Source organism: Microchirus variegatus (assembly GCF_963457635.1).
Source record: "Microchirus variegatus genome assembly, chromosome: 23".
NCBI lineage: Eukaryota > Metazoa > Chordata > Actinopteri > Pleuronectiformes > Soleidae > Microchirus > Microchirus variegatus.
In genome coordinates this window covers 9,397,019-9,499,765 of record NC_139824.1, presented here as the reverse complement: position 1 = coordinate 9,499,765, position 102,747 = coordinate 9,397,019, and the positions used below count along the sequence as shown (strand labels likewise).

Genomic DNA, 102,747 nt, shown 5'->3' with positions numbered 1-102,747 from the left:
CCGCAGTGATCAGTGAGGAGGAGACGCGGGGTAAACTATCGACTGTAGTGGGTGCTGTTAGAGTGAGAGTCTTGCGTGGAGAGCAGAGGGAGAGAGAGAGAGAGAGAGAGAGAGAGAGAGAGAGGGAAGCTGTGCGTGCGATATCTCCCCGGCAGAGAGCGACCCGCTCCACACACACGTACACTCACTCATACTGGGGTCACTCTGCTTCCAGGCTGCGTGGAAGTGTTTTGTCTCCCCCCGTGTGCGCACCGCACATGAACACTCTGCGGGACGCGAGCGGACCTTTCCCTACCTGTGCGCCTTGAGCGTGCGTCAAAGCCAAAACTCCGTCGTTTTCCTCGCCTTGGTTGTTCCCTCCTCCGCGTCTGTCCGGTGCTGTTGGATTACCGGGGGGAAATCGCGCGGTCACTCTCGCGGTCATGGATTTATGGATAAAGTTGATGCTGTTGTGCAGCTGCTGCTTTGGAGCAAGTGCGGACTTTGATGGCAGGTAATGGCACATGGTTCACTGAGTTCATTCATCACATCGTCCAGTGGTGGATTGTATTATTCTAATGATGGATGTTTGTTAAACTAAATCATAAATATTGCTTTTCTGACCCACTTTTGCTCCATTTAGACGCGATATTATTGTCCCGTTATGTGCGTAATGGGCACTAATCCGTGTCAATCCTTTTTATGTCATTGTATCATAACTTTGCGATGACAATAGCGTGAATCCGAGCGTGCCTTTTGCGCCTCAGAGCGCGCAACGCACGCGGTGTTTGTTTGCAGAAATAAGGCACCACGCGCGCTCCAATTGTCCTCTTCAAACATCAGGCTTCTTATTAAACGATGTGACAGGACTTCTGCTCGCTCACTCACTCACTCACTCACTCACTGGTTCATGTTCAAACACGAACCCGGTGAAGTATGTGAAGACAGCAGGCGTGGAGACGCGCCAGACCCCCGAAGAATGCATGTGTCCGAGATTTTCATCTGCCTACAGGCTGTATCTAACTTTAACATGATGGATGATGGGTGGGTTTTTTTTTACGTTTTTTTTTAATAACCACGGGTAATAAAAACCAAGTTGTATTTTAGGTCTCAGTAATTAAAAAGCATATATTTGAAGTGCTTGCTGTATAGTGTTTTGTCAGGATGCTGATTTATATTTTGACCTGGAGTGTTTGTTGTGGACATGTGCACCTATAAATCAAAACTATATTCCACCTCTTATTGTGTTTTATACTGAGATTGATTAGAGTAAATCCAGACAAAAAAATCCATCCGAAATATGCGAAATACCAAAGCATTGTACTGTATCTTATTCTCCCTGGTGTATCTCTGTCAGACAGACTGAGCCTCACAGCCAAATCTGCTGTCATGTTCAACAGTCTTCAAATAAAACTTTGAAGATTATGATGGTAATTGTTGGTGAGAAAGTGCGCATGCATTTAAAAAGAAAAGAAAAGAGAAGAAACCCCCCCCCCCCTTGTTGATAGACTTTGACAGTTTCCCATCCGCCGCTCTTCCGATTCAGCTTCCTGCTGTGACGTGAAGTATTTAAAAAGATATTATTTTGGAAGCGAAACTCTGCGTGAGAGCGATTATGTGAAGGAGATGACATTAATGTTAAGCATTTGCCTGCACACCTACTGTAAGGTTTTAAACCACGTAACTGATGAGACGCTGAGGCCTTGAACCTTTATATTACACATTGCCTTTTTTGTAATGATCGTTTACTTTCACCCTATAGCAGCAGCGTATTGTGCATTATTACCATCCCCGCTGATGGAGTGGCTTGTCACCGTGGCCATAATTTGCCAATTTTTATGGGTATAAACTTGCCCCGGCCCTGAGACTTGGTTTCAGCATTAATTCATTGGCAGAATAACCCTCGAGACCGAGCACAACCAAAAAGCTATTTATTACCCAGTCTCTCCCACTTATTGCCTTTTAGAGAGTGTTCCTAACAGGCTTATCCATCTAACCCTGAAGGGTCCTTCACGGGGCATCATTGGCAGAATGATTTTGTTCTCCCACAGCTTTAGATGATTTCCTGCAAATCTGTGACTAAAAGTGTTGCACTGTTGTTGTTGTTCGTTCACTGAAGGACAGCTGATGTCCTATCGTGTAAGCAGCACCAAAGACTTTTTCCAAAAACAAAAAAACGCTAACAGTAGAGGATTTGCTTCCCCGGTGATGTCACTAAATTTGTTAAGTCCATCGCAGCCAAGCAGCACATACCAGACCTCCTCGGTAATAATCCACAGCCGTGGACGTCTGCCAGCTCTCGTGTTGGCATTGTAATATCAGACCCACATTTTGATCCATTGAGAAAAAAGCACAGGGGAAAAAAAACAAAAAAAGTCTGGGTAACACACAGGATGAAGAAAATACGATACATGCATAGTTACAGTATATATATAAACATATGTTTTTGTAGTAAGTGAAAGTAAAGTCTAAAAATTTTGAAACTCGAACGTACTCGAAGCGCTCCTGCGATTCTGTTGTCATTTCCAGTGAGCGAGCAGGACACTGAAGGAGTGGGAATCAACAGGGTTGTCGTTTTTTGCCGAGACTCAGCCACTGGCTCGCGAGCGCATAGAGGAAGGAGATCGCCGGTCATGTTAAATGAAGTATGCACGTGCATACAGGCGTAGACATGTTACGTCTGCACAAAGGAAAAGAGAGAGAGAATAACAAGAGTTACGAGAGTCTGATCTGGTTCCAGCGGAGGCTGCTGACACCTCTAAATTCAACATATTATGCTTAAAACAATTCAGTATTAGCTGTTGTTGATTATGTGCCACAGAGAAGTCCATGGTAACTTATGTTAAGGCTGTAGTTGTTGTTTTAAAATAAGCTGAGAGTCAGAACAGGGGAAAAAAAACTGCACTAATCCATGCTTATCAGAGCTGCAATCAACTATTATATTCATTATTGATTATCTTATTCTTAAGATGGTTTTATTTCTCGTGTTTCTTTTTTATTTGCTTGTTTTGTCAGACTTCAGAGCCTAAAGGTATTCACTCTAATTCCCTTTAATCTACGTTACGGAGAAAAGGCAGTGGGTCCTCAAATCTGCGAAAGCTCACACCGGCAAATTGTCGACAAATTGCTGTAAACAATTCATCAAATGAGTTGCGAATCAAGGAATTCTTGGAGCTGCAAAGGCAGTCGTTTCTTTTTTTTTCTTTTTTTTTTTAATAGCACTGAACATGCTGTTTGCTGATGGAGCGTGTTGTTTGTGGACAAAAGTGCGTTTCATGAATAAAACATAGTGTGAATTATATTCATTGCAGGGCATTATAGTGTTATATAGTATTTCAAGGATTTCACTCAAAGATTGCGTGTAAATGTGGTCGTCCAGTTTAATAAGCGAAGGACAGAAGTAGCAGTAATCCACCAGGGGGCGACTAAAAAAGAACGTCTGAGTGAGACAATTAACCTATTTCTCACTTGATTTACTACATCAATAAACTTTATTTTTTCCCCTCGTGAGTTAATGAGCTCAGCCGCTATAGTTTCAGGTCTCTTTGAATACCACACGATGACACATTTGTAAATTACGCTCCCCATTCGGAGGAAAACAAACACTAAAACCTGGGCGCTGAATGACAGCTATTATCATCCGACGTGTGCCGGGTTGCAAGTGATGAAATTGCCAGTCAAACTGCAAATATTGCAACATCGGATCCGTTTGTTTAGCAACCGCACGACTGCAGATTGTATATACAGTCGAATATGATTTTACTGTGCTATATATATATATATATATATATATATATATATATGTGTGTGTGTGTGTTATTGGCCACACATTGGTTGGTTTCGCAGTCTTGCCTTTGTAGCAAGAAGACGTGGGTTCTCCTCCGGGTTCTCCGGTGTCCTCCCGCAGTCCAGAAAGATGCAGATTTGGGGATTAGGCAAATTGGACACTCTGAATTGGTATGAGTGTGAGAGTGGACACTCTTAGAAATCAGGGTTCCAAAAGTGTTCTTCTACAAGGGCTGAGGTTCTAGCTGGAACCATTTGCCTCTAAAAAACCCTTTCCGGAAGAAAGGGTTTGTTCAAGGGTTCTTGGTAACACTAATGGTTCCAGTAAGAACCATTGAGCCCTTGAAAACCCCTTTCCTGAATAAAGGGTTTTAAAAGGGTTCTCTTATGAGGACAAGCGGAAGAACCGTATATGGTTCTATTTAGCACTTTTATTTCTAAGAGTGTATTTGACCCTGGGATGAACTGGCGACCTGTCCAGGGTGAACCCCGCCGTTTGCCCCATGTCCTATGGAGGATAAAGCAGTAGAAGATGGATGGACATATGTTATTGAGGTGGATATATAGAACCATGTCTACACTAGAAACTAATTAGCTGTGGTTTTTTGGGGGGGATTTTCTTTCAAAGCATAGTTGCATTACATTACATCACTAATGGTGATATCGGTGTAGCCGTCTGCCTGCCCGTGTGTCTGCTCAGTGAATAACTTTCATAATGTTTACTTTTCCATATTTGAACAATAATTACAGCCCGTTCCTCACTTTTTAAGTCTATAGCGCTGATGTATGTCGATATCCCACAGGGTGGTGTTTATGTATTTATATATGCAGCGTTGGAAGGCGCTATGCAGATGTGGCAGTGCGTACAGCCAAGGTGGTTCATTAAGACAGCAGCAGACACCTCATGACTCCACAAGCTCATGCCTTCAGCTGAGCTCTGCAGGTCTGAGCTTGTGTGTGTCTCTCTCTCAAGCTCCCCAAGACGCTACGGCAACGAAAATCAATGAGCGTCTGTGAGAAGCCTCCACGCCGCCGCCGTCATGCTTTGCATGCTTCGATACGGGTCCGTGGACGGATGATAGATTGATAGATTAAATTATCATCGCTGCGAATGAGGACTAAACCTTTCACAGTTGTGATTATCATGCCAAACCCCACACTGTGAGGAATGAGCAGGCTACTCTTCACTGTCAGAGAGGAAAAAAAAACAAAAAAAGATGGGCCAGTTCTGTATCTGTGGTAAAACAATGGAAGAAAGATGGTGGCACGCATTGTGGATACATATCAATCTCTCAGGTTCTCCCGGAAGAATCCTGCGCTATGCTCGAGAAGAGCTGTCACGCTGCATGCATGAAGGGTAATAATTATCTGCTCGAGTTCCTTCGTGCTTTTGTGCAATTTTAGATCATTTATCTGAGCTTCAGGGTGATAAATATAGGTTTAAAATGAACTTCCACTCCATATGTCGGATTTCCGTTCACAGAGAAACTCTGGTACTCTGTCACTGTGACTTCCACGGTTGATCCACTGGTATTAGCTATCTTTTTTTTTTTTTTTTTAAATCGCTGGATGTGTGAAGAATGGTTTAAATATATATTTGACATCGCTGCTCTGTTTATGAGATAAAGGTGTGATCTGAGAAACTGCATTTAGTTCACAGCATGTTTTGGCGTACACAATTGCCCGGAAGCTAAATTCAGCATGAAGAGAGGACAGAAATAAGCACAAAGAACACAAAACACTTGCACATTCACTCTGCATCTCTTCCGTGTTTGTGTAATTACATGACTTTTGTTGGAGGGAAGCATTAAAGTAAAAGGTTTAATTAAACATTCAAGGACCTGTGGTTGCATCTCATGAGGCTCAGGCAACCCTCACCTGCTGAGCTCAAACTCCACAACCTGGCAGGTTATTAGCAGTAACGTCTGACCCTTTGAATCCTGAGAAATATGCGTTTGTTTGTGTTTGTTAAAATCCTCTGGGCAAAAAAAAAAGAAACATCAGCTTTCCTGTTGTTGGAGCTTAAGATCTTAGCTTGAATTGCCAAGATAGGGCACTGACATTTTTCTTGAATGCTTCATGAGGCTGCCTGATCTGTCTTTTTGCATTTGGATAATAGTTTTACATTTCAATGACTTCCATACCTCTGGGGCATTCAGAGAAATAAGGTTGTCAGTAATAGTTTATCTTACCCTTGTTCGGAGTTCCTATGCTTTAAATTGTCAGAAGTGACGTGAGTTGAGTTTTTAATGATAAAGTCCACAAAACCGAACGTAATTCACTATCTTAGAGGACCGAGAAATGAATCAATCAGAAAAATACATTACTTTACTATGGAAGAGTATAATTCATGCTGTTTTATTATAATGGCAGAGGCCGAAACGACTCCTGGCACGAATCTGTTCAAGGGACCTATTGTTATACTTTAGATTATTATTATATCCATGGCTTTTCGGTCATTTTTGATGGGGTTAACCTGCATTAAAAACTCTTGCAACTTTGCATGGAGGTCAGGTCTGGTGAAAATGCGATGTTGGCATAGTCCCTGGACTCTATAGCGTCCCCTATGGTGAAAACAGAGGCAAAATTCCTCATACGCTCTTAAAAATAATGGTTCCAAAAGGGTCCTTCTACAAGGGCTGAGGTTCTACCTGGAACCATTTGCTTCTGAAAAACCCTTTCCCGAAGAAAGGGTTTTTCAAGGGTTCTGGGTAACACTAATGGTTCCAGTAAGAACCATTGTGTTAGTGTTATAAAAGGGCTCTTGGTGGAACCTTTTTATAACCTAACCTTTTTGGCTCCTTTTGGATCCAAAAAAAAGGAGAACCATATAAGGTTATTTGACTTGTCCTCATAGGAGAACCCTTTTTGCTCCTGGTAGAACCTTTTTATGAAGGTTCCACCAAGAGCCCTTTTATAACCCTTTCTTCAGGAAAGGGTTTTTCAGAAGCAAATGGTTCCAGGTAGAACCTCAGCCCTTGTAGAAGGACCATTATTGGAACCTTATATGGATGTACTTAGCATTTTTATTTCTAAGAGTGCACCAAGTTTCGGCAAATGTGAGAACTGTGCCTCTGTTTTCACCATAGGGGATGTTGGTTCCAGGTAGAACCTTCGCCTTTGTAGAAGGACCCTTTTGGAACCCTTATATCTAAGAGTGTGGGAAGATGTTATAGCCCAAAATTCTGACTTTTCATCTTTGATGTGTCTCAGACATATTGGCGTGCAGTCCTAGTTTTCTGACATGTGGCCCTAATACTCTTCCGTACTTTAACAATGCATCAGCTGTACTATCTACAAATAAAACCCCAGCTATTTGATTCATTAACAAATGGATGGACAAAATAATGCACTTTAAAACAATGGATTGAATTGTTTCTAGAACGCAGAAACTAAACTATGGCAAATCAACTGATGACGTTAGAAAGACGGCAAGAGGATGAGAATAGAGAAGAAGAGGTTGCAGAACAACAAGCCTGTTCATCTTACTATACACTGTTTCTTTTTCTTTAGAGGTTGCACAAAGAAAAGAAAAGCCATTTCTCGACGGAGGGATGAAAGGAACGAGATGTACTAAACTAAAATCACTGTCTCAGAAAAGAGTTTGATTATTGATACTTCTACAGCCAGATTTTCTAGTATTGATGACAAGGCTGTGTGAATGGATGTTGAATTGTGATTATGTGTTTTGTAAGCTTTTTTTTGGATATATATATATATATATTTGTTTGTGCAAATGAATATGAGGTCATTAAGTTGAATAAGGAGCAGATGCACTCACCAGGTTCCAGAGCATGACTCCGTGTTCTAAGATGATAATTACCTTGTGCACCGATTGCCCTCAAAAGCGTGTGCAAATCTGCTTCGTCAAAACTGACTGATTTAAATGTCACCCAAAAAAAAAATGTTCTTGAAGGCGTCGCCGCCGCCACTGCCAAAGGAAGTGGATCTTTTTGTGACAATGATTTTTGAGATTTTCCTTTGTTGTTGTCGGACATAACAAGTGTGTTTGTGCATATTATAATGTATCAAAGGTAGTCGAAACGTGGCTGCCATCCAGGTTTTTTCTTTTCTTTTCTTTTCTCTTCTTTTCCCACTGAGCGTTTGTCTGCTGCCTGACTGCCTCCCAGCTTGCCAGGCAGCAGACAAACATTTTCCCTGGATCTGCCACTCTCACTTAGCATCCATCCTCTTTTTTTCCCCAGTGAGGTGATTGGCAGCGGGGGCACCGGCATTAGCATTTCCTCATCTTGGCATAGAGACACTAACTAGGCAGGGGTAGCCGGCATAGTATGTGCCTTGGATGCTGAGCAACAGCCGCACACTCACACTCACAAGATTTCTAAAGAGACCTCTTTTTTTTTTGTAATGTTTCAGAAGTGGAATACAGTGTATCCAGCACCTATACAGCTTTAAATCTGTATAAGGCAGTTCATATCTTTCAATTTTCACACATTGAGTTTATTTGATGGTAAAAAATCCTCATGTCCTTAAGACCCTATTAATGATAAGAAGAAAGAGGCGTCTCAGCTCTGAAGGGAGATAGATATTTTTTTTTCCCCCTTATTGTATGCAGCTTGGATTTCCATCAGTATCCTTATATCCTTATATGGACTCATTCCTTCACCTCCCTCTCGTGTGGTGAGCCTCGGTACAGATAAAAAGGTAATCCGGTATGCACTGTCTGCCAAGAAGCTATTTCTTTCTCCGAGCAGAAGAGAACACGGTGTAAAGAAAAACACCAAGCTGCAATTTTTTCATGTAGGGATCACAGTGTTAAGGGAAATAACTTCTATCTGTATGAAAATACTTCCTGCAGCAGAGACAATGTTATCGTCCTCTTTCTCGTAATCGTGCGATACGTTTGCGACACGTACTTTTCGCCATATGTTGCTTGTAATGCACACAGCAGCCAGTGAGTGACTTCTAATCTGTTCCCTAAGCCTCATAATGAACCGCAACAGTAATCTGGGGCTTCTCAGGGTTTGAGAGCCACTGTTGCTCTGACGAACGCTGAAGGCTACGAATTCAAACCTGGCAGGCGTTCAACGCAGGTCTCCAGATCAATGTGACGACACCAGCGCGGTCTGAGGTATTATCACTCGTATTCCTGTAATACAGAGATAATCCTCCAAAGTGAAGCGGTGAAAAGTCCCTCTCCAGCACCCTGAGGAAATATAGTGCCAGTTTAATTTTTCCTAGTTTGTGCTTTTTATTTCACAGTTCCCAGTAGTTTCAGTTCACTAATAAATAATTGGTTGATTGAGAGGATATAAATAGGCCAATGCGTCATTTAAGTCGACGATAATAACCACCAATGTTGCCAGATACAGTTCTTTTTCTGCCAAGATAAAGATAAATACCTTTGTGCTTTTTGCCTACATGGAAACTTTCTTTGACATTTACCAGCACAATATTTCTGTAAAAAATGCTGTCGTAGCAGTTTCTTCCCGCATACGCGACGTGGACTTGCTGTACACACGCGACAGAGCGAGGGCTCTGTCATGCGGTCGTGCCGGCTTAATATCATTTGGAAGCAGTCTGGTCGTTCTCCTCTGGCCTCTGTCTTTGGACCATTGTCTGTATTGTGCTTGAAAATCCCAGTTTCTGATGTGCAAGTATGTATAATAATCTATGAGTATAGATTTAGAAAGAAAAACAGGTTAAAATAGACAAATACTTCGTATTTGGGATTAAAGGTGCATTATGTAATAAATCTAAAGCAACAGGCCATAAAATCCTCCTAATATGTCACAGAGACTCAGGAATAATGTTCATATAACAAACTGAACTCACCAACAACAACAGTACAGACAAAATATTTGCATTAAAAAATATATTTTAGGTGGCGCCACCTACCGCCGTCTACCAATCATTGCAGTCAGTCGAGTCTCAGCTGCCGAGCAACCACGGGTTGCCAGTTACGATTGAGCTACGATGACGGAGAAAACGAAACCTAAAAGACCTCGGTATTTTTTACTTTGAGTGTAGTAACCGTTTTTGGCCACATTCTTACATATGGCGCCTTTAAGGACTTTTATCTGTCACGTTCACAGAGATAAAGTGTCTGCATTTTGTGTAAAAAAAAAAGGATCAAATAATAAAGAAATGGAATAGAATAAATAAGAAAAGTCTGGTAGTGTAAGGTTATATACTATAAATGTATTTAACCCTTTAACACCTAAGCTTTAAAATTTCTGCACCAATTAAAGGGCCAGAAAAGTGAGTGATTTGCCCATTTTTCCAGAACACTTATTTACAATTTGCTGCGTGTTAAAGGGACACTGTGTAGTATTTATGGGTTTATATAACCCAAAATCCACTTTTCTATACATATCATGTGCTCCTGCATTGTCTAGTCGCTGTATAATAGTTTTTGTTTCATTTTCATAGTGTTTCAAAAAGTCATGTAAAATAACATGGTCGTGGGCCGCGGTTGCATAGCCACTGTTAGCAGCTAGACGCCATGTTTCTACCGGAGCCTGTAAGGACAAACGCGAGAGAACAAATCAAGTGTCTCTTTACTTGTAGCGGAAGTCCCGCCTCCTCTCTCTCCGCTTTGTCTGCTACGGCCGCGGTAGCTCGCCCTCTCCCTCGCCTCACGAACCTCATCTGCTGACATGAAGAAACACAACGAGGACGACATTTGACCAGCTGAGGATACCGTAGCGCTCAGGGAAGGGAGGGGGTGAGCAGAGCAGCAGGTCTTTGTTGTAAATTTCAGCATCTCCTCTAGATGTCACTATAAACTACTTACTTCACCTTTAAAAGAGTGTATTAACAGTTTAAAGAAAAAACAGAAATCACACTGATTTTAGACTTTTATTGAGGAAAAAAACACTTTAGTGTGGAGAGGGTGCTGATTGGCGACACTGAATTTACCGTAATAACCACATATTGCATTTAAAATACAACTCAACTTTCAGAAACTGTTGGAATTTTTCCGGTAGCGCAAGCTGTTGTGTAATAACTGTAAAAATAAATAAATTCAACTTCCAAACTGTAGAAAAAACCTTTAACAATTTTAATGACATGACATACACTTGAGAATTCGAGATGAAGTGGCAGTTTGTTATTGAAAAAGAAAAACATGTTGCATTGCACTGTCCTCTCTGCAAAAAGGGGAAATTAATCGATTGCAGCGTCTCTTCAGACATCATTGAAAAGGTCCCCCTGCTTTGCGCTGACATTTTAATTGCCTGTGAACTAATTATGTCATTCCCACACAGGTGGCCACGGCAGATGGCCTCGCCCAATGGCCTGTGTCGATACGGAGGCAGGGTGGACTGCTGCTGGGGATGGACACGCCGCTCCTGGGGTCACTGCCAGCGTGAGTACCACCATACCTGCTACGGCTGCTGTCGGGGGCAAACGGGGCTAACGAGGTTGCCAGGTTTCGAAGCTTGGGTCAGCGATGCCATTACGGAGTGGAGACAATGTAACACTGCCATATCTAAAACGCTTGAGGCACACACACACACACACACACACACATAGCCCTGCATGTACATTTTCACAATAGAAACACATACACGCTAATGGGCCATCACACCTGGACCAGTCCTTGACTGAAGATTGATGCTAATGGCCGGTTTAATGGCAGCGCAGCTTTATATTCACACTGTGTACGTGGCCATAATGAGGTGCGAGAGAGGCTGTAGCTGCAGGTGGACACGTTCAAGGGTAGACTGATTATAGATTAATCATGTGCTAATAACACTGCCAGGACAATAAAAATCATAACCTTTATCTGCACACGATTCATGCCCCGATTCGTGCTGTATATTCAGCAGCGTCACTTAGAGGATTCAGAGGATGTGTCCTGTCACAGCGTCACATTTTCAACATATTTACATTGGCGTAAAAAAAGCCACTCTCTTGCTCTTCCTGTAATTCTATTCCGCGAGGTGTGAATACATTAACATGTTTTTTCTGGCCGGGTGCCTCACAAATGCCACGTCCCCCCTGCATGGCTCGGTGCTTGCGACGGTGTTTTTGCTGCTTTGCTGCGGAGGTGAATGCACAAATATAGAGTTTAGCAACCTGCAACTTGAAGGAATTGACGCACATTTTTTGGACATTTTTGTTGTTTCCTTGCCAAGAGCGTGCATGAGAAAATCAATACCAGTCTCGTTCGTTTTGTTAAATATGAACCACACAGATAAAGAGCTCACCGTCGGTGCCACAAATTCAACAAACAGGATATTAGTGAGCAAACATGTTGCTTGGCAAAATGTTTTGTTTGCCAGATTAGCTGTTCCCCTCTATTTTCCAAAATTTATGTTAAGCCGAGCTGCTCCATATGCTGTGTCCACATTTATGAATCTTCTCGTCTAACACACAGCAAGACAGCAAACTATCACATTTCCCCAAACTGACAAACCACTGTTTGTGCTCCTGTTTCCATTGTACGACGGAAACTAAGGGCCAAACTGAAGATTTTCTTCTTTAAAAAAAAAAAAAAATCCTTCGAGTTTAAAGTAGTAGTAGTATTGTCCAAGCAAAATCCTGCGTCAAGATGACAAACGTGGCATTTTGATTGGCTTCACAAATAAATATATAGAGTACAATACATTAGATCTTTATTCACGTAAAATTCCAACTTTAATCTCATAATATTACGACTTTATACTTGTAAAATTCCGACATTATTCTCATAATATTACAACTTTATTCTAACAATATTAAAACTTTATTCTGATAATATAACAACTTTATTCTCACAATATAATGACTTTATTCTCATAATATAACAACTTTATTCTCATAATATTACAACTTTATTCTCATAATATAACAACTTTATTCTCTTAATATAACAACTTTATTCTCATAATATAACAACTTTATTCTCACAATATAACAACTTTAATCTCATAATATAACGACTTTATTCTAATAATATTACAACTTCATTCTGATAAAATTATGACTTTATTCTCAGAGGATTCAATATTTTTTTCTCTTCAGTTTGGCCCTTATACTCTGTCATACCATAATGACTGAAATTATATATTTTGAAGAGGTGATGCTGAAATCTGGGTTCCCGGCACAAAGCTCTCAGTAAAAGTAAATGTCCGTAATGTTTAATCAAGCTGATCCTCACATCAGTAACAAAGTAAGGTGACAACAAACACAAGATCATGTTGAAAACTGTTGATCTGCTTTCTGTGTTTTTCTTTCATTCTTACAAGATTCAGGGAGAGGATTAGCATTTTTATGTCATTCAACCACTCCCCGTGTGTGCGAGGGTTTCCTCCCACAGTCCAAAAACATGCAGATTTTGAGGATTAGGCAAATTGGACTCTCTAAATTGAGAATAAATGTGAGTGTAAGAGTGGATGGTTGTTTATCTCTATGTCCCTGTGATGGACTGGCGACCTGTCCGCCTTTCGCTCTATGTCAGCTGGGATTGGCACCAGCGCCCGTGACCTTCATGTGGAGGATACAAAGAAAATGTCACAAAAAAACACTGGAAACAAATGGCAAAACGCACAAGTTCTTCAAAGGTTTCCAGGTTTTGGTGTTTTTAAGTTCCTCTCCTGGAAAAGGCCTAACAAGGTTCAAAAGAGTGCATGCTGGTTTCAGCGTCATATTATAGCATGAATGTTTTCCATCGCCATAATGCAACTTTTTTTTTTTTCTATGTTTCTGTGTTGAAGCTTCTCATTGAGCCCATGCTATAACTGACTGTATGTGTAACTCATGTTTTGTGTATTTTTCATGTGCAAAAATGTGTCACACGCAGCTCGTTGGGTCCAAAGGTTTGTGCTGCTGCATGTAAAAGATTTGCTGAGTTGAGGAGCTATTTTTCCCTCTATCCACTATGGCAGAATGCCATCTTTTCACTTTATATTACCGAGCGCTGCACAATTTCTTCTTTCATCACGGAGAACGCAAACAGTATAAGTTGAGTTCATGGCCCCAGCGCTTTGTTTCTCATTTAGCGCAGCCAGATTACCCTCAGGTTCCATATGCAAGGCAAATCTGCGTTTTTATCCCCAGCTTGCCTCATGTCTGTTTGACACAGATTATGATAATTTTATTCTAGCATAAACACTTTAGGTCATAAACAATTTATGCTAATATTTACACGACTGATCCTTGAGGTGGGTTGATTTCATGGCTGGAAATTAGAGCTGTTTTTTTTGTGTGTGTCTTGTTCAAAAAAACCTACATTTCCACATGGCTTTGACACTTGGACTACACAATCTCTGCTGGAATAATTTAGACGAGAGCATCTCTGCTTTCCTCTGACAGCTCAATTGCATCATTTGATACTGTTTGTTTGAACATTGGGCCAGATTCAGTCGTAATCTTTGCAAGAGGCAACCATCTCAAAGCCCATTGCCTCCCAGTGAATCTGCACTGGGAGGTAGACTCTCCTAGACGACGACAAAAATACATGAAAGATGATTATCATGTGATTCATCATGTGCTCGTAATCCCGCTCACTTAAAAACCTAAACACTAATAAAAAAAAAATAAATAAAAAAATACTGCAAGACCGAACATATACTGTAGCCTGGTTACACAACTAGGACACAACAATGAGTGTTTTGCCTGAAGAAATCGAGAGTGATAACACCTCACAGATGGTGTTTGTTTAATCACAGATTACGCACAGTTGCATTAAAAAAAAAAAAGTAATGTCAGCATCAACTCGACCACCCAAAAAGCAGTGTGTGAACATGTTTTCTTTACTGTTCTGGAGTCTCACATGTACCACGTTGAATAAAATAATATAGGCTATATATGTATATATACGTACATATATATATGTACGTATATATATATATTTTTTTTTAATGGTAACACTTTAGATTAGGGAACACATATTCACCATTAACTAGGTGCTTACTAACATATATAAGTTGCATACTAGCCCTTTATTAGTAAATATTAAGCCAATTTAACACCTTATATAGGAAAAATCTCAATTCATGTCATAATAGAGGTAGAATAAGGTTATGTAGAATAAGGTGTTAATATGTGCTTAATGATTACCAATAAAGGGCTAGTATGCTACTTATATATGTTAGTAAGCACCTAGTTACCTAGTACTCTTCTCTTTTTTCCCCCCTAACAAAAGTTGAGTTGCATCACTGCCTAATGCTTCTCATGCTCCCGACCGCATGTGCAGCTTAAGTCTGCTCACTTGAGACTATACCCTCAGTATTTCATCAAGCCAGTGAGGTGCTGATTTAAACCTTAGAGGAAGCTGGTGGATTGTAATCATGGGAAATGTGTGTGTGTGTGTGGTTATTCCTGGTATTACTCATGTTGTGGGGACCTAACTCTGTTTACACAGTCACATTAATCGTTACATGTTAAGGTGATGATAGGTTAGAGTTCGTCTAAATGTAAGTCAATGTAATGTCCTCTCAAGTCATGGAAACCAGACTGTGTGTGTGTGTGTGTGTATTTAAGGCAGGTCATGGTACATTTTTTGCGACGAAAAAGAAGAGATTAGATCGGCACTATATAGCATTGTGACTTTCTCCCCCATGGTCCTCAGCGATAAGTTTGTGCTACTCTCAAAGAATGAGAAATGGATCAACCTTGACTCCCCCCCCCCCCCCCCTCGCCAGAACTGAAAGAGTGAGGGGGGGCGAAGGGAAGGAAGGAGCTAAAAGCTGTGGAGCAAGTAGAAATCCAGGGGTGTAAGGGAAGTGGTTTAGAGGTAAGATGATTGGAGAAAGGGGGGGAGGGAAGGTAGGGCTTTAGATTTAGAGTCGACTGAAGCCACGCTTATAATGTTCAGACAGGCCATCAGGCAGCAGAACAACACTTGGTGCTACTTAGTCTAACCTGCTGCCATCATGATCGTTTTACTGCAAATGTGAGCGTTTTAACATTTGCCTTTCTAAGTGTATTTATAGTGTAACACTAAAATACTGCAGGTTTCTTCTACTCTTGATGAAGATGAAGATGTGAAGGTTATTATGAGGACTGTCAGTAGATATAGAAATAGAAGAAAATGATGATTTCTCATATCTTGGAATTCGTTCATCTAGATTTGCTTTTCTTTCTTTTAAAAACACAGAACTTCACATAGAACTATGTGATTTCTAAGACACTCAGGTCTATCAAGTGTCAACCAGGTCATCTTAAAATAAAGGCTCAACATGGACGACTGCCACGAGAACATGACATGTGTCAACATCACACAAAAAAAGTCTACCTGAGAATGTCCTAAGAAAGTCAGACATTCACATTTTTCATGATGGAGAGAGAGAGAGAGAGAGAGAGAGAGAAAGCGGAGTCAGCCATGCAGCATAGGTGTCCAACTAGAAGTCTCCAGGCAGCTGTCAGCATATTGCGGGCACTATCTGTGCATGGAGTGGTTAGTTTGCCACTTTCTTTCCACTCGTTGGCGATGTGGACGAATTCCTCTACGCAGGTTCTCAGCAATTAATCAATAAATTGTGCCGTGACACACAGGTAGTTGTCATTATTGCATGAAACTTTTGTTTTGTAGATGGTTTCCGTCGCTCAGCTTCTTAAAATGAAACCTTCAGCCCAACAATCCCTCACCTACAGTATCCAATGTAAACTACCATTTAAAGGTTTGGGGTCACCTATACATATTTTTTCAAAGTTTTCCATTAAAACTCACACTTTTATTCATCAAAAGAGTTGCAAAAGGAATAGAAAATATAGTCAAGACATTGACAATATTAGAAATAATGATTTTTCATTCAAAATAATGACTTTGCTTTCATCAAAGAACCAGCAAAACTGTTTTCAGCTGTGCTAACATAGGGTACACAAGGGTACACATTCCATTAAAAACCAGACGTTTGCAGCTAGAATAGTCGTTTACCACATTAACAATGTATAGAGTGTATTTCTGATTCATTTAATGTTATCATTCAAATATAAGGACATATCTAAGTGACCCCAAACTTTTGAACGGTAGTGCATGTATTAATTGCAGCCATAGTTTTTACTCATCCAGTCATAGTTATCTTCAGGAATTAGTTCAATAGGCAACAAGACTTGCTTGGGTCAAGTTTATTATCTTCATGAAGATGATAAATTGTCCAATCAACAAGTTGCTACCAGTATGATCAATTGGCCACTCCTATATTGGACTAATAATCTGAATACTGACTAATCTGATTATTGAGTATGAATCTGACTGTCTTGATATGGTCAAGGTCATCAGAAAATGCTGTTTACGTGGCAGTGTCTCTTCAGACTTAATTATTATTGACCTGATTTGGTTTAAACTGCAGTATTGCGCTGCATTCATCAGCGAGAGCAGCAGTTTAGATCATTTACTGATGTCAGGTCAAGCTGTCTTTGAAGTAGTGAACAGACTAAATGTACAAACCCCATTTCCAGGAAAAAACTTGGACACTTTGTTAAAATGGAATAAACTAAATCAAATTTAACAGGGGGGGAAAAAAATATTTCAAATGAGATTATATTGGATTTGGAGAAAACCTTTCTGGAAATGGGGGTTTCACGATCGTTCACTTCCATAATTAATTAATACTTGAAAAGGGAATTATTTTAAGGGTTTTGCCTCAAAAGTCAAGCAGACTGGTGTTAGTGTCTCAAAGGATATGAATCTCGTTTCATTTAAAAAAAAAAAAAAAACTTCAAGCTTCTCAAAATACTTAAACAGGTAGAAAGGCCCACAGTGATTTATCTTCATTGTTACAGAACTGGGTTGAATATCACCTCAATATTAAATAGTATAGACAGTATTTTCCTTTTTTTTTCATAGGTTCCATTCAGACCAGGGTTTAGTGCGATTGTGTGGAGTCTTTGTTTCCGTGGACAGGATTAAGACAGGACTTCTGAATTGGTAATGTGAGCCAACAAGTGAGCGATACAAGCGGAAAAGTGATCCCTCAGTTGAAGTAATTCACTTTATCACGATTGTCTCTGCAATTTCCTTGTCTCCTCTACTTTCTTTCACGGTCGCTGGGCCGTAAAAGTTTCGACTCGAAGCGTGCCTTTTGATCCTTCTTGAGATTTTTGCTTAGAAAAACACACGCACACACACACACACACACAAACGTGATGTTTGCAGGAACAAAAAAAAAGGCCCACGTTTGGAATAATTATGACACAGTACTGGCTGAGAGGACAGTGTTGATTTAGATGAAAGGAGTTTGTGTTCAGTCAGCAGCGCGGCGCATTTATTTAGACGCGTTAGAAGCCGCGATGTCGTTGAAGAATCATTTTCATCTCTCACTGTGGGGATGGCATTTTTTTACTGTTTCCCATTGCGTGCAGAGGTAATGACTTTTTTAATCCCATTTAGACGTGAGTGATGAGGAATATTAGCATTTTTACGAATAGAAGAGAGTGCCCCTTGAGACAGTGGCTTTACTTTATGTATATTATATTATTATGCACATGCGAATGGGAATAATGTGTGACTCCAGAACTCCAGACTGTGTGAGAGTGTGTGTTCTTTATTTCTTTCTTTTTTGCAGGAATGTTTGCTTTGTCAAAATGACCATTATGCTGTCCTCTAACATCATGTTCATGTTCATTTTTTTTTTTCTTTCTTTCTCCCTTTTAAAGACTAAACAGCAACTGCAACCTTTTGTTTGTTTGGCTATTTGTTTTGCAGCTCTCTTCGCCTTAACTCACAGAGTAGTCGGGATAAGGTGCCAGCCCCAAGGTTAGCTCCACATGTTTCTTGAAATAATCTTGCCAGACATGTAATGCTGGGGGCCACATCCTCTGAATCCTGGTGCTCACTCACTTATTTATAGAGCCAAACCCACTCCAGCACACCACCCCACCCCTTAGCCCAACACCTCACACCTCCTGGTATCAACCACGTCCTTCCCTGTGGTCACAGTTCTATATGCAAACAGATTACTCTCCGCAGACCTGATTTCACCTAAAGTCAACGTCTAACATGAATTATGCCGAGGTTCTTTAGTGGCTTTTTACGATTCAGCTTCCCCCCTCTGGACCTCTTGCGGCGCTAATGAAATGCCTCGGAGCTGAATTCCGTACTGTTTTTTTAATTAATACATCAATACATAATCGTGTCTATCTGTGCAATGCAGCATTAAACGCGGTGCTTAATGGGGTCAAAGAGAATCGGCGCACATGCATCTTCGTCGTGTTGAGAATGCCAATGCTGTCGTGCTAAATAAAATATGTATACTGACGCCAACCGTTCGATCCGTAACATCCGATACAAACAAAATTAAAATGATTCAGACAGTAGGAGGATTTATTATTTGTGTACTTACAAGGATTAGATTAGTGGAAATTAAGTGACTAATCAACTTCTCAATTTTGTGTAGCTGCTGTACAATTATTAATTTCCTATCAGGACTGATAATATAATAAATAAGTCATTTTAAGATATTGCTTTGATCTCTGGGGGTCTTGTTTTTCGCATTTACATGATGGAAATTTAATTAAAAAAGCCGCCTTGGGTGATAAATTAGTGTAGTGTAAATAAATGTGACTTGAAATGATTATGTATGTAATGATTTTCCCATTTAACGTTGATTAATCTATGCATACAGTATAAAAAATTCAAGCCAGTGACTTTTGTATTTAGATCCAGGCATCTGGTGTCCAGGGAATAGCTGATGTAAACCAGGGTAAAAGTGTGTCATCACTCGGCATGTTTTGATGCTGTTCTTGGAGCAGGGGGGGGGGGGTCCTACCGTACGTGCTATGTTTGGTCTTCCAGCTGCTGCGGCCATTTTTAGTTCTCCCTGTTCTTTGGTGTGGTTAATGAACACCGAACAGCCGTTTTTTTTTTGTTTTTTTTTTCCTGCACCGTCTGCCAGGCCAGAGGCTCAAAAAGACCCCCAGAGACACAGCCTGTTGTTGGATGCCCATGATCCAGCTAATCAAATCCTCCCCATATAGGAGGAAAAGAAGCGATCCACTTGACGATCCTCTGTCTCACAACGTCGGCTAAATATTTCCTTAAAGGACTCATATTATACCATATTTCTCCAAGTTGAACTAGTTCACTGGTGTCGTAAAACGAAACAAAGTAAAAAAAAAAATGAAGGGACAGGAAATGACATCAGCCACAGAGGCTACTGGGAGCTAACAGCAGTTAGCATTTGGAAAAATTATCACTTGCAGGCTCTAGCAGGCACATTGCCGTCATATATAATAATCAGTGCCATCAAACAGCATCAACGTGACTTCCGATTATTAAAATGAGTCTCTAAAGTAACGCTTACTGTAGGCGCTAAAAGGAGCTAATGCAGCTAACGGAGCTAACTGGAAAAACGGTGCCTGGACGCAAACATGACGTCATGCGCGTCTATTTCCGGTCAGTCGTCATGGAAACGTGTCACGCGTTAACCTTTTGCACAGCGCTAATAATAATGTATCCACTGGACAGATAAATCCTCTGAGGCTGGAAGTTTGTGTAGAACTCTGTGCTGCACTGTGGAGCCAAGAGAAGAACCTTTTCTGCGGACTTCCGGTTTTCGGATACCGCTGCCCTCGATAGCACTCTCGCTTGTTGCGCATTGTGACGTCCCAGTGAGCGCGAAAGTCAAAATCGCGTCTTTTATCTCCTGTACTTAGACTGAGGAGGACCACAAAAACATGAGTGAGTCACCTTTTTTCACACTTTGCCGACTGATAGGACCTCCAGAGTCCCAAATATAAGGATTTAAATGATTAAAAAGTTGATTTTGCATAATATGGGACCTTTAAAAGATTTGCTGACCAGAATAAAGTCTGACAATCATCTACCTCCAGACAAGTAGAACTCTCTCTCATTCTTCCAACAAGTTGGGCCACTTTCAATTTCTTCATTGTGTTACATATCTCAGACTTCACCAACGAGGCAAAGAGCACTTGTTTCCTATTTGATTACATAGCCAAATAAAGTGAAACGAGTCTGGAGATGTAATCTACTCCAGTTAATGGATTTATCTCATACATGAATTCAGTTTGATCCGTGTTCCCAGACTGAAACATGAGGAGCTGATTTTTTTTTCTTTACGCCCTGCACAGCCTTGCTGCCTCACAAGCTCTGTGTGTATGAATGGAAATATTCGAGGATGTTACTTGATTCTTAATGTGTTTATTTGACATTCGCGGATTAAAAATGTTGGTGTCCTTTAACAAAATTCAATATACAATTTGTTAGTGTCAAGTTTTTAAAGCAATTAGTTAGTATTTATTCGTGACATTAAAGGCGCCATATGTAAGAATGTGGCGTAAAACGGTTACTACACTAAAATTCTAAATACCGACGTCTTTTAGGTTTCGTTTTCTCCAGCTCAGACGTAACTGGCAACCCATGGTTGCTCGACAGCTGAGACTCTACTGACCGGTAGGTGGCGCCACATGCCAAAACATGATTTGCCGTCCGAAAAATATATTTTTAATGTGAATATTTTGTCTCTACTGTTGTTGTTGGTGAGTTCAGTTTATAATATGAACATTATTCCTGAGTCTCTGTGACATATTAGGAGGATTTTATGGCCAGTTGGTTTAGATTTATTACATAACGCACCTTTAATCCCCAATACGAAGTATTTATCTACCAGAAGGAGTAAATGCTCCTCTAAGGCTGCGCAAATGGATTTGCGAATGCAACATGAGACGGATATTGGCCACCTATAATTAAGAGGAACAAGCACAAGTATATCAGTTTACTACACGTTCAGCTTTTAGACAAAAGACGATGTCCTTTCGTTTTTAAACCAATGTAAAAAAAAAAAAAAAAAACATGAACATCAAGAAATGTGCTCTTCTTTTGCCCTATGAACTTTTCAATTGAACTTAAAGGTGGATTTTGTAATAAATCTAAAGCAATTGACCATAAAATCCTCCTAATATGTCACAGAGACTCAGGAATAATGTTCATATAACAAACTGAACTCACCAACAACAACAGTACAGACAAAATATGTGCATTAAAAAAAATATTTTGCAGACTGCAAATCATGTTTATGTTTTGAAATCATGTTTATGGCGCCACCTACCGCTGCTACCAATCATTGCAGTCAGTAGAGTCTCAGCTGCCGAGCAACCACAGGTTGCCAGTTATTGAATTTGAGTGTAGTAACCGTTTTTGGCCACATTCTTACATATGGCGCCTTTAACTGTAAGTCACACTTACAAACGTCAAACGGCGTCACAATCGAAACCTCCTTCTTGGAGGTCATTTACTAATTAACTTTTTGGACCTTCTTTTGTAACGGCATCAATGACACAACAGTAAAGCAAACGCTGCTGATTTATCACTCGCAAATCAAACTTGCTGATAAAGTTCACAGAAAAAAAATAAAATAAAAATGTGCCGCTGTAATAAGCTCCCGCAACAGAATCACTCCGTTTCCCAAACACACACACACACACACACAGTCACACACTCTTTTCCACCACAGTGATAATTAAGTCCTCTGATTGCACTATATTATGACAGACTTAATGAAGCCTTTAATGGAAATTAGTAACACTTGGCTGAGGCCCCATGTATCAGGATTGCTTAGCAGAAAACTGCAGTAAGCACAGTCAGATAAGCAGGGCACGCCTCCAGCTCATGGAATCAGAGTCGTACATACTCACAAATATCACCATCTATGCACGGTAGCTCTTTACACTGATTATAATCTCCTATTTTGGTGCTCCAATTGTTTCAGCTTCAGAGGACATTAACTGCCTAGGTAATTGGTGTTGGCGGCGTGCCAGTGCAAATATTACTGCCGCATTTTCAAAAAAATATTCTCGTTTTTTTAAAAAGGTCAAACGTCTCAAAGCGTTCTCAGCTGAAAATGACTGGTCAGGGAGGGAGGGAGAAACAAACAAACACATTCTGACACAAATGAGGCATCATGCCGTCTTATTGCTCTCATGGAAGAGTTAGCGGAGGTCAAGAAACGTCAGGGTTGAGTTGTTTTGTCATTCTGCTCTGATTTGTCAAGTCTGCACTGATCTGTCTCTGCTTCTTCTTCTTTGAATCCTCCCCGAACAGCTGTGTGCCAGCCTGGCTGTAAACACGGAGACTGCGTGGGACCCAATAAGTGCAAATGCCACCCTGGCTTCACTGGCAAGACTTGCAATCAAGGTGAGCTAAAGTTTTTTTACCTAAAGCGTTTGATACTGAAACGGGGGAGGAGACACAGAATGCATGTGGTCCTCTGTAAACAGCACACGCGGTGCCTGCTGACATGTATAATTTTCATGTGATAACTCAGTGAAGGAGAACCCCCTGCGGGGAAATCATTGTTTATTGTGGTCAGCTCGCCGCCCGCAGAACAGCAGTGTATTTAATTTGACAGTTACTCATCGAGCGGAAGCTGGTGCCACCAGCCGAGAGTAGCGAGCTTCTTTAATCACGGGGGGGAGGAGGAGGAGGAGGAGGAGGAGGAGTTGGTGGAGGGGGCGGGAATGCTGATTCAGCTCGAGCTGGAAATGAGTGGTGAGGCCGCGTTGAGTGATGCTGGGAGTGCATCCTCCTCCTGTGAAGATAACATCTCAGTAACTGACCTGAGTGCAGCCAGTGCTATTGAAATTGTGTGTGTGTGTGTGTGCATGCTTGAGTGTTTGTGTGTTTTCCATTATTGACAGATTGGACATGTTGAAAAGCATTAAAGCCTCCCATTTAGCACCAAGTTGACATGTTTCCAAGCGGGTTAAGAATACTTGTGGAATTCACGCCCTAAGACAGGAATAGGATAGTGTGTAATTAAAACGGGAGGGCGGGGGGGTGGGGGGGTTGGAGTGCGAGGGGTGTTGAAATCCTTTCCGGAATGTTCCAAATGACTCATCCTGCATTTCTAGGCTATAGGTGGCTCCTGTCTGCCTGGCCAGACAGCTCTACTTTGTCTTAGTCCACAACAAAGGGAAAGAGGAAAAAGGATCCGCGCCTCGTATCCAACTACAATAGACTTTGTTGCCAACCGTTCAGACGGACCTCGCTGACAAATGTGATTCCAAGACCTTTTTAAGATGAAACCGTGCTTTCAAGTGTCCGTCGAAATGCCCGTTTTGGTCATTAAGCGCTTCACATTCGTCAGAGCTTCCCGTTTTCCCTCCTAGCCTTGCCCTTTCAGCAAATTTAGGTTGGAGATAACCTTGGATTCCGGTTTTGAGCCACTGCATGCTATAGAAGACAATTTAATTATTCAGGAGCCATAGATTAGATTTTCTCATTTAAATGCAGCCTCTATTAAACATTGATTTGAGGTTTACTATTGATGTGCCAGGTGGCCAATGTTTTGAAGCGCTCCAATACCGCGTCCCTCTGGAGCCGCACATTCATCACGTCGCTTCTCCAGGCTTTTCTGACCTTGGTGTTGCCAAAGGTCAAGTCATAGCAATGATACAGTGTGAAACATGCACAGAAAAAGTTATTTTAGCTTTGAGGAGGCTGTACGACGTACAAGTACTCATTTTCATTTCCCATTATCAGTGCATAATTCTGAACATATTTTAATCGGCTGTAAATTACTAGACTTTCCCAATGTGCTTTTTAGGGACCCTTCTTAAATGTAGTGTGGGAAAAAAGAGGATATAACACTAGGTTGTGGTGTCTACAAATGTCTCTAAAGTCATAATTTGATTATGCTAATGAAATGAAAACAGTGCAAACCAAGATGAATGTGCTGTAGATACACAAATCGGGTCCCTCTGAACCACTGTTTTCAGTGCTGTTAGACTGTCTCTTGTCTTTTTTTTGCAGCACTATGCAAACACGACTGACCGCATTTCCTTGAGACCAGGTGGGAGGGTGGGGTAAGGGCCAAAATCAAACCCATTAACCCATTTTTGAGTGAGAACAAGTAAGGGGGTGGATAAAGGAATGTCTTCCACTTCCTTTAACAGTGGGAGAAATGTTGAATTTCTTGAGGAACCGTGCAGAGATACAGTACAGAGTGTTAATATTTATGAACAGGTTGGTGGTGGTGTGGACCAATATAGCTGTAGTTCATTTAAAGATATCTATCTATAAAACAAGTGTCTGTCTGTCTGTCTGTGACAGGCATATCTCACTGACCATTAGTCAGATCGCCCTAAGACTTTGGATATGGGTTGAGCATGGCCCGATGGTGAGCATTCTTGATTTTCAAATTTTTTGGAGGAATTTTAATTACATTTTCGCTGATTCACACTACACCAGGCAGGCAGCGGCTCATCAGCAGCAGCTGTGCTGTCTGGAGCGGGGAGGTGGGAGTGAAGAGGCTGTCCTCACGGTTAGTTAGGGATATTGTCACGGTTCACCGCAGAACATGTTGTTATATTGAAACGACTAGGTGTCCATTCACCAATACGCCACATATTTATTTTTCATTAGCATGCTACTACTAACTACTACTACCTGTTTCTAAAGGTAAGCTAGCGAGGCTACGATTAGCATTAGCGTAGGGCTAGCATAATACAAACACTGTGCAACCTCATTATTAACCTAATGAGGCGTGGTGGCGTGGCTGACAGTCACCACATCTAGCTTCGCTAATGCTAATCAAAAATGAAAACGATTAGCACAGCAACCACAAGAGCCATGCTTCATATTCCTTATCATGCATTACCATAACTGAAAAATCTTCTTCAGCTCCCACTATAGGAGTACATACTTCCTACGGGCACTGCACTAGTATTTACTAATGGTATATAATCTGTTGAGTAGTGTATATGCTTCAGCCAAAATGTTTCCATCACTCTTTAACTCTATGGAAATGCACATTTCTATTCAAGGTGATTGACTGTTTGATTTGTGTCACCTTTTAAATGACGAAATGAAGAAAATATTCTGCACTACTAGTTCTAAGCTCTCCCCTAAAGTGCAAACACACGGGGAGAACCGAACGAGACGCAGAGACTAATCCCGTGAACCCACGCTCCTTCCCAACATCATCAATCTGGCTCTTTTGTTTGTTTGTTTTGACCTAGAGACAAAAGCTGTGTTCTTGGGTTGACCCGACTGAAAAAAGTGTCGCTTTTGATCATTATCATCTATAAAGTTGTTCTGTTTGCGGCGCTGCCTCCTTAGGACGACGATTAATAAGTTAAAGGAGTCATTAAGTCATTAAGTTATCGTATACATGAACCTCTAGCTTCATACACACAATAATGGACGCACATTCCTTTTCCCTGAGTGGGAGGTGTGGACAGACACGTGACCCTCGAGGCACTGTGGGTGTTACACACCTGAGGAAACCAGTTGCATGGATTCAAAACAACTCACAGAGGATGTATTGATTTCATGCCATTCAGTAAAATAGAACATTTATTCTCTATTATATAAAGTGGAACTTTGGTCTGTATGTATATAGCGCTTTTCAAGTATTGATTTACCACTTAAATTCACTCACACTTTCATACAGCATACTGAGCCATGTTTTTTATTCTCTCAGACCCATTGTGGGGGTTAAAGTGTCTTGACCAATGAACCCACAGCCTTCGAAGTTGAAGGACAACTCGCTCTAGCACCGAGCTATTGTCGCCTATATTTGTTTTTTCCTAACCCTTTACACCCTTTGCTGATTCCACTTTCACGCCTGAGCATGATGTATTTTAATGAATTGGATTGTTTTCCTTAGCCTTTTAACACCTAAGCCTCAAAGTGTCTGCTCAAAGTGTTTTTGCTTATTTTAACTATAAAAGGGCCAGAAAATGTGCTTTTGCCCGTTATTCCAGAATAACCTTCAGTATTTGGCAGTAATTTGCAATTTACTGCATGTTAAAATGCTGTTTAAACATTTTAAAATGAAGAAAAACAAAAAGTTTTATTTGAAAAAAACACTGTAGTTGTACATGGACACCAGATTGTGCGTGTTAAATTTGACATTTGAACAGTATACAACATATTTAAAATAACATATGTTTGAGTCCTTGTGTCAATGTCCAAAAACAGGCCAAAAAATGGAAACTGTACAGGCGTTTTTTTCCAACTATTTCCTCTCTGGTGTCTAAGACTGTGATTCGCCAGCATCCTGAAACAACTTCTCAGCTTTCACACGCTCTGTGTTTAAGGGGTAAATGGACATAACTCAGCTGTTGGGATAAAAAATAAATAAATAAATCACCACAGTCAAAGTAAAAAGCACTTCACCGTCTGTTACTGATGAGAATCGTACCTGTCGTGTGGCGTGCTGAGGACAGATGAATGCGCTCTGACTGCATAAATAAAGTAATTATAGGGATAATCTGTTTAACAATTTGGCGGCACACTTCCCCCACTGATCCAATCATTTTAATAAGATGATTATTCTGTGCAGGTGGATATAATTAGGTGTAGTTGACCTGCTGTTAAGACATTATTAAACTATTTTGCTGGAGGAATAATGTCAAAGGCATCAGGAGCAATAGAGCTGCGGTGCTCCCACATGCTGCTGTCTTCTTCTCACCTTGTTTGTCAGCCAACTTTGTAATTAATACCAGTTATAATGCGATAATCTGTGGTTTGAGTTTGTTACTATCTTTTAGAGCTTTGTAGGTATTATGTAGAACTTCTAATGAATTTAATTCAGTCTTCTTTTACACAAGATACTTCAGAGATGTTGGTTTAGAAAACGATCTCCGCTCCATGTCACTGTTTGCGTTTCCTGGCCGCGCTGTTAACAGCCGAGCAGCTGCAAGTGTTTAACGCATAACGTGCATGTCATCGTTCTGTGTATTTTACTTTAATTATCATCTGATTGCTCTGAATTGTGTTTGTTTTATCTATGTTCTGTTGAAGAGCAAGGTCAACACAGCCGCATGAAGTCATATTTGACCTTTACCTCTGTGGTATATGCAGAAATAGAACAATTGGACAGAGATGATTTCATCCTTACCTTCTCCCTACGGGGGTGATGCATAAAGAAATGTCAAAATGTCAAAATGTTAGACGTCCAGGTCCTTTTCTCAGGCGCATCAGGGGACAACAGTGGCCTTTACTTACCAGAAAGGCTGCTGTCATCAACAAGCACGTCCAGTTGTCCATCTTTTAAATTTATTTAGTCAGCCATGTCTTTTATTTTGTACAGTAAGCCTCCACTTCCATTTCCTGCTGCTGAAAAAAGACATTGTGGTGCAAGATGGTGGACTTCATTTGATGTCACAGACTGCATATAGAAATAGACATAGTCTTAATAGTTTGAAAAGTGAAGCCCAGGAGGTACAATGGAAGTAGCAGTTAGCCACAGGGGGTGACTCCACTGGTTGATTTATAACCACACTGAGAAGTTAATGGTCTAGTTTCAGAACTTCTTCAACAGCACACGGTGTGCATTTCAGTGTCATTTAGGTTCCCATTTAGAGGAAAATGGATGATAAATCATGACACATATGAGTGGACACCAGGGTGATTGACAGCTGTATTACCTGCAGGCGATGTCTTTGGTTGTGAAAAGTGTCATATTGGATGGATGGACGTTATTGATCCCAGACTGGAAAATTACAGCAGCAATAGATGCCAGGCATAGAACATAAGAATATACTTTGCATTATGAATGAAATAATACAAAATATATACACAAGTATTAAACTGTATGTCGTGGTAAACTAAATTCCAAAGCCACCCAAAGTTGTTATAGGTTTATATGGGTTCGACTCATAGGCACTGTTTCAATTCCTCAATCACCAAAGGTAATGAAGAGTCATGTGAAGGGTTTGCACATTTTATTCCCACTTGCCGTACATCCAGGTTACACTTCCATCCACATACATCCAAGCCTCTCTCGGATCAACAACACATAGAAATAGTCCCTTGATGTTCCAGGTTGTGAATGAAGTTCTATTGATTTAACATCAAACCTAAGCCCTAAGCTTCTAACGGACACGTCCAACTGCCCAAAATGCTAGATATTTCCCAGTACCTATCCCTCGATGTATCATAGCTGGCAAAGGTATCAAAGGGTTCACAGTACCCTTTATCTATAAAAGAAAACATCAAAAGTCCACAGTCACGTTCCCATCCTTGCAAGAATATTACTCAAAGGCTTAAAGCCAACGGTTTAGCTGTAACAAGTAATCCTGCATGAACCAACTAGTGCAAGTATGTATTCCTATAGTGTGAGTTGAAGAAGGTTTTTCAGTTACGTGATAAGGAACGTAAAGGCTAACATAATACAAACACTGTGCAACCTCATTTGGCACACTGCAATATTTTTAATTTTCTTATAGCATTAGCGTAGCTAGTTTTTGTGACTGTCACGCCACTGTCAGGTTGCACAGTGTTTGTATTATGTTAGCTCTACGCTAACGCTAATAGTAGCCTCGCCAGCTTACCTTTGGAAACAGGTTCGCCAAGTTAGCTGAAAATAAAATAGTAGCACGCTAATGCTAAATAAATATGTGCTCGCGTATTGGTGAATGGACACCAACTTCGTTGTTTCAGTATAACACCATGTTCTGCGTTGAACCATGTGAAAATGTTGACCTACCGTAAGGACAGCCTCTTCACTCCCACCTCCCCGCTCCAGACAGCGCAGCTACCGCTGATGAGCCGCTGCCTGCCTGGTGTAGCGTGATAAATCAGCATAAGTGCAGCGTGATAAATCAGCAAAAATTAAAATTACTGCAAATCAAGGATGCACACCATCAGGCTCAACCCATATCCAAAATCTTAGGGCGATCTGACTAACGGTCAGCGAGATATGCCCGTCACAGATACACAGACAGACACACACATAGATGCAACTTGCTTCATAGATAGATACTGGCTCCTATATATAAACATATGTCAGTCATGGTGCCGGTCCAATTTAAACTTTTGAAACAGGATTTCATATTAAAAAATCGACTTTGACTTAACTTTGCTACTAAAAGTAAACATTTATATTTTAAGGCAATTATACACTTATGGGTAATATATTCCAGTAAACCATCCTAAATGTTACACACTGGACCTTTAAGGCACAACAACAATAAAACACAATAGCAGATGTGTTAGGTTACCAGGAGGCAGAAGCAGCCCAGTGTGTGAACATTAAAACATCTTGCACTTGGCTAAATGATCAAAAAAAACAAAAAACATCATCAAACTGCGGCAGGTTCTTTGAAGTTTTCCCTGCCTTATAGTGAGCTCCATTAAATTAAGTACTCAACACAAATAACTCCCCCCCCCCCCCATGTCTCGCTAATTCCACTAACAATAGCTGCACAACAGTCTATTTCAGCAGTCTTATTAATCGAGTCATTTGATGCACTTTGTTTAGTAATTTGCTTAATACCTCTGAGTGCCACAGATCTCACATCAGATCACCAGATAATCGAGCAGAATTAGTTTCTGGGGAAGTCCCAAAATAGCTGCTCTGTTCGTCTCTTTCATGGGATAATTTTGTCCAAACAATATATAAGCATATGACCAATGTGATTCAATCCTTGAATTGGTAACATTTCAATTCACATGGTATGTATTTATCCAATAATATGTCCTACACTCTTTAAATGTGCTGCTTCTCTACCTAATAACATCAAAAGTCCATATCTAGCTCAACTATTAATAATTCATTATAGTTTGAAAGGAAACTCTTATAATTGTGATTTTTGAACAACTGGGATAAAGGCAAATGTGTAATCCACACCGCTGCACTAGGGAGATGATTCTGTCACTGAATATTTATTCTTAGCTACAGAAACATCTTTGTTTCAGCACCAACTGTGTTTGTCTACAACAATCTTTTTTGCAGTAATGAGTAATATCTTCTCATACCTCAGTAGCTGCATCACTTTTCTGGCACTTCACAATAGGAGTTGTTTCTTTGCTGCTAGAGGAAAAAAAAAGGTTGCTGGAATGGATAGATGGGTAGACAGAGAGAGAGAGAGAGAGAGAGAGGACGAATTGAATGTTTGGAATCGAGCAGTGATTTTCTCCTTTTTGAACCTTTGAACCGCCCGGATACAAATTGAGAAAGGGATCCTGTGAATGCATCACTGAGATCCTATTTCATCCCCATGACATAAAAAGGAAGACAGAAGAGAAGAAAGGGCACACGGAGAAGGGTCGTTCTCAAAAACACTTTTCAGTTTCTCCTATCAATTTTTTCCCCCTGATACTCGGCTCATGTCCACCTCACACAAGTGTAAATCCTCCTTGATGCATAATGTTCCTCTCTACTTTGACAACGTGTGGTCAGAGGTGTTTCTAATCCATTGCTGCTCACTATTTCCTATTCGAAGGGGCTGCAAGTAAGATTATCTTTGCATTAATCGCTGTTGGGAGTTTTTTGTTTTGTTTTACGCCAATCAATCTTGTATGAGAAAAACGTATAATTCGGCCTTCTTTAAATTAGCAACTCATATTCCGAAAAGCACAAACTTAAACTCAGGACAAGGCCAGCTGCAAATCAGTGTAACCCTGGCCGCTATAATTTGTCTACAGAGTGTGCCTCATTATATCTGTGTTGAATCTAACCTAACTGGGACTGAACTAGTGTCCATACATTTTTTTGGGGTGAAAATACGCACATATAGGTAATGGGGAAGCAGACCGATAAGACCATTGGATACAAGTCTGTACCAATGAGACCTTATTAACAACGTGCCGTCTCTCAGCACAACACAACTCCAACAGAAATCCAACAAAAGTATAATAAGCTTAGACAGTTTTAACAAGCAAACAGGAACTTGGAAATTAACCGACACAAAACTCAGACTACAGTGTCGCTTTAGCCACCTCATCGGCGTGCATCAGTGTTGCTATAAAGAACTGTTTTTTAATCTCAATCAATAACTTTAAAGGTGCCATATGTAAGAATGTGGCCAAAAAACGGTTACTACATTCAAATTCAAAATACCGAGGTCTTTTAGGTCTCGTTTTCTGACGTAACTGGCAACCCGTGGTTGCTCGGCAGCTGAGACTCGACTGACTGCAATGATTGGTAGACGGCGGTAGGTGGCGCCACATGCCAAAACATGATTTCAAAACATAAACATGATTTGCAGTCTGCAAAAGATTTTTTTTCAAATGCAAATATTTTGTCTGTACTGTTGTTGTTGGTGAGTTCAGTTTGTTATATGAACATTATTCCTGAGTCTCTGTGACATATTAGGAGGATTTTATGGCCAGTTGCTTTAGATTTATTACATAATGCACCTTTAATACTCCTCTTCTAACCCATTTTCCCATTTTGCCTAAAGAAGAAGAGTTGGACTATTTAACACCTCCAGTGTGGGACAGTCACTTCCCGCTCTTTCTTCCCGTGGACCATCAGCCAGCGTCAGTGGTGATGGAGGGTGAGACTCGTCGCAGCTTCTCTTCCTACCCATCGAGGCGACGTGCATGTTGCTGCACTGTGCAACACTGTGAGAGTGAATGTCACTCCCGAACTTTTTTTCTCTCACTGCTTTCTGACTTCTGATGGCAGACGAGACACCACCAAGAACACCTTTTCCAGTACGACACGCCAGCATGAACGCCAAGCATGTCATGGTCTTTACCGCTCTACACCACCTCTCTTTATGTTTTACTCTCTACCTTCACAGTCCCAGACAGACATCACAGATTTATTTTCTGCTCTCTTCTTTTTCCTGAGTAGTCCTTAAGCGGCACCTTCTTCTCCTTTAAACCATTACCGACATGGACACAGCCCTCGTGACTTCTCCACCGTCTCAACAGAACGAGGCCGAGTTCGAGTTCTTTCGAGAACAATCGCGTCCCAAAGACACCAGACACCGCCGCTAATCTCTCTGTCAGTGATAGAGGCGTGTCAGGAATGTGGCGTGGCATAGCTCGGTGGAGCTGACCCAATAAATCACTCCACTTTGCATCACTTCAGATGAGTCTTAGCTGTTCGTTTGTCATACAGTGAAGCGCACAGAGGGGCTTCTGCAGTCCTGGGGGGGCCATGTCCAATCGTCAGCTGATGGTCATATATGTCCATTGTCTCACTTTTCCAATTCCCCTGTGATCTATCCCTGTGTTTCTTTCCTCTTTCTGTCCTATGTGTTGTTGTTGTTGTTTTTTTCCCCCACATAGACGAGTCCCTGGCTGATTCTTGTGGCTGGCATGTGCTGATGCTCATGGAGATGCCTCTGTCTGAGAATGTGACCATTTCAATAATCCCTATTTTACATATTTTTTTTAGGCTGTTTTTCAGAGCAACAGGCAAGTGTAGACCTGTTTCTCTGCCGCCAATGACAATGGACAGCGTTGCTATGGTTTTTCTGTAATCACACAGTAATGAGAATGCCAGTTGTTTACTGTGAACTTCAAGGATGAAAACATAGGTTATACCTCTAATTAAAATGTGTGCATGTGTGCGTGCGTGCATGTGTGCGTTCATGCGTGCGTGCATGTGTGCGTGCGTGCATGCTACGGTGTGAGTGTTTTGGACATTCTGGGAGAAGAAAATAATTATAAGGCTTGTGAAAATTAACTCGTCAGACAAGGACAAATCATTTTCTTTTTTGTTGATTAAATCAAGATAAATAATCACTTTCACCCCAGGAATATATCATCCTCCTTTGAGCAGGTCGTACATTTGAAAAAATAGTAACCATTACCCAAAAAAACCCGAATTATTGTGTTATTCTGACTAAAAATTGGGCGTCAAACTACTACATGGACAAATCCAAGCCAGCCATTTTTTGGACTGAAGACACTGATTTTATGCTCTGTCAGCTTAAAGAATTTAATATTTCTAAGTTCACGAGTGGTAGGGAGACTCAGAAAGGCGCTAAGGGAACTCAAATACTCGTAAAACTGCTAAACACTAACAAGCTGAAAGGGGCCGTATCGCCTCTTAGTGAAGTGGAGGCGGACACGTTGGATTCGGTGAATTGATTCCCCACGAGTGCTTTTATGCTCGGGCAAGGGCGGTAGTCCAACTGAAGGGCGACTTAACTCTGCATTTAAAATGTACCGACAGTTAGTGTCGTGTGTGTGTGTGTGTGTCGTGCAGTTTCATTTTGTCACCACTTTGCACCTGAGGTGTACCGTCTACTCCAAAAAAAACTGTTTTGTAGCCTTGAGACACACTCACACACTGAGATTCAGAGAGATGTTTTAACTCGCTTATTCTATCATGATATCAAACGTGTCTGACCAACATACTTTGTTCAATAGAAGTAGAATAGAAATGCTTGTATAACACTCATATAACAACAATTATATATTTGGCCCTTATCCTCCTCCGTAGCTCCTTATTATCCTTCCTTCCATTATTATGTCGATGCTTCATAAAGCTTTATAGGAGCGCTGGGTAATGTAGGTGATCCTGCTGGCTGCATTCACCATACGCTGCAGGGTCTTCCTGTTGTGTGCAGAGCAGCTTCCACACCATACCGTGATGCAGCCACTCAGGATACTCTCAATTCCCTTTTTTCAATTGAAGTAAAGCTGTATGCAGTGCTTTGTGATCATGGCACCTCATGTAACGGTAGCACTCATGAAACTCACCTCTTGTTATCCAGGAGAATTTATAGTTGGCGAAAAACGTGACTTTAAGCCCCGATGGTGCTTTGTGGGATTTGACAAGCAGATGGTCAGACCTAATCAAATTCCAGCTAAAAATCCACTCTCCCAGCCAACGTGGCTTTATTATAGGCCAGAAGCGACCATTAATAGAAGGTGGGGTCCAGCGACATACAAACTGGGCGACTGCTTGCGTCATTCATCCATATTAAAACATGGTATCCGTTAAATGTAGGTATGCGGCACTCAAAGAATGCCCCCCCTGCATATGTCCATGGTGCTAAACATGGCACCGTTTACAATGAAGCCTGCCAAGATGAAAATGACCCCGCAAGTGCTGTACAGTGAGAAGCAGGGCTATTTATGTTGTTTCTACAGTATCCCAGAACCACCGGGTGGTGTTCAACAGATTATTTTGATTCCGCGTAAAAACCCTTTCATCTTTCCACTGATTCCCGTGCACAACTTTAAAGTTCCTGCCTTTTGAGCCTCGCACTCCTAACAGACCCCGCATTTAATTAAGGATCGGAAGAAATATGTTCTTCAGACGTTCGCTTTTTCGCATGAACCATTGTCTCCATCAACATCAAGCTCCTCCTCAAGCTACAATATGCATGAAAAGACATGAACTCTCTGTATGAAAGGCAGTGGAATTGAGCCAGAAGCAGTTGGCTCGGTTTAAACATTTTTTTTCTGAACGTGAACCTTGATTTAACTTTTTGCTTTGGCGACTTTCATGTCACTGAAATGACAAAATTAGCATTAAGTATGGCCGATTGTTTCACGGCATCTGTTGTTTTAATCATGAATCATTACAATGCAATTGTTTTTTCCCCCCCTCAGAACCACTAAATGTTGTTCCATGACTGTTACCGAGCACTGTGCTTGGACATGTTGCAAGAATTTCCAAAGAAAGAAGAAGTATTGTTAAGATAAGATGTGGTTTAATTACTTACAGGTTATTACTGTACAGTAAATGTAAAAAAAAAAAAAAAAAATCTCAAGAGATGTTCTCCTGGAAATCGCTGTGAGCAGAGCTGGGGTCATGAAAATAATTACAACCATTTCAGTATGAACATGCCCAATTCCCCTTCAATTCAGGGACGCTCTGCAAGAGATGTACTTCCACTGCTTTGAAATTGCCTCAGAAAGAAAAAAAAGAAACAGACCCTGGAAGTAAAGTGTAATGAAAAATCTTCTTGAGTTAAATGAATCAAGAATGTTAAATAAATTATTGACTTCTGGATCGATTCTATAAATGCACAGCAAAGATCCACAATCACAATAATGAGAGTCATTATTTAGATTATTCATTATCTGTGCCACAGCTAATCGATATTCTTTAAAGGGGAATGCTCATCTCAAAAACGTTCTTTCTTTTCAGTAGATATTAGTCTTTGTTGCAGGACGGCCTTGGTGATGGCCTTCAGTTATTATCAGTTACATGACAAATATAAGCAAGTGCAATGTCCTTACTGTTATATTAGAGTAAATGAGCAATAAAACTGTCATAAGTAACAAAAAGATGTATTATCACAAGCTTAATACATCTTTCTCGCAGAGAAACAAACACATGCGGTCCATGTCTTCAGTAGTGCTGTGTTGAAGTGAGTTAACAAGAGGAGAGGCTGAAGCACCAGAATAGAATATAGACACACATCGTGTCATCAGTTACACTTGTCACTTTCATACCTGTCAAAATGTCAGGAAAACACAGACCTTTTAGACGAAGCAAGCCCTGAGTTTCCTATTGAAGCTACAGTAAGAAAAATGACTCAATATTGTATCTCATCCTCAGGTCATTGTTTTTTTTGGAAGTGTGATTCTGTGAGGTATTGACTCATCGAAAGATTGTAAATTAAAAGAAGTGTCAGCCCTAGAGTGTTATTGGAGGATATAACAAGACTTTTTTTTTTCCTTTTGTTACATTTTTAATTTCCATTGTATTGTCGAAAATCAAGGTCCATGAAGATACCATATATGGTTCCTTGCCTGTCTGTGGTACACTCTTAGAAATAAGGGTTCCAAAAGGGTTCTTCTACAAGGGTTGAGGTTCTACCTGCAACCATTTGCTTCTGACAAAACCCTTTCCCGAAGAAAGGGTTTTTCAAGGGTTCTTGGTAACACTAATGGTTCCAGTAAGAACCATTTTGATCCAGAGAACCCTTTAAAACCCCTTCCCTGAATAAAGGGTTTTAAAAGGGTTCTTGGTGGAACCCTCCAAAAGGGTTCCAGGTGGAAACTTTATAAAAAGGTTCTACCTGGAGCCAAAAAGGGTTCTCCTATGAGGACAAGCCGAAGAACCTTATATGGTTCTACTTACTCTTATTTCTAAGAGAGTAAAATAAATCCAGAGTATAAGAATATACAAGAAAAACACAAATAATGTGAAAGGAACATTATTTTAAAACATTTTATAAGAGTGTGGCTTTATGTAGAGGTGCGCTGCAGCAACTTTTGAACCTCCTCGCGCCACAATGTCGGCCAGTGGTGACATTTCAGTGGAGTTTCTGGCCACAATCGCATTTGATATTGAGTATGAGTCCGTACCGGGTATTGGCACCGCACTTACAAGAGGCCTGAGGTAGATTAAAATGTCTACGCAGAGCAACAACTAATCAGAATCATCTGGATGACGTATGCAGAGTGAAAACAATCAAGAAAAACAGATTGTTGTAGCCACTTATTAAAGCCTTACCTACAAAAATAGCCATAGCCTAGTATCTTAAGAATATGCTGTTTTTATATCGCTGTGAGGAAACCTTTACAGCTGTCAAAGGCAAGAAAAAGCAGCAAGCACATTCTTAATCTACAGTATCATAAACTTAAGCAGGCATATATTTTAACAGATGGCCATTTTGGGGAAAGTAGCTAAAAATCTGTTTTTCCTTCTGTCCTTGCTGGCTAATGAGTGTCCGTGTCCCCAGGTGGGTCCACAGAAATGACAGTGCTCTTGGTAAATTCAGGGTTGATGATGTGTCAACACCTCATATAACCATTTGTATCCCTTGAAAATAGTGATGGTCATATATCTCTCTGCCTGAACAACAAAAATGACTATGAGCACTGCAGCTATACATAACAAACATGAAACATGGATGCTGTGAACGTTTCTTTAGGGCGCAAAAAAAACGCTTGGCTCGGAGCCCTCTGCGAGAATTAAACCCATTTATTTATATATCGGTACGTGTTTCATGAAGGACAGCTTGACTTGTTGGAAGGACAAGTGTGGCTAATAACATTAATGGCTCCTCTGTTCCATTTGGGAGTGTCATTAAGTCGCTCGAGTGCGGCGACATGCTCGACACCAGGGGCTCGGGACTGAAATACCTGAGTGGAATGCAGACTATATTATTAATGCCGTCGGTTTTACCTGCACTTTTCTTCCCGCTACATGTCAAAAATGTCTGACATTGTAATCAACTGCCAGACTGGTTGCTTAGCGCCAGCTCCAATGCTGTGAATGTCACCTTGATTTATCTACTTACAGTAAGAATGTAAGTGAAACCACAGTTAGCGCTGACAAACCCCGCACGAGAACGTACACGAGCTTCACTAATAATTGATGAAGTCGTTAATTACAGCTCAGCTGGGACTGAAAAATGGGAATGATGTAATGGTGGTTCGTTTTTGGAGGGTTCTTGGCGGAACCCTCCAAGAGGGTTCCAGGTAGAACCTTCCAAAAAGGGTTCTCCTATAAGGACAAGCCAAAGAACCTTATATGGTTCACTAATAATTGATGGAGTCGTTAATTACAGCTCAGCTGGGACTGAAAAATGGGAATGAAGCAATTTTGGTTAGTTTTTTGGAGGGTGCTTGGTGGAACCCTCCAAAAGGGTTCCAGGTAGAACCTTCCAAAAAGGATTCTCCTATGAGGACAAGCTGAAGAACCTTATATGGTTCACTAATAATTGATGAAGTCATTAATTACAGCTCAGCTGGGACTGAAAAATGGGAATTAAATAATGGTGGTTCGTTTTTGGAGGGTAGGGTTCCAGGTAGAACCTTCCAAAAAGGGTTCTCCTATGAGGACAAGCTGAAGAACTTTGTATGGTTCACTAATAATTGATGAAGTCATTAATTACTGCTCAACTGGGACTGAAAAATGGGAATTAAGTAATGTTGGTTCGTTTTTGGAGGGTAGGGTTCCAGGTAGAACCTTCCAAAAAGGGTTCTCCTATGAGGACAAGCCGAAGAACCTTGTATGGTTCACTTATAATTGATGAAGTCATTAATTACAGCTCAGATGGGACTGAAATATGGAAGTGAAGTAATGTTGGTTCGTTTTTGGAGGGTTCTTGGCGGAACCCTCCAAAAGGGTTCCAGGTAGAACCTTCCAAAAACGGTTCTCCTATGAGGACAAGCCGGAAAACCTTATATGGTTCACTAATAATTGATGAAGTCATTAATTACAGCTCAGCTGGGACTGAAAAATGGGAATGAAGTAATGGTGGTTCGTTTTTGACGATCATTCTGCTGTGAGAAAGGCAGAAGAGTTTGAATTTGCATAAACATGTGACAGGTGTTGAGCTCAGAGCGTGTTTCCCTTCTCCCTGGAACCCGTCCATGCTGAGAACTGACACAGCATCACTTTCTGATGCAATTTCCACGGGCGCCTGTGCTTGAGCTTTCTCTCCACTTTTATACCGGTGTATATATATATATATATATATAAAAAAAAAACCTGGAATTATACGAGCGCTGCACAGTGCTGACACAAACCTCAGGAAGTCGTGGCGCATCCTTTATTGGTAGGTTGACAGTTAACACTGGCGTCCTGTTAAATCATCAAAGGAGGGAGTTGCGGGGGCCTGTCAGAACACGGCAACACTTGAGTTGTTTCACTCGCCACTCCTTCTAGAAAACACACACACAGCTCACACCCACAGCAAATGGATGGGTGAGAGAGAGACACGATTGGCCTCGTCTCACCTTTGCCCTCAGACTAATTACACCTGTGTCACAAGGTCTCTCTCCCTCCCTCTCTTTCTGTCTCTGTCCTTCACTGTGTGCTCACACTGTCTCTCTGTGTCCGCAGACCTGAACGAGTGTGGGCTGAAGCCGAGGCCTTGTAAACACAGGTGCATGAACACGTATGGGAGCTACAAGTGCTACTGCCTAAACGGCTACATGCTGATGCCTGATGGGACATGTGGAAGTAAGTGTGTCTCCCTCACACACACACACACACATACATACAGTCTGGTTTCTGTTGCCTCAGAGGACCATACATTGCCTTAAATACATTTCCTGGAGCCTTACTCTAACCTTAACCATAGCTACTACTGGCCTAACCTCAACCTACCACTAAAACCATTCTAACAAAACCATCATTTATCAGATTTAGGTCCCCACAACATGAGTAAAACCTGGAATGCACACAGGTTTATACAGATATTCTCCTTAGGACAGCACATTGACACCAAAGTGTTATGGTTAATGCCTAACCTTAGCCTTAACTTAACCAAAGTCCTAATCTTAGCCCTAAGCTTAACCAGCAGCTCTTCATAAATGAGGTATCTGTCTCGACAAGGTCAGTGTTTATGCAAGAAAAAGTCCTAAAGTGATAACAATTACAAGTACATACACTCTTAGAAATAATGGTTTCAAAAGGGTTCTTCTACAAGGGCTGAGGTTCTACCTGGAACCATATGCTTCTGAAAAACCCTTTCCCGAACCCTTTTTCAAGGGTTCTTGGTAACACTAATGGTTCCAGTAAGAACCATTTTGATCCAGAGAACCCTTAAAACCATTTTCCTGAATAAAGGGTTTTAAAGGGGTTCTTGGTGGAACCCTCCAAAGAACACCTAGCACTTTTATTTCTAAGAATGTACACACAGAGATGTGCCTCATTGTTTGTGTGAAATATGTTTTTTTGTTTCATTCCTAATCTGTTTGCTCCCTAATCTGTTGCTTCTGCTCCGTCACCTGGATGTGATTCTGTCAAGCCTTTGTTTACGTCTCCGCAAATGCATTCATCTGAGGCACGTGTGCAGGCCACCGGCTCTCGATTACACAGTAAAATATGTCCCCCCCCCACCACCACTTGTGTGAATATACGTTTGCCAGCCGCCTCAGAACCCTTTGATAGACTGTTTTTGATGAATGTCCCGTGAGAACTCCAGGCGAAGAACCCTAAAATGAAAGATTAGAAGAATTTTCTCTTCTACGGAGCCTTGAGTAAATGTTGCTGTTTTTATTGCCCTGAAGTGCTACACTGAAGCCTGCACACGTCTCCTTAGATTCTGTTTCCAACCTGATAATGATTTTCATCTCATGATTCCACTCTTCCACGAAGGCATGACTCCCAGTACGTCATTTTAATTATCTCTCTTATTATCAGACGAAGATTTAATTTCTCCCTTTTTATAGTCTGTATTGCTCAACGCGATTTATTCCGAGGTGTTGTGATGACAGCATGGTAGCGTTAAACACCGTGCTGCTGCCCCTCTTCTCTCCCCCCTGCTACTAATGTGATCAATAGATCTCTGTAGCTTTTAATCAGCCTGGATTGCCTCAGTCATTATATTGTACTACAGGGTACCATGACAACTGAAGTCGTGGGGGTTGCATGGACGTCACATTTAATTTCCTTTTAGGGTTATCAAAAAGAAGCTGAACAAATTCTGCCCCATTATCTCATTCTTATTAGTCTTCTTCTTTTTTTTTTTTTTTTCTCTTGAGGGTCTTGATCTTCCCAGCATGGCTTAACACTCCGGCACTTTGTGATGGGGCTGTGATGGATTATGAGTTTTCAGGTGTCAGAAATCATAAAAGTCAGTAAAGGTGGATGGCGTGGGGGGGCCAGCTGCCGCAGCGCAGAGTGTTTTTGCAGCACAGGAATCTAATATTGGCAGGGCGTCTGTTGTCTGCACCCTAGGGTCAACCCCGGCTAATATAAGAAAGGCCAGGCAAGTGGCTCTTATACACTGGCTGGAGGACGAGGACAATGTGTGAATATACATGTTAAAATGTGAATAATGCGGGTGTGACTGAGAGCAGGCCGTCCGCCGTCTGTTCCCCCCTGTTATACCAACATGTGTTCATGTGTGAACGCGTGCTGTTTTTTGCCTTGTGTCCGACCAGATGCTCGCACCTGTGGCATGGCCAACTGCCAGTACGGCTGCGAGGTGCTGAAAGGAGAGGTCCGATGTCAGTGTCCGTCACCAGGGCTCCAGCTGGCTCCAGATGGAAGAACCTGTGTGGGTGAGTCCCAGTCTCAACCACAAAAGCCTGAACACCTAATCGCCTCCTTATGATCATTCGTCGTCTACCGCTTTATCCTCCGCGTGAGGGTCACGGGAGGACGCTGGTGCCAATCCCAGCTGACATCGCAGGGACACCCATAGGGCTTTCAGACAGACACGGTTCTGGGAACCTTGGTGCTTTGTGGCAAAACCAGCCAACGTTCACACCAGTTTAAGAGGAACCAAAGTGGGAGGACGTTGCTCCGCGTTACTCGGGCGGAAGTAAACACAACACCGACGAAAAACCCCACAATTCCTCTACTTTACGCTCGTCTTCACAACCAACTTCGGTCTGAATGTGCCGGGTTCGGGAACCGGAACGGAGCCATGGATGGATGGATGGATGGATGGATGGATGGATGGATGGATGGATGGATGGATGGATGGATGGATGGATGGATGGATGGATGGATAGATAGATAGATAGATAGATAGATAGATAGATAGATAGATAGATAGATAGATAGATAGATAGATAGATAGATAGATAGATAGATAGATAGATAGATAGATAGATAGATAGATAGATAGCAAAGTAGCTAGCAGTTAGCCCTTTCTGGCAATACCAGCCAACGCTCCCTCGAGAACCAACTTCGGTCTGAATGTGCCGGGTTCAGGAACCGGAACGGAGCCCTACCCGTGTGAAAGCCCTGTGACAAACAGCCCTTCACTCTCATACGTACGGTCAATTTAGAGTCTCCAATTTTGCAGAATCCACAAAATCTGCAAGGAAACCGGAGCAAAACCACCCAAACCCACATCCACACACGACCCTTGTTCTGACCAGGTCGTGAACCCAGGTCTAAATGCTGCAAAAGTAAGCATGCAAACCACTACACCAACCCTTTGGCCCGTGCACCTCCGTATATGCGGCATCCCCCCCCCCCCCCCCCTTCTGTTTGTTCATTGTCTCAGCTTTAAAATTTGCTGAGTGATAATCATGCTGCGGTTTTGGAAGAGCACGAAAGAAAACTTGGCAGTCAGTATGCAATTCGTGGGCAGACACACACACACACACAACCTCGTAGCACAGCAAATTTAAAATTCGCCCAAAAATATTCAGTTCATTTCATTTGTTTTGCTTTGATCATGGACCCTAGTAATTTAGAAGTCCTTGAAAAATAAAATCCCTCTTTTTTTTTTATTCCCCCACCACTATTACACTACATCTATCACCCATTAGTTGCATTAGTTTTGCATAACAAAGCTCCTCAGATTAGTTTTTAACAGATGGAGGTGGGGCAGGCGAGGCGATTGACCTGTGACAGGTTTAAATACAGGCCGTTCACAAACTGGGCTGTTCCACTTACTCGGCCATATAGTCCCACTTAACTGCAGACAGGCTAATGGGGAGGGAGGATCGCTAAAAAAAGGTCGGACATAAATCATGAAGAATGATGCAGGCGAGGACAGAAAGGTTCCCTGCAACAGGTGTTATGTGTTTCTGTTTCTCTCCAGAAGAAACACTATGGAGAATGACTTATTTATGGATGTGTATTTCCTGTCATAACCAGAAACAGTCTGTATTTTACCCTATTATAATACTATAATGTGTCAAAACTTTGGGCCTACAGTATATATATTTATCAGATCTTTAAAACGTATACCTACTTGAAAATGCTCATAAGACCCAACTTATATACTTATAGTATCTACCACGTGACCTCCTTCAAATTTGTTCAACCTTGTCCAGGAGGATAACGCCGGTCAACCATATCGAACCCTGGAGCCCTGTGTTGTGGAAATGGTGGTGTAATCCCTACATTTTGTGCACGATCACATGGCAACAACATAAAGTGATCGCAGGGATCAATATTTAGTTATTTCCCCGCTATGGAGCAGCATTTGTGATGCAGAGGGTGTAGGAGTAATATCAGTGATAGATAGATAGATAGATAGATAGATAGATAGATAGATAGATAGATAGATAGATAGATAGATAGATAGATAGATAGATAGATAGATAGATAGATAGATAGATAGACTGTAACATCTGAAGAAAACTGTGCACCTGCTGCAATATTTATTTAGTAAAAATGGATTAAAGGCCAGGAATCTGTTAACAGGAATGTGTTATGATCCACTAGAAGAAAGAAAAATGTTGTAAACTCAGGATATAAGTATTCATGTATTCATAAATCCAGGGCTTTTATGGCAGCAGTGTTTTGCATAAAGACACAGTGTATATTAGCGGTATCGAGGTTTGCTATGTTAATGGAATTTCACCATTGTTATCGGCGTAGTTGAATAATGCAGCTGCAGCCTTTAACTGTTCTCCATTAAGCAGCTCCACTGGAGAAGAGTGCCTTGCTGATGAGAACCTCAACAACAGCAGAGAACCTCAACAACACTTGTTTGTGTTCCGGGCTGCTCCAGGTGTCTCGGAAATTTTAAGGGTCCTTTTAAACAATAGCACCACAGTGCTTTAGCAGCATAATGCAGCAAATACATTAAAGATTTGAAGGCAAATGCTTTGAGCCCCCCAGTGTCTAAATATTAATGGCCACATGCCCGCAAAGGTGATAAACAAAGACACGTAGAATAGATCATTAAATAATGAAACAAAGGAATATACACTGTGCTTACTGAGCAGAATACTTTATGTGCTTTGTTCACAAATGTGTAAATTTGGAATTAAATTGCTCTTTTTTAGTTTTCGGTGTCATTTTAAATGACTTGACTGTCTGTGACCTATTTAAAAAGGCGAAGAAAATCACACGTTCATATGAGGTGCCGTGTGCGTTTCTCCTCTTGCAGACGTGGACGAGTGTGCCACAGGAATCGCCGTGTGTCCCCGCTTCAGGAAGTGCATCAACACGTTCGGCAGCTACATCTGCAAGTGCCACGAAGGCTTTGACCTGCAGTACGTCAGAGGGAAATACCAGTGCACAGGTACTGTCACAACGGCCCACTGCAGTGAGCCTTTCACTTATAAAACTTCACGCATCCACTGACACGATTTGACTCATAACCAAGTTATTTTTAGTGGCAGGTGTTGTGACAGACACCGAAGAAGCAATTTATAATGTCGGTATTCAAGAACTTTTTTTTCAATTACTCCGAGCCAATGAAAAAGAGAAAGCACATTAATGTTTTGTCAGAATATGAAACATTTGATTATTTCACATTAACTCGCTAACTTAGTTTGTTTATGTTCTTCTTTCATTTCTGCAAATTGTGCTGGTGATTCTGCTGTCATATATTGTTATACATAGAAATGCCAGTAAAGCAGCTACATTTGCTCTGCATCATCCATCCATCCATCTTCTAGCGCCTTATCTTCAGAGGCGATTCTAGAGTCTGTAGGGGCCCTAGGCAAAAATTCTCAGGGGGCCCTTCCAACCAGTGTTCATCACCATTATGTTACTAATAATCTGGCACCAATGAAAAATGTATGAGTTCAAAATATATATTTTTTTTTTTCAAAATGAATGAAATGGATATGGAAAAACCTTGTAATTAAAAAGTATGTGAAAATACAAATATAAATAACAAAAAAATACTGTAAATAGCTTTTTTGAAACTATACAAACTTAGCAAAAATAATGCATTCCACTGTAAAGAACCCACATTATAAAACAATATAAATATATAAAACGGGGAGGCGGCTGGTCACTGCACATTTCAGTAAAAACAGCCCTCAGGCTCCGAGTGTCGGGGGGCCCCCTATAGGCTCCAAGCAGTTGCCTGCCTTGCCTGTTCACAAGCTGCGCCTCTGCTTATCTTCCACATGTTATGACTGCTAGTTGCATGTAAATGTATGTTATAATCGTCCAACCATTTAATATGATAATATAACCTTTTGTTTATTGCAATACCTTGAAATGATGTGTATTCATCCTTCACCAGCCTAGGACCGTATATTATACAAAATGTTTTAGCCTCTTATAATTATGTCAGATGAAGCTGTTTCACCTTATAAAATATAAGGCGTGTTTATTAATACTGAGAATTGACTGTGAATATAATGTAGACAAAATGAACACACGGGAGTGTGTGACTCAATTTTCTAGTTATACATGTCTGCAGCTGAACCAGGAAACAAAGAAAAAAATAATAAGGAAAGCACTGACAATACTTCACATTTAATGACATTTCACCAGAACCACTGCTGGACTAATTGAACCTGCCTCAGTTTCTTCTTATTAAAAAAACCTATGCCCCATATATACATATGAATAATTCTATCTGTCATCTACACCAATCTGCAGAACCTTGAATCTCAGCAGCATATATATATTTCTTAATTCATTTCATTTCTCAGGACAACATTTAGAGGAGAGAAGAAATGGTAAAAGTGCTGCTATGCCCTTGCACATGCATTTCCCAGGATGTTTTTGTTTTGTTTTTAATCTCTTAATGACTTTGCTCTGGCATTCATCGAAGAGTGACTGTTATTCAGTGAAATGCTTTTACTAGCACTGCGCATGACATCAACTTTTCAGCCCTTCTTGGAGTGGATGTGAGGCAATTAGCCTTTTGATATTCTCCTGTTATGTCTGAAGCGTTTTTTACACCTGCACACGGTGGGTTGAATGTGGTTATGTGTCCCCATTATCTTTCAGATGTGGATGAGTGCTCTTTAGGTCAAAGCCACTGCAGCAGATTTGCCACCTGCTACAACACGCCAGGCTCGTACAAGTGCAAGTGCAAGGAAGGCTACAGGGGGATGGGCCACGACTGCAAACGTAAGAACCGAGAACAAAAACCGTGGCCCCGTGTTCACTTTTGCAGAGAATCGGGGGCCTCACATTGTTTTGTTTTCTTTGCCTGTGTTTTTTTTTAAGTAGGAAAGCAAGAAACAGAGCTGGCAGTGAAATTCCTTTCATTGTAACGGGTGTCAGTCATTACCTAAAACTGCCTGCTCCCTTATCACGTGTGCCCATAGAGATCCGTGACTCAAGGTTTGACATCTAGCTACTTATTAAGCCAAAAAGAGACAAGTCATCCTCAAATTTTAAAACACCTCCCTTTCCCTTTTTCTGTTTGCTTACATGCAGTTCATTAGTCTGCAGTTCCAGTTCAGCGAGCAAGAAGTCATTTATTCTCCGCGGTTATTTAATCATCCAACAGACACAAGTGGTGTAACAGTTCGATAAACACAGAGGATGCCTCCTGAGGCATGGTGGACTGCAAATATCTCACCCTGTCACCCTGCCCAAAGGCTGTGAGCCACAACTGCCCTATAGGAGTCCAGTTGCAATATCCTTATTTGTGTATCACATATCAAAGTCACCTGCAACCTGAGAAGGCAATAACAGAGTTCAAACCTCTTGCCTTTTGTCCACTCTCATTCCTCACTCATGAAACCCTTATGAAAGCCCACCAGAACCACCACCACCCTCCTCCCCAACCCCCAACCCCCCCGATCTCTGTGTCTGCTCCTGACGTGAAGAATGTGAGGATGAACAAAGGAAAGGGAGGTGTAGCTCCGGCGACGTCTGCCAAGTGAGGGTGATCTCCAGGGCAGAGCTGCCTGTTTGAGAGCAGAGATCATTACACACACACACGGCAGATTTAGCTGTGATGCTGTGAAGGCTCTGAGCACACAGAGAATTACTAATCAGGATGGGCACAAATAAAAAGCCATGGTCAGGAAGCAATATGGATTCCATTAAAGTAGAAATTAATTTGAACCCAGGATGGCCCTGTGGTTTTGCTTGTGACAACACACATCATGCACTCGTTAACCCTGTTCAGATTGTCTTATGAAAGGTCAAAAATAATGAGTTAATATGAAGTTGCAGCATGCAGACTATAATTGGCTGCTTTTGTAAACACTGAACGAGCTTTTCTTTTAGTAGATGCCTAGTTTCTAACAGTTAGTTAATAAAACATATAAGGTGAAATCATCAGTTGGAAACGCTTCTCTGCAAAAGTCCAGATAATCATTGCATTTAGTCTGCAATTCGGTGCCTCATTAACTCTTAAGTGCTCCGTCTGCATTCTCTTATTATTTCAGCCATTCCTAAAGTCGTTATTGACCCTCCGAGACCGGGCAAACTGCCTCCAAATCATCACAACTACATCCCCGACGTGGATCAGAGAAGGACCACCACCACCACCACCATCCGCCCAACAGAGCCTCCGAAGAGGATCTTCCCGGTCATCCCCAAATCAACAACTACTACCACGGCAGCAACCACGACCAAGGCGCCGCCACCTCCGAAGAGGCTCACGCCACCACCGCGCAGGACACCACCACCACCTCCCACCAGGAGGCCATTCATCCCCACCAGGAAGCCTCCAGTGCCCACGCGCAAGCCGTACATCCCACCGAAGCCGGTCGCTCCCACCTGGGCCCCGGCAACACCACCACCTGCGACTCCTGTGGACAACAGCATCCAGAAGGAAGTCACCAAGCAGAGAGGAGACGTCCACAGTGAGAGCTAGATTTTTTTTTCTATAACCAAATAACATCCTTACAAGTTTGAAGAAAAAGCTGCTTAACCCTTTAACACCCAAGCTTCAAATTGTTTTGCTTATTTTTACCATAAAAGTGCCCATTTTGCCCATTTTTTAGAATAACTTTACTGCATGTTAAAATAGTAAAATAATAACAATATAAAAGAAAAAACACTGCAGTTTTACATGGACACCAGATTTTGCATGTTAAATTTGAAATTTGAACATTATAGAACATATTTAAAATAACATTTTGTTTGAGTCTTTGCCTCAGTGTCCAAAAACAGGCTAAAAAAAATTGCAGTATGTGCGGGCGTTTTTCCAACTCTTTCCTCTCTGGTGACTAAGACTCTGATTCACTGTTTTCCTGCAAGTGAAATTACTGTAATAACCAACTTCTCAGCTTTCAGAAACTGTTGGATTTTTTTTACGATGGGAAGGGTAATGCTAAGTGCGCTTGCACAAACACGTCCTCTGCGATACGCTCGGTGTTAAGGAGTTAAAAGAGACACAGGGCCACGGTGCTGCACTCTTAGAAATAAAAGTGCTAAAAGTAGCACCGTATAAGGTTCTTCGGCTTGTCCTCATAGGAGGTTCCACCAAGAACCCTTTTATAACCCTTTATTCAGGAGGGGGTTTTAAAGGGTTCTCTGGATCAAAATGGTTCTTACTGGAACCATTAGTGTTACCAAGAACCCTTGAAAAACACTTTCTTCGGGAAAAGGGTTTTTCAGAAGCAAATGTTTCCAGGTAGAACCTCAGCCCTTGTAGAAGAACCCTTTTGGAACCCTTAATTCTAAGAGTGTGTGCAGTAGCGAGCTCTGTTGCCTTCCAGCAAAAAAAAGCCAGGTTCTGCATAGAGTTTCCCCATATGTGCGAATGTTAGAGTAAATGGTTGTTAGTCTCTATACGTTGGTCCTGACCTGTGCAGGCTGTGACTCCGCCTTTCAGCTGGGATTGGCTCCAGTGACTCACCGTGGAGGATAAAACGTTCAGGTGCGTTTGAGCAGGAAAACTTCAAAAACATGCAGGACAGTGGATCTTCCAGTGGTGAGAAACCCTGCGTTACAGACAAACAAACTCCGGCGAAAACATTTACCTCCTTGGCGGAGGTCAATTACAGACCTCTCAACAACAAGCACATGTGTTTTTTGGCACTGCAAAGACAACAGCCACATATTATTATTGTATGACCTTTGCATTTCAACAACAACATTGATTTGGCATCATGTCCAACACTGATTCTCCTTTTTTTGCCCAGTTTTGGTTATAATCTATCTCCTCAGGGAAATAACTTTCTATTCAGCAACTAAACTGCTTGTTCAATAACAACAGATGTTGTGTCTGGATAGGTTTCCAGTGACCTCACTGAACTTGGAAAAACAGCAATGTTGTGGGTCATAAGCTAAAAAAAAAAAGAGTTCGAAGAGAAGCTAAAAACACACAAAGGCCAATGGACTGAGTCATTTTTGTACTCGTTCAGTGTGTTTTCTTTTTACTGATATCGCTTGTACTTTTTATCAAAATAACATCAAAGTCTGCAACGTTCAGCAGATATTTGTAGGCTTAGCGCTTTGTGAGAGGGGGTGGAAGCGGCTCCTTATATATTGGTTGCATTTCCACTGATATCTCTCGGTTTTCTTATCCAAACAATGTCAAAGTCGGTTTATAGCTCATGCCGCCGTGTTTGAAGCGACCCGTTGGACATTTAAGAGACAGACAGACAGGTGTTCCTCGCATTCATGGACAGATGAGATGATGCTTAATGTCGCAAATAAAATGACGGCATACATTTATTCAACATCAGTGGTTGGGAGCAGCTGTGATAAACAAATAATTGTGCATTAGGAGGCTGTAATCCAGGTGTTGAAGCTGCAGGGAAACTTTTCCTCACACTGACTTTGACTTTAAAAGGCACTTGTTTGTCTCACTCCTCGTCTTCATCAGCTCCATTACAGGTCACGTTTGCAGCACATATTTCTTCACCCGATTCCCACAACACTACAAGTTATTTTTGAAAAGCATCGGTCATGGAGACGTCTACGTGACAGACGGAGTCAATAGATGCGGTTGTTTATAGTGTCATCTGAAAATGATAGTGTGTTTCTGGTGTTATCAGTCATTGGGTTAGTTTGACATCCTTGATGAAAACGGAAGAACAGCAGGATTGAAAGCACAGAGGAAACCTCTTTACTTTTCTTTTTAAAGGGCTTGTTTCTCCAGAACATCCAGGCACTGCAGTTTTTTTCTTTTTGTTTTTTTTAAGCAAACTTTACTCAAAAACGACAGGTTGGGGATTATTTTAACCTGCAGGTGAATATGCAGTTGTTGTGCTCATGAGAAATGTACAGGCGCCAGTGACAATGAATAATTAATAATTCCCTAGAACAATATTTCCCATTATAGGGTCAGTTCAACCAAGCCAGATAATAACTCATCGTACCATCTGAGTTTTTTTTCGTGATGCTGAGGCTTGTGGCACAGATGAATATCAGGTTTTTGACATTGTTGTTTTTCACAGTTAGACAGTTAGTAAACAAAAGGTGTTTACCAACCAAATCACTATTAAGATCCAACAGATTAAACTGAAATGACTGCACCTGCACTGATTATTTCAGGCTCAACAAGTCATTATGTCCTAAGGGATAAAAAAAAAAAAAGATTAATTGAACCATAATTGAATGGATTTACCTCAAAAAAATTGATTAATCTAAAAGGGCCAACAACAACAGACAAAACAAGGAAGTGGAAAATAATCTTAAAAGAATATTAAGAATCAGAAATACTGATTCAAAGGGAAAATTGGATGCTGTTACCGTTGCCCTAGCCAATGATTTTTTCTGGTTTCAGTTTTGTAAATTTGAATATTTTCTTTACTGCTCTTTTCTTACCTTTTATGAACCAAAAACTAATTGAGAAAAATAATCCACGGATTAATAAATTGTGTAAAATAAGTTATAGTTGCAGGCCTAATGTGCAGATCGATTGATTTATAATGAATGTAAATACGATATGTATGTACATGTAATAAATATATTTTAAATTAAATTAAATTAAATTAAATTAAATTAAATTAAATTAAATTAAATTAAATTAAATTAAATTAAATTAAATAATTAAGACTATATACTGAAGCACAGGCTTTTAAAAAAATTATTAAAAAAGTGAGTAATTATGCTTATTGTTATATCTTTATTTTCCTTGTTGCATTCGTCTAATGTAGCAAACAAACAAAGATAACTGCCAGAAATGACTAAAACCTGTAATGCTGGTAAAATTCACAACATGCCATCGTACAGCAAAAAGCAGCAGAAGGTGACAATCACTGTTAATGTTAATTCCAGATGCACGAGCAGCAGAAATAGCACCCGACATGTGATTGGACATAAATAGAAGTGTTTTTGTGTCATCGTCACTCGAAGGCACGGCAAAAGTTTGGTGTACCAAAAAATCACTTTTGACACAAAAAATGTTTTTTCGAGAACGGCAAAGTGCAGCATACGAGGCAAAACCATGTGGTTCCCACTCACCTTGGCAGATGGCAGCACATAATTAGGAAAAGGGAAATAGGAGAGAAGATTGCATTAACACCTGTCCGCACTGCTTGAAGGAGACATCAATCTAATAGTTTGCACCATGGCAGAGCAGTTCCAGAAATCAGAGCTTCCTGAAGACAATTTAAATAGGATGAGAGAGGGAAGGGGTAGAGACACTGCTGAGTAATTATTCAAATAATTAGACTGAAGTCGAAGCTATTTGAATAAGGGCTTCTGGGTAAGAAGAACACCTCAACTGTGCCTCAGGCTGAAGTTTGTGTTGTCGACAGATTCAATCCTCAGAGCTTTGTAGTTCCTTTTCATTCATCATCACTCAAACCTAGGGACAGTGTAGTGTGTATACTATTACTACTAGAAGTAGTGGTAGTAATACTAGTGTGGATACTATTAGTTAATCTAAATTGTGACCAAAGCTTTCTTTTTTGGGACCCCAGATATTATAGTAGGTATGAGAATCACACCTACATGGTATACATGTTATTTAAAGTCCCTGTGGCTGCAAACGTGTCATAAATTACACCTGTTGACTAAAGAATTACATTCTTAGAAATAAGGGTTCCAAAAGGGTCCTTCTACAAGGGCTGAGGTTCTACCTGGAACCATTTGCTTCTGAAAAACCCTTTCCCTGAAGAAAGGGTTTTTCAAGGGTTCTTGGTAACACTAATGGTTCCAGTAAGAACCATTTTGATCCAGAGAACCCTTTAAAACCCCTTTCCTGAATAAAGAGTTTTAAAAGGGTTCCAGGTAGAACCTTTATTAAAAAGATTCTACTTGGAGCCAAAAAGAGGACAAGCCGAAGAACCTTATATGGTTCTACTTAACTATTTTACTTAAAAGAGTGTAAAGACTGAAAACAGTGATCTGTTCAGGATTTTTTTAAAGCTAAAAATATGGCTTAATGATGCACTGGAGCCATTGTTAGCATAAAGGAGCCTTTCGTCCGTACTTTGCCTTTATTTCATCCGTCATTGTGCTCCTAGCAGGGTAGTTTATGATGAAGGACCAAACGGAGCAATACCGCTGGAAATCGTGGGGGAGCAGTATAGAGTCAATCGTCCAGTCAGTCAGGAAAAATTACAAAGAAGTAAACTGCAGTTGCGGTGAAACAACTGTGACACATCCCCTGTAGCAAGAAAACAAAGAATGAGCTGTGAAGTTGAAGTTGAGTCGATCTCTCATCGGCAACACCAACGACTAACATTCCCCATTAAGGGGATGACTTACATTTAGTGGTCTTACATTCAAACGCCACAAAATCCGCTTGCGTTTCAGTGTTTTTCCAGATCCATTGATGCCTGCAACTTGGTACTCAGCACTCCCCTCTAGAGGAAGTATTGCGCCATACCAGCGCAAAAGACACACCGAGTTTCTGTAGGGTAATGACGGAGATAATGTTTTGGGACAGATGGACGTAAAATGGACAGCATGGAGTGTAAATGAGCCTTAATTCCTCCTCAAACGCTGTATTATACAAAATCTGTCAGCGCTCTTTATCAACAATTCGCCAGTTCACGCATGAGTGACTGCATCTGCTCCCACACTATACGCCTTTGGTTTGTTTTGTCTTTGTCCCGGAAAAAAATGTGTCTTACCTCGATGCAGAAGCGCAGAGAAATGCTCTGCTCCACTTTATTTCAAATTCCTAACAATGAGGAGAGCAACAGAAAGAGGAACAGACTCCTGCTGTGAAGCTGCAGGTATCGCTGATATAGAGAAAGAGGGATGAGGTGTGTGTGTGTGTGTGTGTGTGTGTGTGTGTGTGTGTGTGTGTGTGTGTGTGTGTGTGTGTGTGTGTGTGTGTGTGTACTGTAGCTTAACCAGCTCTGTTTGTGGATGGATTTACATTTATATTCTGTACAGACACTGACAAACAGGGATGTTTGCAGACTTTGGTTCCCAATAATCGAGTTGGCCGTTACTTGTGTGTGTGGCAGGGGGGAGGGCCAGCTTTTGGGAAAGGCTGTCCAGCCAGTGGACAGGTCAACCCCTGTACTACTATTTTGTGTTGCATGTACAGTAAATGGCTACAAAAAGTTATTTAGCACTTATTTATGGAAATTCTGCTATTGCTATTGCTGTTTTGTGCAAAAAAGGTAAGCAACATTCAGGTACAATACAATTTGCATATAGTGCAAAAAGGTTACAGTTACAGTACCACCAACATTTGGGTATAACAGTCACAATTGGATCTTACAAAATTAGAGGTAACAATATGAACAACATTAAGGTGCAATGGCCACAAAATGCTATTTTTGCAGAAATATAAGTAACAGTACCAATAATATTCAGGTACAATTGCTACGATTAGCTCTTAGTTACAGTTACAGCTGTGCTAGTACTTGCCAAAAAGGGATGCAAAGTGTCACAAAGTGTCGCAAAGTGTCGCAAAGTGTTGCAAAGTCAGTGCCAGAAATAGACGAAGCCGGGCCGGGCCGGTCCAAATTGCTTGAAGGGCCGGTTCTGGCCCCCGGGCCTTAAGTTGAATAGTCTTGCTCTACATGTTTGTTGAACAAGAAGGTCAATGACGGTGCATTTATGTTTATATGCTCTACAAAAATGGACAAACATCGATGTTTATGGACATTTACCTAATAAAGGAAGCTGGAGAACCTGGAGTAAACACATGCGTCTTCTTGCTGCAAAGGCAAACCACTACACCAACCGTGTGTCCCTCCCTATTATTCAGTCTCTGCTAAAGTCATATTTAAGACACAACTTTGAACTGAACCCAACAATAAAACTAAAAAAAGATCACAATTAGCAATTAGAAAAAGTTATTGTCTCATCCGTGTCTCCAATAGTTACCAGGGCTTCTAGTTTCTACATCTTCTCACTTCCTGTAAACTAGAATTGTTTGTGTTTGATTGATTGAGCTTAAAGCCGAGTCATCTCTGCTCGCTAAGCGATGGTAATTTCTCCCGGCCGTAGTCGAGGTCTCTCAGACGACAACTGTAAACACTTCATTAAATAAACCTTTCAACGCCCTCCGTATTCAGACAAGAATATATTCTGCTGATTGCTTTTCATAGAAATTAAAGCGTGTCTGTAAAAACCTGACACTTTTTAGATACTAGCTTTTAAACCAGTGACTATGATAATTTAACAGCATTTCAAAAAAAAAAAACATCCAGAATTAATATGCTTTTACAAATGTAAAAAGAGGAAGAAAGGATATGATTAATTTCACTGAAGCTGTTTTGGCAAAACAAATCCATCCCTTTGAAGCAGCTTTTTATTGACACCCCCCGCCCTAATTTGGCACTTAGTCTTTCCATAGGAAAAACTATGAACGTGTCTTTGTACCACTGAGTTACAGTGGGAGGTTTCTCACTTATCCAATTAAATAATAAACACTTTCTGGTCAAGCAAAGTCTAAAGGACATTTTCCAGTCTGTACAAAACCGATTCATTTCTACTGATGTATCTCAGTTGCATTGGGGTTAAGGTACACAAAAGTCTGGGTTCACCTACACAATTGTTTTGTGTTTTCCATTAAAAGTCACACTTTTATTCATCAAAAGAATTGCAAAATGAAAAGGAAATATAGTCAAGACATTGACAAGATTAGAAATAATGATTTTTATTCAAAATAATCATTTTGCCCTTTCGTCAAAGAACCAGCAAAACTGTTTTCAGATGTGCTAACATCATTGCACAAGTGTTTTCAAGGGTTTTCTAATCATCCAATAGCCTTCTAACGCGATTAGCAAACACAACGTACCATTAGAACACTGGAAATGGGCCTCTATACACCTATGTACATATTCCATTAAAAACCAGACATTTGCAGCTAGAATAGTCGTTTACCACATTAACAATGTATAGAGTGTATTCCTGATTCATTTAATGTTATTTTTATTGAAAAAAAGTGCGTCTCCTTCAAAAATAAGGACATTTCTAAGTGACCCCAAACTTTTGTATTTTTTTCAACTGACAAAAATTATCAACCAGCCAAAGCCGGACAGTAACGGAGTACAAGTGAGAAATGTTAAATAAAGCAACATGGTAAAAAGATGAAAATGACTTGATTTTATTTCAATTCAAAACAAGTTCTTCAATACTTTTACTTAAGTAGACATCTGACTGTAGTACTTTTAGTTGTACTTGAGTAAAGTGTAGACTGTACTCTCTCTGCCTCTGCAACCAGCCATGTTTTTTTTGTGATTTGCATAGTAATACAAATGGCACAGAAAAGTCATTTCCTTAACCAGGCAATATCTATATCTCATCTCAGTGACGATCAAAGCTGTTTATAAGTTACACCATCACGGTTGTTATTAGCTCCCTACTCACTAAATTAGCACATCCCTTTTATTTACTCTTTATATATCTCCGCTCCTCAACCGGACACAGGCCCTCCAGGGGATATTCCCTTAAAAGCACAAACACACACACACACACACACAGAGAGTCCTGCATGCCTGGTATTACTGGAGAGCCTCAGATTCCTTGGACCGGCAGACTGCGATGAAGTCCATCAATCAATCAAAGGAATCTGAGAGCAGGGTTGGTGTGACCCAGCATGGGGTTGGGTCTTTTTAGTGGTCTGGCTGACCTGGGTGGGCATGTCGGGGGGGACTCCAGGGGACTGCTGGTCCAAGTGCAAGTTATGGTACATTTGTAGCATACCAACGGGACTCTGTCTGGGATGTTGGGAGTCGTTTTTGACGGATGGTTTCGTCAACGTTCATCAAGTGTCTAAAAAAGCGCACATTTATTTACATTTATTGGTGAAAACACTGAAGTGCGGACAAAGGTGGTTCTGAATAGTCAAAGAATCGTCAGGTTTATATTTGTTTAGGGCAGAAAAAGTTGATTCATATGTCAGTTGACCTTTGGAAAGACAGCTTGGCTTATAGTATTTTGAGCAGTGTGACCCCAGTGGAAAAGGAAAGAGGCTATTTCAAGATTGCTGTGTAGTGTGTGTGTGTGTGTGTGTGTGTGTGTGTGTGTGTGACTCCTGCTTGTGCTGGCGAAACATTTTGCCCTGAAGATGCAATGAGATGAGCTCCTGCCCTTTTTCTTGTCCTGATTCACATATCACTTCGAGTGTATCCGCAGGTTCACCCATCTTTCCCTCCTCAAAAGATAAACCACTTCTAAACCATGACAGTGATTCATCCTTGCAGAGAAATGAAACAAATCCACACAATAGCCACAAGCACAGACACCAAGAAGAAGAAGAAGAAGAAGGAGAACATGATTACCTTTGCTAATCCCTTTCCTAAATAAACCTGCATCTCCTCTCTCCTCAGTCCCTCGGAACCACGACCACAACACTGTCCTGGGCGTCGACTTTGACATTGAGCTCGGCAACACAGCAGACGAAGCCAAAGACGACCCAGGTAAATGCATCAAATGATGACGGATGAAACTGAACAGTCAGCTTCCTGCGGCGCGGCTGCCGAGGCGAAAAAGGCATCGCGGTGATCCGATGTGTTTCGATAAGCCTCTCACCGCACGCTGACACATGATGTCTGTTCATGTACGTTTTTTAAATAATAATGACTCACGGCCCGGGAAACACTGCCAGAGTTTTCCCTCTTCTTTTCACATGATGCCAGCCTGACTGCTTTTATGATTAAGTGATCTTCGGAGGCGCGTCAGCGCTCTGCTCATTGTGCTTGATGTAGAATTCATACATAAAGATAAAAAAAAATTGATTTTTTTTTTTGTTAATCTTTTGAAGAGACAGCGTTTTGTCTGTCACGGCTGTTTTTGATGTGATTTATTAGATGCCAGCGGTATGCAGATAAAATGCTGATCATTTGGTTGTGTGTTTATTTTGGTGAACAGTGCGTCGTTTGTTATGCCGTGTCAGGACAGAAGGCGTTTGTATTGGCTCAAGAAATGAACTGTTGAGTGTTCTTTGGAAACAAAACCTTGTAGGTTCTTTTTTTCTCAAAAATAACAGCAATTTATACAACTGTTTCCCTGAATGCAGAGATTACAACGTTATAACATACACTTGTATTGTACGTACCATATTTTAGTATTACAGAGAGAAGACTACAGCCTTTTTGCACCTGATTGTTTGTGTGCAGGTGTGTGTGTGTATCCTCAACTTCACTGAAAAGTGTGTTTTATTCCTTTCCAGAGTCAGAGTCGGGGTATCTGAGCTGCTCCTTCGATGATGGTCTTTGTGGCTGGATCAGGGACAAAGATGGAGACTTACACTGGGAGACGACACCTGATCCATCAGGTAACTGCAGGGCTCAATTTTACCACATTTTATACATTATACACTACCGTTCAAAAGTTTGGGGTCACTTGGAAATGCCCTTATTTTTGAAGGAAAAGCTATTTTTTTCCAATGAATATAACATTAAATGAATCAGAAATACACTCTATACAATGTGGTAAAAGAGTATTCTAGCTGCAAACGTCTGGTTTTTAATGGAATATGTACATAGGTGTATAGAGGCCCATTTCCAGCAACCATCTCTCCAGTGTTCTAATGGCACATTGTGTTTGCTAATCGCATTAGAAGGCTATTGGATGATTAGAAAACCCTTGAAAACCCTTGTGCAAAGATGTTAGCACAACTGAAAACAGTTTTTCAGGTTCTTTGACAATTATTTCTAGTCTTGTCAATGTCTCGACTATAATATTTTCTATTCATTTTGCAACTCTTTTGATGAATAAAAGTGTGACTTTTAACGGAAAACAGAACAAAAATAGTATAGGTGACCCCAAACTTTTGAACGGTAGTGTATTTCTTAGAGATGCATGATATTATTAGCACAGTATTGGCTTTAAAATATATTATCGGATATAAGCACGCCAAGATCTGACTAATGACAAAAATAGTAGGCTGAAAAAGCTGCTACTTCCGTGACTTGACTCCTTGAGTATGAAAAAAATGTTATTTTCACTACATAAGAGGCTAAATGACGTCTGCCTTTAGGCAAAAGGAAAGATATATGTATCAGTTACTGACAACAAAGTCCAATATCGTGCATCCCTAATCCCTGCATTACATTACTGACATGCACGTGCATGCAAACCAAGCAATTAATGTTGTTCTGCTCAATTACAAAAAAGAAAATGTTCTAGCGTGTAGTTACTTTCTTTAGATTCTTGAAGTCGTGCAAACGAGAGGTGGACTGACTTGACCTGTTTGATACATTTTGCTTACATTAAACACGAACACGACGCGCTGTTTTCCTGGGGCTCGGACGAGGAGCATAGTTGTGGTTGAATTACGCGGAGATGACTCAGTCGAGGCAGAGAGAAGACTAAACACTTTGGTGCACTGGCACTGTTTTAAGGAACACAAGCTGCATAATGGTGTCAACAGCCAATTGGCTGACAGTCAGTCATGTGTCTCCAGACATTCACACTTCATCTCATTTCAGTTTGTGTTCACTCAATATTAATATAAATATTGTTTATTTTGCCAATACTTGGAATTCCATTTACAGTAAATAATAACAGGCAATATTTCAATCTGCTCCAGGCGATGGTGAACATGTCGAATCAGAACATTGGAATAATGTCTGGTTATCTTATATGTGTGTGTGTGTGTGTGTGTGTGTGTGTGTGTGTGTGTGTGTGTCTGTGTCCATCTATACACAGGTCGTCATTGTGTAATATGTCGCTATTTACTGTTCATCATTTTAAGTTCTTATGATAAACAGCCTCTGGCAAATGCTCGTGGCTTTTAAAGTTTTGGCACAGCTCTGCTCATAAATTATGCAGACAGCCTCGCTGGCCTACACATACAGTTTTTATTGGACCCCTGTGGTTAACACCAGCCATAAACTGATCCGCTAGATAAGCAAAATACATAAACATTAATCACCCATATCCCAGATGCACCTTGACTTTTTTTTTTTTTTTTTTTTTTTTTTTACTATAACCTACAGCGTTTTATGGTTATATACCAATGTATTCAATAATTGAAAAAAAGGTTACCATCAGCCGAGGTAAAGAAAATAAAGTGGGTCAATCCTTTTTCACACCCACCCACAGTTTTTATGCTGACTTACAGTATATAGAAATATGTTGACTTTATTTATTTGGTAACACGAGATAAATCATCATCATTCATTCGTTTTATTTTGAAGGCGTGTCTCTGCAAATGTCATAGGGCCAATTCCAATTCCAATCTTAACCCTCAAGCTCAACCCTTAATCTTAACTGGCCCTCAAAACCAAGTGTTGAGGGTTATTTTGTCACTTAGAAATGGGACACCCCTTAAATGCAGATACGTCTTCAGACTGTAGGGGGCAGAATAACGAGAAAGCTGCGTCCAGTCTGTCAACTCCAAAAAAGAAGAAGAAGAAGAACACATTTACGTCACGATTATTTATTACGATCCGTTTGTCAGTCAAGTTATTAGGTTGTCAGTGAGTTATAAGATGATACTCATACAAATACCACAACCACGGACATATTCAGCTGACAGTTACCACACGTCACGGCTTATTGAAAAGTAAACCATAGCGAACGATCGCTTGTCCGCACCGGCCGACTATTGACAAAAGATCGTAAAATAAAAATAAATGTTACGCAACAATGACGTCAGTAATCCATAATATGGGTCTAAACTAAGATAATACAATTGTTTTCATCATTTTTATATCTCTATTAACAAAGAAAATACTTAATTTGTAGCGTACTCGTTTCGCTGCTTTCGACGCCATCTTTGTTATGTGATTCTGGGTAGCCCTTGCTCCCAAGGGTGGTCTCGGAAAATCTCAATATTGAGGGCGATACAGCCCTTAAACTCGCCCCTCAACTTAATTTTTCTGAGAATCGGGACAGCACTTTCACCAGAGGGAGCGCGCATTTTTGAGATTGAGGGTTAAGCAAGGAATTGGAATTCACCCATAGTCTGAACTAGCCTGGAACAAAGTGTCGATGGCATGAAAGTGAGAACATTTCAGACACTGAAAAGAGCTAAGAGAGGACCAAAAAATCATGTATCTACCCCCTTAATCGGATCTAGTCTGAAACCTAATGGGGTCTTTCTTGTTACCCCACCACCATGTTTCAAGAAAAAGGGTTCTGTAGGTGTTGTGTAATGCTGCTCAAAGACGAACACTGAAAACACATTCCACTTGGTAAACAGGCAACAGTGTAGCAGCAAGGATGTTCTGAATTGGGCGCAGGTGCAAACTGAATAAGCCCCAGGTGTTTGTGAGCAGAGGACACATGGAACATGACTGAAATAACAGGTCAACTGCCTGCTTCCCCTCGTTTTATTCCATGAATAAACTCGAACTCTACACAGGTGGACGGTACCTCACCATCCCTGAGGTAGGAAACAAAAGGACCGGACGAGGAGCCCGACTGGTCCTGCCGCTCACCCCGCCCTGGAACGACGGCAACCTGTGCCTGTCTTTCCGACACAAGCTGGCGGGTCACCACGTGGGAATGCTGCAGGTGTTTGTGAAGAAGGGAAAGCAGTACAGTCCCGCAGTCTGGGGCCGGACAGGTGGAAATGGCTGGAGACACACCCAAATCACATTATGGGGCACAGGCTTGGAAAGTGTAAGTATTACAAACGAATGCGTCAAAAGAAGTCCAATAATGCAGCGAGTGCTCTTTGAATGCACCAGTCGAATCAGTTTTTATACTGTCAAATCTTATATACATAAAATATATATATATTAGTGCTGGGCACTAGGTTAACGCACGTTAACGCATAACGCGTTTCCAGAACGACTGACCGGAAAAAGACGTGCGTGGCGCCATGTTTACGTGCCGCGACACCGGAGTCCAGGCACCGTTTAGCAGTTAGCTCCGTTAGCTGCATTAGCGCCGTTGGCGTGCCTACAGTCGAACTGGAGCGATCTGTTTATTAAGCGAAAAGAGCAGCGCTACGAAATAACCAGCTGTACCTGTGTACTGCGTATGTGTGCCTCTGTTTTTAAAGTTTAGTGTTACTTTAGAGACTCATTTTAACAATCCGGAGTCACGTAAACATGACGTCACGTGCGTCTTTTTACGGTCAGTCGTCATGGAAACGAATCATGCATTAACGTTGATGCGTTAACCGCAGCTAACGCACCCAGCACTAATATATGTATATATATATATACATATATTTAAAACAGGTATTCTTATGGATGTATCCTGTGTCTTCTTTCTTCATTGAGCTCCCCTGTGTTGTCATTCACCAGGTGATCCTGAAGGGGGAGCGTGGGCGAGGCAGGAGCGGCGAGATGGCGGTGGACGACATCACCCTGAGGAAAGGCTCCTGCACGGAGGAGCACAACCTGAGGAGACTCTAACTGACACACGACAGAAAAAAAAACGCAGAAAGAAAAACACGAGGGAAAAAAAAAATCATCTCAAAGAGAAGTGACTCTGTTCTGACAACCCCAAAATCCGCCCCCCACCCACACACACACACACACACACACACACACTGTCACTCTGCCTGGGCTCTCACTGATCCCTCTCCAACCCCCCAGCCGTCCTTTAACGATGTCCAAAAAAATTGAGCTTCACGAGACGTGTGTGCAGCCTCTCAGCCTCTCTCCCGCTCCTTCATCACCGCGTTAGGCTGAAACCCGGTCATACCTATTTACTCTGGAAGTGTCGTCTCCCTCGCACAGCTCTGGCAGCCCCCTCCAACCACAGCGGTGAGAAGCCCCACTCGCTTCTTTTCATCCCGGGGACAGGCATTGTTCCCTCTGCTCTTTCTTTGCTTTGATCACCTTCAACACCCTCAGGTCCAATACTTTTTTGTTTTCTTTATGCAGCCCGGAGGTGCAATTTCAAGATGTTTTGATGCGCAAAGAATTAGAGGTACTGCACACACCTTTGAAGGTAGTCAAGGTATTAAATATTTTAGGGGGACCTATCAACTGAAATTGAATACAATATCATTTCTTTAATTTATTATTATTATCGCTGGAAAAATTGTTGTTCCTTTACATTACACCAGAGTGGACCCTCTTCCATGGCGTCAATCAAGTTGGACGTCCATGTTTGTTTGAAAAGGGTCTTCAGTCCTCTAGATGCCACTAAATCCTAAACAGTCCTGCAGGTTAGGCCTGCTTCGTTTGTTCTGCTTTTAAATTTTCGTATTTCTTCTTTTCAATGGCACAGTTTTTGACTGAAAATTTTTTTTTGATTTTCTTTTGTCCCAGTATTTTAAAGATCAGTTTATTGGAAGAGAGTCTGAAAACTAGCATGATCTGTTCTCCAAGCCTCAAAAAGTTGAACCGACGCTTCACCGTCATGTTTTTCAGATACTTGAAATGTGTCAAAACGGCCTCAGTGGTACGACCTGTGACACTTGCAAATCACCCGGTACTCTCGATCACACAGGATGCGCTTTGATTTATTCACTACGACACCTACAACTTTCTAGGCTTTTCACAATTTGTATGATTGTAAATGTAGCTGCGTGTACATACTCTCAAATGCCATTTGTTGTGTGCGGTTTATACGTTATGTTATTTCACTTATGAATAGTAATTGGATTTCCAAATGGTTCAGTATTTTAAACCTATAATTAAAGAACATGTATACAGATGAAACCCTGTGTAGTGCAAGGCAGTGTTAAGTGCACAAAATGTGTCTGTCGTGATATGGTTTCGTGCTCCGTGTGTAACTTGCAAAGCACGTAGTTGCATATTGTTCGCTGTGGACATTGAAGGGCATCGGCTGGACTTTAGAGGTTTTCTGTATGCATTGGTGCATTAACCAGGTTCCAATTTATTAAGACCAGTATGTAAATAAAATACATTTGACTGATACATTCTGAAACAAAGCGTGCCTCTTTTTTTTTTTTTTTTGGTCTTATGGCACGCATGAATAGTCATCGCAAAGATGTCGCGAAAGATACGAGAACAGCAATCCCATGTTTATTATCCCTATTCGCCAAGCGCTTCATTAGTTATGCCTGCTTATTCATACAATTATCCAGTCAGCAGATCATGCAACAGCAGTGCGATGCATAAAATCCTGCAGCTACAGCTCAGAAATTTCATTTAATGTTCCCATCAAACATGATGACATGGGGGAAAATGTGATCTCAGATACTTTGACCATGACTGTTTCTGCTTTGTGAAACTGCTGGGTTCTTTTGAGGTTTTTTGTTTTTTTTTCAGAGTTTTCAGAGTTTCCAAACCCCACTGCCCTGCATGTTTTTAGATGTTGCCCTGATCCAACATCCCTGATTCGGATGAACAGCTTGTTATTAGGCTTCTGCAGAGCTCGATGACCATTTGAATCAGGTGTGTTGGAGCAGGGCAACATCTAAAAGTGTTCCAGTGAGGACCAGGGTTGGGAAACACTGTCCTTATGAACATGTCTGTGACATGCTTTGGTCAAAATACCTGAAGGATGAAGCACCACAGCAGTTCAAACACCCTGCCAAAAACAGCCCTGTTCAGAACGCTCTGTTTTGAGTGCCTGTCTCCCTTTAAATGCAAATGAGACACAGGAAACTACATCAGCGTCACTGAAGCTCCAGCAGCTAACAGCAGTTAGCATTTGGAAAATCGATCATTTGCCGACTAGCTGGCACATTGCCGTCATATATAAAATATATCCACTGCACAGATAAATCCTCTGAGGCTGGACGTGTGTGTAGAACTCTGTGCTGCACTGTACAGCCAAGAATGGAACACTTCACGGATTTCCGCTCTTCCGGATACCGTTGCCATTACGGACAAAGCGGAACTCCGCAAGACAGCGATTCCAGGAATGTCTCATTGTGACGTAGCAACGAGCGCGTAAGTCAACATCGCATGTTTTATCTCCTGTACTTGGACTGAGGCAGACCACACACGTTGCCTACTCATAGGACCTCCAGAGTCCCAAATATAATTAGTAAAATGATTTGAAAGTTGATTTATGCATCAAATGTCTCCTTTGAGAATGGGTTAGAAAACAAACAATTGAGCAGCAGTTTGCAGAAGTGTGTTGTGGAGAGAGGTGAGAGCAGACTGTCTAGCCTGGTTCAAGCTGACAGAGAGGCTTTGTTAACACAGGTAACTCTTTACAACTGAGGTAAACCGAGAGAAAATGTCTGAGAATGCACCACATGTCAAACTGTGAAGTAAAACAGCAGAGAACCTCATCTTGTTTCACTCCTGTCAGCCAAGAACAGACATGTGAGGCAGCAGCAGCAGGCACAGGCTCTGGTGAAGACTAGTCTGATACTCAAGGCTCCTTCATACCAATCTGAGTATTATTACTGACCACGTTTATCCCTTCACTGGAGTACTTTAGAGTCGTCTAATGTCTACGTCCAGCATGATAATACACCACACCGGGTAGTAAAATTTTCCAGAGTTTCCAGACAGCGGTGCAACGGTAAAACATGATGAAAATTCTAGGTTTGCTAATATTTTCAATGTATTCTTATTGTAAATTGTCCTGACTATTATGACAGAAAATATCAAGTCATTTTATTGTATGTTTTATAATAAATTCAATTCAAAATCCTGGCAAAATTATACTTTCCTCAATTTCAAAAATAAATTGACATTATTCCTTAAGAGTTGCATTAACATGTTCAATGGACAACTGATTTTAAAAGACAAACTAAACTCTGACACACTTTGGACAACATACTAAATATGACTTTTTTCTGTGACGTTGGATGACATACTAAACAATGACTATTTTAAGCGATTTTGGACAACATGCTAATGTCGGTATGACATTTTTGTCAAATTTTGGACCACATGCTATAGTATGACATTTTGGTCAACTTTTGGATGACATGCTATACTATGACATTTTTGTCAAATTTTGGACCACATGCTATAGTATGACATTTTGGTCAAATTTTGGACCACATGCTATAGTATGACTTTTTGGTCAAATTTTGGATGACATGCTATACTATGACATTTTTGTCAAATTTTGGACCACATGCTATAGTATGACATTTTGGTCACTTTTGGATGACATGCTATACTATGACATTTTTGTCAAATTTTGGACCACATGCTTTAGTATGACATTTTGGTCAAATTTTGGACCACATGCTATAGTATGACTTTTTGTCAAATTTTGGATGACATGCTATACTATGACATTTTTGGACCACATGCTATAGTATGACATTTTGGTCAACTTTTGGACGACATGCTATAGTATGACATTTTTGGTCAAATTTTGGATGACATGCTATACTATGACTTTTTGGTCAAATTTTGGACAACATGCTATAGTATGACTTTTTGGTCAAATTTTGGATGACATGCTATAGTATGACTTTTTGGTCAAATTTTGGACAACATGCTATAGTATGACTTTTTGGTCAAATTTTGGACGACATGCTATAGTATGACTTTTTGGTCAAATTTTGGACAACATGCTATAGTATGACTTTTTGGTCAAATTTTGGACGACATGCTATACTATGACATTTTTGTCAAATTTTGGACCACATGCTATAGTATGACTTTTTGGTCAAATTTTGGACCACATGCTATAGTATGACTTTTTGGTCAAATTTTGGACAACATGCTATAGTATGACTTTTTGGTCAAATTTTGGACAACATGCTATACTATGACATTTTTGTCAAATTTTGGACCACATGCTATATTATGACATTTTTGTCAAATTTTGGACGACATGCTATACTATGACATTTTTGTCAAATTTTGGACCACATGCTATAGTATGACATTTTGGTCAACTTTTGGACCACATGCTATACTATCACATTTTTGTCAAATTTTGGACCACATGCTATAGTATGACATTTTGGTCACATTTTGGACAACATGCTGTAGTATGACTTTTTGTTCAAATTTTTGGACGACATGCTATATTATGACTTTTTGGTCAAATTTTGCACAACATGCTATAGTATGACATTTTGGTCAACTTTTGGACAACATGCTGTAGTATGACTTTTTGGTCAAATTTTGGATGACATGCTATACTATGACATTTTTGTCAAATTTTGGACGACATGCTATAGTATGACTTTTTGGTCAAATTTTGGATGACATGCTATACTATGACATTTTTGTCAAATTTTGGACCACATGCTATAGTATGACATTTTGGTCAACTTTTGGACGACATGCTATACTATGACATTTTTGTCAAATTTTGGACCACATGCTATAGTATGACATTTTTGTCAACTTTTGGACGACATGCTATACTATGACATTTTTGTCAAATTTTGGACCACATGCTATAGTATGACTTTTTTGTCAAATTTTGGACCACATGCTATAGTATGACATTTTTGTCAAATTTTGGACGACATGCTATACTATGACATTTTTGTCAAATTTTGGACCACATGCTATAGTATGACATTTTTGTCAAATTTTGGACGACATGCTATACTATGACATTTTTGTCAAATTTTGGACCACATGCTATAGTATGACTTTTTTGTCAAATTTTGGACGACATGCTATACTATGACATTTTTGTCAAATTTTGGACCACATGCTATAGTATGACATTTTGGTCAAATTTTGGACAATATGCTATAGTATGACTTTTTGGTCAAATTTTGGACGACATGCTATACTATGACATTTTTGTCAAATTTTGGACCACATGCTATAGTATGACTTTTTGGTCAAATTTTGGACCACATGCTATACTATGACATTTTTGTCAAATTTTGGACCACATGCTATAGTATGACTTTTTGGTCAAATTTTGGACGACATGCTATACTATGACATTTTTGTCAAATTTTGGACCACATGCTATACTATGACATTTTGGTCAACTTTTGGACAACATGCTGTAGTATGACTTTTTGGTCAAATTTTGGATGACATGCTATACTATGACATTTTTGTCAAATTTTGGACAACATGCTATAGTATGACTTTTTGGTCAAATATTGGACGACATGCTATAATGACATTTTTGTCAAATTTTGGACCACATGCTATACTATGACATTTTTGTCAAATTTTGGACCACATGCTATACTATGACATTTTTGTCAAATTTTTGACCACATGCTATAGTATGACATTTTTGTCAAATTTTTGACCACATGCTATAGTATGAAATTTTTCTCAAATTTTGGACGACATGCTATATATAGCATGACATATTTGTAAAGTTTTGGACTAAATGCTTTAGTAAGAATTTTTGGTCAAAAAAGTCATACTATAGTATGTCGTCCAAAAATTGTCATAATTGGTCAAAAACGTCACAGCATAGTATGTCGTCCAAAAATGATCAAAAACATCATACTATAGTATGTCGTCCAAAATTGGTAAAAAACGTCATACTACAGTATGTCGTGACGTCACTGCTCCACAGTAAACACACACCTTTCATTGAATTTCTCTTCACATATGTTGTTTAATGTTTGTTACAGAAAGACATAGAATCCAGGAAATGGGGCAGCCATGAATCAAATATTCCTTGAAATGTAATATCCCAATTGTCCACCAGAGGGCAGTTTAGATAAATCCATTTGGAATCTTCCACTTCCTGTTTGCCATTTGGAGCCAGCAGGAGCAGGTGGAGACACCCGGGAGGAGGACGAGGAGCAGCGTGGACAAACATGTGGTAACTGCTGCTTAAAAATGATCCACACATTTCTTAGATGTTCTGTTGACGCTCTGTTTACAACTGTTGTTAACATCCGACCTGAGTGATCTGATCACAGGTGTACACATGCCACTGGCTGCTGCTGCTGCTGCTAATGCTAATGCTAATGTGATGTCACAGCTCCACAGTAAAAAAAACACCTTTCATTTGTCTTCACATACAAATGATGTTGTTTTCTGTTTGTTACAGAAAGACAAAAAAATCCAGGAAATTGTTCATCAATGTTTCTCAAACCTTGAATCGATGATTCTCAAATGTCTTCTCTTTTAAGAGAGAAGACATGCAAAAAATGATTCTGTTTTAATTATTTCTTTGTTATAAGGAACAAAGAAAGCAGAAAATGTTCAACATTTGTAATAAAATAAAACAATTAAAGAACCAACAACAATCCATTGATTATTAAAGTAATTGCCAATTAATTTAGTAATGGTTTAATAATGCAGTAATCATTGCATCCCTACTTGTTTTATATATTTTTTTAAAAATCATCAGAGACAACATGATACGATTTATCACAATTTTTGAAAAATCATATATTGCGTTATACTGACTGCGTGAGTGAAAGTGAGCACTTGGCACCATCTAGTGGACTGAACTATTAATTTAGTTTGTTATTTTTTAATGCCAGTCCATAAAAACGTTTGACGTTTATGTGTAACATCAGTGTGTGCAACCACGGCAACCAACAACATTAGCTGTACGTAAAGTTACACTATCGTATGGATGTAGTTTTGTCGCCACTTTCACGTTAGACACTGGAGACGCATCGGAGTGTTGCATTTACACTTCTGTTCAATGTGTGTTTCCGACCACCTCCTGTTGTGGTTTGGCAAATCGGTGAACAATCTGGTTTCTTGGTTTGTAGACAAAACAAGACATTTTAGAACATCATCATTTTCCAGGTTTAAAAAAACCTGATCAACATTTTCTGACATTTTATGGACCAAACCATGAATCCAGTATTTGTTTACGGAGCAGTAAAGTAGGATTCACCTGTGATTTCATCACCTCAGACGGACGTTAACAGCACTTGTCAACAGAGCCTCTGTTTAATGTGTCTGCATTGATTTCCATTGTTAACATGTGACTTTAGTGAAAACCACAATCACCTGTTTGCTGCTTATTCAGGCTAAAGCCAGTCCAACTCAACTGCAGCTTTAGAGCTCTTCAGTGTTGGGATGTTAACACAGAAACTTGATTAAGACTATTATTTGTCCAAAATGAGGGTTGATCAAGTTTCTGTGTCAACACTGAAGAGCTCCAAACAGCTGCAGTTGAGTTGGACTGGCTTCAGCCTGAAAAAGCAGCAAACAGGTGAATGTGGTTTTCACTAAAGTCACATGTTAACCATCTAAAACTGATGTGCACACATTAATCACACAGAAGTCTTATTAATGTGTGGATGATTTTTAAGCAGCAATTACTGGACACCTGGACCCCAACTGTCTGGTGGACTTTCCAGGGAGTGAACCCTTGTCATTTTTTTATGGTTTTTTTATGAATTTTTGGGCAATAAAATGTTAAATAAAACAGTATAACCCCCTCCTTCCATATCACTGGGGGTCCGGGGGGGCACGAGCCCAGCCCCGTTTTCCCACCCCCCGTGCCACCACCAGTGATCAATCTCTTGGGACTGCGAGGTGGAATCGAACCAGCCACCACCGGACTGTCACAACCTTGCGGTTGCGAACGAAACCACTACGCCACACATCCCTGTGAGATTTGGGAGCTCTTGGTGCTTTTCACTGTTCACTTTGGATGTGGAACCTTAAATGTTGGAGTATAAGGGAGTTGAACCCATAACCTCATGATCAGGTGGGCTACTCCTTAACCAGTTGAGCTAACTCCACACTCTTTGTTTCAGTTTTCGAACTACTATTTACTCTTTTTGGTTGAAGTTTTGGTTGATTTAAAATTCAATTTATGCAAGATTTGAACCCATGCTCAGAGTAATCTCAGGAACTTCAGTCACTCTCTTAGTTCCGTGAGCTATTTGTCCTTGAATGCTTTTCCCAAAATTTGGAAGCCTTTCAATAATAGAACCCATGACTTCGACGTATTAAACTACTTAATAACGTCCATCCAGCACAAACAGCCAAACAGTTAGTGTAATGGTTTACACACTTGTCTTTGGAGCAGGAGACCATGGTTCGATTCACACTTGGAACAATTACCTTTATGCATGCAGTTTTTCTCCCCATGTGATTGACACACAGTCTGGTTGTATGACCATCATTACTGACTTTGCTTACACACACACTGATTAACTGTGGAGGAGTGTGGGCAGTGTGGGTGTGGGGAGTGTGGAGTGGGGGTGTGGGGAGTGTGGAGTGGGGGTGTGGGGAGTGTGGAGTTGGAGTGGGAGTGGGGGTGTGGGGGGAGTGGGGGTGTGGGGGGAGTGTGGGTGTGGGGTGGAGTGTGCGGAGTGGGGTAATACACAAACACAGGGAGAAAATCCAAAACCATATGCAGGAAAGCCCATGTTCCAAACGGGATTCGAACCCTGGTCCAAAGGCAAGATTGCAACACTCTACACAAGAGCTCTCAACAAGGTGAGCTATTTGTCCTTGTGTGTTTATTCCCAAAATTTGGAAGCCTTTCAATAATAGAACCCATGACTTCAACGTATTAAACTACTTAAAAACGTCCATCCAGCACAGCGAGCCAAACAGTTAGTGTAATGGTTTACACACTTGTCTTTGGAGCAGGAGACCATGGTTCGATTCTCGCTCGGAACAAGGAATCTTGCTGCATGGAGTTTTGCATGTTCGTTTGTGTATTACACACCCCACTACCCCACCCCCCCAACACGCTACCCCCCACTCCCCCACAGTTAATCAGTGTGTGTGTGTAAGTAAAGTTAGTGTTGATGGTCATACAACCAGACTTCAGTGTGTGTGTGTCAGTACAAAGTGTGTGTGTGTGTGTCAATCACATGGGGAGAAAAACTGCATGCATAAAGGTTCTTGATTCAAGTGGGAATCGAACCATGGTCTCCTGCTCCAAAGACAAGTGTGTAAACCATTACACTAACTGTTTGGCTGCCTGTGCCGGATGGACGTTATTAAGTTGTTTAATATGTTGAAGTCATGGGTTCTATTATTGAAAGGCTTCCAAATTTTGGGAACAAATACACAAGGACAAATAGCTCACCTTGTTGAGCACTCTTGTGTAGAGCGTTGCAACCCTGCCTTTGGACCAGGGTTCGAATCCCGTATGGAACATTGGCTTTCCTGCATGTGGTTTTGCATTTTCTCCCTGTGTTTGTGTATTACCCCGCCCCGACACACTCCCCACACCCCACACCCCACTCCACACTCCCCACACCCACACTGCCCACACTCCCCCACAGTTAATCAGTGTGTGTGTAAGCAAAGTTAGTAATGATGGTCATACAACCAGACTGTGTGTCAATCACATGGGGAGAAAAACTGCATGCATAAAGGTAATTGTTCCAAGTGTGAATCGAACCATGGTCTCCTGCTCCAAAGACAAGTGTGTAAACCATTACACTAACTGTTTGGCTGCCTGTGCTGGATGGACGTTATTAACTAGTTTAATACGTCAAAGTCATGGGTTCTATTATTGAAAGGCTTCCAAATTTTGGGAAAAGCATTCAAGGACAAATAGCTCACGGAACTAAGAGAGTGACTGAAGTTCCTGAGATTCCTCTGAGAATGGGTTCAAATCTTGCATAAACTGTATTTTAAATACAATATTCAACCAGAAAGAGTAAATAGTAGTTCGAAATTTGGCAGAAAGAGTGTGGAGTTAGCTCAACTGGTTAAGGAGCAGTCCTGAGGTTAGGGTGCAATTCCCTGGTTCCTGTGAGCATGGGTTCGAATCTTGCATAAACTGAATTTTAAATCAACCAAAACTTCAACCAAAAAGAGTAAATAGTAGTTCGAAAACTGAAACAAAGAGTGTGGAGTTAGCTCAACTGGTTAAGGAGTAGCCCACCAGATCATGAGGTTATGGGTTCAACTCCCTTATACTCCAACATTTAAGGTTCCACATCCAAAGTGAACAGTGAAAAGCACCAAGAGCTCCTAAATCTCACAGGGATGTGTGGCGTAGTGGTTTCGTTCGCAACCGCAAGGTTGTGACAGTCCGGTGGTGGCTGGTTCGATTCCACCTCGCAGTCCCAAGAGATTGATCACTGGTGGTGGCGCATGTGGTGGCACGGGGGGTGGGAAAACGGGGCTGGGCTCGTGCCCCCCCGGACCCCCGGTGATATGGAAGGAGGGGGTTATACTGTTTTATTTAACATTTTATTGCCCAAAAATTCATAAAAAAACCATAAAAAAATGACAAGGGTTCACTCCCTGGAAAGTCCACCACACAGTTGGGGTCCAGGTGTCCAGTAACTGCTGCTTAAAAATCATCCACACATTAATTAGACTTCTGTGTGATTAATGTGAGCACATCAGTTTTAGATGGTTAACAGGTGACTTTAGTGAAAACCACATTCACCTGTTTGCTGCTTTTTCAGGCTGAAGCCAGTCCAACTCAACTGCAGCTGTTTGAAGCTCTTCACTGTTGGGAATTTAACACAGAAACTTGATCAACCCTCATTTTGGACAAATAATAGTGTTGATCATATTTCTGTGTTAACATCCCAACACTGAAGAGCTCTAAAGCTGCAGTTGAGTTGGACTGGCTTCAGTTTGAAAAAGCAGCAAACAGGTGAATGTGGTTTTCACTAAAGTCACATGTTAACAATGGAAATCAATGCAGACACATTAAACAGAGGCTCTGTTGACAAGTGCTGTTAACGTCCGTCTGAGGTGATGAAATCACAGGTGAATCCTACTTTACTGCTCCATAAACAAATATTGGATTCATGGTTTGGTCCATAAAATGTCAGAAAATGTTGATCAGGTTTTTTTAAACCTGGAAAATGATGTTGTTCTAAAATGTCTTGTTTTGTCCACAAACCAAGAAACCAGATTGTTCACCGATTTGCCAAACCACGACAGGAGGTGGTCGGAGACACTGTGACAATATTGAACAGAAGTGTAAATGCAACACTCCGATGCGTCTCCAGTGTCTAACGTGAAAGTGGCGACAAAACTACATCCATACGATAGTGTAACTTTACGTACAGCTAATGTTGTTGGTTGCTGTGGTTGCACACACTGATGTTACACATAAACGCCAAACGTTTTTGTGGACTGGTATTAAAAAATAACAAACTAAATTAATATTTCAGTCCACTAGATGGTGCCAAGTGCTCACTTTCACTCACGCAGTCAGTATAACGCAATATATGATTTTTCAAATATCGTGATAAATCGTATCATGTTGTCTCTGATGATTTTTAAAAAAATATATAAAACAAGTACGGATGCAATGATTACTGCATTATTAAACCATTACTAAATTAATTGGCCATTACTTTAATAATCAATGGATTGTTGTTGGTTCTTTAATTGTTTTATTTTATTACAAATGTTGAACATTTTCTGCTTTCTTTGTTCCTTATAACAAAGAAATAATTAAAACAGAATAATTTTTTGCTAATGGATAAAAAAAAGAGAAGATATTTTATAATCATCAATTCCAGGTTTGAGAAACATTGATGAACATTTTTCAAACATTTTCTGGATGTTTTGTCTTTCTGTAACAAACATAAAACAACATCATTTGTATGTGAAGACAAATGAAAGGTGTTTTTTTTACTGTGGAGCTGTGACATTAGCATTAGCATTAGCATTAGCAATAGCAATAGCAATAGCAATAGCAATAGCAATAGCAATAGCAATAGCAATAGCAGCAGCAGCCAGTGACATGTGAACACCTGTGATCAGATCACCCAGGTCGGATGTTAACAACAGTTGTAAACAGAGCGTCAACAGAACATCTAAGAAATGTGTGGATCATTTTTAAGCAGCAGTTACCACATGTTTGTCCACGCTGCTCCTCGTCCTCCTCCCGGGTGTCTCCACCTGCTCCTGCTGGCTCCAAATGGCAAACAGGAAGTGGAAGATTCCAAATGGATTTATCTAAACTGCCCTCCAGTGGACAATTGAGATATTACATCTTTTTTTTGGTCAAATTTTGGACCACATGCTATAGTATGACATTTTGGTCAACTTTTGGACGACATGCTATAGAATGAGTGGAAAAGAAGGGAGGGATCAAGAACACCGACTATAATTGTAGTGTCAGACTGAGTGTGGTTATGGAAACAATAACACTTAATATATAAAAATATACTGATCGTTGTCATGTGAGGGACGTTTACGTTCCTACCTTAAAAGGAAAGAGCTCCTATCTTTTTTGACCCTGTGTTTGTCCTTGACTGCAGTTACTGACAATCATTTTAAAGCAGCTCCCTAAATTAAGTTATAAATTGGGTGAATGGTCAACAAATCCATTGGGGAAAATATTTTTTATGGTGAGGATAGACACACTGTGCACACTGCATTGTATGTGCATTTCTTTTTAGTAAGCAACATTTTAAGCCCAGCATAGACTGTTTTTACAGTTTTTTTTTGGATGTACGCCTTTTACAAGTACAGGAAGTGAAAGAAACAATTCCAAAGAATCTGCTAGACATACTCTATAGCTATAGGAGTCATTGCTAAAATGGTCATGTCAGGGAAGTCTGAAAGCTCCTCATTCGGCCAACTGCAAACCTCTTGCATAAGGTTTTTCCTTTAGTTGTTTTAAAGCCATCAGGTCACTGCAGTTGAGCTACATTACCCAAGGTTTTCATTACTGGCCTTGACTGCAGTAGTTTACAATCCAAGAATCCAATCCAGTTCACAATCAACAGTCCAGCAGGTCATTGTTCTCAAAGTAAGCTTCTGTGCGAACTCCAATACTTTAATTTCTTTTTTTATTGTGTAAATGAATGTCATCGTCTGTGCAGCATGAAGACCCAGGCTCGGGACCTGGTCAGAACAAGGGTCTTTCTACATGGAGTTTGCATGTTCTCCCCGTGTTTGCGCGGGTTTTCTACAGATTCTCTGAATTTTTTCTCATCGAAAAAGTCACTGGGATAAGGCCTTTAACAGTGCAGATAAGAGCTTGTTCATTCAAAACCCGAATTTTCCTTGACAATAGTTGTTATTCATGATTATGTTGACAGAAAGCAAAGCATTATTTATGTACTATTGTATTTTTTGGGGCCGGTTGGGCAAAGATTTAAACTGCTTCGGATTTCTGAAACTATTTTCTGATAAGGTTTATGTGGCTGCACTGCGTGGCTGCAACTGAGAGACATTCTCTTACTGAAGAAGAAGCCGACTTCACAATGCTGAGAAAATGGGTTTTCTGCCGTTATGCATCGAATAGAGTAATAATATGCAGTCTGTATAAACAGCACAGTGCTCTGTACAGTTGTGCAAACAGGTCACCTCGCCAAACTGCAGCGATCCAGTGATAGATGGGAAATTTAAGAGTCCCCCCCCCCCCAAGGAAACATCACCTTAACCTCGAAAGGAAACCAAGAGTCCTCTGGGAACTGTGGTTAGACTCTTTGTCGACCTCAATCGGCCGCATCGCTCAGCAAGAAACAGGCCACCGAGAATGTAGACTCTTAAACACAGATGGAGAGATGGTGAAATTCTGTAAACACAGACCGGAGACATTTGTGAATGACAATTACACATACAAAAGAAGTCAGGTGTATCGTAGATTGTACTGTATATTTGGATGTTCTAGGCCTTTGAGTTTAGAAATAGTAGTACAAAAACTACATGCATGAATAAAATGGCACAGAAAAGACCAGGAATCATCTATTTTTTTTAATTTAATATTCTTGTAAAAAAAAAGAATACTGAATCGCTTATACGCCACCTACACACAATAACCTGAGTAAAGGAGAGGTCTGTTTGCTGTGTGTAAGTGTCACAAGTTCCATTTTCCATGTTTTCTAGGGGTGTGCTTTCCAGAGAACAATAACAGTACTGTTGACACATTTTCTCATTGACCATTTTATTAGGTACAGCAATTTAACTGCTTGCTAACCCTTAGATACGGCACAGATCATGATAAGTTGCCATGGGAATAATACACAACTCCTTATATGGACATCATGCGGCTGTGTTTATAGGTCACTTTTTTTGTCTTCTAATTAATTTTAAGTCACATTTTTATTAGTACTATAAAGTCGCAATAGTAGTGCAGAAGTCACACAATAGCTTTTTCTTTTCTTTTTGTACATAAAAACGAGCCAAGTGAACTTTGAACTGTGGCATATTTCCAAATTTCACAAATTAAATCCGATTTCAAACATTTTTAGTTTGTGTATATATATATATACATATATGTGTATATGTATGTATGTATGTATATATATATATATATATGTATATGTATGTCCATATATATATTTTATAATTTTTTCTTCATCAGGTTTCGTAATGGAAAAAAGCAGCCCAAATGCTCTGTGTTCTAAAGGTTCACAAAAACACAAATATCGTATCAGCCAATCACATGGCAGCAACTCAACTGAAGTTCAAACCCAGGATCAGAACGGGGGAATAAAGGTGATTTAAAATGTGGTTTAGTTGTTGTTGCCTGACAGGCCGGGAGTATTTCAGAGTCTGCTACTGGGATTTTGCCAGAAGTGAGAGGGGGAATGGCCTGACTGGTTTGAAACGATAGAAAAGCTACAGCAACTCAAATCACCACGTCAATAACCAATCAAGGTATGAAGAAGACTATTACTGAGAGTACAACACCTTGGAGTTAACAGGCTTCAGAAGATGGGTTCCACTCCACAATACTGCTGTTGATGATTATAGTCATCTCCCCCGCACTTGTGATTTTGTAGATGTATCATGTTACTCTATAGCAGGGGTGTCAAACTCAAAATGACCTGGGGGCCTATGAGCTTAGTCTGGTCAAGAGGGGGCCAGAATAGAGGAAAACGACAACTAGAAAAGCACTCGGAGAGCGCAGACCTCCGCCAAGGCAGCTCAGGAAGAACATTGTTTAGGAAGAATATCGTTTAGGAAGAACATACGACACCAAACTTGCTTTGCATTCTTTTTAATAAGGCTTTTGTTGTGATTAACAAAACAATAAAATAATCAACCACTTTTCATCCCTACAGCACTAAAACCCACACACATTTCGGAATGAAAATCAAGCAAATCAAACTGTAGCTCAAGTTAAAAGGGCATTACTCCATTTCTTTTGATCCAGAATTTTTTTTTTTGTTGTTGTTTTTTGTTGCTCTTGCAGGAAACGCTCAGCTGTTTCTGATAAATGTTAACAATGGCCAGAAGGGGATGGAGGCTCAGTGGAACTCATACCTGATTAGCTTGCTTATTTACACTATTTGTACTTTTCCTACTGTGACCTTTCAAAATGCTTTTTGTTCAAAGATGTGTCCACTTTTATATAAGAGAAATAAACAAACAAGTTAATAATGAGGCAGCATCAAAGCTTAATGTTAATATAATTTTCATAAAATGCCTATTAATTCACCTCCATATTATTCACTAAAGCTCTTACATAAATACATAAAATTTAGCCGTTTCGTTGCACTCTATTGTTACTCAAAAAATAGCTCTCTTTATCATCTCTCTCGTTTATATCATGAGGGTGAATTTGAGCAAATGCTGAGCAAGTCACTCAAATGGCAACACTATTTTCTAACTTGCATGGGTCCAAGTATGTGTATTTGACATCCAGACTCTGGTTTCTGACCCCAATGGCTGCACTTAACTTCTTAAGATCTTCCTGGAATTCCTTTATCTGTTTGCAGGGAGTATCTTCAAAGAATTCTTGTTGCGGGAACTGGCCAAGTTGGACCTGAAAATACATTATACATTTTTAATTCCCCAAAGAATTGACATGAAAATTGAAAAATTGACATGAAAACATGAGTTACTTCGGTTATCACACAGTCGGGATACTTACAAAGTCACTGGACTGTTGACTGAGTATCCACATGATCGCCATGCCCTGAGCCGTGATGTTGACATCGGGTAATGTGTCCAGCAACGTGGTCTCATTGGTTGTCCCCTTTGTGGTTGGTGGAGGAAGTTGCAGGGACATAGGAGTGTTGGGCATCCAGGCCCCATAGTCGAACTACAGTGAACCAATAATTCAGTCAGGATAACTCTCATCACAATTAAACCACGTATAGGTCCATGTTAATTTAAAAAAAAAAAAAAAAAAAAGTAAAACGAAACTTAAGGGACAGGCAATGACATCAGCCACAGAGGCTACTGGGAGCTAACAGCAGTTAGCATTTGGAAAAGTGATCGTTTGCAGGCTCTAGCAGGCACATTGCCGTCATATATAACATGTATCCACTGGACAGATAAATCCTCTGAGGCTGGAAGTTTGTGTAGAACTCTGTGCTGCACTGTGGAGCCAAGAATATAACTTTTTCGCGGACTTCTGGTTTTCAGATACTGTTGCCCTCGTGTGTTTTATGGACAAAGTGGAGCACCGCGAGACAACAATTACAGAAATTTAGCGCATTGAGCTGCATTTTTCCCAGTGAGCGCAGAAGTCAACATCGTGTGTTTCATCTCCTGTACTTAGACTGAGGAGGACCACGAAAAAAAAATAGGGCCTCCAGAGTCCCAAATATAAGGATTTAAATGATTAAAAAGTTGATTTTGGATAATATGTCCCTTTCAAACCAAACTCGTAGCTTGAGAGGAAACCCCTGTACAAGAGCTGAGCCAGACATGATATAACCTTTTAAACTTTAGAGGCTGCTAAAGTCTGATCAGTGGCAGCAGTGTGAGGCAGCATTGGGGTAGCATGAAATGAGAGTCCATACATTATGTCCTACATATACTGTATTTCTATTGTTATTTCAAAGATAAATACATCAATAATAGTATTACCATAAATTACCTATTTGAATTTTCTTTATCATTTACCATATTGATACTGTACTGTTATTATAACATGTTACTGCATTTTCCTTGTCAACACGACAGAATTTGCGGGCAATTTGCTCAACGTGTTTAAGCCCAACGTCAAGAATTGCTACTGCTGAGTGTGGCTGTGGCTATCGATTGCGTGGCTCTGTTTATGTTAAAGAATCAATAAACTGCAACACTGATCATTCAGGTATAATAAAGGGAATCACCTGTCCGCTGTTCACTGCCGCATGCTGGCATGAGCAAGTAAACATCACCATGGTGACAAACTTGATCAGTTCATCCACTGTGGTAAATGTCTGTGGGATTCCTGGGAATTACAAAGCAGATACCAAATATAGATAGATAACAAACCCAAGTCTAATATATGGTTCATGTACAATAATATAGTGGCAGATGTAACTCTGCACATATCAATTTATTATATTAAACCTCACCTGTGGATGCCTGAGAAAGAAACCCATATTTATAAATGTGCTTAATCCACTTTTTCAGCTCAGAGTCTTTCTGGACTGCGGCGTCATTCTTGTAGTAGTAGCTGAGAACTCCTTTCACAAACCTTTAAGAAACATGCAAAAGAACATTGTAGTGAGCGATTTCCTGATGAGGTAATGAAATAATGTTTCCCTTAGCATAAGAAAACAAATGCTACATTTTGCTAAAGTGTTTTTACCTATAGATTGTGGACAGAATACCTAAAACGAGCATGTGAGCTCCTCGGAACAACAGATTAACTCACTCCACCTACCGCCATCTGCCAATCGTTGCAGTCATTAGAGTCTCAGCTGCCGAGCAACCACGGGTTGCCAGTTACAGTACGTCTGAGCTACAGTGGCGGAGAAAATGAAACCTAAAAGACCTCGGTATTTTGAATTTGAGTGTAGTAACTGTTTTTGGCCACTTTCTTACATATGGCCCCTTTAATTTGCATTTATAATTAGATTTGATAACATCAGCGCACGCAGAAACCCCAGGTTCTTGATGAATAGGCTCTTGTTGTAACAAGAGTTTTTCTCTTCATCTGAAATCTGGCATATCGTTAGCCTAATAGTATTTGAATTTTTTAGCAAGCACATTGGTAAAGAATGACGTAGGCAATCATGCTATTAGGATAACAATATTTTGAATTGACATATCTGATTTTAGCCATAGCCTTGACACACAGTTAACCAGCTAACTTGGCCTCATTGCAGTCTAAAAAAAACTAAACAAAAAAAATCAAACGATCTACATCGCATGGTCTAAATGAAGCGCAAGAGCACTAGGTTGCATCCATCACCACTTAGTTACCATGACCAACACGCTTACAGGTGCACTTAATGGGTGCAAGTGCATTTCCTACAGAAAGAAAATGACAACTAGCAAAGATTCTTGTACTGCACTGAGCACCAAGATAGAGTCCTATGTCTTTATACTGTATAACGCTAGTGCAAATTGAAAGCTGTGTATAATACTTGAAGATGATATCCCAGAGCTGGAGTCCATCATCCCTGTAGTAGAAGCTTGGGATGTCTCCCAGTCCACGCTCAGCGATGTCATCTGGTATACAGAGGGAGCTGTAGGTCACTGAGGTCAGTGATCTACTCAGGAACGTCCTCACGGTCTCCTTCAAACCAGAGGCTGTATACTGAGAGGAATATGAAGAAAGACAAACAGCATTGATTATAATGAAGAATAAAAAAAAAAACATTTTGTTGGTAACAGTCGACAGAGAACGGTCATCATTTCATACCTTTGTGAAAACGCCCTCCTTGGAAATGAGATTTTTCCGAGCTAGCAGGTTGATCTGCAAGGTGTAGCGAGTGTACGGCACGAGGAGCTGAGTGAAACGGAAAACTCTGTTAGTAACATTATTATTTGGCATCTCTTTTTACCATTATTATGTTAAAATGTATATTTACAGAGGCTGTACGAACACATGCATGCAATACAGGGTGTCTTATCTGATTAAATTATATATTGTTCAACCAACTATATAAACACACCTGAGCAAAAAGGACTCAAACCTTTTGGAATCTTATTGATATGGAAGCACATTGCATTCATTTGGAAAAGGGAAAAAAACTATAAATTCTGAGTAATCAATTTTTTATTTTTTTTGTCATATTTTTCCATGTTTTTCTGTCTAATGTTTTTTGCTGTTTTTCTGAGAATTTTTTCTGTTTTTCGTGCTAATTTTCTTTCCCTCCCTGTTTTACGGAGTCATTTTCTTTCTGGATTATGAAGAACTCTCGTCCTCCAACCTGCAAGTGACTCCCATAGACCTATGGTCCATGGACCTTCTGCCCGCACATACATGCGGCACACTGTGCAGAACCAATATTTTCAGCAGTTTCCCGATCATCTCTTGAGTCACCACATGGCCAGCCTGAATGCATTTCAAATGCATCATCTTGTATCCATGGAGCATGCCATATCTGTCCAACTGATCCTGTAGAAAGATTGCTATGCCTCGCAGATCTGAATGGGCTTTCCTTCTGAACAACTGCAAAGTCCTCAGGTGCCTGCTTAAAGTCGACAAACTATACCATATATGTGACTTAAGGACAGGACTATCTCCCAGTGTCTTAAAGGTGCATTATGTAATAAATCTAAAGCAACTGGCCATAAAATCCTCCTAATATGTCACAGAGACTCAGGAATAATGTTCATATAACAAACTGAACTCACCAACAACAACAGTGCAGCCAAAATATTTGCATTAAAAAAAATATTTTGCAGACTGCAAATCACGTTTATGTTTTGAAATCATGTTTTGGCATGTGGCGCCACCTACTGCCGTCAACCAATCATTGCAGTCAGTAGAGTCTCTGCTGCCGAGCAACCACAGGTTGCCAGTTATGTCAGAAAACGAAACCTTAAATACCTCGGTATTTTGAATTTTAATGTAGTAACTGTTTTTGGCCACATTCTTACATATGGCACCTTTAAACTTAGATCAACGTAAAACTTGATTAAACTAAACAAGCCGTCCATTATGTTATAAATCGAACTCTCAGTAAAGGAATGAATGCTCTCTAAACTCAAAAAAATGACTCTGAAAAACCAACCATGAAAGTAAAATGTATGTTATGTTACCTTGTAGAGTGGATGCACCATTGGCAAGTTGCGCAGAAGTGACACTGCAAAAACCTCCGCCAGCAGGTGAGAGCGCAGCAGGTGACTGTTGAGTTGATGCTCGGTGAACTCGGCACTTCTCACAAAAGTCTTGGCCAGTAACCAGTCATGCTCGGAATCGGACGGATAAAAGATTGGATTGTCATCTCCTGGAGTCTGCTTCAGCTACAGGACAAGATAATGAGATGCATATTAATCCAATCAATACCAACAAGAAGAACTAGCTGCACTATGATTTGTTTGCTGTCTAAGCAGCTCATTTGAAAGATAGCTATGCAAATCAATACTCCCAACATACATCTATACTGTCAATGACACTGTATGTCATGCCTGTCTCACCTGAATAGCGATGGGCACCAACGTGTTATCCCGTTTTTTGAAGAGGAGGACGAGGGGAGCGGTCAAGTACTGACGTTTCCCTTCGATCACTTTTGCTTTCAGGCCATCCAAACGCTTGTAGTCACACAGGTATACATTGCCTTTCTGTTTGTCATTTTTTATCAAGATTAAAGAAAAGAAAAAAATGACTTTCATACAAGTGCGTATATGAAACATGAAAAATGTCAACGCAATCAAAAAGGACACTTCCACATTTACACATACTCTATGTATGAGATCTTCACCTTCATTTGTTCTTCCAAGCTACCCTCAACAAAGAGGGAGACCATGTCTTCAGGGACAGGAAAGTTCTCCGGCAGGACTGTGCAGCGTCTGATCAACATGGGGTTGACACCATTTAGATACTGGTAGCCAAAGAACTTGTCCTCCTTCCAGTGTTTCTCAACATAGTCTGGAAAAAAGCAGAATTGAGTTTCAGGATGATACTGCTTGTTTTTAAGGTTTTAAATGGACTTGCACCACATCATTTATCTCAGTAATCACTCCATCCAGAGAATTGTCAACCAACATGAAGCTTCTGATGAAATCAGTGCTAAACAAAAACAGAGGTGACCAGGCCTTTGTGATGGCTGCTCCAAGCAGCAACTTGTTGTTTTGTAACCCATACGAATCTGAACTCCTGATTTAAAGCCTCCTGAAATATGCAACCAGGCTCTTATTGGACAGTACCAGCTGTGAGTCACACTGGTGTCATAATACAGATATAATAACATAATGCTCTATTGAAGAAACATGCAGAGGTTGATATCATTAAGGAATGCGAGTGAATAACTATAATTTTGACATCTTAATCAAGAAATAATAATGTGCCTTTCTATTTTTTGTAAAACAGTAAATTTGAAAAAGCAACAGCATTAAATTATAATTTCACTTCTACATACTGGTGTATTAACCTTAACAGGAACATAAAGTTAAAGCCCTGTATATAATCAGTCAATATCTGTCATAATTGGCATTTGGATTGGAATGATGAGAGTTGGTCTTATTTAGCAAGCTGACAATTTAACTCAACTTTTACATAAAATAGTAGGACAAACACAGGTTTTACCTCCAGTTTTCAGAGAGCCTGGACTGTGCTTTTGTCTCACTAAATCAGGGGTCTGCAACCTGAGGCTCTAGAGCCACATGTGGCTCTTCTGCCACTCTGCAGTGGCTCTTGTAACGTTAGAGATCAAGAAGACAAACAAAAGTGTTTAAATATGTCGTGCATCACATCCAACGTCGACGTAAAATGCAATATTAGTACACGTTTGGATGTCCTGGGTTCATTTTAATTTATTAATTTGCCACAAACAATGAAACAATGGAAGAACTGGGTCTACATCAATATGTGTTTTATTTTTGCTCCACTTAAGAGCATATAGATATTGGGTATAAACTGAACATTTTGTAGTTCTTAAATTTCATAAATGAAACAAACTATTGCTATTGTAGATAGTATATCTGTATAAAAACCGTATTATCTTCATTTAGTGGGTTTTTCTGTGACTCCAAATGAATTTTATTTTGGTGGAGAGGCGACAAAAATGGATCTTTTCATCCTAAAGGTTGCAGAACCCCTGCACTAAATAAACCTTGGACACGAAGAAGCTGTTTCTTTTCTGAAAAACCTGTTATTTCACAACTGCATTTCCCATATTTTCTGGATGTGATTTGCTAAAACAACAAATATAATGGTTGACTTAAACATTTGAATAACAATCACTCCATCAAGTGAGTGCCATGATAATGCATTACCTGATATATCGGTCGAATTGCAGTTCAACCGACTGATGTCATCAAAATTAGTCCACCTTTCACGGCAGTTAACCAGTTTGGTCAACTCCAGATCAGCCAATCTGTGAAAGCAGAGAACCTTTATTAAGATTTCCTCAATTATTTTGATGAGCAGGTAGATTAATAGTTGAATCAATAGATATTACCCAGCAACTGCGGTGAAATTAAACTCCATGTTCTTGGTGAAGGAGAACCGAACTTCACTTGGCAAGTCCTCAGGGGTTTCTGCTTTAATGCAGTGGGGTAGTCCATCTTCAAAGTTGTGCCAGCTGGTGAAAGAGTCATGAGAAACTTTGTAGATAGCAGAGTGCTTTGCTTAGAGCAGATGTTTCCCCCACTAGAGGGCACAAACCACTGTGCGAAATACAGGGGGGTCTGGGGGGGCTAGACCTGATTAACCTTTGAGACCCCCTGAAAGCCTCAAATGCAAAATTTGAGGGGGGTCTAAACATGTTACAGTGTAATTGGAAAACGTGTTTTTTTTCCTAATGATTTTTTTAATTTCAGTTTTCTATGATCTACATACATACTACAATTTGCATGCTTTCTTATCCTTTATAACCAGACAAAATGTAAATTAATTTATTTGTAGTTTTGTATTTTAATGCTTTAATAAATTGCTTTCCAAATGGCGCTGTGGAAAAGGCCCACACAAGCCCACATCTGACAGGGAAGACCAATACTGCAGCGTGGCACCTGGGGTGGTGATACAGTATTGTGCAATAAATGAGAGCTTGGACCCCCCCGATTATTAATGGATATTTCGCACACTGTCACAAACCCTACTGTGGGGCCCAAAGCTCGACAAAGACGCTGCATTTACTTCCTTTTTGGGAGTGTGAACAGCTAAAGTTAAGGGTTTCCTGTTGATTAATGTGTCTTGTAACAGAGGTGCAAAGTTAAAATTAAAAAAAACTGATAGTACAATATTACAGATGTATATAACCTGCAGCAGTGCCAAGCAATTCAATCATACATGCAATACAATATAAAAATAATAAAATATACAAAGTGCATTTACAGTCATGTTTCTGCCTCCAAATCATTTAACAATAATAAAGAGGTCAATGACAGCATTTCCTTCAGTTTCAAACAATTTAGTAGTTTGCTAAATGTAGTGGGAGCTGCATATTTAAATGCCTTTTTATCTAATTTAGTACGGACCCTTGGAATAGTTCCAAGGGTAGGTTTAAGTCTAAAACCGGCACAAATGTTGGTCCCTCACCGATATTCTTCAGCTCGGATCTTGAGCTCCTGCTGCCTGTCGAATTTGCCAAGAGGATTGGTCTCTTCATGGGCCAACAGAGCTTTAAAAAAAAACAAAAAAAAAAAACAAGAAGCACAAATAATTTTTTACGTTGGCATGGCTTTGTTCAGGCCTCCTTTCAGTCTGGCCTGCAAGAACTGTCATTCTGTTGTCTTCCTTGGAAAGTTAAAAGCATAAAAAAAAATGCAGGAGAAGCAAAATTTCTGTACCTTTTCCCTCTCTGAAGCAGTGTGGATCACTGTCATCAATCCAGCGGTAGATGGGAAAGAAGTAGGTGTTTCCCTCAGGGGATTTCACTTCTACCTTAGCAGGGAACCAAGCGTCTTCTGAGAAGATCATGTAAGGCTTTTTTTCTATTTCTATCAGAATCAATTTCCCAAGGGACGCAGGGCAGTGGATGTCTATTGTGTTCACCTGGAGTAACGACAGAAAACATTTATCAATGAGCTTGACATTGAGTGTGTATTCATAACGGTCTACTCTGGGTCATTTGTGATTTTGTTGATGATGTAATCTCAGACAGACAAAGCTGGCTGAGCGTACACAGAGTTGCTATAATTATTCCAAACTTACCCTGCCTCTGATGAAGTTTACAGGAGCGAGTATGTTTCTGAGCCAAGTGGAGTTGCTCTCTCCCTCTGTGCCCACCAGCTTAACGTAGACGTTGTTAAAGGTGGAAGCGTACAAACAATTACTAGTGAACACTTTCACTTCATATTTCGCCATTTTTAATCAGGCAAAAGGAAGGAAACCTGGAGGAGGAAAGAATAAAAATAATTACATTTATTGTGCACAAAATTGTAAAAGATACTTTTTCTTTTCATTTACCTTTTACTGTGCAATTGCAGCCGACTTAAATTATTTCATAAAGAAACTTTCTTACCTTTGGTATGGAGATAAAGAAGTTCTCTGCTAAGAAGATGAAAATCCATGATGACTTTTATACCGTCTTTGCTGTGGGTGTGACCTTTTTTTTTTTTTTTTTTTTTAACTTACAGTTGGTTACTTGTAACTCTATCTGACACTTGAAATCTTCAGGCGGTAGGTTTCGTTTTATGCTGTTTTGGTGGTTTAAGTTGTTTAAAAAAAAAAAAAATGATGCAAACATCATCATGCCGTGCATTGGGCCAGGAGGATGAAACTTGGACTGTGTTATCCGAACACTCCAGGGATCCATTTGTCTTTAAACATCAAAGATGAGGAAAATGTTGCACTTGTTAAGTCAATGTGAGAGTTCACATAATTTAACTGAGCATTTATTTGTTTTGCAGTTTGATCCGTTTGCCACATTTACACAGGTTCAAATAAGCACGTAAATGAGCAAAGCTGTAACTGTTTACTAAAAGGACCGTTTACAAATCTTCATACTGTCTGACAGACGTCCTAATGTCCGTCCTGAAGCAGTGAAATTAAGAAGTTTAAGCTCCTGAACCAAGCAAACGTCACACACTAAATAAAATAACATAAGGAGTTGTGTTGCTGTGGAAATCCACTGCCCCTCTTCCTGTTGCAAACCATTCCTGGTCTTTTGTTTAGATCAGTGCAAACCTATTTCAATGCATGACATGATAATCCAGTAAGAAAATAACAAATTAATTAAAAAATAAAACATTATTCATATTATTTCATTCCAGTTAGTCATTCACATTTAATTAAAAAGTGTTAAAAAAAAATCTAAATACAATGATGACATTTTTTCCTCAAAATGCAATTTTGCGTTACAAGACATTATATGAGGAAAAGAATGTGGTATTGTGGACCGTTGATACCTCTGATAGCTAGGGATAGTAGATATGTACTAGAATATATGTAGTAATTTGCCTCTGGGGACTTGTGTGTTAGAAGCTCTATAGATCGTCATTCACAACCTGGAACATCAAGGGAATATTTCTATGTGTTGATCCGAGAGAGGCTTGGATATATGTGGATGAAAGTGTAACCTGGATGTACGGCAAGTGGAAATAAATGTGCTAAACCCTTTTCATGACTCTTCCCTGCCTTGGTGATTGAAGCAGTACCTACGAGTCAAGCCCATAAGAACCTGGCTACAGCTAGCGACTTTGGCCGGCTTTGGAATTGAGTTTGCCACTACAGTATTGTTGATTAACTTAACTACCATATAAGGGAAATTTAGTCTATTCAAAACATGGAGATTAACTGCGAGGAAGAAGACATAGCAAGTCATTATACACTTCAGAAATGGACAGCGGTCTTTGACCTAACATAACTGCACATTTTGAAGAACTGCTGCTATCACGAGATAGCAGTTCTTCCAGAAACGTGGTCACAAATCCTCTCCATTTACTTGTCAGTGTCCTGACCTGTGAACAGCTGATATTAAATGTCAACTGTGACATGTTCAGTATGTGTGTTTATGCGTGTCCTTATGGGGAGGGGAGGCTTGTTGTTGCAAAACACCCAACTTCTTAATGTAGAGAGGCGATGTCAGGACCTGTTTTCTAACCTATTTCTTGTGCTCTCACGGTTGATTAAATAATTCCCAAACAAAAACTAAACAGCAGACGTATAACCTATTATTTTACCTGTGTAATGCAACAGCAACAGCAGTTAGCATTTGGAAAAGTGATCATTTGCAGGCTCTAGCAGGCACATTGCTGTCATATAATAACATGTATCCACTGGACAGATAAATCCTCTGAGTCTGGAAGTTTGTGTAGAACTCTGTGCTGCACTGTGGAGCACAGAGAATAGAAGAGAATAGAACTTTTCGCGGAGTTCCAGTTTTCAGATGCCGTTGTTCTCTCCAACACTCTCCCATGTTTTACGGACAAAGCGGAGCTTCGTGAAACAACAATTCCAGGAATTTAGAGCATTTTGACGTCCCAGTGAGCGCGGAAGTCAACATCGCGTGTTTTATCTCCTGTACTGAGGACCACAAAAACATGACATGAGTCATCGTTTTTCACACTTTGCCGACTGATAGGACCTCCAGAGTCCCAAATATAAGGATTTAAATGATAAAAAAGTAGATTTCGTAAAACATGCCGCCTTTAAGCAAATGTAGAGTATGCTGTGACCAAGATTTCAGATCTAATCTTGGATAAAACAAATTCATTCAGTGAAATATAGTAATAAAAGTTGTTAAATTGTAATTGTTTAACCACGCAGTCACAAAACACTCTCTTAAATGTGGCTCTAATACTGTAGTACTATTATTATTATTGGAAGATGAGGTTGTGTAAGATTTATATCATCTACTCAATGACTTAAAGATGTTGAAACAGTCAAATGGTTCATTTAACCTCATCTTTACCATTGAATTAACCCCTCACACACACACACACACACCACATTCTATAGTTATTTGCTTAGTAAAACAAAGGTAGAAAATCAATAACTTTAAGTGCATCAAGCTGAAATGCAAAATTAAATTACTGATTCATTCATTTATTCCATTTAGTTGCAGAACAACGAGACCAAACCAGTTGCTTTGGATTAAAAACAATTCTGACTCAAATGACTGAATTATCCACATAAATCTAGAGCATGAGAGATTGGTGTTGTTTCTGAATGCCAATAGGGTTTAAATGTTAAAGGTTTAACGTGAGGCCTCACCACACATGGAGTGGTCTCATTGTTTTTGCCCTAGAGCAACTGATAATGCCATCGGTGCAGTGCACAGAAATACGAACGGCATTTACAGTGAGTTCATGTCCTGACATTTAATTTTCGACCTGCGCAGATTAAATGTCTGATGAATTACTGGGGTTTATCTTTAAATCTTTAAAGTCAAATGTTCCATCTCAAGTGTTTATTTGTGTTCGTTTTGCTTTTGCAACAAATTCATACCTTGAGATCTCGCCGTTGCTTCTCAATAAATAGAAAAAATCCTCACACTTAAGGAGAGTAAAGTATTCTCCTTAATAAGAAGCTACTCATTTTTGCTCCATAACTTTTCAACACTCAATCCACTCAATCTTTTCTAAATTGGGATGTTGCTTTAGGCATTATTCCTGCTGCTTTTATAAATTTAAGTTTTGCTCATTTATTCCAAAAAGGGAACAAAATAATTCTTAATAATGTATGTTTTGTTATACTGAAGTAATAAAGATAAAATTCACTTTGCACTTATTATGAGGCTTTGGGATTTGTGATTTTAATGCAATTAAATCTTCCAAACACCGCATTTCAGTTTTTACTTACTATGTGTGTGTGAAAACTGCATAATGCCATTCTTAGAATGATAATGGACCAAGCGTGATTAGTGGACATGTTTACCATGTTGGTATCTGATCATAAACAAAATACTAAAAAAAGGGTTTATGATGGAATATGAAGGGACTGCCAGACTCTGTAGAATTCATCATCAGTGTACAATAAATATCCCACAACAATTGTTCCAAGCAAATTATTTTGATAATCAATTTTTAACTTTGACACAACTTGCTTTATAGATAGATAAATAAATTTCATAATAATAACAATAATAATAACAATAATAATAATAATAATAATAATAATAAAACTCACCCTATCTCTCGCTCCATCCTAATCTAATTTTGCTGTCTTAAGTATATGTACGACAGCAAGTTATTTTATTGATAATCAATTTTAAAGCGCTCAATACTTTCTCCGGTGGTACTTGGTATAAAAGGTTTGAGAACCACTGATCTAGATGATTCAAATAAGATATCCTGATCAAGGAGCAGCATGCTAAAGCTGAGAACGGCGTTCCCACAGAATGACATTTTAATGCAACTCTCGTCAAAAAACAACAACAATGCAGTTGCTTCAACACAAACTGTGAGGAGGAAGTTATTTCACACTTCAGAAATGAACATGGCTCCAGCAGTCTTTGACCTAACATAACTGTACATTTTGAAGTGATAACTGCTGTTATCACAAGAAAGCAGATTCTTCAGAAATCCAACTACAAAAACCTCTCCCTGTACTTGTCGGCGTCTGTCACATTGACTGTGAACAGATTATATTAAATATCGGCTGTGACACGTTTGGTCGTGGCAAGAGATCTGATGAATTCAAAGCCAAAAATAAAATGTGGGGAAGAATTGTGTGTGTGATGTGGTTAATAATAGGGCTGCCACTGCCAACCTTCACACATGTGTGAGTATCCTGTATTGTGGGTCAGTTTCCTTGTTTCGCTCATGCTGCAGGGGGGTGAATCTTATTTAAAACGACCGCCTTGTGTGAGAGTGAGTGCAATCGGATCATGACTATTAGATTGTGGTCAACTGACGACGGCTGGAGCTGTATGAACAGAGTGTTCCGCTGCATGAACTAGTACAAGCTGTCATACACTACACCATTCAAATGAGCAGAATGCACTTACCGTGGGTGGACACTGCAAACACACAGACTGATCATAAAAAGTGGACATGGCTTCTGGTTATGAAATGAACACCTATTGTGGGGCTTTGCGCACATTTTTGATTAGAGAATAATCAAATGAGTTCCATATGCCTGTACTGAACTGGGTAAAAGGACGTATGTCCATTCTGCACCTTTTGCATGGACTATGTTGCAGAAAGACTGGAAACTAACTGAATTAATTTCATTGAACTCTTTCAAATCCAATCTGACAGTTCTTGAGGCTAAATCCACAACCACATGTGCTTGTAAATTTCGTCTGGATTCTTTTCTTTTTTGTGTTTTAACTGTGTACATTTGTAACTGTTAAGTGTTTCATATTTGCTGCTATAGGTTCTTAATCTCAATGGGGTTTTCCTCGTTAAATAAAGTTACCCCTTTGTGCTAACGCGGTTCACCGATAGTAAATTGCTGTGGGAATAATACACAGCTCCTATGTGGACATCCTGGGGTGAGTGTTTGTAGGTCACAGCTTCAGGCTTTACTAAATGTTTTTTCGTGTTCTTATGTGTCGTTGAGTCAAAGTTATGATTGATTTGATATTGCATATTTTAAAAAAAATATACCGAAATGACAAAATAGACTATTTTTCTTCTATTTTTATTTGTAAAAACGAGCCAAACGAACTTTGAAATGTGGCCAATTTCCGAATTTCACAAATTCAATTGTATTTATTTTTTGTATTTTTTTAAATTGAGTACCTTTTGCTCAGGTGTTTATATTGTTGGTGAAAATGAAAAAAAACAAAATATCGCCTATAGGTTGTACTGAAAAAAAGGATATAAGTCACTATATTGCATATTCATATACACTTTGATCGAGTAAGGGTAAAAAAGTGCCCTAAATGCTCTGTGTTCTAAGGGTTAAATATGAAATAAAATAAATACATATATATATATATTTTTAGGTTTGCAGGTTTGCAGTAAGTGGATTCGAGTTTATATATATATTAGGGCTGTCAAAAGATTAAAATTTTTAATCAGATTAATCACAGGGTAGCTGTGGATTAATCACGATTAATTACCTTTCGTAAAAATGCCAACAATTTCTAATTTTCTCTTTATATTGTTGTAGTAATGGAGAGATAAATAAAGTATGTGAAAATATAAATGTAAAGAACAATAAAATACTGTAAATAACTTGAAAAAACCTATACAAACTTAGTAAAAAAAGAAACATTACATTGTAAAAAAAAAACACATTATAAGACAATATAAATAAATAGAAAAAATAAAATGCTGTAAATAACTTTAAATAAAAACTATACGTTGCACTGTAAATAACTCACATTATAAACAAAATATAAAGTATAGAAGTTAAATAGTTTTTTTGTGGTACTAAACCTACAGCAGGAAATTCCTCATCAGCACTTTGAAGCACTGCTTCTACTAGTTAGCGTTAGCTTTAGCGTTAGCGTCAGCTAGCATTCTGACGCTAATGTTAGCTGCTGTCTGTGTCCCCGTTCGTTAGACAGTGACTGTTAATGTTATGATTATATCATTATCTGCGCCAGTAGCGCCACTTACAACTGTGTGTCTTTCTTTCTTTTTTCTTCGACCTCTTTTTTTCTTCCTCTTCTAACTTCCTGATTGATAACTCCTCTTCATTTTCCTTCAGCTTCACACAGGTTAACGTGAGGAGACGTGGGGCCCCTTTAGGGGGGTTTCCTACCGAGATGTCATTGCAAATCAACCCTTGTTGTTTAAGGGGGACGGTGATGCGGCTGCTCACTGATGCATTTGGGCGCCGAGTGTCGGGAGCCCCCCTACCGGCTCGGGGCCCTAAGCAGTTGGCCGCCGCCTTGCCTGTTCATAAACTGCATGTCTACCCGTAGCGCGATGAAAGTGAGAAAGTGCGTTAATGCGTTAATTTTGACAGCCCTAAAATATATATTACATATATATATATATATATATATATATATATATATATATATATATATATATATATATACACACACATATAAAACCAACCAAGGTATGAAAAAGACTATTACTGAGAGTACAACACCTTGGAGTTAACAGGCTTCAGAAGATGGGTTCCACTCCACAATACTGCTGTTGATGATTATAGTCATCTCCCCCGCACTTGTGATTTTGTAGATGTATCATGTTACTCTATAGCAGGGGTGTCAAACTCAAAATGACCTGGGGGCCTATGAGCTTAGTCTGGTCAAGAGGGGGCCAGAATAGAGGAAGAAAACAACAACTAGAAAAGCACTCGGAGAGCGCAGACCTCCACCAAGGCAGCTCAGGAAGAATATCGTTTAGGAAGAACATACCACACCAAACTTGCTTTGCATTCTCTTTTAATAAGGCTTTTGTTGTGATTAACAAAACAATAAAATAATCAACCACTTTTCATCCCTACAGCACTAAAACCCACACACATTTCGGAATGAAAATCAAGCAAATCAAACTGTAGCTCAAGTTAAAAGGGCATTACTCCATTTCTTTTGATCCAGACATTTTTTTGTTGTTGTTGTTTTTTGTTGCTCTTGCAGAAAACGCTCAGCTGTTGCTGATAAATGTTAACAATGGCCAGAAGGGGATGGAGCCTCAGTGGAACTCATACCTGATTAGCTTGCTTATTTACACTATTTGTACTTTTCCTACTGTGACCTTTCAAAATGCTTTTTGTTCAAAGATGTGTCCACTTTTATATAAGAGAAATAAACAAAAAAGTTAATAATGAGGCGGCATCAAAGCTTAATATTAATATAATTTTCATAAAATGCCCATTAATTCACCCCCATATTATTCACTAAAGCTCTTACATAAAATACATTAAATGTAGCCGTTTCGTTGCACTCTATTGTTACTCAAAAAATAGCTCTCTTTATCATCTCTCTCGTTTTTATCATGAGGGTGAATTTGAGCAAATGCTGAGCAAGTCACTCAAATGGCAACACTATTTTCTAACTTGCATGGGTCCAAGTATGTGTATTTGACATCCAGACTCTGGTTTCTGACCCCAATGGCTGCACTTAACTTCTTAAGATCTTCCTGGAATTCCTTTATCTGTTTGCAGGGAGTATCTTCAAAGAATTCTTGTTGTGGGAACTGGCCAAGTTGGACCTGAAAATACATTATACATTTTTAATTCCAAAAACAGTTGTCATGATTTACTTCGGTTATCACACAGTCTGGATACTTACAAAGTCACTGGACTGTTGACTGAGTACCCACATGATCGCCATGCCGTGAACTGTGATGTTGACATCAGGTAATGTGTCCAGCAACGTGGTCTCATTGGTTGTCCCCTTTGTGGTTGGTGGAGGAAGTTGCAGGGACCTCGGAGTGTTGGGCATCCAGGCCCCATAGTCGTACTACAGTGAACCAATAATTCAGTCAGGATCACTCTCATCACAATTAAACCATGTATTGCAATGCATGAATACAGTTAGATTTGGACATGGTGGCTCTGCTCTTCAGGTGCTTCCTGGATTGGCCAAGCAGTATGTTAAAGGGGCCATGTATATATACCCTATTTCTCCAAGTTAACCTAGTTCCCTGGTGTCCTAATGAACATGTCTGTGACATGCTTTGGTCAAAATACCATAAGGATGAAGCACCACAGCAGTTCAATCACCCTGCCAAAACAGCCCTGTTCAGAACGCTCTGTTTAGTAGTATCTTGTTAGGTCCATGTTAATTTAAAAAAAAAAAAGGAAAACGAAACTTAAGGGACAGGAAATGACATCAGCCACAGAGGCTACTGGTAGTTAACAACAGTTGGCATTTGGAAAAGTGATCATTTGCAGGCTCTAGCAGGCACATTGCCGTCATATATAACATGTATCCACTGGACAGATAAATCCTCTGAGGCTGGAAGTTTGTGTAGGACTCTGTGCTGCACTGTGAAGACAAGAATATAACTTTTTTCGTGGACTTCTGGTTTTCAGATACTGTTGCCCTTGTGTGTTTTATGGACAAAGTGGAGCTCCGCGAGACAACAATTCCAGAAATTTAGCGCATTGAGCTGCATTTTTCCCAGTGAGCGCAGAAATTAACATCGCGTGTTTCATCTCCTGTACTTAGACTGAGGAGGACCACAGAAACATGAGTGAGTCATATTTTTTCATACTTTGCCGTCTGATAGGGCCTCCAGAGTCCCAAATATAAGGTTTTAAATGATTAAAAAGTTGATTTTGCATAATATGTCCCTTTTAAACCAAACTCGTAGCTTGAGATGAAACCCCTGTACAAGAGCTAACCAAGACATGATATAACCTTTTAAACTTTAGAGGCTGCTAAAGTCTGATCAGTGGCAGCAGTGTGAGGCAGCATTGGGGTAGCATGAAATGAGAGTCCATACATTATGTCCTAAATATACTGTATTTCTATTGTTATTTCAAAGATAAATACATAAATAATAGTATTACCATAAATGACTCGCCTATTTTAATTTTATTTATCATTTACCATATTGATACTGTACTGTTACTGTAACGTGCTACTGCATTTTCGTCAAGAACTGATACTGCTGAGTGTGGCTGTGGCTATCGATTGCGTGGCTCTGTTTATGTTAAAGAATCAATAAACTGCAACACTGATCATTCAGGTATAATAAAGAGAATCACCTGTCCGCTGTTCACTGCCCCATGCTGGCATGAGCAAGTAAACATCACCATGGTGACAAACTTGATCAGTTCATCCACTGTGGTAAATGTCTGTGGGATTCCTGGGAATTACAAAGCAGATATTAGATAACAAATCCAAGTCTAATATATGGTTCATGTGCAATAATATAGTGGCAGATGTAACTCTGCACATATCAATCTATTTAAACCTCACCTGTGGCTGCCTGAGAAAGAAACCCATATTTATAAATGTGCTTAATCCACGTCTGCAGCTCAGAGTCTTTCTGGACTGCGGCGTCACTCTTGTAGTAGTAGCTGAGAACTCCTTTCACAAACCTTTAAGAAACATGCAAAAGAACATTGTAGTGAATTGTAGTAGAGTCTCAACTGCCGAGCAACCACGGGTTGCCAGTTACAGTACGTCTGAGCTACAATGGCGGAGAAAACGAAACCTAAAAGACCTCGGTATTTTGAATTTGAGTGTAGTAACCGTTTTTGGCCACATTCTTACATATGGCGCCTTCAATTTGCATTTATAATTAGATTTGATAACATCAGCGCACACAGAAAACCCCAGACACTCGTAGGAAGTAATAGAACATTCAACCTTCATGCCATTGACATGTAAAAAAAAAAACACTAACAGGTTCGTGATGAATAGGCTCTCGTTGAAGCATAAATGACAAGAGCAGGAAGTGTTTTAAGGGAATTTACACTAAAACTAAACTAAACTAAACAAAAAAAATCAAATGATCTACATCGCATGGTCTAAACGTGGCGCAAGAGCACGAGGCTGCATCCATCACCACTTAGTTACCATGACCAACACACTTATGGGTGCACTAATGGATGTAAGTGCATTTCCTACCAGTACAACGTGAGTGCTCAGTAAGAAAATGACAACTAGCAAAGATTCTTGTACTGCACTGTGCACCAAGATAGAGTCCTATGTCTTTGTACTGTATAAAGGTATTGCAAATTGAAAGCTGTGTATAATACTTGAAGATGATATCCCAGAGCTGGTCCATCATCCCTGTAGTAGAAGTTTGGGATGTCTCCCAGTCCACGCTCAGCGATGTCATCTGGTATACAGAGGGAGCTGTAGGTCACTGAGGTCAGTGATCTACTCAGGAACGTCGTCACGGTCTCCTTCAAACCAGAGGATGTAAACTGAGAGGAATATGAAGAAAGACAAACAGTATTGATTATAATGAAAAAAAACATTTTGTTGGTAACAGTCGACAGAGAACGGTCATCGTTTTATACCTTTGTGAAAATTCCCTCCTTAGAAACGAGATTTAGCCGAGCTAGCAGGTTGATCTGCAAGGTGTAGCGAGTGAACGGCACGAGGAGCTGAGTGAAACGGAAAACTCTGTTAGTAACATTATTATTTGGCATCTCTTTTTACCATTATTATGTTAAAATGTATATTTACAGAGGCTGTACGAACACATGCATGCAATACAGGGTGTCTTATCTGATGAAATTATATATTGTTCAACCAACTATATAAACACACCTGAGCAAAAAGGACTCAAACCTTTTGCAATCTGATTGACCTATTTTCTATTTCTATTTCTATTTTCTATTTTCTATCTATTAACCTATTTTCCAAGAGTTGGAAAATAGGTCTTATGTTCCGAACTATCACTTAAAGGACAGGACTATCTCCCAGTGTCTTAAAGGTGCATTATGTAATAAATCTAAAGCAAATGGCCATAAAATCCTCCTAATATGTCACAGAGACTCAGGAATAATGTTCATATAACAAACTGAACTCACCAACAACAACAGTGCAGCCAAAATATTTGCATTAAAAAACATATTTTGCAGACTGCAAATCATGTTTTGGCATGTGGCGCCACCTACTGCCGTCTACCAATCATTGCAGTCAGTAGAGTCTCTGCTGCCGAGCAACCACGGGTTGCCAGTTAGGTCAGAAAACGAAAACCTAAAATACCTCGGTAGTAACTGTTTTTGGCCACATTCTTACATATGGCGCCTTTAAACTTAGATCAACGTAAAACTTGATTAAACTAAACAAGCCGCCCATTATGTTATAAATCGAACTCTCAGTAAAGGAATGAATGCTCTCTAAACTCAAAAAAATGACTCTGAAAAACCAACCATGAAAGTAAAATGTATGTTATGTTACCTTGTAGAGTGGATGCACCATTGGCAAGTTGCGCAGAAGTGACACTGCAAAAACCTCCGCCAGCAGGTGAGAGCGCAGCAGGTGACTGTTGAGTTGATGCTCGGTGAACTCTGCACTTCTCACAAAAGTCTTGGCCAGTAACCAGTCATGCTCGGAATCGGACGGATAAAAGATTGGATTGTCATCTCCTGGAGTCTGCTTCAGCTACAGGACAAGATAATGAGATGCATATTAATCCAATCAATACCAACAAGAATAACTAGCTGCACTATGATTTGTTTGCTGTCTAAGCAGCTCATTTGAAAGATAGCTATGCAAATCAATACTCCCAACATACATCTATACTGTCAATGATACTGTATGTCATGCCTGTCTCACCTGAATAGCGATGGGCACCAACGTGTTATCCCGTTTTTTGAAGAGGAGGACGAGGGGAGCGGTCAAGTACTGCTGTTTCCCTTCGATCACTCTTGCTTTCAGGCCATCCAAACGCTTGTAGTCACACAGGTATACATTGCCTTTCTGTTTGTCATTTTTTATCAAGATTAAAGAAAAGAAAAAAATGACTTTCATTCAAGTGCGTATATGAAACATGAAAAATGTCAACGCAAGCAAAAAGGACATTTGTACTCGATGTATGAGATCTTCACCTTCATTTGTTCTTCCAAGCTACCCTCGACAAAGAGGGAGACCATGTCTTCAGGGACAGGAAAGTTCTCCGGCAGGACTGTGCAGCGTCTGATCAACATGGGGTCAACACCGTTTAGAAACTGGTAGCCAAAGAACGCGTCCTCCTTCCAGTGATTCTCAACATAGTCTGGGAAAAAAAGCAGAAGTGAACTTCACTGACTTCCAGGATAACACAGGGTACAGTTGTGTGACGGAGGGATTGACTTTAGGATGATACTGCTTGTTTTTAAGGTTTTAAATGGACTGGTGCCACATCATTTATTTGAGTAATTACTCCATCCAGAGAATTGTCAACCAACATGAAGCTTCTGATGAAATCAGTGCTAAACAAAAACAGAGGTGACCAGGCCTTTGTGATGGCTGCTCCAAGCAGCAACTTGTTGTTTTGTAACCCATACGAATCTGAACTCCTGATTTAAAGCCTCCTGAATTATGCAAACAGGCTCCTATTGGACAGTACCAGCTGTGAGTCACACTGGTGTCATAATACAAACATAATGCTCTATTGAAGAAACATGCAGAGGTTGATATCATTAAGGAATGCGAGTGAATAACTATAATTTTGACATCTTAATCAAGAAATAATAATGTGCCTTACCATTTTATGGAAAACAGTAAATTTGAAAAAGCAAAAGCATTAAATTATAATTTCACTTCTACATACTGGTGTATTAACCTTAACAGGAACATAACGTTCAAGCACAATCCAAATGCTTGAACGGAATGATGAAAGTTGGTCTTAATAATAGTAGGACAAACACAGGTTTTACCTCCAGTTTTCAGAGATTTTGATGTCCTGGGTTCATTTTAATTTCATTAATTTGCCACAAACAATGAAACAATGGAAAAACTAGGTCTACATCAATATGTGTTTTATTTTTCCACTTTATAAGATGTTGGGTATAAACTGAACATTTTGCAGTTCTTAAATTTCATAAATGAAACAAACTATTGCTATTGTAGATAGTATATTTGTATAAAAACCTTATTATCTTCATTTAGTGGGTTTTTCTGTGACTCCAAATGAATTTTATTTTGGTGGCGAGGCGACAAAAATGGATCTTTTCCTCCTAAATGTTGCAGAACCCCTGCACTAAATAAAGCTTGGACATGAAAAAGCTGTTTATTTTCTGGAAAACCTGTTATTTCAAAACTGCATATACATTTCCCATATTTTCTGGATGTGATTTGCTAAAACAACAAATATAATGGTTGACTTAAACATTTGAATAACAATCACTCCATCAAGTGAGTGCCATGATAATGCATTACCTGATATATCGGTCGAATTGGATTTCAACCGACTGATGTCATCAAAATCAGTCCACTTTTCACGGGTATTAACCAGTTTGGTAAAATTCAGATCAGCCAGTCTGTGAAAGCAGAGAACCTTTATTAAGATTTCCTCAATTATTTTGATGAGCAGGTAGATTAATAGTTGAATCAATAGATATTACCCAGCGGCTGCGGAGAATTTAAACTCCATGTTCTTGGTGAAGGAGAACCGAACTTCACTTGGCAAGTCCTCAGGGGTTTCTGCTTTAATGCAGTGGGGTAGTCCATCTTCAAAGTTGTGCCACCTGGTGAAAGAGTCATGAGAAACTTTGTAGATAGCAGAGTGCTTTGCTTAGAGCAGAGTTTTCCCCATCAGAGGGCACAAACCCTAATGCAGGGCCCAAAGCGCCACATACATTTGCAATGTATGTGGAGCATTTACTTCCTTTTTGAGAGTGTGAACAGCTAAAGTTAAGGGTTTCCCGTTGATTAATGGGTCTTGTAACAGGGGTGCAAAGTTAAAACAAAAAAAAAATTACAATATTACAGATGTATATAACCTGCAGCAGTGCCAAGCAATTCAATCATACATGCAATACAATATAAAAATAATAAAATATACAAATAATATAAAGTGCATTTACAGTCATGTTTCTGCCTCCAAATCATTTAACAATAATAAAGAGGTCAATGACAGCATTTCCTTCAGTTTCAAACAATTTAGTAGTTTGCTAAATGTAGTGGGAGCTGCATATTTAAATGCCTTTTTATCTAATTCAGTACGGACCCTTGGAATAGTTTCAAGGGTAGGTTTAAAGGGATACTTCACTGATTTGAATGTGGCTTTGTATTGCTAGAATAGCAGTAGTATTGCCCTAATGTGATGCAAAACGCGTCATTTGACTCACAGTAGGGCACATTTGGATAGGGGAAAACAGATTTTTTTACAAGTCAGGGAAAAACTGAGGGAGGGAAGCACATTTTCTAAAAAATACTACTGCTATTCTAGCAATACAAAGCCACATTCAAATCGGTGAAGTATCCCTTTAAATCTAAAACCGGCACAAATGTTGGTCCCTCACCAATATTCTTCTGCTCGGATCTTGAGCTCCTGCTGCCTGGCGTTCTTGCAGAGAGGATTGGTCTCTTGATAGGCCATCAGAGCTTAAAAAAACAAAAAAAAAAACAAGAAGCACAAATATTTTTTTACGTTGGCATGGCTTTGTTCAGGCCTGCTTTCAGTCTGGCCTGCAAGAACTGTCATTCTGTTGTCTTCCTTGGAATGTTAAAAGCATAAAAAAAATGCAGGAGAATCAAATTTCCGTACCTTTTCCCTCTCTGAAGCAGTGCGGATCACTGTCATCAATCCAGCGGTAGATGGGAAAGAAGTAGGTTTTTCCCTCAGGGGATTTCACTTCTACCTTAGCAGGGAACCAAGCGTCTTCTGAGAAGATCATGTGAGGCTTTTTTTCTATTTCTATCAGAATCAATTTCCCAAGGGACGCAGGGCAGTGGATGTCTATTGTGTTCACCTGGAGTAACGACAGAAAACATTTATCAATGAGCTCGACATTGAGTGTGTATTCATAACGGTCTACTCTGGGTCATTTGTGATTTTGTTGATGATGTAATCTCAGACAGACAAAGCTGGCTGAGCGTACACAGAGTTGCTATAATTATTCCAAACTTACCCTGCCTCCGATGAAGTTTACAGGAGCGAGTATGTTTCTGACCCAAGTGGAGTTGCTCTCTCCCTCTGTGCCCACCAGCTTAATGTAGACGTCGTTAAAGGTGGAAGCGTACAAACAATTACTAGTGAACACTTTCACTTCATATTTCGCCATTTTTAATCAGGCAAAAGGAAGAAAACCTGAAGGAGGAAAGAATAAAAATAATTACATTTATTGTGCACAAAATTGTAAAAAATACTTTTTTTTTACATTTATCTTTATCTGTGCAATTGCAGCCGACTTAAATTATTACATAAAGAAACTTTCTTACCTTTGGTATGGAGATAAAGAAGTTCTCTGCTAAGATGAAGGAGTTTGATGAAAATCCCTGATGACTTTTATACCGTCTGTGCTGTGGGTGTGACCCTTTTTTTTTTTTTTTTTTTACAGCTGCTTCTGTTTCGTACGGCTTCGCTCTGCAAAATCTTTATATGCCAATAAGCAAAATATTTTCTTTTTCAGTCTCTTGTATTCCATAGTAAAATATTACTTTATCAAAACAACATTCACAATATCAAAAATAAACAAAATACTTAGACTAGGTACCACCTCTTTTACTTTCAAATAAAACACATTTACCATTAAAAGGATATTTACTACTGCATTAATGAATTCTCATTCAGTTCTATGCTAATATGCTATGTGTGTTTTCTTTATTTTATTTTTACTTTTTTTTCTGTACAAATGCATGAAGGCCTTCAAAACTGCTTATGGCTTGAAGAATACACACTGTAACAGCAATAATACATTCATTCAGAACAAACTGTTGTATCAACACAAATAGTACTTAAAAGGAAATGTGCTGGAGCCACCAACTCAAACATGTTTACAGTGGGCGCGGCACCCAGGAAAACCACATTTTCTCTGCTTATTTATATCAATGTACTTATTTCTCGATTTTCAGTTATTTAACATGTTAAACAACAGGGAGATATCATTATACATGTTTAAAGAAATCACAAACCTGTAAAACAGGAGAAAGAATGAGACAGGAGACAGCTGCTTCTGTTTCGTACGGCTTCGCTCTGCAGAATGAGGACGTAACGAGCTACAGTTGAGGCCATAATTATTAGGCCCCCAGGAAAACATTCTTCCCAGTGTTTGCACCAGTGCTATTAAGTAGCTTTTGGTACATTTTGGATATAAAATAAATTTTTAGGCTTGGTTTATATCAATTATAGTGAAAAATGGGGTGGTCAAAAATATTAGCCCCCATGTGAATTTTTGTTTTCAAAACACATCTAATTAACCAATCAGGTTTCAATCCACACCTATGCAGTCAATTGGCTTCCGGACAACACCTAAGCAGTCAATCAGCGTAAAAGGACTCCAAAGAACAGGGCACCTGTGCACATTGAGAGGGATTACTTTTACTCATTTTTGTCAAGACAAAGGAAATCAGTCTTGAGCTCAGAAAGAAGATCATGGAGGTTCATGAGAAGGGGGAAGGTTTTACTGCCATTTCCAAGTGTTTCACAGTGTCTGGAACCGCTGTACGTTCCATCATTGCCAAGTACAAGGAGACAAATTCAGGAAAACACAAACCTGGGCGTGGTCATAAGCGCAAGATTTCAAGAACTCTGGATAGGAAAATCGTCAGAGATGTCGGCAAGAACACCCAGACATCTGCCAATATGATTGTTGCTGACCTGGCCTCTTCTGGAGTTGATCTTTCAAGGTACACAGTTGTGAGGGCTCTTCATCGTGGTGGGCTTCACGGCCATCGTCC

The 102,747-nt window shown here is 40.0% G+C and overlaps 3 protein-coding genes across 4 annotated transcripts; 1 reads left to right on the top strand and 2 right to left on the bottom strand.

Annotated features, from left to right (window-relative positions):
• Positions 1-210: 210 nt before the first annotated feature.
• On the top strand, positions 211-62,970 carry npnta (nephronectin a). 2 transcript variants are annotated; one of them, XM_083909182.1, is made up of 13 exons: positions 211-493; positions 10,995-11,095; positions 22,715-22,807; positions 31,807-31,902; positions 39,120-39,239; positions 41,168-41,287; positions 44,086-44,220; positions 45,894-46,016; positions 47,291-47,710; positions 56,546-56,635; positions 57,388-57,492; positions 60,529-60,788; positions 61,421-62,970. In XM_083909182.1, exons 1-13 carry the CDS (start codon positions 423-425, stop codon positions 61,529-61,531), a joined length of 1,845 nt encoding a protein of 614 aa, XP_083765308.1. In that variant the 5' UTR covers positions 211-422; the 3' UTR covers positions 61,532-62,970. The 2 variants fall into 2 exon arrangements, with proteins under 2 accessions (XP_083765308.1, XP_083765309.1); XM_083909183.1 differs by lacking the exon at positions 31,807-31,902.
• Positions 62,971-77,408: 14,438 nt separating this feature from the next.
• LOC310943727 (arachidonate 12-lipoxygenase, 12R-type-like) lies at positions 77,409-85,964 on the bottom strand (the record flags this gene model as incomplete). Its single annotated transcript, XM_083909362.1, has 14 exons — positions 77,409-77,588; positions 77,697-77,867; positions 78,889-78,989; positions 79,117-79,238; positions 80,134-80,306; positions 80,412-80,498; positions 81,758-81,961; positions 82,136-82,279; positions 82,420-82,586; positions 83,933-84,033; positions 84,118-84,240; positions 85,197-85,278; positions 85,448-85,652; positions 85,812-85,964. The coding sequence occupies 14 exons, from the start codon at positions 85,962-85,964 to the stop codon at positions 77,409-77,411; spliced, it is 2,013 nt and encodes a 670-aa protein (XP_083765488.1).
• Positions 85,965-93,484: 7,520 nt separating this feature from the next.
• On the bottom strand, positions 93,485-101,135 carry LOC310943726 (polyunsaturated fatty acid lipoxygenase ALOX15B-like; the record flags this gene model as incomplete). Its single annotated transcript, XM_083909361.1, is given in 15 exon segments — positions 93,485-93,664; positions 93,745-93,915; positions 95,169-95,269; positions 95,383-95,504; positions 96,168-96,191; positions 96,193-96,338; positions 96,435-96,521; positions 97,324-97,527; positions 97,702-97,845; positions 97,974-98,140; positions 99,286-99,386; positions 99,471-99,593; positions 100,371-100,452; positions 100,616-100,820; positions 100,980-101,135. Coding segments are annotated over 15 exon segments (2,013 nt in total), but the record flags the coding sequence as incomplete, so codon positions are not given.
• Positions 101,136-102,747: the final 1,612 nt, after the last annotated feature.

Bases quoted from the DNA above. Each gene is read 5' to 3' on its own strand.
- npnta (XM_083909182.1), top strand. From the start codon at position 423: ATGGATTTATGGATAAAGTTGATGCTGTTGTGCAGCTGCTGCTTTGGA. The intron at 11,096-22,714 runs GTGAGTACCACC...CTCCCCGAACAG, and splicing joins CTCCTGGGGTCACTGCCAGC to CTGTGTGCCAGCCTGGCTGT. The intron at 44,221-45,893 runs GTACTGTCACAA...ATTATCTTTCAG, and splicing joins AGGGAAATACCAGTGCACAG to ATGTGGATGAGTGCTCTTTA.